Source organism: Chroicocephalus ridibundus, chromosome 5 (assembly GCF_963924245.1).
Source record: "Chroicocephalus ridibundus chromosome 5, bChrRid1.1, whole genome shotgun sequence".
Classification (NCBI taxonomy): domain Eukaryota; kingdom Metazoa; phylum Chordata; class Aves; order Charadriiformes; family Laridae; genus Chroicocephalus; species Chroicocephalus ridibundus.
This window is the reverse complement of record NC_086288.1, coordinates 23,440,602-23,584,780: the sequence shown is the minus strand read 5'-3', so window position 1 is coordinate 23,584,780 and position 144,179 is coordinate 23,440,602. Positions and strand designations below refer to the sequence as shown.

Sequence of the window (144,179 nt, the reverse complement as noted above, 5' to 3'; positions counted from 1 at the left end):
TTAACCAATGACTACATTCCAGCTTCAGTATAAAATAAGCTGCTTTGTGATACAGATTATAAAATAGAATCTTTTGCGGAGAGAAAAAAGAGGAAATGCATTGCAAACATGATTGTCTCCAACTGACAGTTTTGCAAGGCCGAGAATGCAATGGAGGTATACAGGAAAATAAACGTTTTCTTCTCCAGAATCAGTATTTTTCACCTTAAGTATTTCTGCCTTGCACGCTAAATGAAAGCAGACACTCTCTTGCCTGAGATGAGGGAACACACCTGAAAAGAAAAGCTGAATTAGCAAAGACAAGACAAAGGGCAAGGAGAAGCTGATGTTTTCCTTCCCAAGTTCAGCAGAAACTTGGCCATAAGCTCAGTTTAGAATTGATCCCTTTGTAGGGCCAGGATATCCTGGACTAATGTTTGTAGCTGTGCTATTCACTACTTATCCTGGCAACTAAAACCCCAAAAGAGAAGACCCATTGTATCAGACAGCTATTTCCAAAGAGCATACACACAAGATAGATCAGGTGGTTTCATCAACCTTGCTTTATGGGCTTGTATGAATGTGACTTTCAGAAGACATTCACCATGAGAAACTGGTGGTCTCAGAATGAGGAACTATAATATGGGAGCACTATGTGGCAGCTCAAACTGGCCTAAGCTGCCTTTCACTCTATGCATGTCTAAAAAACAAAAAGAAAAAAGAAAAAAGATTAAAAGAAGCTGAGGCAGAGTCCCAGAGAGTCCCAGTCAGAATTATCTCCTTTAAAGCTGTCTCCTCAATCATGGAATAAAATTCTCTTCTGTTTCCCTACACCTCCCATTGATGGCCCCAGAGTCCAAGGCCACACAAACATAAGCCTAAATATTTGTAAATATCATGATTACACTCTGACTACATGTGTGTCTGCATAGAAATTCAATAGGGATTGCCATTTTAAATCTCATGCTTGCTCTCTTCAATTTTTAAGACTGCTATGGAACGCTCTTCATGCATTTATTGTGAAGAAAGAAAAGTAAAACTGTTAGCACTATGCTAGCACTCATTATGCGGACAAAGTTAATGCATGGTAAGATATGAGGGCTGGATATGAATCTATAGTGCTTGATCTCAGAATTCAAGCTGAAGTGCTTAAAGGTTTGTCTGGGATAACACTGCTAGAATTAGCCAAGTCACTCCTGTTTCTGATCTGTAAGGTCTGAAAGCTAACAGTTCTCTGCCACACAAAAATGCAATGAAAATCATACCTTGCTGAAACAGAACAGTATCTCACATTTAAAGAAACCAGTAAAACTCTGCATGAATATGGATTAAAAAAAAAAACAAAAAAAAATCCCTTCATATATCACATGAGAAGTACCAGTATGTATTTTCTGTCTGCTTTTGTAAGATGCATGTAGAACCTTTTAAAGCTAGGGGTTAAACATTCAACCTTTACTTCGAGCTTTCCCACCTCTGAAGTGTTTCCATAGATACTTAATACATAAGACAATCTGACCTTTGAACGGTGCTCTATTGAGTTTTCAAATATTATTTGATTGTAACGCTTTAAACACTTTATCACTAACCTGTTCTTGGCTTCTCTTTCCTGTTAGTATATGAATAGTCACTTTATAGGGGAAAGGTTTTTGGTTTTTTCTTCAAACTTTAGTAGCGCAGCACTGGAGATAGCCTCTGCTTCACCAGTCACGTTGAGTTGTCACAACAGAACCACAGCAAAACCATAACGACTAGAGAAGTTTTGTGAATTCAAGTCTCTGCTGCTCTTAAACAACGCCCATACGCCTTTTTTCTCTTTTTCTGGAATAAGCGCAGGTGTAATTACATAATGTTTGCCACGTCGGCCATGGCAGGCAGCAACACAGCCCAAAGACATGGCACATCTTTGCTTGGCTACTCCTCAACCTGTTACTTGAGTAGCAAAGGCCACATCAAATTCCTATCCTGTCCTAAGAGCACGTCCCAGCATGCAGCCTAGAACATTAGTTACTGATCTACTGCACCTGGGTTGTTATATTCCTCTAAAATGACTGGATTATAGTTTATGTTTCAGGGAAATAGCCCAAGTTACAAGAGCTGGAGCAGCTGGGCCATTGACCTCAATGAAGACATGATAATTTACATCAGCCAGAGTAGCAGCTTGGTGGAGCTTTGCTGATTTAAACCCATGGAGGATTTTGCCCATTATCCCTGGAAACGTTCCACAAAATACAAGGTTCCCTCTAGTCCCTGTTGTCATTGTCTTAAGCAATTACTACACTACATTCCCAAGAAAGGGTATAGCAATATATATTTTAATCTCAAGGTGACTTAGTGCCTGCTTTTCCATAACGAGAGATGACTGCTTTACTTCAATAGCTTTTATTAGTGGTGAAAAAAGAAAAGGCAGTGATCAGATTTTGTAATTGAATAGAGAAGGTAATTTGCACTCCAGTCTTCTTGGAAATGAGGCTTTTTATTAGAAAAAGGAAAAGGTCTGAAAGGTATAACTGTCTTTCATGCATTGCGGTACATAAAAAAAAAAAAAAGTGAGAGAATAGCGGGGACTGTCCCTTTGTTCTCTTGTGTACTTTTTTCCTGGAGGGAAAATCAGAGCTAAGTCCTAGCCAATCTCTGCGGCACTGCCCAGATAGTTGGCTTACTATCTCTCAGGAGTCCTGAACACGTGCAGCCCTTGTAATTACAGGCCTTGTCTTGCACTGAAAATACCAAGAAGCAGCACAGGGGAGAAGAGGGGTCAGGTTCTGGAAGAGTGTGTGAAGACAGTGTGAAGACCTGCATTGTGTTGCAGACTGCGCCTACAAAGATACCCTCTCCCCATCCTACCTTCCACCAGCCCACAGGAGCCATCACTGCAGAAGTTGTAAAAATGGTCAGTAAATACATCCTTCATTGCTGACACATTTGAGGCAGGGATACTGCTCCTGCAAAAATCAGATGTCATGAAAAATGAGCACTGTGTACTCTAGCTATAGCTCAGGTGGCTATCTGAAGAAGTAGAAAGCCTCAATTTTAAAAAGGGTTTGATTTAAAAATAGTGTCAAGAACTTAATGAATGAGACTGAAATCAGTGTCTCAGAGCTATGTTTCCACTTGAGTAGACTGGAAGGTGGCTGAAAGGCCAAAGACTTCTGTTTCGCAAAATATAAAGTAACAACTTTGACACCCTTTGGTAAAATTTCTAGATAAAGCAAAAAAACCCTGCTTAAAAGTCAAATTTACATTTACATTTCATTATAAAATAGCAATTTCTTTTCATTTGCTTATTAAAATCCAGAGTGAAACACAAATGGAAAGTGAAAATGCCAGCTTTATTTTAATTTCTTCAAGAAAAAAAGAAACACCAAAAGCCAAACTGCAGCAGCAGTTTAAAGACTCCACTGTCAGAAAAAAAAAAACCTGCTTATCTCCTGATTAAGGGACAAAAGTAGCAACAGTGATATCTTCCATAGATTTAAAAAAAACCAAACAACTTAAATACGGTTTCCTGACTGCATTTTATTCAATGTGAAGGATCTTCTCACTGTTTTCATCTAAGACTTTTCTCTATCTGCAGTCTATGCCCGCAAAAAACAGATAATGCCACTGCTACATAACTACAAAAGAAATGACTGGAGCACAGAGGTGTGAATTGTTGAACCAACCTTGAAAGGAGCTCAAAAGAAGATGATGACTTTTTGCTCAGAAAGGGACTACACGGTTGCGTAAGATGGGGATGGCAAGATCAGCTGTGACTTCACTTTTGAATCTGTCCTGAGCCTGGAACAATCAGAAGCTGCACAACTGCTGCAGAAGAAAAAAAAAATCTTAAGCAACAACTTTGCATTTAGAAATCCTGGGTCACATCCCCTACCGAGAAAGTAGGCTTCTTTAGAAGAAGAGATCCCAGGATCAGGCCATGTGGACTTTTTGTTCATGTTTTCAGAGCATGGGAAATTCAGCAGCAACAGCCATCTGAACAACTACATTTTAAGCACCGCTTTTGTATATATGAAGTTTTACAGTTCAAAATTGCTTGGAGGATCTTCAAGAAGGGAAGGGAAGATGGAACTGTAGATTTTAATAAACTGGTGTGTTTTTGGTTTCTGCCTCTATCTCATTTGGTTGCTAAGTATATGGCGAGAATAAATGAAGATAGATAACCTAGGGGAAAAATAATTGCATTGCAAAAACAGTTCAGCCAAGCTTTATTTTTCAATTGGCTAAAGAAGCTTCTTAAACTTAATGTGACCTAGAAACTGCACATTCTCCAACGGTCCCAGCAGCCCTAATTAGTTGAAGAAACTGAAGCGTTTTACCACATAACCTTCAAATCATCTCTTTGAATTCATTCTTTGCCTCTAAATCTCACTGGTTTCCCAAGTGTTTCCTTGTCTCATTTCATACAACTAATGAAACAACTCAATCAAGGAGCAGGTTTTCATATGTGAGCAGATTCTGTCTGCATTCTAAAGGTCTGAAATTTGAAAGAAGTTACCACTCTTTGTTTGTTCCTTAAAGCAAAATGAGTGTCAGCATCACATCCTCTTTCTGACCCACAAATGGTTTGTCAAGTACTTCACCTCCCTCTTTACTCAGAATACTTTCACATCCCAGGAGAAGAGTTTGGGCACAGGAATCCAAAATGCTGTGTTTCTCATGTACAGCTGCTATTTGAGACATGTGACACCTCTAGAGCTTTACCTCTTGAGATTGGGTATTTTGCTCTGTACCTTGCAAAATATTGTGTTAACACAACACAATTCATACTTCTCAAGGCACTGATATTGCCAGACCTGGCACATACATATAGAAATAAAATTTTATTCAGGGCAGAGGGTCAAGGGGGCATCCTGTTCACCAAAGGCCTCTCTTCCTTTTTTTCCTTCCAACAGACATTCAGAAATTATTTGTATTTCAGTGACTCTTAGCCAACTTCCAGGAACAGACCCCTAGCCTAAGTCATCTAACGTAAATTGATGCAAGTAGTGTGATCCCATTCCAAGGTTTTGGAAATTGACCCCCACAGAGGAAGTCTGGAATTTGTGCAGCATTCCTAGAGCTTCTTCTGCCTTTCTCCTTGTTTTCTTTCACTCTCCTGTTTTCACTATGACTATGACAAATACAGTTAAAATTGCTATTAGGGTTATTGCCATTGGCAAATCCTCTACTAGGGGAAGAAACTGTTGGAGTTCAATCCATTTGAAACATCAGTCAATAGTATTAAGATGGTTAGAGTGTTCACATCCTATAGGTACCTTCACATCCTACAGGTACTTTCAAAATCTGGGGTCTAGTTGGCTCATACAGCTACCCCAGAATCCTCAATGTGGTCACTGTTAGCTTCTTTCACACTTAAAACTGACCCTAGTTAAAAAAAGGCACTTAGTCAAGAGATTTATAAGCTTATCTAATCAGTGTTTTGAGGACAGCTGGTAAGCAAAAGAAAATGAAATCAACTAATACACAAAAGAATTTTTAATGCTATTTTCTTCTAAAAATATTCAACTAAAAGCTTGTTTAAAATATGAAAAAATATTACTGGATTTTCACTAAAACCCACAAATCTGTTCCTGCTAAAGTTGTGGGGTTTTTAGAATAACTGAAGAACATTGGGGGTGTGAAAGTTTTGGTGAAAAAAGTTTGGCCGGCCTCAACAGACTCCTAGAGAACTACTTCCTTTGTTGCTCATGCAGGAATAAGTACACAATGGGGTAAGGAAATTACTGATCAGCAAAGGCTCTTACCTGTCTGCTTTCTGAAACAAATATACATTCTATATTTGATGACTATAAAAACTATAGAATGAGAATGCAAGCCCACAGTCTGCAGCATTATAACCCATTAATGCCAAGGCACAATGAAGAGAACAAAGGCAAACAAAAAGGGAAGAGATGAAAGAAAGCAGGGCATCAAAATCTCACCTCAAGAACCAGCCAGGATTTTTCCATCACAAGGATTCCCTGATGGAAAACAACTTCCACAAAAATTTAAATTGCATTTTTTATAGTAAATATTTCAACTCCATAGCAAGGGAAATTGCAATGGAGCTATGTGATTGCAACAATATTCAACATTTCCAATCCTACTTTAGGTCAAAGACAAATGCTCAAAGACTGGAATATCCCTTAGGAGAAAAAAAAAAAAGTCCAGATTTGCTCACTCACTTTGACCTTCCCGGGTAAGCTTTTCTTTGACAACCAAATTCCCATCAGATGGAAGCAAACCAATGGTTCAGTACCAGCTGAGATGCCGTTCAGCTCACCTCACAGCTTTGACAACTTCTGCTTTCCTGGATGTTCTTGGAGTAATGTTATTCAGAGCAAGTTTGCTTCAGATTGCAATTCCTTTTAGATGCGCTTCCTTTTCAGATTAACTGGGGACACAAACAGAAATCGACACTATCAATAAATAACCTATCCCTGTTCTTCTGTACCATATTCTCACTTCCCACAATTGGGTAACAGAGTAGGCTATTTGCTGGGCCTGTTCAGTATCACATAGACATATAATTCTTCTGCTACAACTGTTATTCCTTTCTTAAGGCTGCTCATTTTCTTCACATGCAAAATTTCACAGCTGCTTGAAAATGTGCTTATGTTTCTGATGCTATTTTTGCCTAGTAAGAGATCCACTCACACAACTAACTCGGAACTTTGCGAAAAATGCAATGGATTCTGGTTTTGTGTCAAAGTTCAGGATTGCGCACCTTCCACGATGATTATACTAAAGAATTAGAAATAGTAACACTTAGAATTATCAGACACTTCATTTATGTATGTAAGAACTGAACTCTGCTGGAAACCTAGCTCTGTGATGCTGAATTGATGTTCTACCAGATGGTTAATTAACAGAGCACAAGACAGTTCTGCAGGCCAATGAACTTGTTATGCAACTCCAGCGCTCACCCTTCTGTTACCTGGTACCGGTATGTTTAAGCAAACCAAAAAGATTTCTTTAAACACTGTTTCACCATAAGAAAAATTTACACTGCAGAAACTTTCTAACCCATTTAAAATGCATCTGAAGTGTAAAGCATGACTAGTTCAAGGGCGCCCAGAAATGCAGCTCTGTTTCTTTCTCAGTCTAACTCAAACCAGTTCGGCTTTGCCTACCTGGGCTTTTGCAAACTGAACTGGGCTTGTCCTCACCCCAAGGTTTCCAGCCCAGGGACAGGAGTTAGAAGTTGGTATTCCTCCAAGCTGGAAGAGCAGTGCTGGAGCTGGTGGACTGCTTGCACCACCTAGTGATGCCTGCGGGCTTGCACAGCCCCTCCTTCCTGCCTAAAGCACAAGTGAATCCTGGCTGAGGATGCTCATCATCTCTGGAGGTAAAAAGGGGAAAACAACACTTAAAACACAAATATTGAGACGAGAGCTAGCGTTCTCTCCTCAACGTCACCATTTTAACTGGCTTTTCCCGTGACACACCATGTAACACTAAGTTAAGTACATCTGCATCACATTTGTATGGGTATCAGACGAACTACATAGGGCTTACACGGCACAAGACAGTGGTACTGGACTGAACTGGAGAAAGCAGGATGCAATGGGGACGGTCAACAACATTGCCATGTGCATTTTTCTGTTAATCCAAAGTTTTCAGGCAAAAAATACTAGAGGGTCATTTATATTCCCCAGAAACAACTTTCTATATTAAAGAAACTTTTCTGTGCAAAAACATTTTCACCACTTTCTTCACGCTTGTCTATTAAGTGACCTTTCTCCAGAGATTTTCCAGGATCCAGCTCATTGCAAGGTGGGAGCCATGTCTACATGGATATGAGACTTTGCAAAGAGCTAAAGTGCACTGGTGTCTAGGGGATAAAAGGCTGTCCCCGTTGAAGCAATAACTTAGTTTGGCCCAGGAATTCACGCTTACATTGCTACACACTTTGGTGGGAACAGCAGTATGTTATAAAAGGCAGAGATTTCTTTGATTGTTTTTTTAATTAGAAGTGAGACACAGGAGTCCTAAGTCTCAGGATCTGTGCTGTAAGTTACTAAGCACTTATTTTAACTTGAATTGTATTGCCTGTCTCAGTTGACCATTACATAAAACAAGTGTAATTCTTACCTTTATTGCCACAGTATTTCCAGGCTTTGCTGTCTCATGCTTGAAAAAGGCATAAAAATCTTTGAATTGAAAATTCTGTAACACAGAAATTCAGGGGATCAGAATTAAAACAGAACAAGAGCAAGGGCAATTTGTGCAAAAAAAAACATTTCTCTAGTTTTGCCATGGGGAGTAGGGAAGCTTTTCACCTAAAAATGAGCTTATAAGCTACTGGTAACTTCATGGCGATTCTCCTTTCTGTCGAGTTTGAGAGCAGGGAAGATGGGAAAGGATGTGACCAGAAGTGAGGTGCACTCCATTTTTTTCCTGGTACCATGTTAAAACCCAGGTTGAATTTGTGTTCCCAAAGATTAACTCAAGTACCAACTCACAGTCCAATCTTTTATTACAATTATCCAAAGAGGTTTCACCTGAAGAGTTAAGTTGCCCAGTGACATCTATATATGAGCTGATATGCACTTTTGGAGTCTGCATTGGTCTAGTAAAGAGCCACGGGAGCTTTTTCATTGCACTGTGGGCTATGAAGATACACACTGCCTTTTCTCTTCCTGAGCATTTCTCTGATGACTAGTCACTTAATTCCATTAGCAATTAATATTAAGCATTCTCCCATCTGTGGCTGCAAAAATGAAAATGCTATTACTTCAGGCAAGCCATAGGTAATTGCGCCTGAATAGCAATGGGGGGAGGGTGTGTGTGTGGGGGAGTGGATTTTCTGGTCTTTGTTTTACTTGATGGTCTTTTCTGCTCTTAATTTCTTTGGTTCTGGCATTTAAAAGGGCAAGCCAGTTGAGCTTTAAATTAATCCTTTTTTATTATTAACTTGCAAATCCATTAAGAATTTCCTATGTTATTTGCTTTTCAGGGAGGGCATTATTAAGAATTAAACTTATGCCTAAATAGAGCAGACTTTTCAGGATCCTCCAGCAAACACAAAACCAGACAATATTAACACTACTCTGCTTCTCTTAATACAAAGCCATTCTATTGCTGTGTTTCAAACTAATTGAATGTTTATCTGAAAGCCTTCATTATGCTAATATTGATAGGATCCATCTCGATGCCAGCTTCTACTGAGATGACTCATTTTAATCTACATTGTTGCAGAGCTCCATTGCACAGTAATATGAATTTAATGACAGAAGGGCCTCAATTAAATCTCTGAGGTTTCCAGGAACATCTTCAGCTCTTCAAAAAGTTATTATCTCCCAGACACATTGATTGGCCACAGATATTTTAAAGGCAACCTCCTCCCCCACCTCATTACGAAGGCTCAAGTAAAACTGACATCCAGACAAATGGTGGTTGTTGAATCAGCCTTTTTGTAACGATAGCAAGAGTTAATGGAGTTTGGACATCTTGATTTTAGCATGTCCTTTGAGATTCATCTTCCTTTTTCTCCTGACTTTGCCACTTTGATGTTGACCTTCCCTTGCTGTCATTGTATCATTCAACCTCATGGGTGTTCCCATGAAGCACGTACTTCTCACTGGTGTACGTCCTAAGAAGATTTTGTGCATTTGTGTAACCGCCTGAGTGGGGTCTCCAGTTACAAAAGGGAATCCTTGACCCCACTCTTCTTGAGCTCCAGAGTCTGATTACTAAAGCCTCCAGCTCTTAATGCTTACCCCTCTGATTCATTGGAACAAGTGGGGGACCTCAAGACCTATCTTCTGCTAGCATAGCTCTTGTGAAGACAGTGGATCTGTGCCAGAAGAAAATTCCAGAAGTGTTAAATATCAGGGACAATTAGGTCCTTTCATTTGACCTCCTTTACCAAACTCAAGGACAGAAAAGAGCCCAAATATTCCCATTATTTAAGAACACAATGCTCAGATACACATCTGATCTGAGGCCATCAAGTAATGGAGAAACCCAACAAAGATTCTCATACATTTTTAGTTGTTAATTGGCCTCACTATTAATAGCTGGCCCTCATTTTTACGTTGGTTTTTTTTTTAATGCAAAAGTACTGTGTCTTCCTAACCTAAATCAAAGTTCTTCACCCCCACCCCAGTTATTTCTACATTATTGCCAAATCACACCTCAATCAGCTTCATCCTTAGCAGAATAAATTGTCTCCCACTTCAATGCCTATGGATATAATTATAACATGCAAAAATAGTATTCATTGTTAACATTTCTGCGTCAATAAAACATGGGTCTGCTTGACAACTACTGTAATTTCACATCAAGGATCTGAAACTTGCCCTGAGACTGCTATACTTGAAGATGAAGTCAGGTACAGTTTCCTCTCAACATAAATGGGATTTGTCTTGAAGATGAAAAATTCCCAGACAAGCTCTGCTGTCTGTCACTCCTTGCCCCACACACCTTCTAATGCAACTGCCTGCATTCAAACACCAAATCCCTTACTACTGTGCTTCACAACCGGTGGCAGATGAGAAATTCCATGTCAGTCAAGAGAAATATGAATAAATGCCTTGTCACCACTGAAAGCAAAGCCTGATGCATTCAAATTCTTTTACAAAGGCCAGAGTCATGTATGAATCAAACTGAATGAAAGATTTATCATCTCTATCTGCATTATATACACATCTTCCAGGAGTTATACTCCTTTAAACATATCTGTCACGGTATTTCTGTCATATGCAGGAATTTTATATCAGTAGCGACATCTGAGTACCTTCAGAATACCACCAAACACTTTCAAACCAGTGCATTTTTATTTGACATTGCCAGAAATAACTTGGTTTCCAAAGACATTGCAAGAATGCAATTTTCTTTAGGTAGCTGAGTGGATTTAGCCATCCTCAGAATCAAGCTCCGCATGAATACAGATGCAGCACCTAGAGAGAGACACGATGGGCTTGGCTTCTGTTCAGTCCTTGGGTGGAAACTTGCACAGACACTTCAGGTTGTATCTACACACGTTTACTCAGAACCTGAGTGGTCCCAGCTCTTTCAGTTACTGCCACAGTTCAACAGCTGTTAGATAAAGATGTCCCTGCTTATTGCAGGGCGGTTGGACTAGATGACCTTTAAAGGTCCCTTATAACCCAATCAAAATTTATTTTAACTGCAATCTGCATTTCCTATACATAGGCAGCAAGTGTCTTCAGAGCTACCGGGGTTTGTATGAGTGACAGTATTGTAAAGCAGCAGAAGCAGGACTAGTGCTGAGTGTAGATTTAGTGGTGCTTTTTACCAGTAAGTCCAAGTCATGACCCAGTAGCAACTGCTCAGTCTGTACAGAAACATTATGTCCACATTTCTTTGTCTGCCAATTGGTTTGCTTTAATGTGTGGAAGAAGTGGTCCTCAACCCAAAAGGTATGCGAGCAGTCCAGCAGCAATTCTCAGTAGGCATCTTTTGAAGAAGCACTGGTGATCTCTTTTTGCCTTTATGAATTGGACTGGCATGGACCTGAGCATGCAGCAGACCCTGTTTCTAAAGTTGGTTTGAAAATGGCTGTGAACAGTTTCAGAACCCTCAAGAGCTTTGGAAGTTTCCAAATCTGTGCCTCTGGAATATTTTAAATTACAAGCAGTAACAGCCCTAAAAATTTCTCAGGCCAAACAGCTGCTAGCTGTCATGTTTGCATATTTTTAAAATGGTTCTGGGGACCACTTATGACCAGTGCCTTGCAGTCTGGCATGGAAAGCAGACTGTAATTTGGGAGCTACTGCACCTATGCCAGCAGGCATCGGCTGGTTGCTCCATTATTTCAGCACAGACACTCTTGTTGAACTGAAGAGCTTAACAGGGACAGAAAGCACAATATCATTGTGCTACCCACAGAGATGATTGATACCTTCGAGAGAATGATAACTCAATCTCCCCTTATCCGTTGGAAAAGCCATGCTGGAATGCCATCCGTCTGTTTTGCTAGCAATTTAAAACCGACTCTGCATAGGCATAAACAACTTAATAAGCTATGAAAGGACAACATTAGAGTAAGACTGGAGATTTTTTGTTACGCAGTTAAAGATTCTTGGCAGCTTTTATGCTTTTACATCTCTTACATATACATACCAAGACTTTTACATCTACTCGAAGTATTCAGTATTTTTCTGTGCTGCCTTAAATTCTACTGTTACTTACTTACTTACATCGCTTCCACAGGTGGCGATATCAGGCACCCTGTGGTACAGAACAAAAAATTCCTGCCCAACAAGCTCAGAAAGGCCTAAATTTCTAGAAGAGTCACTAAGAAAATAAGAGCCCTCCACAGTGACCAAAACTCTGCAGCCCAAAGCAAGCAGCCTTTCCACAACACTGTCTGCAACTTTGAGACAGCAGCAGATGCCTTACCACATCAACCCGTCTTTCAAGAGCCACTGTACTGCCAGGGCAATGGGAGTATTACTGGTGCAGTTAGTGGAACTTCTCTCTTGCAGAAAACAAACTAGTAGTTGTGCCCTGTGGGCTGTCCATTTTACAACTGATGCACCGCTGAACTAAACGGGGCCAGATCCATCCTTATCCATGCCTTTCCATAGGCACTTATGACCATGGTCACAGGAGCTTCCCTCTGTGTCTGCAAGTAGCAGTAAATAAAGTCACTCTCAGTGACTGCAACTGCTACGCTGTAGTTGGAGGCACAGAAAAATGAGGTCACACAAAAGGTTAAAAGGCTGAGTCAGGCCACCAGAGCTGCTATTTTCCAACTCTCAGTCCAGCAGCACAATTTACCATGTCACACAACTGATCAGATGAAACTGAGTGCTGGGGAAAACCCACCTGCTCTGACAAAACACCCATCCAAGTAGATTGCTTGGAGAAACTATGAATCATCACTAGTGTGGTTCCTCCAGACCCCTGCAAGGCTCCCCTGTGGGTTACATTCCTGCACTCCACAATTCAGACTGGGACCTCAATCTTTTCATCCTGGATAAGTACCCTGAGCCAATCTGAGGCTGATCTCTTACCCTCTCCCCCAAGAGTTGCATCACAAAGCATACAAAAAAGAGATTTAAGCCTGAGACGTCATAGCACAGTTTTGGATCTCTTAGCACAGCAAGTCACCAGCCTCAGCAGGTGCATTTTATGACACCCGCATCAAAAGAACAGCCAGTTACACCAGTCACCCTGCAAAGCGTGCCCATGTGTGCTGGCCACATCTGCCTGGGTTGCAGCCTGGATCCCACCGGCAGAGCAAGACCTACCCGATCATCAACACAGCAACTGACGATATTGCCAAATATCACAATTTTATTACACATATTATGGATTCTCCCACTCCTCTCTCCAGAAGACAACATCTGATTTTATGAAAAGCAGTTAGGTGGCTAATCATCATCACAAACAGGAAGAAAAGTCACTCAATCCTGTGCAGGTTTCATGCAAAGTTTCAGCTTTCTTTAAAACCCCCACCTCTTTTGAGCACTTAGCTGCAGAAAGATGCTTCCAAGTGGCATATGTTTACACTTAATAGTCAATAAAAAGAAACACTGGAGTTTCCTTTGTCAGACAAAGCCCCCAGTCTCATTACCGGGTGATGATTTTCAAACAGCTAGGCTGCATGACTTCTGGGGGTGGTACTGCTGCACTACCAGCCTTCAGAACAAGGAAAATGGGAGCACACCAACATCCTGAAATGGCTGTGCAAACGCTAGACCAGTGACCGCACTAGTTACAGCCTCTTCCCTTCTGAGGTACTTGGATGGCTGAGTAGGCCGAACAGCAGGCACATGTTAATTGCTGATCAGCAATTGCTATGCACAAAAAAAGTCTGTTTTGGAGGTGATATTCTTATGCATTAAGCTACTATTTGGCACACATTACACCTTATGCAGCAAGACCTGCCTATATACTGCTTTATTCTATAGGGTATTATAATCCTTTTAATCTGATTTTTTTTCAATGCCTCTTCCCCATGCTTAAAGGCAGGTGACTGTATGTACATTTCAGCGTTTTAGATCCTCTGTCATTTCCCCTCCTGAAATATATTCGTTACAGTCAACACCTGCAAGCCAAACAGGGAAGCAGCATTTGATCTTTTTATAAAGCAGCTGGGATTTTCTCCATTTGCTTTCTTGATGTCACATCAGCCAACCCCCTGCTAGAATTCAGAATAAACGCAGGCTGCCGAGTCAGTTGAGATGAAGGCAGCAAACATCTCTAGGGAAGGAGTTTTGGGTACCTTGTTACCTAAATTTTGATAGCATCCATTCCTTTTTAAGAGTACAGTATTTGCAAAATAATTTCAAGCCTAGGAAGCATTCGCATGAATGCCTGCAGTATTTTTACAATTGTCTGTTAGACTGTATCACAGCCTTATACACCTTTTCCTCATAGAATCTTTATGATTGGAAAAGACCTTTAATATCATTGAGTCTAACAGTTAACCTTGCACTGCCAAGTCTACCACTAAATCATGTCCCTCAGCACCACATCTACACATCTTTTAAATACCTCCAGGGATGGTGACTCAACCACTCCCCTGGGCAGCCTGTTCCAATGCTTGATAACCCTTTCAGTGAAGAAATCGTTCCTAATATCCATCCTAAACCTCCTCTGGTGCAGCTTGAGGCTGTTTCCTCTTGTCCTATCGCTGGTTACTTGGGAGAAGAGACCGACCCCCACCTCGCTACACCCTCCTTTCAGGTAATTGTAGAGAGCGATAAGGTCTCCCCTCAGCCTCCTTTTCTCCAGGCTACGCAACCCCAGCTCCCTCAGCCGCTCCTCACAAGACTTGTGCTCTAGACCCATCACCAGCTTTGTTGCCCTTCTTTGGACATCCTCCAGCACCTCAATGTCTTTCTTGTAGTGAGGGGCCCAAAACTGGACGCGGTATTCGAGGTGTGTCCTCACCAGTGCCGAGTACAGGAGGACGTTCACTGCCCTAGTCACAAAGGTCATACAAGCAGTTCGGTTACTTGTCCGTGGTCAGATAGCAGATCTGTATCCGACATGGGAATGGAGATTCAGCAGTCCTTGTAGGAAGGCATTGATGTTTTCTTCTGCCAGCTTTCCACACGGAAATAAAGCCTCTGTCCATGCTGGCTGTTTTTTGCCTTTCATGAAAAAACCCACAAACATCACATGGGAAATGGAAGTGTTTCAAAAACATTTACTCAGAAGCAGGCACTCTGGATCAAAGCCTGCACCAGGCCCCTTCTGGGCACGACGACACCCCCACCTCCTGCCAGCCACTGGGAAGGCGGGAGGGGCGGCGGGGCCCTGCCGCCATTACAGCTGCGCCACACGGACACCTCCCCCCGCCGCCCCTCAGGGATGCGGCCGCCCCTGGCGGGGCTGGGGCCACCTTGCTCCCGCGGCTCCCCTTGGCACGGCGGGACGGCTCTCCACACGCAGCCTGGGCTAGTGGCTCTGTGAGGTGCTTCTCCTCCTTCCGCCCCGCGGTTTTATTCCCACGACGTTATTTGTCGCCCGGGCTGTAGCAGAGGTGCGTTCCCCGGCTGCCGCCCGCGGACGCTAGAGGTCACTCCCGCCCCACGAGAGGAGCGCGGTGGTGGGGGCCGGGCAGGCCGGTGGAGCGGCGGTCGCTCCGTGTTCTGGCCCCGAGGGCCATAGGGGAGGCCGTGGAGGGGGCTCGGATGGCGGGGTTGCCCGGGCCCAGCGCCGGGGAGGAGCGGGTGAGGATGCCGGGCTAGCACGGTCCGGCCAGAGGAAGCTGGGGCTCCTTCAGAAAGGGCCTTTCCGCCTCCATCGCTCCTTCAGCGCAAGGGCTACCACCGCCCTGAGAGAGCTCAGTGAATTTGTGCCCCTGCTGCATGCAGAGGTTGGCCGGCTACTGCCAACGGGAGAGCCAGCACCTCCCTGTGCGTAGCACCTACAGGCCTTTTGCGTATCTGAAGGCCATTTGTTTTGCAGTGGACTGTAAAGTGAAAGGAAGGTTGGTAACTAGATTTAAAAAAAAAAAAAAAAAAAAAGGTGAGACCCCTTGATCCATTATCATTTCTTCTCATTCAACAGGGAATTCTGAGTACCAACTGCTACTACATCTTATCTTGATGTGATTAAGGTAAGATATTGTATGCTTAGGATGAAAGTGACTAAACTAACAAAGTGTCTTGCTGGTGTAGCAGTAAGAGGTCAGATTTTGATCTTATAAATACCAGAATAGATCCAGAATGACTTCAGTGGAGGGCCCCAGACTTCATAGGTGGAAAGGACAACAGAATTTGGCTACATAGTTTAATTTCAGTTCCCCATCAAAAGCTGCTAAGGATTTATGAGCAAATCCATTAACCGTAGGGAATGCATTATACTTCTGTCTTTTCTTCTCACTAGTAAGTCAAAGCATTGAGCAATGCTCAGAGGAAGCCATGGGAAGAACAACTGTACTTTGGCAGGTTGGGTGCAAGGGAAGCAAGTTTGACAACAAACCATCAAGAAGAATCCCTCTTCTTAAAGAGAACATTGATGCAGCTTCATTTTACAAACAGAAAATAGCCTTCCAAGCTTTCCAACTAGTCAGGATGATGGATGTTTTAACATTACTCACAAATAACTGTAGGCCATCTGTTTCCAATGTTTTGCCTCTCAAACAGCCATAAAAATAAAGATAGCCAATCATAGAAACTGCCATATAACTCTGAACAATTTTTCCAGTTCAGTGTCTTCACCTTCCTCCGAGTGGCTCATGATAAAGTAGAGTTGAAAACAGCAGCAGAAAAGGTAGACACGCAGAACTGACCATAATTCAAAAGATGTCACTAATCATAGACATAGGGCAGACTCTCAAATGAGACAAAGTGGCAAGAACTACCATTTATGGTTCCTTGGTTCTCTATATGAAACATTAGTGTACTCTGGATCAGTAGAGATATTACAAATGAAGAGAGAAGACAAAAGAATGAAGCATGGAGAATCAAGAACTATCGAGGCCAACGCCATTAAAAGTAAAATTGTTCCTCCTTTTGTACTTGCACTTTCAGAACATTAGCTATTGCCATTAATTCAATCTAAAATGACGTGGTGCTTCACATCAACCTAAGGATCTGTCTAATCAAATAGCAATATGCAAGAAGACCAAAACATGATTTGGTCTCAGAGGTGCTCTAGGAATGCAAGTACAGAACAGGTGCAGAAACAATGCATTATAAGAGGAGTTTGTCTACAAAAGGAAGAGCAGAAAGAATGATTTAATAACGTAGCTGATGAGCAACAGGGTATAGTATGTAGAACTGTCAACTGATTTGGTATAGCTGAGCTGATAAGCCTGTGTGATGAGAGGATAATACTTTTATTTTAACTTGATTCCATTTCAGGAGTGTTTTACAATGGTGCATTAACATGCACCAAAAAGCCTTATCCAGTTTCTGAAGCTAGAAAGCTGCTGGGGAGGTGCTAATTAACAGAGAAAAAGCAGCTAGTCTACTGCAGGTCTCCAAGACCTTTTAAGTGCCTGTTCACTCTTTTCTGCAGGGTGCTATAATCTTGACTGTTACAAAAAAACCAGGAGCCACCATCTTAGGTTATGGGATGTTTTATGGCTCATGGGTAGTGTTTGAAATACATGAAATGGATGATCTACAGATCTTTCAGCATTAATAGGCTGTTGCATGCTGGCCTGTAATGGCAGAGAACTGGAGTCAGTAGCCAACGTGGCCCCTCCTGGTCCTTTTTTGCTGGCAGTGATCCACACACCGAGTTCCCTCTCCTGTGCTGTGTTAGGACATGCTGGTAACTGAACTTCTGCCATATTTTCAAGGGGGAAAAAGGGTTGGAGAATGGAGATATTAAGAATTAGGGTTACACCTGTAAAGCAGTGTAGAAAACTTACTACACTGAATGACTCTGCCAGAGGGAGTTTGGATTGCTGGCTGTGACATTCCCTACAGCTTCCTTAAGCTGAATACCAATACTGACGTCAAGGGACCATTGCATCAGCCTGGAAGTGTCATGCAAATTTCAAATCCATTTTCACTTTTTTCTAAAGGAGGCTTCAAGAGCTTTTGAGTCTCCAATCAATGCAGTAATTTTATTCTACAACACATTTCAAAAACCTATGAGGTCTGTGAAAGGGAATATGATCCTAACATTTGTGTTTCAAATATTCGGTTCAAGTGAAGAACAGTTCTGTAATATCCACAGCAATGCCTTGTTGTTAAATTCATTGAGTGTGGATACATTTTAGATCTGTAGATATTTGCATAATTAGCATACTTGATAAATAATTACTAAGTTACAGTTAATGGTCCAATTAATTATGAGAAAATAAATTTGAAAATTGGAGAAGCATTACAAGTTGCAATAAGAAGACTGAAGAGCAGATGAAAGGAAAAGGTAGATTCGATTAAAATGTCATCTAAGTCAACTCCATCATGTTTAAGACAGTGAAGAGAGGTGGGCAATTTCCATCCTACTGCTGTGCGATGCCACTTCTCTGCCACTGAGATTGCTGACACCATTAGCTCTGATCCTCTGAACCTTTGCACGGTAGCTCAGCCTATGACATAGAGACCATTAGTCTCACTGAACTCTGGGTCCGCTTTCCCTGAGGAAGGTTTACACACAGAGATGCTTGAAAGCTCCTTGGTTTAATAATACATTACTGGGAAGTAGCTTGCTATGATTCGGAGTCTTTTCATTAATTTTTGCAAGCTCAGCATAAGGCTTATAGCAAATAAAGCTAGATCAGGAGTAGGTATGCAATGCTGCCTCTAACACAGCCTTCAGCTTTGGTGACCCTTCTTTGATAGAGCTGTTAGCAGCAACTTCAGACCAGCTTCTACAGAACGCAGAGCCTGGGCCACGCTGGGTGTACAGGACTGTGCATCACATTATCTACACTGAGGGGGCGCAGAGAAGCTCATTTAAGGTTTGCTTTTTAAAGAGGAAAGAAAGAAGTCAGGGTGTTAGAAGAGAAAAGCTGAAGAACAGAGGGTAAATTGCCCTTTCTGTGAGCATTGCAGTCACTCGAGCCTGACAAGACAGAAGGACTGCTCACCGCGGCAGGGGGAGGCAGCAACTTGGAAGAGGCAGGGAAGTTCTGATGGTCACTTTCTTTGACTGCCTTAAAGCACAGCCTCTGCTTTTCACATGTTACTTTCCAAGCCTCCCATGTCTTAGCTGGGCTTTCACCCACCAGCAGGTTTACTTTTCCAACAGCATTTGAAGTGAGGAGACAACAACTGCAGTTTTAATAATGACTTCTTTTAGATGCGTATTTATTTTTAGTGAACACTCTGTTCTTCCCTCCTTTCCTTGCTTTCCCAGGTAATTGGGTACACAGCTCCTACTAAATTACCTGTTGTTCTTTGCCGTTGTTCTCCGATGAACTTTTCCCTGTCACTCTCACCTCCTTGGTAGTTTAGAAAGTCCGCCAGTATGTTTTACTGTTTGTTTTATGATACTAATACTGAAACTCACTTGTTTGGTTTTTCCTTTCCCCCAGTTTTCCTGGTTTACAAATTACATACCATGCAAATCCAGTCGCTTCAAATCTTTGCAAAGTCTCATTTTTTCCTGTAGCCCTTCAACTATTGGAAGCAATGCCCCCATATCTGACATATAGTGTATGGACATTTCCTCTCTTCCTCTGCTTTCCTACCTCGTCTATCTCCAGCTCCGTGTAAATACTGGTAATAAAGACAATGCAGGCCCCGGCTATTTCAGCATGCCGGTGTTACACGTGCTCCCCAAGAGGTAAATGAGGGCCCCCTTTATGCTCCTGTGACATTTTTGCCAGGGGAGGTTGCCTGTGGGTGGGAACACAAATACAGACAGATATCCCAGCTCAGCTGACCACGGACAACTGTATCAAGTGCAAGTCTTCCCAATTAGTGAAAAAGAGGAAAGCCGGACGTTTCCTGATGCTTTTGACAATGAGAACAAGCTGCTTTGGAAAGGCGGTTTGTTTTGTTCGCTTTTAGGAAATAAATGATTGTGGTCCTGATTCAAACATCTCTGTGTTGCTAACCACAAATTACTGATGCTCTCCAAACAGTCCTTCAGTTATTGCTCATATTATTCTTTTTCCTTGACATTTTCCTATTGTGTTATTTCAAACGGCTGTGATTGATTGCCTGCTGACCACACGCTGTTTGATTTAGGGAGTTGCACTCAACACAACTGCATTACCTTTTTTCAAAGGAAGCAGGCAGTGTTGAGATGTGTTTAACATCAGGCAATATCCAGGGAAAAATTTGCTTAAGAGTGAAGTTCAAGGTCACCATAAGAGACATTGAGCCTGGTTTTGCAAGGTAACTTTGTCTCAATAATTTTAAAGAATCTTTACCAGAATGTTAGCCAAGCAGAATGTTACTGTTATTCATGGTGTAGGACTGTATCAAAATGCTGAACACCTGCTCTATCTCAGTTTGTCCTCTTTCACTCAGCAAATATTGGAAAGTTCTAATTAAGATGGAGAAAAAAGAAATCAATGGAAATTGTGCAGCTGAGATGAATGCAGCATCAAGCAAACTCTGAAAATCTGGAACAAGTGCATTCGCCAGAAGTAGTTCTGCGTAGGGTAATATCTGCTGCTCAGCTCCACCAGAGTGGAAAATGCTCTGGTAACACATAAGTGCTATATATATACACACATACGAGATAGAAGCAAATATATGCCAGGCTAGTCTGAAAACTAGCAGATCTGCATTATTATGCTCTTGGTCTTACCATCCACTACACCTGGGGCTGGGGAAACAGTGGGTTTGTACAAAGTATGTACTTGTATGCTCTGCGGCTAATTGCCTAGTACTATATTTGTAAAGGTATTTAGGGGTAGTTAACTTCTAGTGATTTTACTGAGTATGGGCACCTTAGTAGCTCTCGAAGTATGACCTTTCCCTTGTATGTGCTCAAAATACCTGGATGTGAAAAAAAAAAAAAATCAGTAAAATATTTCCTCATAGTAACATAGGGTTTGACATATTCAGGTTTGAGATACTGAAGCAGTTTGATGATGGAACGGGTGTAAATCCCTCAGAAATCCCCAAGGAGGATTCTTTATGTACCTAAATTAATCCCTTCATATCCCTGACCCCAATCAGACATTTCTGAGCCAAACTCATTAGCTCCAGCACAGCTGGAAGTAATGCAAGGTGGAGAATGGAGGATCTCCTGGTGTCCCCATGTAGGCTTACAGGTCTTTCACCAACAAGGCACTACCAGCAGGTCCCAGACGACAGTGGCAGTTTCCCTTCCGGGCTGCACCAAAATCAGCATCATCTGTCTGAACAAGCCATGCTGCTCATCAGCTCCTCGGAAGGGTCATTCAAGAGCTGCTTTGTTCTGTTCCGTGGGACATACACCACGCTGTAAGATAATTAGGGCCTTTGGCAGTCTTTAAAAAGGTAAGATTTTTATATAAGCCTGTTCTAAGAACCTCAAAGCCTGTGGAATTAATAGACATTCGCCCCAGTAGTTCTGTGCCCAGCAACCCCCGCCATAGAGCTCTTTCCCACCTAGTGTTATGGTGGCACGTCAATATTTGTCACTAGTTATTTATGGATAAAGTGGCATTTCAGGGCACACGAGGTCTCCTGCATTTAATAGGCTTAAGCTAGAGGATCAGTTCTTTGCCAAGCTCTTTCTTGCTGTACCGCTTGATGGCACACTTGCATTAGCAACTGCAGGCTGAAGGCAGGACAAATCGACAAGCAAATCCTGTCCAAAGTTGTTCCACTTAATTTGTTTTGCATCACGAATGTACCTGTTTAATTGATTAAAGGAATCTTACACTGTAGTAGTGAGTAGGAATAAGCAGAGCATACAAAATAATTACTCCAAGAGAGCCCTATATTTTGCAATTTTAATCCCAGGTATTGCCTGGATAATTCATTACTCCTTCATCCTTTCAATAAGTTTGTCAAGAAACTTGCTATTGTTTTATTGAGCCTTTTCTTCCAAGGGTGGCAAATTTTCCTTGTCCAGTATTTTCTTTTCTCTATCAGAAGGTTTCAAGCAGGTTTGTTCATTGCATGTGTTCATGCATGATTCAGGGTTTTCTTTTGTCCTTTCAGGTAAAAAGCAGCAATTAATTGCTACTGAAACTAAACAACAATACCTTCTGTTTGGCTAGATAGTAAATCAAAATTAATTTATGTCCTCCGAGTAATAAAATTATGATCCAACTTTATATCAAAGGAACATTCTCCAGTGGGCTATATGAGGGTATGAACTGTCATCACATGTACCACTTATCTCTGGATGGTTATAAAGACATAAGTGAATGGTGCAGATGGTTACAGGCCACAGGTAGAAACAACTTGCTGGTCTGTTGGATTTTATGACTTCGTGAAGAATGTATTAAAACATTTATTAGCTCTTTATACACAGAATTTTAATGGCAAATGTAAGTGACCAGGGTCTGAAGTTAAAATGTTTCAGGGACTGGGGTGAAATCTTCAGAGGGTGGCTGACTGTCATATGAGCATCTTCTGTTCAATGGCTGGGATCCAAGTTCTGAATAAGAACCTCAAGGGGAAAACTGGAAGCACCTCAGTACAAATGACTGAGTGCCAGATGACCCTTGGATTTACCAAGGCCTAAATCAAATCTCACAATCTTTTTAAAAAAAAAAAAACAAAAAACCAAACCAAACCCAAACCTTTACCTGGTCCACAATGGAGTTGCTAACAATCTTTCCTGCCCATGATTTTAACTGTCTGATTCCTTACTTTGACACTTCATCAGCTCCCCTGAGGGCTAAATTAGTGAGTGCAGACTTCTTGCCTTTGTTCTGTAGTTACCCTTGTTTAACTTTTTGAATTTGTTCTCCCCCTCCCCAGTGCTTCTTCAAATGCACGGGTAAAACATGGGCTAGTGGTTTAAACCAGGGAGAGCTCATGCTTTTTATTCTGCCTGGAACAACGGAGGAACAGAGCAGGAGCCTCACAAATAAGCATCATGGGTAGGTAGCACATGAGAGGTTTTGAAGCATACACTGTCCTGACTTCCTCCATTACCCACTGAATTGCATTGGCAGCAATAATTGCAGCTCCAGGAGAAGTAACTGCTAAACAATGATAGCAGTAAAGCCCTACAGCCTTTCTCAATTAAATTAAGTGGAAATTTAGTCCTTGAGTACTACTCCTGAAACTGGCTGAGCAGAATAAGAGGAAGCACCCTGGTGTGTTGGAGGATAGTTCAGGGCAGGAGAAAAACTGCTCTCTTTGCTCTGTGACCATCATTCTTATGGCCCCCATCTGAAAAGTCAGTGGCCACCTCTGCCCTTTCTCTACTGTTGGCACAGGAATAAAAGCAACAGATTGCAAGTTGAATCTACTTTAGCAGAGGCCGCGTAAGCTGGTGAATTTCAGGGAGAGCCATTGTCATCTTTGTAGCCATCATTTCTCTTCTGTTCTGCATCAGCAGCTTGTACTTCCACCATTATTCATCTGTCTGTGCTGTGACCTCTTGATCTTTGAAGGCTATTTTGGTATTGTTAGTATGTCCTTTCTACCTCATTTATTTCTACCCTTTCTGCTTATCCTGGTACTTGTGGTTTTTATCAACGCCATCTGCAAACATCTCACATTTGTTAACATGTCTTACAAACTTTAGTCATACAAAATGATCTTTTTGTCTCTATACACTCCTGTGTGAAGGGGAACTGGAGTAATTTTTTGTAACAAAGGAAATATTTTTACACTGATTTGATGTAAACTACACAAAATGAAAGAATGAAGCAAACAAGAAGTCTTTGTCATAATACTCAGTGAATCCAGGAGATTTTTTGCAAATGATATCTAAGAGCATTTACTTCAGCCTTCCTATAGGAAGGGGAACTCTGCCTTAATGAACATTATTTGTGATAAAGATGGGATGGGAAAGATAAGTTTTTATGGAAGACAACAGCCTGCAAATTGATATAGCCTTTTAACCTCTTACCTCTTTAACCTCTTTCTGCAGTGCTTAGAAACAAGCCAAATAAGTAGAAAGGTTTTTAGCCAACCTTTACGTAATGCAACTCTTTTAAGGAGTGCTGTCTCAAAGTGATGCTGTCACTTTAGTACCTACTAAACGAAGACCATGCAAAAAAATAAAGGTGAGATGAATTTAATGTTTTCTATTGCAACTGAAATGAGGCTTTCTGCAGCTTAGAATATTCAGTTGTCTGTATAGTATGCAAGATAGCATGTGGTTTGCATTCAGATTTTGAGGTTATTTGTATCAATGCAAATACCTGGAGGGAAAACAGTAGCATGCGAGTTGGTAGGATAGGCAGCAGTGGTATAGCAGAACAACAGTGACTTCTGAAGAGTCTGCTCAGCATGCTGGAGACAGAATTTATTCAGGTCAGTCTCCAGGGGACATCTAACTAGTGCTGTGGAAAGCTGGCTAATTTCTCCCCTCCACTTCCTTGTGGCATACCTTGGTTAAGGGTCCCTACCCCTGGCACAGAGGCTGTCCCCAATGGCAAGTCAGGAGGTTTTATCCTAATAGCATTTTTGTCAGGGGACAGTATTAGCATCCCAACTCACATGCATCAACCCTTCCACAAAGCACAGAACTGGTTGGATGCATGCATCTCTGCTGCTCAGTGCAAGAGTGGGGGGATGAGGACACGGCCTTACACTGTCTCCCTTAGGTCAAGCAATTCTTATTCACTACAGTGCAGTTCTTATGTGAAGTATCTGGGCACAGATTTTCTGTATCCAATTTGCTCACAGTGCTTAGAGAAAAGCTATCTAAAACTTTGGAAAGCAGGTAGACACAGCACATGGCTGCGACCTAAGAAAACTGGGTGCATTCACCTTGTCTACCATCCAAAGCTTGTCCACTGAATTGAGTTTGTGCAGTTCTCCCCATAAGGTGACCAAGCTCTTCACAGTGCTTGGGTCTAACCTGAAGTTTCCTTTCTCTCTTTCATCATAATTTCTTGTGCCAGTCCCCCATTGCTTTTGGTGTATTTTGAGCAGCACTTAACCCCAGCACTCTGTGACAGGCACTTTATCAGTGTAACAAAGCATCTCTGGTCTTTTGGGAAACATAAGTCATCATCTGTCTGGAAGCGGCCAAGACTTACTACAGGTTGTCATGCAGAGTCAGAGGCTGAGAAGAGCGAACTTGTCAGCTCTACTTTGATAAGCCCATGAGTGTGAAAGACATGCCACATGCAATTTCCATTACAGAGATCACCAGGAATCCATGAGAAGCATGAATGAGCCAGAGGAGTCAGGCATGTGGAAAATTATTCAAACTAGAAACCTTGGGCAGTTCCAGGTGCATCTGTTTTCCCAAGAAATCAAGAGGCTTCTCAAAATTGTTTTACAAGATCAAGAGGAGATCATTCATTACAAAGTACACCAAGATCGCAAGATAACATTTTCAGATTAACCTTCCTATATTTTTTTCCCCACCTTAAGCAAAAAAGGTGATAAATTCTCTCCCAGGAGGAAAGCAGTCTTAGTATCATCCAAAAATGTTTTAGTGCTTTTTCACTTAGTTAGGACCATCTTACTGGTTTCACTTAAGAGCAGCATACTATGTCTTCCTTGTCTTTCCCTGACACCAGCAACTTCATCCGCAGGTATGAGCGTCCTCTCCCTTTGTGTTGGAGGAGGGATATGGACTGTTGGTGGAGTGGGATTTCAGGGGCTGAAAACCCCAGGTATCTTTACAATGAGAGATCAGAAATGAGGATCCTGTTCTTTAGCAGCATCTCAAATTTTGTAGCTGCGTGAACAACTCACAGCAAAGGAATTGGCATGCAGTATACATGGAAGATTCCATCCAGGAGCTCACTGCAACTTGGCAATGAAGAGGACTGGCCATCAGCTGGACCCCTACCACTCCTTCTTCTCCCTCCAAAGCACAGCAATGAATAATGATCTACAGTAAATACTTGCACTGTGGCACCATTGCCAAGCAGTAGCAGATGTCACATGCTTGAGCTTGGGATTTCTATCAGATGAGACGTCATGATTTGCAGCATGTATTTGTACAGCAGTCTAATTCCTTCTTGCACCAGCCCACAGTGGAAGAGATCACGGAAGGAAAGACCCCAAAGGAAGTCAGGCCAGTCAGTGGGCTAAATCAGGTGTTGTCCCCCACATACACTATACACATGCCCCACAGCTGGCCTTTAGTATCTTTGCAGCTCAGCAGCCTTCTTGCAGCTGACATGGGTCCAGCCAGGAGATTAAGGCTCATCTTCCTGGAGTTGTCTGTTTGCTGTCAGCTGGGGAAATGCAAGGAGCCATGCAACTCAAACACATCTTTGTGCTTGGTTTCCAGGCACCAACTTTGTTTTAAAAGCTGATTACAGTTAAGGAAGGAAACAAGCTTTTGTTACTTGCATTCACCCCCTCACATAAAAAGCTTTTGCACACCTGGAAAGTAGTGACCGCACAGCATATTTGTACAAGTGAAAAATACTGTTTCACTTATGAAAAATAATGCCCTTTTGAAGACCGCAGTAAGTTGAAAAGCAATGTAATATGCATATAAGCTCTTTCAGACCAATGTTACCTCTGGACAAAGTGCTGCTTCATCAATACAATGCAAAAATTCAGCAGCCTAGTTTCAAGAACTAAAGTCAGATAATGGTTACTTTTGCAAGACAAGTAGAAGCAAAGTCTGCTTGTGTCAATCAGTATGAAAATGTAATTTAATTCAGTGCAACAGAAATCAATTTTTCTCCTAGGATCTAAGATAACCAAATATCACACAGTCAGCTTAATTAGTTTCTGATATTTGTACAACTTCACCTTTAAACTCTGGAAAAAGCACAGTTCATGTGTTTGTTCTTTGTAATTCCTTTCTGTTCTGCTTTACTGCTTAGAAGAAGGCAGCTTACAAAGCTTCACAGTAGCAATAAAACCTGACTCCAATTCAGACTTTCTTTTGGTGACCATGAGATGGAATCAATGCTCCATCAGATCCATGAGGCCAGCTCACTTGTATCACTAAAGCGCACTCAACAAGAGGAAGAACACAAAACCAGAGGTCCTTAAACCCTTCAAAAAGCCTTTTTCTCATCAGTTGACTTCCCTAGAGAAGCAGCAGCACATAAACTGCACAAAACCCTCATTCAAGCAATTGTCTGTTCCCCAAAAAACATATCTGTCCAAGTATTTTTCAGTATCAGTGGCTTCTCTTAAAAACCCTGCTCTGCCACCTTGCAGGCCAGCGGCACCCAGGTGGGAGCTCTTGCAAAGTAACCCAAGTTTCTCTACTGCAAAGAAACTAAGGGTCCTGTGCCTTCATGTTGCCCTGCCCACACATTCCCCAGCTGCATTTTCTGGTCCCTCACACCACACAAGGTCCTGCAAGGAGCATTACATTACCAACACAAGTTTTAGTACCTGTGTCATGGGCAGACCTCCTGCCCCAGGGGGTGCTCAGCCAGTCTCTAGTGCACAGGGCACTTACCTCGGGGGTAGGAGACCAGCAGCAGTTGCAGGAAGAGCAGGGCTGCTCTGATGAGGAGGACAAACCAGGACACACAGGTTTCCATGCCACAGCAGCTTCACCAGTGAAGGACACAGTGCCAGGCAGCACAAGCAGAGCAGGGTTGGTGGCAATAACAAGTCCCAGCAACAGCCTAGTCAGACAAACATGCAAGGATAAAGCAAGTCCCAGGGCAAGCTAGGAAAGCTGGCTTGCTTATGAGATTCAGATCAGGCTCAGCAGAGAATAAGGCTAGGACAAAACCCCCTCTAAAACACAGCGCATAAGAAGAATGGGGGAGATGAGACCTGAGCTTATATAGAGCTTCTGGGCTATGGGTGGAGGCTGGAGGTGCTAGGAGAGGTTGATGAGGGTAATTAGAGCCTATTAGCACCCTCATGCCCTGTCAGCTGGCTCTTCTCAGGCTGCTTTGAGTCAAGAATTTTACCACTGCTCCATGAGCCACAGTAGACACTTTGATTTCCAAAATTCAGACTGCAGTTCCTCAGTTAAAAGAGTTTTACTTGTTATAAATGTTTTAAGCAGACTCCTGCACTCATCCCTCATCCAGGATGAGGTTTGTAATGGTTGAACTAAATTGGCTCTTGCATTTAGGTTTGCACCTCTAAGCTCAAGAAAAGGGTGATTTCTGAGACCCTTGCAGCCTCTCTTTTCCAGTTTGCCGTGAAACACTATGCTTTTCCCTCCTACACCCTTCTGGCTCTGTAGTCCTTCTCCATACTTATACACTTGCCATGAGCACTGTCCTTGAAGAACACAGCCAGGTCCGTGAATTTCACAGGCATTTGGAACAGGCATGGTCCTGCTGTGCCCATAACTCAACCTGAATGGCCCAAGGTCACACAGGTAGTAGAGGATGAAGCACAGATTTCAACCCCCCCCATATGATTAATGTCATGTTCTTTAGACCACAATAAGCACTTTTATAAAGCTATGCTCACTGAAGGGGGCTTCACAGTATACTGTAGCTATCCAAAATTTTCTTGGCGACTTGGTTGGAAAGAGAGAGGGTGGTTGCTTTAGCAGAGCTATGTGCTCCTTTAAGTGCAAAATCATGATGTGATAAAATGAAAGATGGAAATCTGCATGGCTGTGCAACGTGCAGTGATAAAGATGATTATAACCTCCAGTTCTCTTTAAACTTACCAAGGGCAATGGGGTGAGAGCTTAGTTAATCAATCCTGAGGAATCCTTTCCTGCTATCTTTTCCATCAGTGAAGGAATGAAAGCACAAATGATGAAGATGATTCATGCCCAGCAAACAAAGGCATAAGAAGCTCAAAGTGCAGTTGGCTCAACACAGCTTAATTAAAACAGGCATTGTAGGAGACTGGATAATGCCCTCTCAAATATCTTCTTTTTGAAGTGGCTGCATCCCAATTAGATAAGGTCTTGAGGTAAAACTGCTCTAAAACGGAAAGCAAATAGTGTGTCACTGTTTGTCCTACCCCAACGCTTAGAAACATTGGGGCAGAAGGCAGCACTAGTATTCCAGGCAGGGTACATATGTCAAAGTTGTATTGGGATCACTGTGGTTTTGCCACACATGCAGCTGCTTGAGGCTTTCAGAGGGCTTACCTGAGTGAGAAGCAGGTTAGTGGCAAAAGCTGAGGAACAGTATAAAAACCACAATCCTGCCTTCAGAAGTTCACAAGTCAGAGTTTCATTGACTCTTGGATTAGTTATAGGATTGCAGAGGTAAAGATGTTGAAAAAAAAGTACATGCATTGTGTGTGTGCATGGACTGATTGTAGAGGGAAAGTGAAAAGCATGAACATATAAAAATTCAGATTGGCAGGGGAAGCAAGTTGGGGTGATGCCAAGCCTCTGCAGAACGTTTAATTGCCAGTGATGGCAAGAATTCTGTGTGTGGTTCAAAATCCTCACCTTCATATTCCCATTGGGGTTGATCATAACAGGTAAAATGTAAAAAAAAAAAAAAGCACCTTTCTAGAATCAGGGCTCCAGTTGTTCGCTGCTAAGGCAGACACTGCCCTACCAACACAGACATTAAAAACATCACTCATGAGGCATCAAAGATGAGAAGCCTAACTTTTTGTTTATAAAAGCTGATACTGTAGCATAACCACTTTACTCCAAGAGGTGGATTTTTCCAGGAAACCTCAAACACCTCAAAACTTGTAAGGTTCAGGCTTAAATCTCTGCAGATCTGATTTACAGCACAGGATGATTTTGGAGAAAAAAACAATCATGTAGCCATAATGGTCCTTATTATTGTGAGCAACAGAATTAAAACAGGTTAAGTGATGAAAAACAAAGGAAAGATCCCCCTTAGGAAGACTTCTGTAATAGAAAACATACTTCATTTTGCCTGTATTTCATTAGTTTAAAGGTTGGCTAGTTTCAAACTGCAGCCTTTAAAGTCCAGAATAATTTGCAGTGCAGTGCACCAGCTTGTCAGAACTTCTGATGAGAGCTCGACTCAGGTCTAGGTTTGTCTTTTCAGCCTTACTTGCAACTTTCTCTTCCTGTAAATTGCTGGTCCAACTACTCAAATTTCAACTTTTTCCTGTATTGACTTGGCTCTTATCCTCTTATATCATTAATTTTTCACATTTACTAGGAACTGGGCTGGACTCTGCTACATACAGCCTCCTTTACGCTACTCAAGGAGCCTGAATTCAAATCACAACTTCCATGTGGATTATCCTTGTATTAGAAAGACATCCAAAGGTTTTGCACATTTCTCAGATGGAGAAGAATAAGATTTATGTGGGACTGGGAGATGTTCATGTCAAGAGTTACTAACAGCATGAATTTCTGGATCGCAATGGCTGTACCCATGTTTGGCATAGATCAGGGCCAACCGTTTAGTGTCTGAGAGCAGAATTGGCCTTTGAGACCGTTAATAGAACAAATATTAGCACCCATTGTAATATTACTTGCATCTAATAATGATGCAGAAAAAATATGCAGCCCATATAGAAGGAAGGTACACATCATATCTGTCTGGGACCTGCTGGTTTTCTGCACTGGTGCTGTCTATATTAAGATCCCATATATATGCTACAGCCCCAGAGCAGCTTTAAATGATATCGTGGACAGGTTCTGCACTTGAGAATCATTGCATCGGGAACAGCTTTCTCATAGTCTGCCGTTTCTAATGTGTTAATCAGTCTGCCTGAAGAAGCTGACAGTGTTCAGTCTGCTGTATTTGAAGGTAAAGAACAGGATTTTCAAAGCTGTCATGCTTACTTTTGGTTATTTAATAAAACATAGCAAGGAGTTGTCTAATTAATAAATATTGCCTGATACAAATTGTCCAATACCAAACCTCTGATCCCCTGTCTTTAGGTAGCATGAAGGGCTGTGCTATTTCCAGTGTGTCTGAGAAGACAGTTTTTATTTCATTAACCCGCACATAGGTAATTCTCAGATAGCCGTCCTGTTGTTCCCCTGTGGGGTAGATGTATATAGTTTATGGAATACAAAAGGTGTTCAATTTTAGCGTGGAATGGCTTCTCACCCTTCAGAACTACAAACACCCTTCAAACCACAGTCGCCTTTCTAGAAGCTGGCAGTCACGCCACTGTCCCTTATGTTGCTGTTCTGAGAGAATGGGTAGGAGGTAATTCCGTTAATCTCGCACAGAAACTACTTGGCCATGTTGACATTTGCAGCCCTCTGGGATAGCCCCAGCTACTGACCTGTTTGCTAAACACTAGTTCAGCTGTGTCAGTTCTGTCAAAAACTATTTCTTGGCATTTGTGTTCAGCTCACGCTATTTTGCAGTACCCCAGCCATGATTGTTTCCTTTCTTGAGGAAAATAACCTCTCTACTTAGGCCATTGAAAACCTGGGTGTTAAATGCCTTTCACGTCTTTTATCAGCACTGCGTGCCCGCCTTTTCTGTTGTGAGAAGTCATAGCATGTCCATTTGTCATGCTTCGTGTCTGCCGACTGTTAGCGGGGTTGTTGCTGAGAAGCTGCATTGCACAGAATGACCTCTGGATAGTCTGGACTGTGCAACTGCATTTATGCTTAGAAGCAAAACTCAGGAGCACCGTCCCTCACGCAGCAGAAACAGCAACATCTGCCTTGGGCTGGGAGGGAAGCTGAGTCCTCAGAGGCACAAAAGCCTAAAGCTATTTCCTTCTGTCAGTTATTCAACTGAAATCATTGGGAAATTACTGAGGACAACACATCTAATTAGAGAGATCAGTTCTGCACATCATGACAGCTCTACGCAGTATGCATAGTTCCTTCAGTAGCAAGCAATGAAAGTTACTCACGGGGATGCCTGCAATTCTTTGAACATACTCACACTGCAAGCAGCATAGACAAGGACTAGCTTTCTGTTTGCATAGCGGTTAGATAATAATTAAAACTGGAGGACAGCACTTCGACTTCCTTCCTCCAGCTCTGTACTGTAGACATCTGTAAGCTCCACAGATGTTCCCCACATCTCTCCTAGTGAGCAGGTTTGAATAGGTATTATGCCATCGCATCCCATACGCTTAACTGCCTCACGCTCCAACGAGATTCATTTGGGGCTTATGTTTTAATCAATGAGACAAACAGACCTGAGATTCTGTGATTCAACAAGAGAGAGAAATGTGCTGGAGCAGGAAAAAACTACAAAACTATACATGGAAATGAGTTAAGTTGTATTAAATTATACCTTTTTCCAATTATTTTACTGAAAACATCCACATGTATGCAGCACAGGAAGAAAATATTGAAGGAGACAGAGAGTCTGATAGTAGACCAGAATCAGAAATTGGTTTGCAACCCATTTAGAAAAAGCCGGTGGCAATCTAGGCTGCCTTTACAAAAGTACTCCAGTGCACTCATTTCTTGAATGTCGTGCTGAGTCTGGGTATTGTGTTATCAGTATTAGGGAGAGGTCAGACCTGAAAGAGAAAAAATTGATGAGCAGATCGTTGACTTGGAATGAGCGACTTGTACAGTATGAGAAAGATTAAAAGTACTAAAGTGATTTATGCCAGCTGAGGATCTGAGCTGGCTAGTTTAGTTTTGGCTACTAGCCAACCTAAAGGGTGAGAATGGAGCTCAGCAGTCTGCAAATAGCTGAAGGCTGTTAAATACCAAGGAGGAAATGAGATGATTTAATGAAGCACACAAAGGTGTAACTAGAAGTAGTTGGACTTAATTAAGGAAGGGAAAATTGTAAATGAGTATCCAGAAAGCTTCTTGCTAATGAAATAGGATAGTCTGCAAAATCACCTTCGCCTGAGACTTTTACAACTGGGTGTGACAGAATACAAATGTCTTGCAGGTCGAGGAAGATTGTGTGCTTATCGCATAATAATTTATAGTTACCATGGGGCTAAGCTAGCTGAGGCTTCGCAATCTTGGGCTCATCATATTTAAAACTTTCTAACAGACACACCAAATAATATGCGCATCTGACCTGTTGTACATCATCATGTACGTTTGAGAGTCATAAACACATACCCAGTATATTTTTTTGCTCCCTTTAATGTGTGTCTGCTTTTCTCACTTCTAAAAAAAAGCACCCAAACCCTAGCATGCTTAGTAGTGAACTGGTTTTATAGTTAAAGGGAGAAAAGTGATGATATGATAACTATGTGGAAGAGTAGCCAGGATAGCCCTCGCTAAAGTTCTTGGATCAAAAGATGTTTTCTGAGCTGTCTCAAAATTCTTAGAAAATGTCCACCCTGCCCTGAAGGCACTGCAAAGGGGCTGCCTGTGCAGTCCCAGGCAGGAGAGAAACTTGAGCTCAGCTGGAGCATTTAGGTACCTCTATGATGCAAAGAAGAGGTATAGAATTGTTACTGCTCCCTTGACATTAAAACCAGTAGCAACAGAGTGGGGGAGTGACATTTCCATTTGTGAACAAACTGTGAATCATTAGCTCAGATATTTGAGAGATGGAGATTATTCTGAATTTGCTAAAATGGCCACATCTGAATTTATTTCACAGCTCATTAGGGAGCTGCGTATAATAAATTACCCAGCATGTTATGTTCAGCTAACCTGCCAGCTCCCTGGTTTGTTTTATGCTGTGGGTTGCTGAATGTGAATAAGCGAATAGTGCCTATTCGACCAGTGTTTCATTGTGGAAATGACAGAGACAGTGACTTGACAGCTTTTTTTTCTTTCCATCAAATCAAAAATGGTTTCTCACAAACCTAGAGGTGATTTCCTGCACTCTACATACATGAGGGCTGTTTCCAGTTGATAAGAAAGGACCCATTAGCAGAAGGACAGAGCCACCTAAGGGCAGGAGGGTCTATTTTTCTTTCCTAATTGGCACCCACAAGGATGGTTCCTCTCTGCCGGTAATTTCCACTGCCCGGTGGGCAGGATTTCCAGACAGGCTTGAGATGTCTTGTAGACCTCAAGGACATGCTGTACACAGGCTCAGCCTCGCTGTTTTGTTATTCACTTTGGGCTGTGGTTTCATGTGGCTGCTGCACAGCATTGGGCATAGGGAAAAGGCTTCACTTCAGTTTCCATCTATGTGGGGTTTTTTTTGTACTTGACTACGCAGTCCCAATTTGCTTTGTGGTCCCCGCTTACCATCTCTAGAGTTATGAGAAGCCGCAGCTACTGATGTGGGGGAGAGTGGCAAAGCAGAAAGAATTCCTGCGTGTATTTTTTTTAAACAATTCAGCTTTTCAAAGAAGAGGGGCTTTTATTTTTTAATTTATATTTTTTTTCCAGAATTTGAACCCTTTTGGCAAGATTTTCTTATTTTTACTTAATCTTTTTTTCTTTTTCTGTGTTACAGTTTTTACCTAAAATAGGTCTCTACAGAGTGAGAAAATGTTTCATTAATTTCTTTGGTGCTTCCAAGGAAAGAATAGTTCATTACTGGAACTAGTAAAATATATATATATGTATGTATGTATAATAGTATTTATGCTTTCTCATAGCAAAAGCTTTTGATGATGAACAGGGAGCTTTTATGAGATGTTTCACTGTGGAGTGTTTCCATTTTCTGTCAGCACCATTCATTGATGGGATTGATTTTTTTCACAGACCGGCTGTTCCAGGCCATAATGCTGGCTGTATGAGACTGTGTGGGGACAATTCCTGTTTCCTAGTCTCTGGCATGTTTGCATTAAATCTGGTCTAAACACAAAAACTGTACTGACTGTCTATGCAGATTTCCCAGTTGATGTCATTAAATCAGCAACATCCATGACTTTGATATGTATTTTAGATTGGAGAGTGCTTTATTCAGTGTTCTGTGACTTCTTAAAAGGAAAAAATCACCCAGACAAGCACTGAATGCTCTTATCTCATATAAAGAGTGCCATGTGGAAGAAATGTGTTTTTACCAAATCAGATTTCAAACAGATACAGGAAGATTGGTGCTTAGAGGGACTCAGATTCTTCCACAAAGTAAGTCACAATCTAGACTTTAATTTACAGGCTGGTGTTAAGGGATCAGTAACATTCACAGGTACATGACAGCAACTCACAGGTGTTAAGGCACCTGAAACCAGTGGCCGCATTTTTAAAACCAGACACTTCCATCTGCTGGGCTGAGACCAAGGTTTTGTTCACTCCTGTGATTGCGCGGCTGACCAGTTCTTGCACTGAGCTGGTGTTTGAGAACTGCAGGCGCCTCACAGCAGGCAGTAGCTGTGAGCGTAACTGGGGGCAGACTGTGCCATGCCTCTGTTTCGCCAGCTGCAGACAAGGAAAAAAGCGCGCTCACTTCTTTACATGTGCTTTGATGACAAGTGCTCTGTTAGAGTCAGGCACTAGGGCTAAGAAACTGTCTTTATTCCCCTATGCAACAGGTAACACTAAACATCCACCTCCTTCACACACACGTACACCTGAATAGCTCTGCAAACTTCTGATGTTTTCTGACACTGACCTAAATAGGGGATGGAAACAACCTGCTCTGTGCAACAAATCTGAGGGATTTCCATTTTCTCCAAATCATACAGTCTAGCTTAATTGCTTTCCTGTAATAATATAGTGATACGCTGTTGGCTCTGTATGCATAATTCAGGGCACTAAAATGATAAAGTTATCAACAAGAGATGGCTTACAGTGATTATTTAATGCACTTCATAGATATTTCAAAGACAAAAAGATATACCTGCAGGTGGAATGTGAAATACTACATTGAGAATGCGTACAAATGTATTAACTCTGTTACTGGGGTAGAGGAAAAATAAGAGTCAGATGAAGATAGTGAATAAAACATTTTTATATTCCCTGAATGTATGCTATCTTCTTCTATTAAATAATGAACAAAAGATCTTTGCAAAATTCAGATAATCTCTTGTGCAATAGGTACACTTTAATTTATGAAAAGGAACGGGAAGACTTCAAGAAGATACAGGACTGTCTTCTAGTGGGCTGGTTAATAAATGTTGCACTATGTATGCAGCAGCAAAGGGGGCGGATTTTGTGTGGACTACACATATCAGAGGGTGCTAGGGCTTTACATTAGAAAACATGACCTGCACGCAAAAGTTCTTCTTTCTTTGTCCCCCTCACGCCCCAAGTCTCCAGGCACTGCATGGTGTGGGAGTAGTGACCCATAGTAGTAACTGAAGGCAGGTTAAAAACTGAAGATGAAATGTTGGAGCTCCAAGCTCTCAGGCTGCAGTAGTGTTTTGTGCTGCCTCTCTGGTTCTGGTTCAAGCTAGTGCTAGAACCGAAGGAACTGAGGGAAGCAGCTTTTCAGAGCAAAACCCAGTGGCTACTAAAACCTGCCAATGGCTTTAGCTGTGCTAACAAAGGTGAGCGATGGTGTGAAGAGCAGGCCACCTTTCCGTAGGTCCCCAGTTCCCAGAGTGGAGCGAGCCTGTGCGTTTTGCTGCCTGCTCGGAGGATGGGGAAGGAGAGGAGCCTCCTCAAAATGCATACCAGGATGGCCATCTCGTGTGCTGCTCTTGCAAGCCAGCCACCAGGCAAACAGACAAAAAAAGACGTTTTATCTGGGAATCGTCCTGCATGCCGAGTCCTCACGTCTGCACCACCCCCTCAAGGAAGGTGATTTTCCCTTTCAGTGTCCTGATATAAGCATTTGGAGAAGCAGGGAATGCATGGTTGCACATTTGGAGAATTGCCTGAGGCTCTTGGCAGTTTGCATCTTCAACCGCTGTCTCTGCTGTGGAGGCTCAAAGCACTGCGGTGTATCCATCACTGCCCCGTACCGCCCCCTCGGGAAGCTGTATGGGCACAACCAGCCTGCTTAAGAGAGCTGCAGGCTTTGCAGCCTAGACCTTGAGAACTACTTGACTAAAGACTACTGCTTATCAGCTGCTGTGGAGAACAAAGACTGTAAAGGTGGAGGCTTTGAGTTTTTAGGGACAAGTCTCAAGTCACTTTTAAGTTTGGACCACAGTTTTCTTTATTGTAAATCATTTATCCATGCAGTAAGGTTCCTTGTGTCCATTTACCCTTGAGAAGTGCAAGCACCACTAGAGATCTGCCCCTGAAATAAGCTTTCAGATTTCTCTTGCATTAAGTAAATTGCCTTGTTAAATACATCTTCCTTTTTTTTTTTACATTCCTCCTGATTTAAAGCAAGTTAAAGAGGCGTCTCCACTCTTCGGTATCTCAAAAAAAAAAAAAAAGTCTTGACTTAATTGTCTTTTTTCTTTTTCCTCCCCATTCTATTACCCTTTACACTTTTCATTTACCTGTTCACTATTAAAATAACTATCTGATGGTGGCATTACTTGGTGAAATGATACAGATATGCTAAGTGGAGTGTGACAGATGAATTCCATAATTTGAAAACCTGCTAGCTACGAGGTGGCAAGCATTGCCTTTTTCTGTCTTTATTGACTATTAAAGCTCCATTTTGCAGCACATACTGTTCCAGTGACATGGTTTTCCATGCAAAAAGTCTTGATTTTTTTTTCTGAAACGAAAAATCTTCCCTTCTGAGTTCGGGTGAGCTGTGTAATATTGGGGTCATTTATTCAGGCCAGAGAAAATACTTTGTTTTGTTAATAAAATGGCTTTTCATTAGCTTCCTAGAGTGTACTTTGTTCTAATAGGTAAATTAAAACCTTGCTTATTAGTTGCAGAGCATGCAAGTGCCATTGGCATTCTTTCAGTATACTCGTGCCAAAGCTGCTGCTGCCCAGGACGTGACAAGGCAAAGGGAGAGATCTGAGGTTGTATGAATCCATCTGGTCTGAGTGATCCTGATGGGAGATCTATCCACAAATCCCTCTTAATTCCTTTCTGTGGTTGCTTTCTGCTCTAATTGCTTTGTGAAAAGACAGAATGATTGTCTTTTTGATAAGATGACATACTTTTTCAATTGAAACTGTAAAGTGTTTTCCTTCGGTGCAGGCATCCACTTTAATGGGCTAGGAGTGCTTACAAACTCTGTTAGCTTATCTCATTGTGGCTCAGTTCAGTTCAGCAACGAACAGCTGAGGAGTAACTTCATTAAACGTGTGCTGTGTGGCAGGGGAACACTGCTTTGCCAAAATCTATACTTATTGTGAAGTATGTTATTTTAAAGAGGGAAAGCTAGGATTTCATTATACGTTTATTCCCATAGTAAAGATAATTGTATTTGTCTCTCATACAGCAACTTTCATGCACTTCAATAAACATGAATTAAACCTAACCATACCATTTACTCTGCAAACAAAATGATAAACCTCCATCTTTAAAAATCAGCTTTGAAAATAGGCTTTTATTTTATGTATATATCTGTTGTTATTCGGACTGCGTGCTGAAAATGAAAGGCCAGATCTTGATCTTGCTTACCCACAAAGGAATGACAGTGAACGTGCTGGGGCTAACAGGTTCATGCAGATGTTTTCATAGTACAAAGCTTGTCTGCAAGTGTTAACGTTGGAATGGTGGCCTTGTCCTTCACTCTCTGGTGGCATGTGTGCTCTGAGCACTCTCTGGTGCTTTGAGAATGTGGTAGTAACTTGTCTTAGTCCTAGTGAGAGTCCTGTGCTACTGGAAGGCTTTTTTGTAGCTGATATCTAAAGTGCAGTTTCTAAATACCTGCAGCTTGACTGGATCCGTGCGTACCTTATCTGAGAAGTCTGCTAATCCCAAAATTTTAGGCCACACAATGACAAAAGCAGATCAGAAAGCAGAGCTTTCATCCCTTGTGAGTTTCTGATGGTGGACATTGTTGTGGTTTAGCCTCAGACGGCAACAAAGAACCACATGCCGCTCGCTCGTGCCTTCCTAATACAGGAAGGATCGTAAGAAAAGGCAAGACTCTTGGGTTGAGACAAAGGCAGTTTAACAGGACAGCAAAGGGAACAAACAAACAACAACAACAACACGGATAGAGGCATATACAAACGCAATCACGGAACCGCCGCTCCCTGCCGCTCGCTGGCCGGCCGACCCGGGACGCCCCAGCCCGCTTTTAAGCAGCAACTTCCTGCCCCCTCCCCCGGCAGCTCAGGGTGGGCGTGGCTCACATGGCATGGAATACCAGGAAAAATTAACCCTATCCCCGCCGGAACCAGGACAGACACCTAGAAGGATATTCAGAGGGTCCAACCTGCGTCACACAACTCCATGGAAAAGGGAGTGGGTTTTTTCCCAGGCTTGAGTTAGGTGCCTTAATTTACCTTCTGTCCACTGACTATGTATGTAGGAAAGGTATAAAAAGCAGTTTCCTGTGCTGGATGATGTGAATAGCTGCATTTTATCATTCTAAAATCATTCTCTGATTTTATTCATTTCTAGGCTAAAATCATCTGAATGAGACAACGACTAAACTGAAATCTCTTTAAACCTTTTATCCCATAAAATGTTACTATCTTGCTTAGTTTTCAAAATATTTCATTTTTTTAAGTGCTTCATTGAGATACTTTTAAGCAAGGACACAAACATGCTGGTGTTATTCAACCAAAACCAAAGAGTTTTATTTTGGTTTGTGTTATTTCTGAGCTCAGCCTCCAGGTCACTGTCCACTGAGCCCCCTGAGACCTGCAGTTTTTTGGAAGCTCCCTCTGGCCAAATGCCCAATCCGTGCTAATGCACTTGCTGTGATTTTCAAAATTCTGCCCAGATGGTCTTTTCCTCTGGAATAGTTTGCGATGCTCAATCTCCCATTTTCCTCAGGGGAGAAATATGTAATTTAATTTGTGGGTTTCAGTAGTCTTACTAATGACTTTCTGCTTGTTCTGTTGTTTTTAAGTAGTTACAGATGCTTCACTGGCACTTTTATATTGTCCTGTATTGTTTCCATCAGTTGTTGGATTTCAGGAGGGAGAGATGTAAACTGTACTTCAGTTTCTTTGAGACAAAGCTGACAGAGCTATTAAAAATGAAGCACGTGCTGCTGCTGAAGATTTTGTCTTTTTGGGTTGCATTTTGCAAGAGAGCTGGAAAAGCAGATCCATGTGAGAAACTACTCATACTGAAATGCTTGTCTCTCAAAGTCTAAAGTGCATCAAGTAGGAAACCATTAACTTTTGGCTCACAACTTGCCCTTTAGCAATACACAGAACATTATTAAAACAACCTTTAAGGATTTTGCTGCTGAAGATGTCTGACTACTACTTTATCGGCATGTCAGCAGTGCTAACTTGAGGCGTGGGCCTGAGGAGCTCAGCCTGTCTCCTGGTCTGACGGGTTCACAGGTCTGCACGGTGCCCCACCGGCAATAAGTCCAGCCTGCACCTCCTCTACAGCTGGGGACCTGCTGGGCTGCCTGTGTAGTATTCCTGGGGCCTCTACTGTTCTTAAAAAAACCTCTCACTTTGTTTAGGAGTGTTTTAAAATGGTGTGCTGCAGTAGTTAGCATATAATGACAAAATTTATACAAGCAGAACAAGCAGAAATTATTTCATCCTTACCTTCTGGTAATCTGTGCAAAAGTAAAATGGAAGGTTGGTATGTTCATGTTCTGGCAGATTTTTTTTTACCCTTGAGTGCTACAGCTAGCTGAAAACAGAAATGTTTTCTGGGAGAAACTTTGAGAGACACTTCTTTTTTGGCCCTGTTCATTAAAGCTGGCTTTTTATTCTGGCTGAAGAACCATTAATTCAAGTTTAAATGGGTGTTAGCCTGCTAAGGAAGTGCTCTGAAAGAAATATTCCAAGGTGGAGTTTATGGTTCCCTCTACATGGGTAGCTCTGTGCTTAGCTTACACCAGTGGTCAACACCACCACCAGTGGTCAGCCTGCTTTGTTCTATGTGCCATGAATTCAGGGAAAAGCTACGAATTCAAATATTCATTAGAAACCTCAGGCTTTGCGATATGGCCATTTTTTTTTAATACTAAAACTGTATACACCAACAGTTCACATTGCAGCTGGGTGCTCTAATAGCTAAACCTAGAATGAAAAACTGCAACAGACAGTGATTAAGTTTCTTTTACTATTTTCCATGCCTGTTCTTGACTGTTGTGCTTTGGCATGTAAAATCAGCTTTTTTGAGAACAGAATGAAACTCCCAAATACCCCTGTATTAACAGCAGCAATGGCAAAGCAGGTTCTTTATCTGTGAAGAGGCTTGCAGGCACAGCCAATTCCTCTTGGGCTGACATGACGCCAAGAGCTCTGGCACAAAGACCGCTAAACTGGGTGGACTCAGATGCAGCATCTGCGGTACTTGTGCATGGTTTGCTCGCAGTGGAAAGTCGCAGCAGAAAGCAAGGTGAAGCAGGGTCTTTTTATGGCGGTGATAACCACAGTTGTCTGCAGCTCTGGAGAGAGAGAGAAAGAGACAGAGGCTGTGAAGGTACAGCATGGCTGTCAGGCATGCAGAGCGAGTAACCCTGGTCAACTCACACCTCCCAGTCAGCAGCAGACAAGGATTATTTCTAAGTACATCTGCAGCATTACATGGGTTGCCAAATGTCTGACAGCTTGAGGTGCCAGGCGTATGGAAAAATAGCTGATGATCAGGAAAGAAAAAGCCAAGCTGTACCTCGTTGCTCTTCAGACAGGACACAGGACCAACTATTTATTAAGGCTGTATAGGATGTCTAGCAACCTGGCTGATGACAGTGGTCCTTTCAGATACAGACAGATACTCCAGTCTCCTCCAGTAAGATAGCACAGGTAAAGCAGGGTTCTCGGAGAGTTTCCCTATTTGTAAAAACAAAAAAAAGAATTTATGTATCTCGTCAGCTTGTGCAAATAGCGATAACTGCACCAAGTACCACTAGGCAACTGTGGATTTTCCCTTTCCGCTGGTAAATTTCTAGCCCTGGAAGATTGCAGATATGATGCAGATAACGATTGCAGATATGATCTTCCTTCATTTCACCCTTATAAATGAGCAGCACCTTCAGCCTTTTAGAGTACTTCCTACAGCTGGGTATAGAGGAAGGACATTGTTTCTACTCAGGAGATTTATTTTACAGCATTTTTAAAGCTGAGTTGCTTTCTGCTACAGGAAGTCCTGGTGAAGCATGCTGATATCTTACCTGTAATCCTGCGGCATTGCTTCCCAGACTGTTAAATGCCACGTCTCTCCTGTCACATCTATCTGTATGACCTTGCCCCCAGGATGGCTATGGAAATTGCAGGAATGCTTTATGGAGACAGTTGTCAGCCTACAAACAGCATCAGCTTTTTTTTTTTTTTTTAAAGCAAAGATAATTCTGACAGCTGGATGTAACCACACGGTGGTTGTCCTGACATTGTTTGCAAGCTGGTCACAGTCATTCCTGAGTAGGAGTTGTTAAACTGGAACTCAGACTCCAGAGGTGTTGAGTGACATGCTGTTGTCCTAATGCGTCAAGCAACAAGTGCTGTCTTTTGGCAGCCAGAGTTTACATATCGGCTCCTGTCAAGGTTTTAGAGTCTACTGCGGCAACCGTCTGCTTTGGCTTTGCTTGTCCTCAGAGCCAAACTACTTACTGCTGAGTTGTCACATGCTAACTAATATAAGCAGCAAGCCTCTCTCATTCCTGATTTGCTACAGGACAAGGGAAGTCTGCACATTGCAAACTTCACACAAATTAGTACACTATTCCCTGCCAACAGTGCTGTAACAGAAGCAAATTTTTTGATTTAAAATGCTTCTGTGACAATGTTGGTGTGATAAAACAAAGCATGAATAAATTAGGATATGCTAGCAACAGAACACCAGGTGGAAAATGCGTTCTTCACTCGGAATGCAAGAGTTTCACAAGGAGCCACAAAAGCATTTCTGGAGCTAACAGTACAATTTTTCTTTGAAGCTCAAGTTTAAAACCCTGTTCTTCTCAACTCGTTCCAGGCTGCTGTATGGTATAATACCATTACATAGATGAAATGTACACTTGCTTGTGCCTGTATTTCTTTGTGGTGGTTAACAATGGAAGTGAGGGGAGGCCTGGAGCTCACTTGGGCTCCATCCTCTCATGTGTGGCAGGATGCCCTGACGCTCTACTGAGATTCACTGACTTCCCCTACAGGTCAGTTCTGCTTTCTCCTCAGAGTACAAACTCGTGGCATGCAGCATGAGAGCACAGGCCAGGTCCTAAAAGGGACCCTAGTGCTACAGCACTCTGCTCTGAGGCAGGCGGGTCCTGGAGAGGTGTTCAGAGTCCAGTGTTGAGCTGCCAGGGCACCCTGTACCTATGTAGGGGGGGCAGGTGTCTCAGCATGGGGAACCTATCTGGATCTCGTCCTTTGGAGGGATCTACAGACTACAAGAGTCTGATCTGCTGGGCGTTCTCCAAGAAGAGAGAGGCAGTCAGGAGGCACGTCTTTCTCTGCCTGATTTCTAGAGCCTTATCATGCTTAGGCATGAGCAAAAGGGACAGGTTGCTCAACTAGCGTGAGAGAAAGCCAGCTCTCATGATTCAGTGTAGCACATGTGGATGTGCCACGGGGCTCCCCATGGAGCTACTGCTTACTGTGATTCTATCGGTATCCTCCAGTCTGGCTGGATTTCCCGATGAAAGGCAGGTTTTATTTCAGGGTATGTGGCGGCTAGAGGTATGAGGATGGCAGGTTTGATGAGGTGGTGATCTTGAGCGCACGATCCTGCTAAATTGGAGGTAGTACATCAGTGACATTTTCACCTAAACCTGCTGCAAGCAGAACTGGCTGGCTGAGCACTGCTTTCCATGCCGGACCAGGCCCAGGCCTGGCAGAAAAATGGTCTGATCTCAGGTGAAACCTCTTTCTGCTTCTGTAGTGTAAATAAAGAGTGGATTTCGTGTAGTGCTTTAAATATGATAGATTTTCTGTACTGTTTTAAACAACACCAGTGAGGAGACCCAGGTCTCTGATGCAGCCTTGGCAGAAACAATGGCCAAAACATGAAACAGAAGGCGCTATCCCAGAACAATACCCAAACTGGGGTAGGATCACTTCTTCATTGGGGTCATTACTGAGAATGGTAGTAGTCTGGGGGGAGATGATTTAGCTCTATAGGTAGAAAAGTCTAAACAGGAGAAAAAAAATTACGAAAAAAAAGAGTATTTCAATCTGATGAGCATGCTTGCCTTTGTTTTTTAATTTTGCTGCATGGAAGTATTTTTCCACACATTTCAAGCTTGAAAAAACCTGGCACTGAACAACAGCTCTAGTGAAATAAATAAAATCCTCTTTTGTTTGCCTGTCTAATTCCAAGTTTTCAGGAATTCTGCTGTTTCTCAAAACCATACTGCTTTGAGAGAAAAATGTCACAAGAATACTTTTTAGTCACAAAATGAATGTAAAAAAAGACTGATCATTTTTCTTTTAGCTCGAGAATAATTTTTGGGCTCAGACTGAATATTAAAAATGTCATACTAAATAGCAACTTCTCTGAAAACTTGAAAGTTTGTGAAAGAAGGAGGTTATGCTGACAGATGTTTCAGAAACCTAATTAATGAAGCCCTGAAATGAAAAAGACTGAGAGCAATTTGACTTCTTGTATGAGAAGAAATAACACATAACATTTCAAAAGTAATAAAAGACCAATCACCCCAAGAACTTCAGACAAAAAAGAAGTATTGTAAAACAGGAGTTAGGCTTCTTTTTGTCTTTCTTTTTTAAACTTTTTAAACATATCTCTGGGTAGAACTGTCTGAAAGACCACGATTATATTTTGTGACAATTATTGAGGTTTCAGGATTTTTGTACACTCTACATTAGCAAACAAAACCTTTTGAATATTTTTATGTTGAAATAACTCCATTAGGAATCTGTAGGTGTTCTAGTCAAGGTTGTTCTTCCCTCCTACTGGTGTCAGAAATTATTAGAGAGACCAGAGTGTTCTGAACCTCAGAATCTTTTCATCCAGATAAGTAAATCTTTAGAAGTGCTTCAGCGTCAATGAAAACTTCATCTTTGAACAACATTTTGTTTTCCTGAAACTATTCCAAGTGACTCCAGCTTCATCTTGCACGTAATAGTTTTGCACAAAAGAAAGATGTGTTTAATCTCAGCTGTAAGAGCATTTACCAGTTCTGTACTGCTGCCGTTTGTGAAAAATGGCTTTGCCTTACTGTATTTCTTTTCATCATCCTTACTTAGTGGCTGATCAGCTTCCGATAATGTAGTTACTCGATCTTACCCTGTGAAATTGCAATCCATTATCTCGTCAGGATATGTTCTAGGAGGGGGATTAAAAAAATGCTGTGAGTAATACACATACTCAGTTGAAATTAAGTGAAGACATGAAGTCAGCTTACACCGCTGCAAAGCACAGGGTATCTGCACCTGTCCTTCATTAATCTGCCCAGTCCTCCCTCTCTACACTGTGAAGCGGCATTATAACATAAAGCCATGATGAAATACATGGAAACTTTTTGTCTGTCCATGCTTTGAGGGCTCTCATCCACCTGGATGCTGCCTTGTTGCTTGCTTTGCTGCTGGGCATGATTATGGGTGCTGAGATTGACAGGGAGCTCGTCACAGGGGCTTTCCTCAAGTAAGCAATGGCACATTAGAGTGCACAAAGCCTATTGTGAAATCCTGAAATGAAGCCAAACATTTGGAAGCAAGTTTCTAACCTTTGTTAACTGAGCTGCTATTTTATTAGGCAGAATTGATGATGCAGCAAGGAGACCTCACACCATATTAAACAAATGTATGGAAATACTTGTTGCCATTGAAAGGCAAAGGCTGGTTAAGGAGATACTAAAGGGTGAGTGTAATGCTACAGGGAAAATTCTGCAAGTAAAGGTCAGTGGAATTTTCCTTAAAAGTAGTTCTTGGAATAGTTTGGGCGTCATTTCTTTGTCTGCTTTCTAATACTGCTTTCTAATCTTTTCCTCAAAGAAACAGTGGGGTACAAAGCATATTGTCTATGTAAGGACTTAAACATGAACAGTGTTGATCTCTGTGTCTGACTATCTGCAAAATGCCAATACTGGCTTAAAAATCAGAGATTTTGTTTTGGGAAAAAAAAGAAAATTATCTTTGTTTCTAGACCTTTTGAGGTCAAGTTTTCAGACATTCCTGTATGTTTCTAAGGGCTACACACTTACCTAAATGAAAAAGAATAACAAAATATAAAAGTAAAAAAAAAAAAAAGACATTTCACATAGTCACAGACTTCCAAATGCCATGGATTTAGGGGAAAAGACCATCACATGCCTCAAATAATGAGAGCAAATAACATCAGGAATAGCACAGTTTGCCCTGATTTAATTTAAACAAGAATGGAAAATTCTCAGCTGCACATCTGTAAATATACTATTTATTGTCAATAACATTAAAAGATTAATCTAGCAGGTCACCTACAATGGTGTCTTTGGGCCTCTTCATCACCAGGAGCATCTCCTCAGGCTTCTTCTATGCTGCAGTCCAACAGCTGTTTCTTACAATATATCATGACTGTTATCAGATTTGAGCTCTGTATCACACTGCACTTATTTTGGTAGAGAAGTAGGTGTGTATTTGTGTGCGACAGGGGCTGGGGATGGAGGTTTCACTTTGTACTTCTTGCAGATAGAATTACTGTGCCAGTCTGTTGGCTTTACTTATTTCTCTTGCGTCTCTCATGGATATCTGTGGGGGATAAAATAAGCCCCGGCTTTGGATTTGATTTGCTCTGTGAATTTGCTTCTAATTGACACCACCCACATCAAAGTTTAAAGTCAACATTTTCAGTTTTCAAAGGCAGAAGGATAAAGCCAGGTTGCTACAGTGAGATTTTAAACAGCTGGCAAAACTCCATTGCTGCGATAGTCAGTGGTAAAAACGTCTCCTGCGGGGACAAGGTGGTCACTGGAGATGTCTGGGCCCTGCTCGCAAGCTGTTCCCTGGACTGTCCCTTCTCAGAGCCTCTGAAGGATGTGTCCCAACGCTTGTAGTTTTTGGCCGTGTAGTGTTTCCATTGCACAGCCCACAGGGTCAGAAAGGCTGGTCATCCTTTGCTGAGGAGCCCTGCCAGTTTAGCTGAAGGGGAGGGACCTGGGTGTGTATCACTTTTGCCCTGTCCCTTAGCACCAACAAGGTCTAGTTCTGACTTCAGCATTATTTAAAATAGCTTTAGGATTGTTTCGTGTTACAGAGTGACTGCACTGTCCTTCTGTGTCTTTCCGTCCTGTCCATTACATATTTGTCAAGAGATTTAGCTTCAAGAGAGAAAATTAAACTACCAAGTAGTGTTAGTAGTAACACTGTGGAGCTGCTTCTAAGTTGCTTTTTTTTGTGTGTGTATGCACATGTAGATAAAATGCTTTAAATTGATTTTGAGGCTGCTGAGGTAGGCATGTGCAGGCAAAGAAATCCCAGAGGTTCATGCAGAGTTTGTTTCTTTATTTGTTTGTTTGTTTTTGCAGGCTTTATAAACAGTATTTGGGAATAATGGTATCAAATTTCACATAGTATCCACTGCAATCTTAGCTCTACGTTCTTAATTTCTAACAGCTGGGCTCACATGCTTAAATTTCTACTATGCTTCAGAAATGCATTCTAGTTGTTACTAATATGATATGGATAACAGAATCAAACAAAATATTTAAAAGCATTAGCCCCAAAAATAGTCTGGTAAACCTATTCCTAAACTCTCATCCAGATGAAGCCAGGAGCCAGACAAACAAATTATTGTTAGTGCTTTTCCAAATGAGTACATTGTATCAGGTTCTTAAATCCTTCCTTGGACAGCTCAGTGAAAAGAGCCTGAAAGCACAGCTCCGCTCCTGCCTGGCTCTGAAAAATCCAAGATTGAAATGGGGAGCCGCGGAGCAGCGCTGATTAGATGAGGCGCAGCACCAGCTGTCTGGGCGGCACAGCTCCGAAACAAGGGTGGTGAGAACACAGGGCATGGTGCTACCACCGGAACCTATTGCTTCAAACCTCCTTTAGCAAGGGGATCTCACAGTCGAGCACTTGGTCCCAGCCACTCCTTCCCCAGCAAAATGAATGGCAGAATCTCCAAAAATGCAACACTGACGTGAATATGTGTGACCTTGGGAATCCACTTTGCTTTAGGCTGCATGACCGGCAGTATGGAACCCCACTTACTTTGGGCTCTGGAGTCTTGTGTCTTGGGGCCACTGTTCAGTTCTTTGGCATCACAAAGCCGGTGGGAAAGGAATAACCCTGCTTGCACCAAGCATTTGAAGTGCATGCGATAAAAAAAGCGATGTGTGAGGTGCTGCTGACAAGCATCTGGACTGACAGAGATGACCCTCTGCTGCTGACTTAACAGGCGACATACTGCAGAGTGAAAGGAGATGACCAGCTCTCTGGGGAAGGAGGAGTACAAAACACGACCAAAGATGAAAAGGAACTTCAGAAGCGCCTTAAGGCCCCAGCTGAGATCTTGTGAAATCCCTTTGTGCCAGGCTGTCTGCAAAATGCACAGTGCAAGCGAGCCTCACGCAGAGAAGGCATGTGGAATGGGAAGGGAAAAGCAGGAAAAACAGCAGTTCCCTAACACCTCACAGGAAATCAGTGCCATAAGCAGAAACTGAATGCTAAGTCTTCGTCCGTGCCCAGCACTTCATTACCTGTTTTGTCATGACATGCACAGGTTGATGCTTATTTCAAGATACTGTATTAGAAGTACGCATAAAGTCCACTACAGGTGTCGCTTTAGTTGTGAAAATACCAGCATTTCGGTTAACCAGAAATGATGGCCCTGCTGCATGCTTTCGGGGCAGGCATTCCCTCCCTCCTGGAAAAAGTGCCTTTCAGAAGGATGGCTTAACAAAATGCCTGCCTGTCTGCAAAACAGCTCATGTCAGCCAAGTGCCAAGTGAGGAGAGGAGGTAGAGACACAGTTTGAGAAGAGTTATGCCCATCCTCGTGGCCCCTCAAAAATACCGGCCCCTTATATGGCTGGAAATCCAGTGCGAGTTGACGCTGTCAGAGATGATTTAATTCTTGCTGAGTGCTCTTTGACTCCTCTTAGAGTCCCAGAATGAAGCTGAGGTCAGGGACTCGGTAACTGCTGGCTACTAGCCCTGCCACAGCTCCGGGAACAGCAGCTCATACCCATGTAATGGGGGTTGATAAATCTCGCCACAGGACTGATCGCTTGTCCCCATGTGCTGGGACTCCCCATCTCCAGTGCCGGGGACTGAGATGAGGTACATATAACTGCATTGAAAGGGAAGATGTGTCTTTTGTCCAGTAGTTAATGTTTCCCTTCTATGTGCGCTTCTACATAGAATGGGCTGAATTACTTCACATTGAGCCAGAACATCCAAACCCATTTATGATGTTTCAGGCAAGTGCAGCACTTGTCACATTAATGGCAAAGTTCCCAATGCTTTTATGCATCTCCCTTTTAGAGCTCAGGTTATCAGTGGTAATGCTATCCCTGATTATTTTTGGTAGAGTAGCTCTCACCCAACTTATATGCAAGTAATATGTTTGCGGTAGACATGGTGCTGCAGTGTAATCCTAGATCCATAATTTAACACAGTGAGCAAAGGGCCAGTCATCTTCAGGGAAGCCCTACTAGTTTATGTCAGCAAAGTATTTGGCTCTGTAAAGATTGTTGTTTATCAAAGTGTTGAAATTGCATATGATTAGCTTAGATTGAACAAATAAAAATACATTTTTGTAAGCATTTTCCTGTAATTGGTTCAGATACTCAAGTACTCATCAGTTAGTAATAAAATTCTGATCATTTAAATGTCTGCAGTAAATCAAAAGCTTTTTTTCAGAAGCAGCGTCTCAAATATTATAATTTTAAATAATGTTATAAATATACCCACAGTAATGACTGCAACACCAGTTCCTTATTTACACAGAAATTAGCCATGATGATCAATATTATTCTTTACTGCTTTTGAATTGAAATAAATTTAGAAATTTATTAATATATGCTATTACAGCTCACTGATTCATAGATTTTATGGCTAAAAGGGGATATTATATGAGCTTGTCTCGTCTCTTGTAAAGCAGCTTAGACTGTTCAAAGAAGTGTATCTCACACTTGGAATTTAGGAGCAGTGGTTCTGTGGTCTTTACCTGGCTGTTTTTAGCAAACCCCTTACAGTTAGCCAATAATTTGTCACTCTCCATGTTCTGACTAGCTTATACCAAAACTTCTGCTTGCTATATTGACTCCACCAAGGAGTTCTTTGCATACCTTTCATCTAAACTGGGAGATGGGTGTGCTTCTTTGATAACAATATAATCTTGTTCAAGTCTAGCAATTTTTTTCTTTAGATGCTGGCTTGTTTTGCTTCAATGGCAAGACACTAAATAATTTCAGTAGAGCCAAAATTTAATCCTTGTTTGTGTTAGGTGACGAATATTGTTACACACTTGCATTCCCACAGTCAGGGTTTTCCACTAACAAAGCCAGTGAGAGCATTCAAAGGCTGCATGACTGCATCAACAAGTAACAGGGACATTTTTCTCAGACCTCAGCTACACAGAAGTTTGTCATGTCACATGAACACAAAGCATCTTGGTTATGAGTTGGGGTTAGCCTCTTTAGTCAGAACAACTGGCTAAAGAATCCTAAATAAATTAGACTAGCACGTGCTGTTGCAAGTATTTTGTCATTTCAGACGCCCAGTCCTGTTACCGCTGAGCTCAGACCTGCTCATGAGTTCATCCCCTGCTAATTCGCTGTTTCCTTCTCCTGTGTCTTTTCCATATGTCTATGAGCAGGACACATTTCATGTATGCAGGCTTGATTCTCCAGAATTTAATCACATATACAACTTGATGTAGCATGGATTATTGCATCAACAGCAACTAGATAACTCATATATGTGAAGATGAACATGTGAATATTGTCAGGAGAGGAGCTTTAGTTTGGAAATTGCCTTTCTTTGGGGGTCCCTCTCATTCTTATTTTTAATCCTTGTAACAACTCATCAATTAGTTTCTCCATAGAGTTTCTTGTCACGTGTCACTCGACAAGGTGGGATGACCACTAAATTTTCTGTAAGTTATAACAGAATCTAAGAAAAGAGACCTGTTCTGTTCCCACTTTCCCTCCCAGAGCTATGAGTTGTGTGGTCAGTTTTGTCCACACAACAAAAGGTTGTTTTTCACTAAAAAAAAGGTTTTTTTCACTAAATTAAATTTCCTTAGTGTAACAAGCCTATATGATTTTTCTAATAGTGACCGTAGTTTCCCTGAGGTTTTACCATGTAGAAATGTATTCAGAACTTACCCCGTGTCTCCCCTGGAAAGAGCTGTCTGCAGAAATCCACGGTGCCCTTCTAACACTGTAACCCTAGGCAGCCCAGGGAAATTTAGGAAGAACCTCAGGATGGAAAAGTGCTGGTAGTTCTATTAAATCCTATAAAAAAGTCATGCAAGGAAAGAAGAAGTTTAAACAAGGCTTGGGGAGCCCATTTAGAGAAAATTTGTCGTTTTAAGTAATCCTTATTTTTACCATTAAGGCTACTTTTGTTTTGCTGCAGACTTGCATTGTGAAAATTGATTGTCAGGAAAGAATAAGAAAATAGTAAAATGATCCAAGCCCTGAATTAATGCCTTTATGGTTATAATTTCGTTTACTTCTGTTGAGTTTCCCTGGCAGGCTGCAAGGAAAGCTCTACCCCATTAAATATCAGAGAGAGTCCATAGCAGTAAATACAAGCAGGTACAAGATCCTCTCTATATTTGCAAGTAATCTCTAAATTTTGCTGATGAACTGCTGGAATTTTGTTAGTAAATATTTCTATAATAGATGATATCTGACATAATTTTATAGATACATTTATGTGTGCACATAGACACACATATAACGTGTACATATATATATAAAATATACACACACGTATCTATACATATGCATATATGTGGACACTTCTAAACATCTGTCTCAGTAGATAACAGTGGAATTTGCTGCTGCATTCATTCCTAATTCCTTTGGAGCTCTGGAATTTCAGGATCTGACTTCTAATAGGGAATCTCTAGATGTGTTGTTTCAAATGCTGGTTTAAATAAAAAGAAAAAAAAAAGCAGCAGCAATACAGCACATCACAATAGCAGGTCAAATATAGACATGGATTACAGGGCCATTGTTTTCACTCCTGCTAAATAAGACAGTACTCTTAAAATGGAACGCCACTTGACCTTTCGTGTTTCATCAGTCTGTGATTGTATTTAACTGATACAGGGAGGAAACATTTTCCCCCTGTAACTGTCCCCTGTTGATATGACGATCACTACTGCTGGGTCACACCATGCACAGGAGGCAGAAACCCAGTGCTCCAGAACACAAGAGGGATCTTGCAGCACATGGAGGAGCTCTATCCATGTCCCACAATGACACACGCTCTTTTTTCAACTTCTCTCAGCTCGTGCTCTCTGCTGGCCATCTCAAATCATCACCAGTGCTCAAGCATTCAAAGATCACTTACTTCGAAGTGGAAATTCTTGACGTGCAAAGCAAGAAGCAGATCTGCATTGTGGACAAGGTAAGTGTATTACTTCAGCACACCGGGGATGTGCCTGGCTCATGCTGTGACAGTTCAGGGACTCAGTTTTCACTCTGTTGTGGTCTTATTCTGTAACAGAAATACTTTCGTTCTTTCCCCTGGGAGATACTCAGAACTCCTCGTCAGTCACAATCCTTGGCTGTTTTTCTCCATCATTTTTACAAATAATCCCAACACTGGTTTCTTTTAGACCTCCTGGCTGCTCTGTGGACTCAAGACATGTCCTTAGGCTGTCTCTTGACACTTAGATTACAGTGTTTATTTCAGAGCATGATACTTAAACGTCTGCTTCAGAATGGATATTCACTTTTAATACATTTGTAAAGCTTAGCATCTCTGCAATGCTAAACATACTCAGCTGCACCCTACCCATCATATTGGGCAGGAACCTGGCAATTTTTAAAAAATTTCATTTGTAAACAGAGGGTCTTAGCTAAAAGAGGTGGGTGGTTTTGTTTGTTTGTTTGGTGTTTGTTTTTGTTTTTAGTTTTAATAAGGTGAATCAAAAAATATCAACTACAGTCAAATTGTGTAAGTAATATGAGAGGACTGGGTAAGGAAGGAAGTTTACAACACAGTAAACAACAGCTAAAAAATGCTTCATAAATATTTTCATCACAGTTTTTGTGATTCATTGTCCCTCAGCAGAAGAGCTGGTCTCTTGTGTGCCATTAAAATGGGAATCCTAATCTATTTAGAGTATATTAGAGTATAGCATTTTTCAATAGCATAGCAGAGTTATGAGACTTACTGTTTTGCTAGAAGAAAAAAATAAGAATAAAAAATTCCCTTATCCTCACTGGCAACAGATGGAACTGGTGGATAAGTTTGCTTCAAATGTTTAATTTAATGCCTTGGAAATATGCAGGGTGGAACGCTTCTAGTGTTCTTGATCATTTAAAGGGTGTTTTCACAATTTGTATGCCTAGTTAAAGGTAGATGTCTCATTTGTTCATTCTTAATGAGGCAAAATATTTTTTGAGATTTTTTTAAATCTAGCCAAAGGGGAAACATGTACAAAATAGTAATATTAATACTAGTTCTAATGTTAGTATTTGCATTATTTCATTTACTTAGTGATATTTACACCATTATTAAAAAGGGTTATCTAATACTATACTGAATAAGGTTTCAATCCAAAAAAAGACTGAGTCTTTTCTTATCTTAAGCTTTCCTATAGTGTCATTAAAAAAATATATTAACAGATACAGAATTAAGTGTAGAGCCACATTTCAGGAATCCTTCCATGGAAGAACTATAGTCTGCTGGGACAATAGCAAACCTGCATTTTAATCTTTATTCTGAATTTTGGTGAGCCTGTACATTTTCTACACCTTCTCCAAACCATGGACTCTGCCCCTGTAGTGGCGGAGAGTTATGAGTCGTGATTGGGCAGTACTCGCTCTATGGAGATAAAATACACACAGAGGAGCAATAACAACTATAAAGTGAAAGCATCTGCTCAGGAATCTATGTTCAATTTACATGGCCATGGCCAGCAGCGTGGACCTTTTTTAATTTTTTATTATTTTTTGGCACAGTACCAAGGTATTGGTGCAAGTATAGTGCAAGGCTGAGCTTTCTAAGACTGCCTAAAGAATTTGGATTTTGAATGCACATTTACCTGGCTGTTTAAATCCCTTAATTTGCTGCGATAATCCCTTCTTAAGGCAACCCTGAAAGTACAGAAGTTGAGTTCCTTACTTCTGTGAACACCTGTTAGTATTGTTGAACTTCATTTCAGTTGGTTATTAGAGCAAACAAGAGACCATTTTACTGGATTATGCATAATCTTCTGCTTAATTAAATATAACATTGATATAGACCCAACATGACACTTCTAATGCCTGTTTTGTGTTTCTAAGATAATTACGATTAGCTTCATTTCTCAGGGTTGCATGTAATTATTACTTGTCAGGATTTATAATAGGAGAGAATAGGAACCATAGATTTTAAAATGTATGTATTTACACTCTTATTGCATATTGTTAGTAGCTCAGACTATTATGATTTAGCAAATACATTTGTAATATTCCCAGATTAATAAATCTAAAAGGACAAACACTATTATAATGGCAGAGAGAAGACTCCTTTCTTTCTACACCTAATAGAAACTCAGGCAGAGTGATTAATGGTATGTGGTTAAATACCAGTCACTGCTTCCAGAGGGTTCGTTTCTATGAGACTCTTGTGTATGCACATGAATCCTATTCAGATTAGTGGGAGCTCTGAAAGTCTGAAAAATGATGATACATCTAACTAGTTTTGGTATTTAGAAAGAAAAGATGTCTTGTGCTCAATGCAGTGTCAGGGATTTAGCAGAGGTGTGTTCAGCTGTGTGATCTCAAGCAATCAATTGAAATCAGTGTGCTTTGGATCCAGCATAAGTAACTGTGAATTAATTCTCCATCTGTAAAATGGAAAGAACATTATTTCCTTTGGCTTTCTTACCCATCTTATACTTTGGGGAAGGATCAGTCACTTATATTAAGTGAACTGAGTGGTTGCTGTAAGGTCTTGATCGTCTTTAAGATTGGCTTAAAAGAACAGAATAAATACATGTTTGCCTGATTTTTAAGCCTGTAAGATACATTCACATCATAATACAGGCTTTTCCACAGTCAGGAAAGGCAGAAAAAAAATACTGAAAGAAAGCGGTAGAAGAGGAAATCCACAGACATTTTGTCTCATAGTCATCCCCTCCAGGAACTGGGTCTTGAAGAAAAATACCTAGTCTTGCAAAACTTGAATTAAATTCACAAGAGTCAGCAACACTGGCAGTTCATTTTGCACATGCATACTTTGAACATAACGAACATAACATTCTTTATAGTAGCATTATTTCTTTTACTTAGTGTTGTCAACATGCTTTGGGGACTTCCTCTGCTATGGATATGACATTATGCAAGTAGTTTGGTGCCCACAAGCTTTTCCAGCGAGTTAGTTACGTAAAGAATTTAAAAGTCTGAGATCTTTTTCCCCAGATTTGCTCTTGGTACAGAAATCAATACTGAGGTGAAATGTCATAGAGAAGAAGCTTCGGATTTTGGGGATGGGGAGAGAAGGGAGGAAACACAAATCTGTCTCAATTTTTTTTCCCCAGTTATTCTACAAAATGTCCCCAAACTAATTCTGGCAGGATGGCAAGCACCAGAAATTTATAGATAAAAGGGGGTACCTTTGACAGTTGGAAAAAGGCTTCAAAAAGGAGTTAGTAGGGAAAGCTAATTTAAACCTAGGCTACAACCCCATCTGCCTCTCCTTAAAAGCAGTATATAAATGCTCAGAGGAGGTACCCTGGGACTGTACTCATGTGAGGAGAGGTACCTGCACTCTGACATGATGGCAGCAGGGGGACAAAAGGCACTGAGGTTTTGAGGAGATGTCCGAGCGGCCTCCTGCTATGCACACTGCCCATGAGAGGGCAAGAACCCAGGTCTGAGTGAATGACAGAGTCCTGGGTCTTCCTTCCTTCCTTCCCCGCTCCCCAGGGAGGCAGGCTGGTGTCCTCCTGCACAGCATGGCTTGGGGGTACGCAGAGCATCTTGCCTGACCTGCGATCCCTCCATGGCCCAGGAGAGGATCCCTCACAACAGGAAGGTGTTTACCCAAGCAGGCAAAGGCCTTACGAGAGGTAGTGGATAAAGGCCACAGTTAGGCAAATTTAGCCAAGAAATTCGGCCCATATTTTGATAGTCAATCAAGGAGTAACAGTTGGACATCTCATGGGTAAACCTTCAGTCTCTCAACATACAAATCAATACTGCATTTTTTCAGGATGTTCCGTAGTTGAAACATGAGTCGTACAGGTTTCTTGGTCAAGGACTGAAAGAAATATTCAGCAAGGAATAAATCTCTTCTTTGGCCAGTGTAGAACAACAGGTGAGCCTAGATGATCACAAGTCCCTTTTTTCCTCACAATTTATTGATTTCTATGGATGAAGTTCCCTGTCTGTAAAGGGGAGAGGGCGTCTAATTAATGATTCCGTGTTAGAAATATTTTCAACGAAAAAGAGTCCCATAATGTCTAAGGATTTTGGCTCCCATATTACATCCAAAAAGCTATAGAAAACAACAGAACATGCAGAATTCATCAAGTCTTAAAAATGAAAGAAAATAATTCCTTTTTGTATTTTTTAACAAATAATCCACATTTTTCGTCAGCCACAACTTATGAAAAATACATAGCTACTCAAAAACTGTTTTACTTGTACATTATTCCAAAAGCCTGATGTAGGTTAGTTTTAAAGTTATCGATGTGCAGTGATTTGATTTATAAATGCTGTTAAGGCAACTCATAACTGTTTCTGTTATAGCATTCATTGTATAATATTTTTTTCTTCAAATTAACCTGTAGTAAAATGTGTTTTCCCACAAACATAGTGCAATGTAATTAATTTTGCATGAGTTGCTTTTAAGGCAGAAAGTGTTACACAATATAGTTTTTACCAAATAAATCACCTTTGGGGAAACCAGCAAAGAAAGCTTTTTCCCATCTAAAGCCTCACAGCTCAGTAGTTTTGGGCTATATGGTTTTGCAAGTTAAGCTAAAAGCAGAGGAGCAAACTCAGGTTTTGTCTGCTACACAGTGGCCCTCCTTTCCAGAAAACTTCTTAGGGCTTACAGAAGAGAGCTTGTTCCTAAGAGTGCAGGAAAGTGTCTCTTTTCTTGGTGTGCTGCAAAGATCATGGAAGCTACTTTCCTACTGTTCCTAAAACCAGCCCTCCATTCATTCAGTGCCCTCTCCCACTGAAATCTCTTTGGAAAACCCAGTTGCTGATTGTTAAATGTTTGTGGTTAATGATACATACCGTAGGAACTTTATGTTTATGAGTGCAGACATGCCATGCAATGCCTACAATGAAAGTCACCTGAACATTGTTATTTTTCTTTAATTAAAGGACGCTTGCATAGGGCCTATCCTATGGCTTAACAATGTATTTACACTGGCATGACAGCAAAATCAGCTACATGCAGAAATGGTATCTCCAGTATCAGCAATCTATTATTTCGCCTGTGGGTTGCAGTTCTGTCACAGAAAGTGAACAGCCAAGAACAGTCATCACTAGCTCTCTTTTGTGTAGTCATCCCTAGCAAATAAAAATAACTTCTCACATCATGACTTGGAGGTTAGACATACCACATTCATTTTAGGTGAGCAAATGCAATCATTAAAGTAGGCAATGAAACTCTGCAAAGGAACTCTTTGCAGTACCAGGACATTGCTTTTACATCAGACTGTCCTCATTTGTTTCATTCTAGTGAAGTATAGTAAAGAAGTCCTTTCCCAGGAAAGAGATTAGTATTTTCATTGCCTTGTATAGTCTTTTTCCCTAAGTTTTGCAATTACAACATTTCACTTCATAGAACTCTATATTCTTCATTGTGGAGAATGAGCAGACCCTGTGCACTTCCACAGCGGCCTCATTTCATGCATAGGATTTTTAAGATCATCATCTTTCTTGTTCAAGCAATATATTATTAGAGGTGTCCTGCCTCTGATGACAAAGATGCCCAAAGGGACTGAATAACCAGCTATGTCAGAGGAGGGGGTTCCATGGTAAGAGCATATGTTGATGCTGAGTCCAACAAACTAGGGATTCCCACAGCAATATGGGTGAAGGAACACAGACACAAAACTGGCTGGACGTAGGCCTATTGCTGACGGAGTCCTCTTTGTAACTTCCTTTTGGAAAGAGGATTTCATGGCGTCTTGTGTTTTATACTGTATGTTTTCACAGCATCCAGCACAACAGGGATCTGGTCCCTGCTGGGAGGCACTGCAAGAAAATACATTACATTTACAAACATGTTACAAAGTCTATGTGTGTTCTTGCCCGTAAGAATTGAATCTTATGCCTACCCCCCAGTGCTGGAGGTGATGACTGTAGTATTTTCTTCCTCAGTTATTAGTTACATGTGGTAAAGTAGGTAAACATATTCAAATTCTGTTGAAGCAATGCATTACACTAATTTCTTCCTGCTCTACTAGAAATTCACATCATTTTAATGTCAATGTAGCTGCAGATAGTTTCAGATGAAAAGAGGCAACTAGACATATTAATTTCTGCTTGCTCTTTGCTGTCACCATTCTTGTTTCAATATGGCTTTTTACATGGAATACCTGGAGAAATGGACTTTGATTTATCTAGAAGAGAGAGACCGGGGAGGGGAGAAGCTGGTAACTTTCGGGCATTTAGCATTTATAAAGGGATAATTTAAAGAATTACAGAAACTACTACAGAAGACTAATGCTTCAGCTGATACTAATTTTCAAAGCTTAGGAGTGCCTGTAAATGACAGGTTTTATACATCTCTTATTTTAGATAGAAAAGTCTAAGCCTGGGAGGGAAGAAAGAAAGAGTGAAATAATAAATGAACCAAAAAATTAAAGCATGATTCAAAGTTCAGCGAAAACAAGAGAATGAATTCTTTAGACACCAGTGGTGCTTCATGAACATAAGCCATTCTGGCCAACAGTAAAAGCCAGCTATGCTACCAGAGCGGTGAATATTGCCAAAAGTGTATCTGTAGAGACAGATTCCCAGCCAGTGTGAAAATGTCCTTTTTCCCAACAAAGTTGTGACATTTTACCCCAGCTGCACATTTGCCTTACTGCATCAAAGATAATTCACAGATTATTGCAAATTATGAATGTACTGGAGCAATATAAGACCATAGGGAGCTGTAGGTGTTTTATTAGTCTAATAGTTAATCGGCACAACCCATGATGGAAGTTTAGGTATATAATGGCATTTCATATAGGCATTATTGTAAGATTAAAATACGCCTGCCCATGATTTATTGGTCCATCAGAACATGCTTCAGGTTCCTTCTGAAATCAGACCTGTCAATCTTCACAAAATACCTGAGCCATGTAGTAATAGATCTATAAATACCTAGCTATAATGCTTATCATTATAACATATCTGTCTACGTTTAAACAGTTTTGGATTTTAAAAAATCCTTAAAATGCAAGCTTTCCTGTACTAATATATACAGCTCTTGTGCTACAAGAGAACAAATTGTGACAGTCAGAGAATCTGTATCAGAAGTACAGCAAGCATCTCTTCATTGCACTTGGTATTGTGAAAAGTACTTAAATTTCTAACTGACCTGATGATGTCTAATTGTTCTCATGTGACACTGCTGTTTCCCATTCCTTTCTGCTTCTCAGCTTCATACTTCCCCTCAGGAACCACAGGGGGCTTGCTGTCTCTCCATCTTTCCCTGCCTTCTCTCCTCAACAAAACTTTGGACCTACTGGCCAAATTTAAATACATCTGAAAGAGAGAGAAAAAAAAAAAAAGGCTCAAAAGATGAGGTAGTTGCTGTTGGTCTAATGGCAGCTGGTGGCCAGGTAGCACAGAGTTTCAGAGTGGAGAGCGCAGGCGGAGTGCAGCCTTCACCCCTGCTGCACGCCAGTAGCCAGCTGTCTGCTGGATGTGCGCATCCCGACTGGGCCATCAACAAGTGCAGGGCAGCAAAACAGACCCCATTTCTTGCCCCATGGAAATGTCATAGGAGACAGGGAAGGGATATGAGGCAGCTGGAAAAGGCTTTGAAGTTCTTTATTAGTAGAAAGTAAGGCTTTATTAGCCCTGCTACTTACAGAACCCCTTGTTTTGCTAATACGTGTTCTCCTGGGAATTTTCTTTTGAGTTGGTTAATCTCACTCTTGCTTTTTGTTTTCGTACAGTCCCCCAAATAGTTTTTGACCATCCTGTGCTAAGAATTGGTTGAGTTTCTTGGGTGCATGCCTTGATTTTAAATGTTAGCAGTCTGCATAGGTATAAAAAACCAAACATAAACCTCTACAGCTATTTCATGGAAAAGGGAAGACAAATTCAGAGAGATTTCACATCTAAGCTATATGTTTAATCTGTGCTAGGACTGGCAATCAAAATCCAAACAAAACCCCAAACCTCACTTTCTTCCTGAGAAGAACTGGTAAAAATGAGTTGTTTGGGGTTTTTTTTAAGTGCATATCCCAAATGTTTTCTTTTCAAATTACACTGGAAAAAAATGAGTCTTGAATTTTTGATGAGGTAGAATTTGTGAAAGACTGCATTATAAATTAATTTTGGAATATTTCAATCCTCTATGACACAATAAATATTGCATTTCAAGTGCAATTTATTTTACAATTTAATATGCATTTATTTGAATATTATTTCCTATTCGGTTATTTTCCATGGCATGAGAGCCATGTGTTACATTATTTTACACTATCATGACTGATGTGTCATAAAATAATGCAAAAGTAATGAAAGTTCCATACCGATGAGAAATAAAAAGAAATGAAAATAACACAATGAAATGAATTTTCAGCATGTTCCTGAAGAGGAGTTAAAAAAAACCAAAACATTTTCTATTTAATTTTTAAAATTTGAAGTCAATACAAATTTACAGATCCAGAGTTTTGCCAGAACAATTCCCTTTCCCTGGCAGAAAAGTGTTGCGACAGAGGTTTCCTGACTGGTTCTGCTGTTAAGCTCTCAAGGTGAGTACAGCAACCTTACTCAGTTCCCTTTAATCAAAGGTCAGAAGGCATGGAGGCATACCAGTTCTAGTCAGATTTGCACAGAAATAGGTGAATGTGGTGAATTCGGTAAATTGAGGGATGGCCTCTGTTCTGTCTGCTAATGGATTGCATTCTCTTTACTTCCACTCTCATCTTTAGCAGAGGGAGAAAAAGCTCCTTCTGGTGTCTGACGCTTTTTCAGAAAACTTCTTGCAAAGGGATAGTTTTTTTTAAATATAAGTACCCAGCTAGCAGTACAAAACCAATATAACATCTTCAGAGACAAACTTGGCAAGTGTAAATTGACATGACTGCACCCGGCAAGCATGTGGTTATGTGTATTCTTAGATAATTTGCCCCATAGTCACTGGAAATATTAGTCAGTTGGATTATCTCATATGCTAAAGTTCATGTGACCACATAATAATCTCAGAGTACACTGGAACCGACGTGAGCTAAAACCATAGTTCTGAGTATCTCCAGTTTCTGCAAAGACTGGCTTGAGATCAGAACTAGCTGTTTGGTAGGCAGTTCACTGCAGTCTACTGAGTAAAATATTAAATTCCATATAAAGCCTTTGTGTAGTTGCTGACACCACTCGTCTATATGTAGCTACTTCTATGTCATTTCCACGGTGGGGTCATCTATTTATATCTCTTTGGACATGACCGGCATACTGGTTCACCAGGCTAACAAGACAGCAGCGTGGGACACACTGAGGGAGGTTACAGTAAATCAGTATCCAATTTTTAATGCTGTCTTTGAAAAATAACAATTAAAAAAAAGTAATCTGATCTAGAAGCCAAACACAAAACACAGAGATCAATTAGAACAGGTGTTTTCCTGATTAACTTTCTGTGAAATACCACTGATTTCTAATGATATAGCATGGTCCGAAAGCAAGGGCAGGGTGCAAAAGCAATGATGATGAAGTATTTGTTGAGTGTTGAATTTGGAAATTACCTGGCTTTCCCATTAGCTGGTTATCTGTTTTGGGGTCAGATTCTCAGCTGAAATAAGCCGATGTCACCCTTTTGAACAAAGGTACCCTGTCTGAACATGGGGCCGTGTGTGGTTAGTGAGCAGCTGGAGTGGCAGAATTTCTGAATTTCTGCAATTATGGAAAATGTCTGCCTATTGGAAAGTAGGTGACTCAGCAGCACAGTGGTACTGACATGTCACAAAGAGAAAAAACATTCAAAGGGAAATGTTGAATGAAAGATCACTTATTTGCTAAAATTCTACTATTCAAATTCTTATTGATATTCTGCTAACCTCTAACCCCTGAAATAATTCTTTAGTGCAAGAACTGCATGATGCAATTACATACAGATCGCTAGATTTGTTATAATTCCTTGACTTATAAATGTGAGAGGTATGAAAGTGGATAACTATCTGATTAGCTTGCACTCACAAAAGGCAGTATTAAGTTCCCATAATATCTTCCACTTAGTGCTGTTCCTTGAGTCATAGCCTAAGTTACTAATATGGTATTTTAAATCTTAAAAAGAAATGTGATGCTTTGTGCATTGGTGCATAAAGGAAGGATAGAACTGGAATGGGTGACCCAGAAGGTCCTTTCAGTCTTGAATTCCTGAAAAATGAAAAGTTGTCTCGAATGGAAAAGTAAAAGTATTTTTGCAAGGAAGGTATAGGAAAAATAGGACTTGAGGATTTTAAATCATCCTTTTCTGAATGAAAAGTGTAATGAATGCAACCCGCACCTGTAAAATCTGCATTTCTTCATAACTTTTTTTTGTGAAGAAGAAGTAGTCTTGAACCTTACACATGATAGCAACTTACTAGAAAGTTAACTATATTTAAAATCTGGAGTTAGACTACAAGTTAAGAAGTTCGAGGGAAAACTGGCTTGACCATCAGTCATAGAAGATGTGGGCCAAGTAAGAGGTGTTTTCACAATGAAATTCATCTTATTTTAAATAAAATCAAGGGTGGTCTTTCACTCTGCTTTCCCTTTGCACATTTGAAAAGTGCTGAAATAGTGGAAAAGGAAGGTTATAACACCTTCAGAAATAATTTAAAAGAGTAAGCCTAATAATTACAATGAAATGTTCCAGGGTGTTTTATTCAGTTAGCACAAAGGGTAATAAGAGCAGATGCTGTTCCAGTCCTTACAATTCTTTAGCTTATATTGATGTACAATGAAAAGAACAAAAGATAATTAATGGTCTACGAAGAGGACACTCTTAGTAGTAAGCTGATGTCTCAGCATCCATCTTCACACTGATCAATATTTGAATCTATAACTTTGCCAGTTGTTTTATGAGGTCTTTAACAAAAAGGACACAGAATTATCAAGATCATAAAAAAATGTATTTCGTTCTTTTGTGGCTATGGCCCCGTTATTCTGCCTGGGATAGGACACTGTCATTCCTCTATGTTATAGCCCATTCGGAAGAGGATGGTGTTTGTGTTATTTTTCAACTCGCAATCTGTGTAGTTTGTCTCAAGTGGAAGGGTCCTTCTCGAAGCCAGCTGGCCCATAAAACCAAAGTCTTCCTGCCCTCCTGGCTGGATGTGTGCTCCAGGCCTTCCCTGGGCACTTGCAGCCCGTAGAGTGTGGTGCCACGCAGAGCCGCCAGACCGCGACTAACCAACCAAGTACACACTCTGCCTGGGCCTGAGCTGGCAGGAATTTAACCAGCTCTAGCCTAAAGCAGCTTGGATGTGCTCAGGCACAGCAGTGATCTTGCTAATGAGCTCTGCCTCTCTCAGAGGTGTCGTATAGAGCACAGTCCCTCCCAGCTGCAGCTACGCTGTTCAGGCACCAGCTTTGGCTGTAGGGGAAGTGGTATGTGATGGTTCACATCACACCACGTGGATACACTCACTGGCTCCTCTGCTGCAGCAGGCCATTGCAAGCACAAAACCTGGCACGTACTTTGTAACTTTTAAACACCTGAAGCACGTGAATGGTTCTATAGGTAGAACACAAGCTTAGGCTAATTTTTTGATAGCTAAAGTTAGGTGGTATGAATCCCATGGCTGGCATAGCAGGATGTGGAGGGGAGAAAGCACTGAAAGCCTCAGGTGGAAAACTGGGAGAGGGATGGAAAGGTAGAGTTGCTAAGAAGGAATGGACTATAAATTTTGCACTGTGTGAAAGCAGTGCTGCCCCGAAGCTGACACATACTCAGGAGCGCAGATGGAGACCATGGGCTCTGTTTTGAGCTAGTGCTGCTCTGTGAGCGTGTTCAGCTTGTGAGCGTGTTCAGCTTGTCTTTCAGCTTCCCTTGACTTAATCAGATGATCAGCTCTCTGGAGCATGGGTTGGCCCTGGCTACTCTTTCCCAGAACCTGTCACGGTGAGATGCTGATCTCCTGTAGGGATGCAGGCCCTGCTGTAAGGTGGTTTATACTGTGTTTAGAAAGCCAGATGATCATCCATCACATTGAAAAAGACCATCCCCGTCCTTGAGCTGGCAATGCTAACTCTGAAAACCTGCACACCTGCCCTGCACTAAGATACGTGACAGATTTTGGTCTGCAGTTTTGTGTGCCACGTGGTTGTTGCCAGCTAACAGCACCTGCATCCATATCTGATGGATTCTGGGCTCCAGATCCGACAGGTGTGAGATTACAAGGTGTAAGAAAACAATTTCAGATATTTTTAGAGGTTTTGAAAATGTGTGCCCTCCCCCATCTCCCATATTCAAGTCCACAGTGGTTGTACACGTTACGAAAAAGGCCCCTGTAGACTATGGGGGGTGTGCTGTTCTGTTGGATGTTGCGTGGAATGACTTAAGTGTAATGAATACAGATAAAATGTTTTCTTTCCTTTTTGAATTTAGAAAGTTAAGATGGCTTCTTCTGTTGTTCCCTGTAGCTGGGAAGAAAAGGGACCCCGTCTGGCTTCAGGAACTCTAAGGGCAATGTCCCTCTCCTGGCCCAGTACTGGTCAACGTGGTTTGGGTACCACATGACCTTGGTGATGCGGGGAGGGAGAAAGGGTACATCCTTGGTCTCAAGGAGTCCGGCCCCTGATTTGGGTGGAGTTGACTTCGCTTAGCAGGTGCATCAGAGAGAAAAGTCAGCGTTTATGTAGCGGTTCACTTAGAGCAGTTTCTGCAAACAAGGACTTTTCCAGTCCCCAGTAAAACCCTTTGTAACTGGGGAAAAGAAAGTGTTCTCATCTAAAGCCAAAGAAAAAGCTAGGAAAAATCTGAACTTTACATACCATTTAGCACAGGTATTGTTTTACAGCGTTAGATCATTGAAATCTGTATTAAGCGCTCTGCCTGTTCATATTATTACCGGAAACAAGTTGGCTTACTCCTAAGCACTAACGGCACATATATTGTGTATTTGCATGGGGTGTCAAATTATATCAGAGCAAAACTTTTCTTTCTGTACTGATTTGTTGCTTTTGAGTCAGAAATTTTATTTTCTTACGTATTTCTCCAGACTCAGTCTTTTCAGCAAAACGACCTATGTTAAGGTGCTGAATGATCTCTACTAGCACAATTTCTTACTCTCTCTATTTTTTATGCATGGCTATTGTCACAATTCACTAATATCACTAATAAGTAAAATACATAGATAGATCAATATCACTAACCACCTTTGGAAGAAGTGGGGATACAGTCTAAGTGTGGTGCAAGGCTCAGTAAGTCGATTAATGCTTAAGTGTGTGAGTTCCACGTAATGCAATGAAAGTGGAGTTGGATTGCCCAGAAAACCCCGTAGAAATCTTTAGGTGGGAAGAGACAGGCAAGCTTCTGCAGAGAAGAATTGTTGGGTTCCTATGTAACTGCCTAGGAGGCTATGTCAGGAAACTGCCACATTCTGGTTAGTCTGAGGGAAGCTGGAGATGGAGTGAACCAGGTGATGGGTGCCCAGCCAGGGAAAATGGTACCATGGCTGTTTCTCTACCCCAGCCCAAAGAAATTCTGCTGCTCCTCAAGATTTCGCTGTATGTCACCACCACATCATACTGGTATTACCCTATGCTGTGCAGGTGCCTAAAGTCTCCAGGGAAGGTGGTTTTCTGCGTTCTGCTGTCTGACTGAAGCAAAGAGGTCTTCACTAGAGCCAAAGCAGATCCCCATGGTTAAGACAGTTCAATTTACTTCTCAGTCTCTGTGCTTAAATAAACAATACAGAATATTAAATCAGCGTCAACTACAAAGGTATGGTCTTGTTAAGACCAGACCCTTGCCTCTTGCCACCTCTATCACCCTGAGCTTCAGCTCAACATACTACTTCCTCAAGTGTTCCATTGCCTCTCCTTGTAAGTACAAGGTACTTCTAAGTCTTTTGCTCTAGTAAATGCTGTGTTTCTCAGATACTTTGTACAAAGTGTATTAAGAAATCAATATACATAATAAAATAGAGCCTAAAAGGCCTCCAGACTGCCATCTAACACTGTGACACCTGAATTGCTTCAGTGCACATGAACGGCAGCATGCAGAAGGAAACTCATTTTAGGCAGAAAGGACAGAAGCTGCCACCTTTATTACTGGCCCCTCAGGAAAACCCTTTCATGTGTCTAAGAGCCAGGCCCCAGAATGCTTGAACGTACCTCTAAAGCTAACCCTTCAAGTTTTCCCACTGGTTTGATCTTGAGGGCAGTTAGTGCCTCAAGCAGGGCCAGCAGCTTTCCCTCTTGACCATTGGGATTTTACCCCTCCATTGGCCAAGCAGAGATGGCCCAGGTAATGTGTAAATCAAATGTGGACAATCCTTAATAACATGTGAACATGTCAGAGCAAATTTGCTGATTTGATTCATTATTGCTTCATATTCACCTCTTCATAAGAGGAGGGGAGAAGAGATCCCAGAGTAAAGAAGACAGAAAAATTAATCTGCATGCATTTTGTTTTCTTTTCCAGATACCTCCATCATCTACCCTTCTTGATGTGAAACACAAATTTCACAAAGCATGTAAGTACTATGGCTAGCAGGCTGGAGGCATGGTTAGAGGCCTTCCAGCTTGGAGAAATTTTCAGATTTATTTTTCATGAAATCTCACATTAAAGCTGAGACTCGCTTGACAGCTTCAGTGCTAAATAAGAGCAGTGTTTGGACTAAGGTTCTACTGTAGCTATTGCAGATATGAGAGGCTGGAAGAAGAGTAATGCATAATTTATCACTGCCAGCCCATGAGGGGCAATACTTTTCTATCTTCTTTTTAACATTACACAGTGTCAGTTCAAGACACAACTGCATTTGCCCTCACAGTGTTATATTAGATAAGCTTCGATAACATTAGACTGCTTCAAGCTGGACATAAACAGACCATGTAGACCAAATAACTACTGTAGTGGGGAATTCAAGCGCAGAGTGATTAAATGACTTATCTGAGATCGTGCAGGCAGTCTGACAGACTTCTCAACTGACTCAGCCATGTTCAGTTCCTTAATGGTCAGGGCAACCTCCCTTTCTTCTCATACTGCTTTTTTTTTGTTTTCTATATCCATGAGGAGGGGAGAAAATAGTGGGGGAGAGGCTAATTTTTGCACATACAGACTGCAGATATGGACCTGGTACATGAGAAGAGATGAGAGCAATCATACTCTGAAAACACTCTTTTCTTCCTGCCAGAGAACAGAGCAGTTTCGCTGGATGCTTCTTTTCTGCCTCCTCCTAACTACACACCTCCAGCCCTTACTAGAGGAAGGTGGTTTTAAAGGTGGAATAAAGAGAAATGAAAGTAGCCAAGCACCAAAGTTTGTTGGCATTTACCATTATCCACTGAATTGCTGGTCAGGATCTTGGGGAGTGGGCCCAAATGTATCTGAAACCTACAGGATGTATATGTGTGTATAGTGTGCCTTGAGTTCGGAAATGCTAAAATACTGCTGTATCTGTGTTTGTAGAGATCCTAACTGTGCCACCATTGCTCCTAGACTGAGAAATGTTTCTCTTACTTCTGCTTGTGAGAAGTAAAGTGCTACTTGTGATGAGAACCGTTAACCTTGAGTGTCACCCGCATTTGAGACAGGCAGGTCTATTCAAGGCCTGGTAACTTGAACTGGACTTCTTAGAACTGCAAAGGTATTTAGTTGAGTAGAAAAAGATGCAAGAAGGATTGAGAGTTGGAAGTGAAAGCCAGAGAAACTCAAAATTTTTAATGAGGTATTTGATTCCAAGAGGCAGGATGGTTTACTGTTGGGGTAAGCACCTGAGATGATGGGCTTTCATCATTTTTATCAAAATAGCATATTCAACTAAAAGCTAGATGCCTTTTGCAAAAACAGCTTTAGTCAGACACTAATGCTGAGTTCAAAGTAGGGTAAGTAGAAGAAATGTTATGTTTCTCCTCTGTCCTTAGAATTTCATAAAACACTAAAGCTGAAGGCTTAGAATTTCATAAAACACTAAAGCTGAAGGCTTCTGGGGTTGCACAAAGGTTCAGTTGATGAATCATAGAATCTTCATGGTTGGAAAGGACCTTTGAGATCATTGAGTCCAACCATACACACACACAAAAAAAACCAACCAACAACCTACAATCTCTGCCCTTCAGAGCATGCCCTGAAGTGCCACATCTAGACATTTCCTAAATACCTCTAGGGATGGTGACTCAACCACCTCCCTGGGCAGGCTGTTCCAGTGCCTGACCACTCTGTCAGTAAAGTAATTCTTCCTAATATCTAATGTAAACCTCCCCTGCTGCCACTTCAGACCATTTCCTCTGGTCCTGTCATTATTCTCTTGGGAGAAGAGGCCAACACCCACCTCTCTCCAACCTCCTTTCAGGTAGTTGCAGAGGGCAATGAGGTTTCCCCCTAGCCTCCTCTTCTCCAAGCTAAACATGCCCAGCTCCCTCAGCCTCTGCTCATATGACCTGGTCTCCAGACCCCTCACCAGCCTGGTAGCTCTCCTCTGGACACACTCCAGCCCTTCAATGTCCCTCTTGTACAGAGGGGCCCAGAACTGAACACAGTATTCGAGGTGAGGCCTCACCAGTGACAGGTTCAGGGGGACAATCACTGCCCTAGTCCTGCTGGCCACACTATTCCTGATACAAGCCAGAATGCTGTTGGCCTTCTTGGCCACTTGGGCACACTGCTGGCTCATGTTAAGCTGGCCGTCCACCAGCACCCCCAGGTCCTTTTCTTGACTGCTCCAAAACTACTTGTTTTCACTGCCTGTAAGGCCTTGTAAAATGCAAAATGGTAAAAGTTCAAAAACCCCACAGCTGAATATGAAAAGACGGAGTGCACAAGTTTTACTAATTCAATAAGAGTATGTCTTCCCATCAGTTCGTGAAAGGCAGTGCATTTCTGCCTACACTCTCTTAAATCAATTGAAACTAGATTTATATTGATGCAGCTTAAATCAGCTGAGGATCACTGGCACAGAGGTTTATGCCAATTTAAATGTAATGAGGTTTTTAATGGATTTGGGCTAAAATAGTAAAAGTCTGTGTATAAGCCATTTTAATGGCATCTGTTTTCATATTTAGAGGTACCCTACTCCTCAAATACTCCCAATGATGTAGGTGGAGATGAGTATAAAGGAAGACAGTAAGGAATACAACAAAGCATGGAAGGGCTGGCACATGCCTTCAATGCTTTTTCAGTTTATAATTTTTTAGTTCAGTTCCTACCATTCCCAGGAGTACACTGTGTCAGTGTCCTGTCTCCTTTCTTCCCATTCCAGCTGATTGCTTTGATCTCTCTTTTCTAGTTCAGCCTGGATGTTGTCTCATGAGGTTCCCCCCTCCTCCTCCTTTCCCACTTGCAACGAACAAACCTTTCCTTTTTTCTCTTCGTATAGTTTGGAGGATGGCAGCTTATAGGCTACAGTTCTTTTAGGCAAGAGCTGAGAAGGGGCTGAGGCTGATCTGTGGATGCCTTTGGTTAGCGTGCTATTTTGTACTAGCTCATGCATTCATTTCTGTCTGTGTGCCAGACTCATGTGTTCCCCTATAATCTCTTGCTAAAACACACTCCTACGCCCACCCCCTTACAGTCTCCCTGTCTTCATACGTTCTCCTTTGATCACCCATGCAATTAAGCTTTCTCCTCAGCTGGTATCTTGTCAGCCCTTCAGTGAGAGGAACCCCTGTGCAGCAATTTCACAAGCATCATCTCTGTCACTGATCAGTTTTCACTGCCTGATTCAAGACAGGAAGAAAAAGACTGAATTATGAATTGCAGCACAGGAGGCTGTTAATCATTAAAATTAGAGATGCAAGTGACACATAACATCTTACTGCTCAGTAGTTTCTAAGTCAGTCAAACATTAGTTTGTATATGTCTTGATACAAAAGGCAGAACATGGACTTAGAAGTCCAGGAACAAATACTCCTCAGCTCTCACTTCAGCAAAACTGTCTCTTACTGAAACAAACGTGGCAAAGCCTAACCCTGTGCTTTCTGTGACAGAGTTGAGGGGGCCAATCCCAGTTTTATCACAGGAGATTCAGGAATATATGAGCTCTTAGTGGAGAATAACCAGTTAAGGCAAACTGCCATTTCCGCCGGAATTCAAAGGCTTCTTCCAGACTGGAGGCCGCTGTTTTGTATCAGCCCCTGGTTGCTGTAGCCACTGCCCCTGGCAGGGACTGGCAGCACCAACCAGGGTCAGCACAGAACAGCAGTTTCCCTGTTGCAGCCTTCCAGCCGTCAGTTCTACAGGGGCTTTCTGTAACAGATGTTAGATCCAGGCTGTCACGCTTAATAGCAAATATCACACCTGCCCACCATGAATCTGTCTAATCCTTTTTAAACCTACTTACAGTTTTGACCTCAGCAAAATCCTCTGGGAAGGAGTTCCACAATATATGTGTGGTGAGGACAAAAATACATCTTCTATAGTGGCATTATACAAATGTCTACACTTCTACAGCTTGATGTTTTCTGCCTGAAATTGAGTGGCAGCTGAGTGCCTGGGTGTTACTGGCCATCACACTGTACTAAGTATAGTCAAAGAAGCCTCAATCAAATAGGTGGTGTGCACTAGGTGACTTTACTACTATTTTCCTTATTCCTTCGGCTAGGTGGCAGGGGTGAAACGAAGCCAAAAACTAAGTGTATAAGAAGGAAGCCTTTTGTCCCATTTTCTCAGTTGCTTATAATGAGTTAGGTGCCTGGCGTTTTCTGTATCTATAAAGATTATGTTTTCAATGGTGAAAGAAATACCTTGTGGGCTAAACTTTGCGAGCTCTTGTCCTTGGCCATAACTCTTCACCTTTAATTTATTTTTATCTTTGCAAAACGTATTGGACTGGTGGGGGAGGAAATCTTACAGATAGAAAATGAAAAACTGTAATAATAATGCTAATTCAAGTATCACATAACTAAAATAAAATACCTCTAGGACAGGTAATATAGTGGAATCGGTGATCATTAAATATTTTCAAGGTTACTGCACAAAAGTTGCTGAAAAAGCTCTTGAAAGAAGAGGAAGAACAGAAAGGAGAGGGGGAACTAAGATCTCAGCAATACTGTAACAAACTCATGGATGCAACCTCCTGCAGAAGGAGGTAGCACAAGTAGAGCTACTCTTTGAAGTCAGAAGAGTGAGCCAGAAATTGCCCTCTAGGTAGAAGGAGCAGGCAGGGAAGGAAGGGCAGATGGGAGGAAGCCTGATGATGGGTGGAAGGAAAAAGGGAAGTTGAAGAGAGAACTGAAAACATCATGTGCAGAATATCCCAATCTGCAGTGGGGAATGAGGTGCTGAAGGAATAAGGAACATTACAAGCTGCCAGCTGTCCCAATAAAATATTAACTCCTAATTCTTCAGCTCCAAAATTGCAGCCCCCGCCCCCCGCCATCTAAGCTAACGGAGCTAGGGTATTTAAAATAAGCAATGTTAATGAGAGTAAATCATTAAGAAAGAAATTGTCAGTAGATGGCACTCAAGAATAAATAGCATCATTTCTGGACACTATGAAACTTTAGAATTCTGCCACACAATCTTCCAGCTGCTTCTTGCAGGTATTTCTATAGTGATCCTAAGCTGTATGTTCCCTGGAAAACCACTAAAATAATTTCTGTTGCTTTCCTCTAGAGAGAGGACAAGGAGAAAGACAGTGCAACTCCTTCTTCATGGTGGGGACCAATCTCTCTTCTAGCCTTCTCCTACAGCCTCCTCCATAGGCTGCAGGGCAATGTGTTAGGATGCATTCATCTGCCAGGTTTTACCTACTGCTGTCGTCCTGCACGTTCCCCAGAAGCCACGAGAGAACAGGCAGCCCCATAGATGTCATCACCCTCCAGACCACCTGGTGAGAACATACCCCGTCTGACTCCCTGCACAAAAGCAAGATCAGAGGCTCCTGTGCAGGCCCTTCCAACACACCATTTCACTGAGTTGATCGGACATTCCCACTGACTTCCAAGTGCCTTGAATAAGATCTTTATTGCCTAATGCAAGGAGATACCTAACCATCTCAGAGGACAAACATAAGCAGAAGTACCATATCACACAATTCTTTTCCGTCTGCATGGGAGGCCTCTGCATATTCTCCCTCCTTTGCTTCTCAGAATTAGCTGTGACTGCCTCCGGTTCACTTCTCCCCCCAGTTGCCTGTCAGTAGTGCTCAGCTCAGCCAGTACTGAGCAGCTGGAAGGAGAGCAGCATTTTAAAACCAACAGGTTATTGTTCACCCAAAACCCTGAAGCAGATCTTCAAAACACAGAACAGTGGAAGCCAAGCTGGCCTGGTGAAGAGCAAGGAGGAGAATCTCTCATTGCTTAGAAATCACAAGGCAAGCCTTGTGAGAGGAGCTTAAGGCACATGAGGTACTAAAACCAATCCTTTAGCGGAGGAAGTGGGCTTCCTTTTCTCCTTTCCCAAAAGTTTGCTAAGGGTTTTCATGCTCTGAATCTGCAGCATTCCTGTTTTTAATGACATCTGAGAGCTAGTAGCATGATTCCAAGAGCAAGGGCAAGCTCCACATTTTGCCAGGCCTGTGCTAAAATGCAGGAGCTGGATGCAGAGCTGTTGCTAGAAAGGATGACTGTTCGTACTGCATCAGGTAATTCCATTCTAGAGGCTGGCTGCGACGTTAAACTGCAAGGCTCAGAGAGGTGAGAAAGGATGCTGTGGGGATTAGTCATTAAGAGCTGTACCAGGGAGAACGGTGACTGCTAAGCCAGTGCCTTGCCTACCGGCTCTGTATAATCAGGACTGTCTGATAACACAGTCTTGCTGAGAACCTGTGGTTCCTCTGATTTCTCCACACTGTCTATTACAGCTGGATTCTCAGGTTGAAGAAAGTTAATGAAATCTGTCAATTTTGATGCCTGCGGAGGCTCGTGTGCCCGATGAATACACCTGCTGGGGACTCAGAGAAGCTGAATTATGCTATTTATGGCTCTCCCAAGCTGACTTCATAGTCTTGGCCTGTCAATCAACCAGGAGCCCTTCATGTGTCTCACAAACTGAAGAGACCCAAATAAGTTATATCTAGGGCACAGAGCCTTCCAGAGGGATCTTTCTTCTGCCCTATAATAGGAGATCAGGCTTTGAAGAAGCCAAAATTTTGGAAAGAAGGCAACAATCTGATCCTCCCATGAGTTGTCTTGAGCTGGATGCACTTCCCAGGCAGAAAGGCATCTGTAAAGTCCGTGGCTTTTAACAAATCTCAAACTCCTTCCTCCCTGTTTTTATCCTAAGTAGTTCACACTATCCCAGAGCCACAGCTCGAATCCATATATGAATGAGTTTTCAAAGGGACAGGCAATATCCTGCTGTGCAAGCTATCTGACTGCAGAGCTAATAGGCCCAGCATTACGTCCCCAGCGCAGATTTGCAGAGCACATTGGGCTGGCAGTTACATCCAACTATTGTTTTCAATAAATTTTCCCCTCTCTGCATTCATAACAACTCAATTGGAAATTAACAATGAAGGCGAATCACTAGGGATGGGCAGTTATTGCAAATGGGCACTAAGAAGTACAGAGATTTCATCTGAGTAAATTGCTCATTCATCTGTGTGGACTTTGTAAATGAAAATGACTAGATTAGGAGGAAACATGATGATATTTATTTCATATTATATTTATAATTTATTTTTCTTTTGTCTTAGTCACACAGTAAATAGCAATACAAGTTTACGATGAATTTCAATATCCCTCAAATGACATAATCCTAGACTCTTTTTACTTCTCTATGCCTGTCAACACATCTCAGTTTACTAGAAACTCCTTGAAATTCTTTTTACTGCCACAGTGAGGTTTGTATATACTTAAACTCTGTACTTTTTGTTTTGCAAGGCTAAGCACAAAGTAAGCAACAGCTCCTGCCACAAAACTCAAACCAGTTGCTACCATCTTCCTCCCCATCTCCCAATCAAAGATCTAATCCCTGAGTAAATTGCTTCCTGCCTCTGCAGTGCGTGCATGTCAGAACAGAGACCTAAATTCTTGCCTTGGCGTGCTGCTTCAGCCACCAGCCCAGCCTGTGCAGTAGGCTTCATTTCTGATCTGTGCAGGAACAAGTATCAGGAGGACAGGCTCCTCTCAGCTTATTTGTGGCATATCTGTGCAAATCTCTCTATACAAAATACAAGCGTCTGTCTGATCGTACAGATTTGCGTAGCTTGAATTTATGCCTTAGCTGTCAAAATAATTGAAGCACACCTGTGAAAGCTGGAAATACTTTTACTTCTTTTGTTAATAACCAGTCAGGAAATGAGAATGGCATCATTGACCTAACACAGTTAGAAGAAAGAAGGCAGCAAACTGAATTGGCCTCATGATTTTCGTCTTCAAAATGACTAAAAATTTACATTATACTTAGATGCCAAAGTCTCTCTTTTTTTTTCCTCCCACATTCTGTGTTGGAATTACAGAAATCCAATTCTGGCCTATTTTCAAGAGACAGCCAATGCATGGAGTGCTCCAGCTGCAATCACAGTGGTGTAGCCATCGGGTAGCTCTCCAGAAGGTGCCATGCACTTCACAGACACCCTTTTGCATCCTGAGCTGTGGTCACAACTCTCCCATTCGACCCCTGACTCACGTGCCTCTTGCTGACACTGCTAAAGCCCAGAAGTTGGATTTGGACATTTCTAGTTGGGATGCTGACTTCTGACTTCTTGCTCCTAAATGTCAGACTTAATAATGAGAGCAAGCAGCAGACTATGCACCTGCAGTTCACTTTTGATGAGCATTTGAGTCTCATTATAAGCTGTGGAGGAAGAACTATGAAATCTGAAAAGCATCTGATTAGATATCCCTGGAGTTTTGCTTTGCTTTCTGAAATGTACATGTGGTTACAACGAATATTTTCATTATGTACTGAATTAGGAAACTATGGTTGAGGTTTGGCTCACCCAGCTGGTTTAGAAGCAGTGCACTTAGTAACATAGGACCTTAAGCAAGACTTTTAGGGTCAGATTTTCAAAGCATTTTGGTCTTCTACAGATAACAATAAAAGCCAGAGGGCCAACTGGGATTTTTGAAGTCTCATAATTCACACTGAAATTAACGTGATGTTTAAAACTTAGGTCTTTAAGACTTGATTCAAAACCAGTGGCAGTCATGCTATTGACTGGGGTGAGTTGTGTGCTAGACACTTTCTCCCTGTCGAGCTTCATTTTCTCATCTATAAAATAAGAATAATTAACCTGCCTTTCATCCACCTTGGGATCTTTTGTCTGTTTTGGCTGTGATCCTGTAAGAAACATTTGGGACAAAGAATGACTTAAATATATGCCTAATGACCTATTGAACCAGAGGGAGTAAGGTGTCTAAAACACAAAAGCCAGGCTATCCATTAATGCTCGTAGAAATAAGATGACCTTCAGAAAAAACAGCAATATTTAAACTAGCAACAGAAAAAGTGAAGATCAACTAAAAACTTTAATGGAAATTCACATTATTTCTCCTTTTTTTGGCAGCTGCTGCATCTGATGTTATTGCATTTCATTAGCAGGATTACAGATACCATTTCAGATGAGTAATATAATAAAAGAAAAGGCAGTGAATCTATTGAGATGTAGCTTGAAGCAGAACTGGCCCTCTTTGCTCTCTGGGATACTGTTCCCAGCTGAGATTTACAGGGCTCTAACAATGCATCACAAATGACATCCTATGTAAACAATCGGAGAACAAATGTGAGATGCTATTTAAATGCCTCATTAAGAAAAGGAAATTTCATAGCTAGATTCTTTGCTTTTCTTGCCTTTGCAGTAGATTTAATTGACAGATCTAGATGACAAACAACAAAATTTGTTTATCAGAATTGCCTATTAGTTACAACGTGTCTTATATTAGTGCTTGTGGCTCAACTGAGAAAAGGACAGAGCAAGACCCTATAGAAATAATCCAGAGAATGTCTAGTCTCAGGTAAAACGAAGAGTGAAAGCTTACTGAACTGTTAATAGAAGATGCCAAGGTAGTTTTGGTTTTTAAACAGCTCCTACATAAATTTAAACTTGGGTATTACATTTTTGTCTGAAGAACAGATAGACTTCCAACGTTAACCTGGTGAGCACCAGCAGATTCATATGGAGTTATTGTTCATTCAGGGAATTCAGGATGGTAAAAGCCAAAGCGGGTCTTCATGGCTGTGAAAAGAATCTCATGTCCATTAATAAGACAGATGCCTGTTGATTGTGGCAGGATCAAGATCACTTCAGGCTTTTAAACATGCTCTGCATCTACATCAGGTTTTTTATAGAAGTCCCTGTGCTTTTGGACAGCAGATTTGGGCAGATGGCTTTACAGAAAGATCCAACAGTTTCTATTATGGGGAGCTCTATGGAATGGATCTGCATGAAAAGTCACAGGGAATTCTTCCGAAACAGAGCCACCAGGAACTGGATAACAGAACAGGAAGCGAATCTCCCATGAGTGGAACCTCCCTCCTTCTTGGAAAACTCTGGGAGAGCATGAGAAGAAAATGACAAGGCCTGTGGTGTCATCTCTGCTAGAGAGGTTAGAGAAGAGGCAGCAGCTTCAGCTGCTAAGTTCAGACTTTCCCCCAGGTCTTCTCTGCCTCCTGGCTTCCCCGGCTGTGCTTTTGCAGCCCCCGGCTTCCACAGGGCAAGAGGAGGTGGGACATAACAAGTAGCTGCAATTCTGGGGGTAGGGTGAGCTGAGCAGGACAAGAGCAAGGGAGGCTGTTCAGACCTGAATGTGAAGGATGTCATCCTGTGATAGTGACTTGTTTTGCATTTGTTTACATGCGCACTCTCTCTCGTGCTCACTCCCATGTTTGTAGTCTGTTTATTTATTTATTTTCCTGTTTGTATGGGGGGGGGGGAACCCCAAGAACAACCAAAATAAGAAATCTTTCAAAATCGTGCATGCAAGCAAAGCAAAACAAAACAAGGAATTCATTCACTGCTTGCTATTGGCAAGCAGGTGTTCAGCCATTTCCAGGAAAGCAGGACTCCATCATGCGTAAGCGTTACTTGGGAAGACAAACACCATAACTCCAATCATCCCCCCCTTCCTCCTTCTTCCCCCAGCTTTATATGCTGAGCATGGTGTCATATGGCATGGAATATCCCTTTGGTCAGCTGTCAGTTGAGGTCAGCTGTCCCGGCTGTGTCCCCTCCCCACTTCTTGTGCACTCCCAGCCTACCCACTGGCAGGGCAGCATGAGGAACATAAAAGGCCTTGACTGCTTCGCAACAACCAAAACCATCAGTGTGCTGTCAACAATAGTCCCATCCCAAACCCAAAACATAGCACTATACAGCTCACAGTAAGAAAGTCAACTCCATCCCAGACAAAACCAAGACAGGTTGTTAGGTGCCTTTGCGCATTTACCTCTGTATTCCAGTCTTGCATTTAGTTATTTCCAGTCCCCCAATCATGCTCTACCAACCGACATTAGATTGAAACTAATTCCTATCCCCACCAATTAGTCTCAAAGTTTTCAATGAAAGACCCAGACACCTCATCTCATATCTGGAGAAACAGAGGCACAGGCACCTCTAGATCCCTCAAAAGACTCTGGAAAGAGAAGGCAGTCTCTGAGGCTATGTGGTGTCTCACCTACTACCTTCCCTTTCAAATTATTTTCATCTCTTTTTTCAATGTTTGAAAACAGGCAAATGCATACACAAATAGATGGGGCCTCTGAAAGTGTGGAAAACTTAGCATCTAGCTAAGAGCAGATGGGGACTTCTCTGGAATATGCTTATCTTTAGGAGAGCAATCTAGTTTTTCCTGGAGTATATAATAACCCCAATATCCATTAGGTAAGAGCAGTGGGTGCTGTATTCCCATGTAGAAAGGTGGCAACACATCGTTTAGTTTGACCACTGCCAAGGGCTGTCTTAATTTATGCTGAAATGACTGCATGGCAGCACCTTTGTTGAAGGAATATTTCTGATCCTTAAAACACCCCAACACTATTCATGAGGTTCTGAAGGTCTGTCATAAACTTTCCATTTCGAACCGAGTAGCTTTGTGAGTCCAAATGCACTGGATTCACTACTGGCAAGATGCCTTGATACAAGGCAAGCTTCGAATGTGGCAAACTATAGCCACATTTCCTGTCTGATTCAAACAAGATTTACCACATAAAGGTACAAGCATTTGAGCCCAGGGGAAAGGTGGGTGCTTTTGTATATACTTTGCTCCATTTTGGTTTTAGATAAACTTTTTAATTATTTAGCATACACTTTGGAAAGTCTTAACTTTTCCTTTACCTCTTTTGTTGTTGCTGTTGTGATGACTTATATTGGATGTGGGTTTAAGGCTGGAGCCTAGGCACTAGCCTGTTTTCAATGCACACTTAGATTTTGTCTTGTTTTTTGGGTAATATGGCTCATACTTTTGATTTCCCATCAAAATGAGTATAGGAGGTCCCACATTTTCCAATGAATATTTCCAACTCAGAAAGCTAAGTCATGCCTAGCATCACTTAATGAGACTGTATTTTCTTCTTAAGGCAGGCAAGCTTAACTTCATAGCCTACCAACCAGAAGTTATCAAAACTTCAGACAAAGAAAAGAAAGTTTATAGTCTAAATTATTCCATAAATGGGGTTAGAAAGGAAATGTGGAGGTAGAAAAAGTAAAAAGAGAACTGTACCTGGAAAATCAGAGTGTGAAAAAGAACCAGTAAGCCTGTCACTGAAAACAAGTTGAGGTTTTTTTTTCTGGGTTTGAATATACAACCTCAATTTGTCCATAAACAACTCTGAATTCTGAAAACAAAAGACATGTTTCTACAGCATCAAAAATGTTTTGAAAAATTTCAAGTAATTCTGCCTGCAAATAAGAAGGCCAGCTCCAAAAATTGTTACCAAATGGCACAGAAATAGAACAAACAGAAGGTTATGCCAGTGGTTTATTTGCTTTAAACAACATCTTTTGCTCTAGTTCAAATAAATACTAATAGGAAGGGATTTTTTTTTTTTTTAATATTCTGCCATTAGAGTGCAAGTTCAGCGTTCACAAACAGTTTAGATGAGTTGTGGCTGTAACATTTACAGAGGAAAATCAGTAGAGGTGTTCAAAGACCATTAAGCGTTTGCTGTATAGATTGGGATGAAATGTTATCTCTCGAGTATGAGCATGAATAGACTCACCAAGCAGTATCGCCATGATCAAGTCCCTCATGGACCATGTCTGTATAACTGGAGAAGCAGCTTGCTGATCAGTTTTAAGCATCTTGCACTTCTTTAGAATCATAGACTCGCCTAGGTTGGCAGGCACCTTTCAGATCATCTAGTCCAACCATCAACCTAACTCTGACAAAAACCATCACTAAACCGTATCTCTAAGCACTATGTCTACCTGTCTTTGATGTGCAGACAGCCTGCCTGGGCTCTTTTCCTGATGGAGGAGCTTGGGATGACGGGTCCTGTGCTCTCCATGTGGCCTAGAGTATCGCTCACAGCACGCATGGGAGGTGACGTAGAATCAACCATGTTTGCTGTTTGTCCTCACGACTATATTCGCTGGAAAGGTACTGTAGGCTCATTTCACAGCAGGGGAACCGCAGTATGCAGAGGGAAAATTATTTGTCCTCTGCCGTAGAGCTGAGATGGGAAGACCGGTTTCCTAAGCTTCATGGCAGTGCTTCTGAGGCACTGAAGCCTCTGCTCAACCTAATTAAGGTGGTGGGAAGGGGAAATTAAACCAGCCAAAATAAACTTCTCCCAGGAAGGACATGGGAACACGACTGAGTCTCTGGCTCACATGCTAGTGTCTGATCTGCTGCCAATGCAGGGCAGATCTGTGCTGCCTTTTCCTCATCGTTCATGGAGAAACTACAATTTAGCCCTGTTATTAGTAACGATTAATTTTCAGTGTGGTGAATTTACCAATGAGTTTATGAGAAATTAATTTGCACCAAGGAAGAAAACATGTCAGTTCAAATGTGTTCAGTTAATTGTTGATGGCATTGGTGTGGCCATTAGATACAAAAACCGCCTTGCTATTAGGGGTTAGCAAGGGAACGCATCCTCATTAGATAAGAGACTGGAGAGAGCGCTATCCCCTGGACAGTCAAATATTGAAAGAAAATTATAATTCATTAGCATACTTTATTAGCTAATTGACTTAGGAATTTAGGAATGCATTTAAAGAAACATAGCTAGAGCCTGGGGTAGGACACTCCTCTGCCCAGTACTTCTAAGGTGGAGGCAAAAATGAGCTTTTGAGCCATCTTTGCTGTATCAGCTGTGATTGTTGGACCACTGGGCACTTTCTGATGCCGGAACATAAATCAGCAGGGCCCCAAGCCTGCTGTAGCGTGCACCGGCGCCATACTGCATTCAGACACTGTGCAAGCAGCACGGGGTAAAATAGTGACCTCGCCAGTTCTCTGCTCTCTGCCCCTCGTGCAGCTCTGTGGAGAGCTGCTTCCTAAATGTACTTAGCAGCCGTGCTGATTGCGGCAATGTCCAAACCCGAGCTTCCTGAAGTGAGGAGGCAGTGACCTGTGTTATCAGTGTCCTGAAACAGAGAGTGTCTGTAACACTGCAAGGCACAGCACTGTTTGTTCTCTCAGAAACTGGCAGAGGCTGAACACGAACAAAGGTTTTAAAAGAAACAGCATTTTAAAACAGGCCTTTATATCTTATTGCTCGTGTTTTCTGAGACCACAAGGACGGTCGGATACCTGTGTTTAAACGCTCTGCTTTACTGCCTGTGAAACCCTTGGCTGGGTTGGCTACTGCCACACCAGTAAAGGTATTTGAGCAGTTAAGGATTCAGATAGACGGCAACTGATTTCGTAAACCACCAAACATTAAGCTGCATTTTTAAAAATCCCAGGTTAGAATATGGACAGGCAGACAGAGAAGGAAGGATAAGGATATCTTTAGTCCCTGAAACACATACTTAGTTTGGCAAATGTATGTTCCTTACCGTGCAGTTTCTCATGTTTGGGTCACCCTTTGTATGAAGGCTTCACTGACAGAGTTTATATTTAGGAAGAGAATCCTGATCGATTTCTCACATCCCTCTGATACCTCAACAATTATCTTTGTTACCGTTTCCAAACTTGTAGAGACAGGAGACTCAAAGACAAAGATAACTGCCAGAATACAGATCCTCAGTCGGCATAAATTATGCATCTCTCTCTTAATTGGGGTTGGCATTTCAGAGCCAGAACACAACTGTCTGCAAATACAAAGCAAACTCAGTGCTGTTTCAGTGAGCGGATCACAGGGCGCAGTCCTCCCTGGGGGTCCCTGGTCAAAACACTCCCCAAACCGATGACGCCGAGTCCAGCTTCACTGACCAACCTGCCCACCACCCCCCTGCAGCGACAGTGCGTGCCCCTGTGCAGTGGCCGTGTGTCACACAGGCAGCGAAGGCAGCACGAAACCCACGCCAGGGGAACCAGCCCTGCAGGGACGCTGCTCCGGGACGGGCAGAGCGCGTGTGTCACACTGCTCAGCTGGGCACTGCCACCCCACTGTGTCCTGCTGTCCCCACTGTGCCCCGCTGCAGCGCGGGGCGTTCAGCACCCCTCACCTCCTGGCACTGGTTAAGGGCAGTCCCTTAGGGTGACCTTGCTCAAGCTCCAGGCTTGTCAGAGTATCTATTTCCTTGTTTCGCTGCATTCTCTTCTGTGGTTGTTACTAATGAAATGAAAGCTGAGCTTCATCCCCTTTCCCTTCCCTTGCCCACGCACATTAATTTAAATGCAAATCCACACAGAAAGATCAAAATTAATTATACTTTCTGCAGCAGGCTACACGGAAAATTGAAATGCACAGGGCTGGATTTTCTTTTTCATTTTCTATTTTTTCTTTCAGAAGTGGAAAGGAGAAACAATGTAGCAAAAATATTAAAACACGCCTCTAAATGTTGCATACTTGCTTGCTTTTAGTTTCTGATGATTTTTTCTTGTCTAAATTTCCACAGCTGCTTTCAGCGTCAAGCTGTTTCAGAAGGAAAATTGAAAGCTTAATCTGCTAGTGACATAAATTGACCTCTAAATGACAAATAATATTCTGTTTACCACTAATAACAATCGATCTTCATTAAGAAAAACTATGCTGACTCTTAAGGAATTTGTCCATTATTGCCTGATCAGAATATAGATACAGTGTGAGGTGTTTTTTTTCAGGGAAAAAAGAAAAGGTGGAGGGGAGAGGAGTGTTCTGTTCCTCAACGAGGCCAGGCATTTATATAAGTTTTTTTCAGTGAAAATGCAATCAGGTGAATATGTGACCCAAGGTGCAGTGCAGAGTCCCACGGGCTGGAATTCCAAATCTTGGCACAGTCAGAGTGGATTAACTGCTCGCAGGAACCAGCGTATGGACAGGACTACCCTGATTGCCAGATCCTGGGGAAGAAAAGCAAAATTCTGACGCTGTTTAAGGGGAATGGCTGCAGGCATTGTATGCAACATAATACTCTTTGGTATAGAGACGTTAGGCATGCTCTGAAAAACCTTCTGGATTAGGCTCTGTGGGGCTTCAGTGAAGGTGCCAGGGTGACAGTTACATGGCTTTTTGTAGGAAAAATGGATGCTCACAGATTTTAAGCATTTAAGGACAATGGGAACAATCAAATGAGCATCTAAAAATGAAGCAGGTAGCCAGACGCTTTGTCAGGCTGGGACTTACTTGATTATTAGTCCATGGGAAGTGTGTGTTGTTCTGCCCCTAGGCCAGACCCTGTCCTTAGCACTGTTGGTTTTAGCCAATGTCTGGAGACATCGATTCAGCCAGTCCACTGCTTGCTCTCCATGTATTACGTTATACATTCACGTATTACAAAAACCAGAAGAAAGAAATGGATGCTTATGATCCAATAGCTCCTCTTTCAAATTCCACGTGTCGTTAAGAAAGTGGTTACTTGTGTCCCCACAGCAACTAGAGGTCAAGATGCCTTTGGGCCTTGGAAGCCTTTGAAAAGCTTACAAATTAAACAAATCAGAAAAAATACTCAGAGAAAAAAGCTGACAAAGAAAAGGGATTTATCCCTGGGTAGGGAGACATTAAAAACAACATCCTTTTCAGTACCCTGCTGAGATTTTACTGATCAGAACACACTGGATCTGCTCTTCCTGCTGACTTCCCATACAAACATGGATGTTCAAGACCTTGCTCCCGCTCTTTAAATATTCTGATACACCATATCAAAGACCCTTCTGTAAGGAAAACACAGCCTGGCTGACTGATCCCATATCCAGCAGGTGCCTTCCCAAGGCCAGCCCTGTGCCCTAAAGACTTAGTGAGAGGTAGAAGCAGCGTACAGTTGGTAGCCTGGCCCCTGTAAGCTCAGCTGTGCTCAGGAGCCCAGTACAGTGCCAGGCCAGTACAGCTGGGCGGTACCTGGAAGGGGCCTGGCTAGAGCTGGTCTCTCTGCACTAGCCCTGAAAAAAAAAGACCCAGATGATTGCACTGGCATTTAGCAGGTCAAAGCAGCAAAACATCTTTTGCTCTGTGGCCAAAGAGGGCGTTTTGAGTGGGGCCACGTGAAGAGACACTGGGGCCTTGCTTGCCCCAGGCTTGCTGCTGAGAGCTGCAATTCCTCAAGTGGACTGGTCATTCGTATTGCAGTACTCAGCAGCTGTCGTTTATTACAGTGAAGGCAAACATAGTAAGTAATAGCTTCAGATACATTCTCTCTTGGTCTTCTGGCCCCACTTAGTTTTACTGTGGTTTCTTAGGTGTGCTTTGCTTACTGCCATCATGCTCAGGAATCACTCAAGTGCAATGTCAGCACAATAAATCCCACAGCCTTTTCTTCCAAATAAAAGCAGAAAGCAACAGCTTCAAGTCATTTCAGCATCCCACTTCCCTGCTGTCAGCTCAGTGAAGCAAGGGTATGCAAACTTCAGTCCAGTGAAGGCTGCAACTGTCAGCATGTTGATATCTCCATCTATTCCTGTTTTCTCAGAAGCGTTCCTGAGAACGCTCAAACACACCTGCTGCAACCAAGAGAAACAACACTTAGGACCATTGCTGTTTAAGGTCGCTGTCATGGGTTAACCCTGGCCGGCAATTGAGCGCCACGCAGCCAATCGCTCGCTTCCCCCAGTTGCGATGGGGGAGAGAACCAGAAAAGTAAAAGTGAGAAAACTCGTGGGTTGAGATAAAGACGGTTTAGTAGGCAGAGCAAAAGCCGCGCACACAAGGAAAGCAAACCAGGGAATTCATTCATCACTTCCCATTGGCAAGCAGGTGTCCAGCCATCTCCAGCAAAGCAGAGCTCCATCACACATAATGGTTACTTGGGAAGACAAAAAGTCATCACTCGAACATTGCCCCCCCTCCTTCTTCCCCCAGCTTTTTATTGCTGAGCATAATGTCATATGGTATGGAATATCCCTTTGGTCAGTTGGGGTCAGCTTCTTGTGCACCCCCAGCTGGCGGGGTGGTGTGAGGAGCAGAAAAGGCCTTGACTCTGTGTAAGCACCGCTCAGCAGTAACAAAAACATCCCTGTATTATCAACACTATTTTCAGCATAAATCCAAAACACAGTTGCATACAAGCTAAAAAATTAACTCTATCCCAGTCAAAACTGTATTAGTTCCCCATTTACTTGTCAAGGAAAGACCTCGGCAAGTTTTCTGATAATCTGTGTGTTGGTATGTCTGTCCATCTCTATATATTATGCACAAAAGCACCATCCCCACACATACTAATACGTGAGCCTTTCCTAGCAATCTCTTATTGCTATGTAGATATCAAAATTGCCATCTGGTTAAGGCGGTGGAATGCATTTCAGCTGTGCTCAGTTCACATGAGCAAGTGCTGTTACATTTCTCAGCTAATGTGTAACATTCTGTGATCATATAAGGGATATCGGTGCCACAGTGGTCCCCAGAATTTCTTGTATTTCTGCAAATTTAAACATGCTGCTGCTGATTGATTATAGTAATTTTCATTATCATTAGTTCATATCAGCCTATTCATATCACAGCAGGTATTGCTGGTAATTATTAAGGCTATTTGTTATTAGAGATGCATGGGTGGTGACATACAATGAGAAGCAAACAATTTAACTGATAATAAAATTAGCTGATCATGGAAAGTCAGTCTGCTAATTATCTCCAAACTGTGTCTGTCAGCTCTGGTTTGCATTTCTTAGGCTCCTTGCTTCCCAGAGGAATAGCTTTAGCAGGGCTGTGTTCTAAGGAACACACTGAATTTCCCAGCAAGAGAGGTCTTCATCATCATGTTACGCCTTCGCTCTCAAACAGGTTCGCCCGACTTCAAAAATACTTTGTGACAAATAGGCATTTGATTGTGTAATTTACTACAGAACAGGCAGCAAACTAAAGAATTTATATGGAAGTTTATGAAAATTAGTAAAAATTAGACTGACCCCTTAAATTTCATAACTATTGGAAAGAACCTAGTACTTAGATTTTTTAGTTGTTATATTTTCAAAACCTCTTCTGATATTTAAGTAGTGGAGCACACGCTAAGGTCAATTTTAATCATGTGGATAGAGAGTACCTTTGGACGCTTTTAAAACTGCATATGGGCTTTTAAAACTCAGTTCCTGTGATTGTCAGCGGATTCATTTGCTGAAATTCTAGTCTAGATGCAGTGAAAAAACAAACTGCATTTTGGTTTTCTGTGCATCTTTGCATAGTGGTATTGGCAGCTGGGCATGGTACTGAGGCAAGCCATGATTCATTTTAGCAAGCATTCGGATGGTTATTTAATAGCACTACATCTGCTTTTTATATCCCGTATTAATAAGTGTTTTTATAGTTGGATGTGGTCAAATTAAAGGTGGCTGTCAGTTTTTATATATCCAGTCAGTTTGCTTATGTTTTCATTTTTTGTTTTAAGTACTGGCAGGTACAAAAAATAACCCATCAAAAATTTAATGTTTTTCCTCACGTCTATTTTTAAAAACAGACTATTAAAAGTAAACATTGAGTTGCTTTCCAAGAAAATACCATCCTGTGTTGAAAAACTATGGTGCTTTAAAGGTAATAGCATTAAAATATTTTAAGTATTCCTAAATAAATGTATGGATTTTTTCCACAAAGTTGTATCAGATTCCTGACAGAGAAGATGGAATAAGGTGAAAGGCTTAAGACTTATAATTAATTGATTACCCGTCCAGACTAAAGGAAGCCTGTACACATAGAAGGAACATTGAATTATAACAGGATAGGATGAATCATAGAATTGTAAACCAGTTTGAGTTGGAAGGGACATTCGAAGATCATTCAATCCGGCGCCTCTGCCATGGGCAGGGACATCTTTCATTAGACCAGGTTGCTCAGTGAAGAAGAATGATCTTGATGACATTTACAATCAATGAGTTTGTGAATAACTTTTCAGCTGAGGAATGGGCAAATCTGTCAGGTACCTATGTACATGCAGTTGGCGGGGTGACTGTATTAAAGTCTGAGACAAACATCCTTCAATGGAAGGGTAGGTCGGGAGGGTAGAAATAACCAAACAGGAGATGGAAAACCAGGCAGACGTTTCAATAGCTGTTCAGATGTGCTGCAAAAAAATGAACCAAAAGTGTTCCACACAAATGTAAGAAATGTGGAGGAACCACAATATTGGATGAATATCAGAGCATATAATATTGGCTAAATAGGCCTGTAGTTTGAACCATGATGGCCATTCTTATTTTCTGGTCAGCCTAGATCTGCTTTTTCCAGTCAATAGTGGTCTGGGATATAAGTGGGCTGAAATGTTATTTTTACAACTTTGTTCCAAGTGTGAAATGCACAGCCAAAACCATAACCCTGCGCAAGTGAGCTGAATAGCTCTGCTGATCACAAGGAATATACAGGGACTGTGACCTACTGAGTACCATGTGGCTGAGCTCTGATGCACTATCACAATGTCAGAAAGTAAATAATAATACATGCCTGATCTTAGATGCAACAGGAATTATAAGATAAACACAGTCACCCATGCTCTTGGATTGCCATTAATCTCTGCAGGAAGCACCAACGGAAAGTGTTCATAAGAATAAACTGGAAAGTAAACTCTACTAAAAAAAAAAAAAAAAAACCAACCCTGGAAAAGAGAAACCCTCCAGCTTTAGACTGAAGCAAGCTTTGCCAGGTGTGGGAGTACAGAGAGGGCTTTGAGTGCTGCAGAGCTGCAGCTGCGTCTTTGTCTTCAGTGAGTGCTTGTTTACTCTGTCTGGGAGAATGCACTCTCCACATGCACTTCTGAACTCCTGCTGATGGCAGGTGAAGCTTATCTGCCAGATAGTACTGGCTTTAGGTATCCAAGAGAGCCATCAACCCCCTCTTCCGACAGGCAGTAGCAAGAATTAATACAGGTGATAATTAGTCACTGCATTTGGCTTCTTTTCACTATTAAAAGAGAGAAGAGCTCTTCTGCTATAGGAGTGACATGAATGTGTGTTTGCCAGAGCCAGGATAGACTGGAATTGGCTTCCTGCATTGCCAAATAGAAATCTGGAGCTGTCCTAGTGAGAGCTCTGGAAGATCCCTGCAGAAAACAGTCACAGGAAGAAAGAAGGTAAATGGTGACAAGTGGGGCCAAGGTCCCCTTGGCTGACTGCTACCACATGGGGAACAAGCAAATATCTGAAGCCCAGGAATGTGTGAGCTTTCCTCTCTCTGAAATGAGTCTCCTCAGGCTGGGAGAGCAGGCCAGCCAGACCTCTGAGACCTCCAGAGGAATAAAGTGGGGTCACACGTCTCTCCAGAAAGCAACGCTGTTTTTTGCAGGTCCTCAGGCAGTAAAGACTTGGGAGCAGCCTTGCTAAAGTCTGCTGCCAGTAAAGACTAAAAGTGGGAAACTTTCATGTTCAGACTAAAACCAGCATACTTACAAATAGAGATGTGTTCGGACTTTGTCCCCCACTCCATTTGCATAGCATTTCCACTTAACATTAGCTAGTGGCCCCCCACCAGTACTAAGAGCTGGGAAGGAACATCCCAACAGCTAATTCCAGGTCTCTCCAGCTAAATACACACAGCACCCCAAGGATGGTCTGGAAACTAGAGAGACACAGCGGTGTGATAACAAGGTCACTGCAGACAAGCAGCAGCAAAGGCACACTTCCATCTGTCTAAATCTTTGAGTATGTTTGAACATAATGGTGTACTGAGGCTAAAGGACTGGAAATGTAGGATGACGTGCTTACACGCACAACCTCTGTTTGCCCTTGTGAGGATTATGAGCCATACCTAAAAGTGCACTGCCACAGGATGAGGTAAATTGGCTTTTATTGAAACATACTGTAATATGAAGGAGGGGGGCTTGGGGGAAGATTCCAATTTAACACAAGTACATTGCATTTCAGGCTCCCAAATAACTATTGATATCTGCTGTCCTGGAGCAAATCACATCTTTCTTGACAAGTCAGACAGCTGCTCTTTCTCTATCTTCCTTTTGTTATCTTTAATAGCCATGGATTGTTGTGGTACCTTGAAAAAAATGCTTGCAACTTACTTGATGGATGTTTCACCTTCTGCTATTAGCCCTGGTTCACGGGTTCATCTAATGCCTGTTCCTGCCTGCAAAACTCAGACCAAGTGCATTTGAAATGAGAGTGATCTGGGTGCCACTGCACAGCGGGTGCAGCACACACTGTGTACAGCTCCCCTTCCCCCCCAGCTGGCAGCCGGTGGGGTGAACAAGCTCTCTTGATCATTCTGAAACACAATTAAGGTAGAAGCAGTCTATGGACCTCATCTGGTCCAGGCTCCTGCTCAGAGCAGGGCCAACTTTCAAGTCCTATGAGATTGCTCGGGGACTTCCCCAGCCGAGGCCTGACTATCTCCAGGGAAGTAGATCCCACAGCTTCTTAGGGCAAATGTTCCTATGTTGGATCACAATCATTGTGGGGAATTTTTTTCCATTTCTTTAGGATATGGGAATACTGGTATCTTAAATTCAGGAATACTAACAATTCTAAGATAACACTAAAGAAAACCATGGCTATATTTGACCAATTTAACACAGACTTTGAATGGAAAAGACAAAGCAAATCTCTTTCAGGCTATCAGCTGTCCTAAAGAGTGTCACAGGAAAAAAAGGCAAATGCGGTAGAAAAGGCTGGGGGTGGTGATAGTGCAGCTATTCCCTCACTTTCCTCTGTCAGATTTTGTTGTCCCCAAATCTCAGTCAACACCACGGGCTGCATAAGGTCTCTCCAGGCTGCTCCAGGTCAGCCCTAAAATACGTCAGGTCAGCCCTAAAAACCTTCAACAGCAACCTGAAGTGTGTGTGTGGATAAGCTGAGTTGTGCGTCTTTGTGGTGCAAGGGAGGAGGTGCTTATGTTGACCATTCAGCTGTAGGGGCACGGCCTTCTGCATGCAGGCACTACAAAGAGCTGGACCAGTTAACAATTCAAACAGCCACGATCCCTTGGGCAGTCTGTCTGTGGCACTTACCCACTTGCCCTGACACTGAGAGAAACAAATGCAGCTGGAGACCTGTACCTGTTTGAACAAACTCTCCAAAATCATCAAAGGGCAACTAATAACAACTGCCAACTGCTGTTGTGCATTTAGGAGCAACCTTTAAACTAGAGCATTTAAAAATCTGCTTCCAGGGAACATCCTTGAGTTGATGGGTATCATGGAAGTCATACGTAACCCAGCATTAGCTACCCAAGTGCTTCTGCTTTTTGTGTCTCTATTTGCCTGATTAATCCGTGATTAAGAACTAATGCTAGCTGCGTGTCCCTAGTAAGGTTTTATATTCCCGAATGGGAAAAACCAACACCTTTGGACCAGACTTTAGAACAAGCATCATTTTGGAGGGAGGGGCAAGACTGATACATTTAGTATGGAGTTTTGGCAAATACAGTAATAAACAGGGTCCTCTTTATACTTTGCAGTGGTGTGCACACATGCCCATTTTTCATGAGCCAGTGGAGCATTCAGCATTGAGATTGGCCCTTCCAACACTCAAGTGGGGAGAAGGGATTTAATTTCTGCTCTAATGTGTGCATTGTGTGCTCCTCCTAGCTGTCTTGTATTCTGCTTGTATAGCTGAGACCAAAAGAGAGGATTTTTTTTTTTTAATCTCACATTTTTAGCTATCAGCTAAAAAGAACACTAACAGAAAGGAAAATTTAGATCCTCCACCATGAAATTAACAGCCATGCTTTGTGATTTGAATAGGTCCCCAGTGGTACCCTTCCCGTGTTGGCCTGCAACTAGAACGCAGTAAGTATTCCTATGGTTGAATACAGCCACCTAACGTATTACTAATTCTCTGGCAAGTTCTCCTCCTAACAGTATTTCTCTCTTTATATTTGTTATTGGGTGAACTGTTAGCACTTTTTCATTAATTGATATCAATGATTAACTTATTAGCTTTCTCATTAATAAAGGAATCTAATGGTTTTCATAACCCCTGAGTAAAAATGTTTCAGAATACAATATATGATCAAATAATGAAGACAAAGCAGTTTTAAAACCATTCACTCACTTCCCTCACTAGCACTGCATTATCCATTTTAATACTTGCTCACAGCCTCATCAGAAGATGCAATTTTTGTGCCAGTACACCAGTTCTTGGTGGACACGGCAGTGGGAGATGAAGCTGCCACAGGCCATGTGGCATTTGGTCTGTGGACTTGTAGCATTGCAGAGCCCTAGAAAATGAGGGCTCAGCACCTGGTGGAATTTAGCACCCTCATTCACTTAAACGGCCAACAAGCATATATCGAAAGGGAGACACAATACAAAAATTGGAAAAGAGAAGTGTTGCAGTCATGGCAACACCCCATGCCAGTGGCTGTTGGGGTTTCCTAATATCCAACTCACTGCCTCTATTAAAAAAAAAAAAAAGAACCAGATATTGCCATTTTATGTCTCTACCTGTACACTCCAAGTCCATCAGGACTGGAAGCAGATGCCTCAGAATACTGTGAAAAGTAATATAAAGCTCAGATACACTTGGTCTGCCCTGGTCAGACAGCTCACAAAGAAATCTTGGACTGTGGGCCTTTGCCCAAGAAGTTGCATTCATCATGATGGTGCCACCTATTGTAAAATAACCTGAGAATGCAAACGCTTCAGCAAAAGATATCAGTGAGGGAGACACAGCGTAACATTGACTTTCCCATTAATCTTGCAAGACAGAACACAAAGTGCTCTATGAAATTCCGTGTGATTGCATGGCATGTCTCTAGTGGTCTAGATTAACAGAGATAGCATCGTAACAATTGCTAGGCACTGCTGCCCAGTGTCATGTCAGCCTAATGCTTTCGTTAAAATGAGAGGAGAATAACTCTCATAGAAATGCTCTAAGTTGTTAACCTGGAGAAATAGCACCAAGTCACCAAAATAAATCAGAATACGGGTTAGGCCTACACCTTGACCGTTAGCAGGGCAGCCTACTAATGCTGAGCCTCTGAGAGGATGCCTGCTGTCCGTGCCATCTCCTCTCCCCTTTCTGTCATTACAGATGGGCCCTATTTGAAGGATTCCATTAACATTCAAAGCCTTGCCGTTTCCTCCATCATCACACTGTATTTTACAGACCTGGGTCAGCAGGTCAGTTGGACCACAGTAAGTATGTCCTTGTAACAATCAACAGGATACATCTTAATGTACAATGCGTTTTAGCCTCAAATCACTCCAACTTCCTCAGCCTGCCCTTCCCTTTGTCAAATGGTGTAATTATCAGCAGTCAAAACAGAAATAAATGGATAGTGAGCCAAGTTATCAATGTGCTAACTCTGACATCCAATTAAAGATTAGAAGGTGGACATAACAATATTACCTGAGGGAAAAAAAATCAATTTTTAAAAACAGTTTTAGCTTATCTAGGGTTTATATGCCTGTGCAGGACCTGTAGCCAAATACATCCATTTGCTGCAAGGCTCCTCTGCTTTGAAAGTGGAAGCATATTAAAAGGAAAAAATGGATTTCTGGTAATCCTGTTATTAATGTGGGAAAATTACTGGATGGGAATGTCTTACTCTTTGTGCACTTGAGGAACAGTTCCGAGAGAGTGGTGAGGTCAAGGATTCCAGGCCAGGATTCCCAGCCAGGCCCAGGCGTCACAAAACTTCTGAATCTCTTTGTAAAACAAAAGCATTTGCCATGAGCAACAATACCTGTACTATGCTGTGGGTAGAAGCATGGTCTGTTTTCACTTCTGGTGTCAGTTTGACTTCAGTTACTTTCCTGTAAGCAGCTGTTGGAAGGTCAGGGTGGCAGGAGAGAGGCAACACGTTCCGCCCAAACGGGGCTGTGGGGAACTCTAACCTTATGGGCTCATCTCTGCAAGGAGGAAGTGAAAGGTTCAATTCTTTCACAGCCCAAAGACGGAAGACAGCAGAAGGGTTTGAAAGGACAGTGAAGGAACATGAGATGAAGAGACCTTTACAACGTCCTTCAGCAGCCATATGTGGCGGAGCTGCAAGCAGTCTCACTACTAGACTGACATAGCTTTTGCTATAGTTTGCATGTACTGTGTTAGCTGGAGTAACACACAGGCCACATCTGTATGTAGGGTAACAAGATTCCCCATTTCTGCAGTGAGAAACTTAAGTAAGATAGAACCACAGTTTCTGAAAGCCATAAAAGCCATGATGAGATGATTCATAGCAATGGAAAAGAAACCACCAATTGCTTGCAATTCCTTTAATGAAGCAACTGAGTTTTTGCTAACTGGCATTATGGCTGCTGGCCAAATTATTAGATTCTTACCTCAGGCAGCCCACAGATCCCACCCTGCTCATGTGGGGTGACCACAAGGCCCACTGACAAGCCACTGTCCTTCCTTGGCTGTGCCTATATTGTGATGGAGCTTGTGAGTGTCAAGTCTTTAAGCACCTTGCAGACCATAGTACCGGTTCCTCTCTCCAGTAGGTCACTATGGGCTAGGAAGCATTACTACAAGATGCTTAGAACGGACGTGCTATTTCACAACTCCTTGTCCATTAAACCGTACACTCAAGGTCAATGTTACTGCCGGAACTGCCCTTGACTTTGAGAAGAGTCAGCTTCTGGATCACCACTGTAAGGTCACATATCCATCTCACCTGCTCAAGCTCACGTGCATTTCTCTCTCGCCAGGGAAGCAGATAGCCCCTAGCAGCACAAATTCTGGGGCATTTTAGCCCATATGAAGAAGAACATGACCTATATCTCTCCTTCCCAGTTCTAACAACAGGACCCAAATCCCCAGGTGCTGACAAGCAGTTTACTTCAGTGGAATTAGGGTAGTTCACACTGTGTGACCTACCCGTTTCAGTAGGGGTCTGTGAGTTTACCAAGGCTGAGACTTTACCCCACTGATTCCCATACTGATTAATGACCTACTAGAACATACTGATTAATGCTAGTTGGGGTCCCGTTTCCCCGGCAACCCATCCCACCACCTCTCAACTGTGGAATTTCCTTGCAAAGCAAAATTGTGAGTCATGCAGTCTCCTGTTTGCTACAACTAAGTAATCTGCAAGAACCTTATTTATTCTCTCCTTTCCTGGTGGTTTATGTAGCCTAAGACAGTAACATAACTAAAGCTTAATATCCCATTATAAATAGTGCAGTTATGACTAGGCATTGATACTGCAGGCAGTAGCATTTTTTTATGATTTAATCTGTGTGTGCAGAAAGTTGACTCCATGAGTTTCTGGATATTCATCTTATCCCATTCTGTTCCATATTCTAAATTGTCTCTATTCTTAGTGGGAGAAATCTTATTCCTAGCCACGTCATTTAAACAGTCAAGAGATTTTTATATTATAGCTAGTCTATAGCAATAGAGAGAAAGTTCATAGAAGATTGTATTCTGACAATAGCAATTAAGAATGTATTTGTAGACAGGATGTATAGTTTTATTGCCATTTTTACTGTGCTTAGAGCTCCCATTTCCCCATCTCCCTTGATGCTCTATCAGATTTATGCACACAGTGAGGGCTGCTTCTGATTGAAAGGGCTGACATTTAAATAAACAAGGCACAGAATAAAAATATTCTTATCTCGTCAGCAAAATGATAGTTGAGGTACAAAAGGCCACACGAAGGTCTGGACTTCAAAATAGACACAGAAGCACATGGAAGTATACTGGTGCTTCAGAGGTTGATGCATTGGGCATGGATCTGTCTAGGGTAAAAATAAGCACACAAGTGGGTCTTCTGGGGCTTTGTCACCACACTGGAGATCACACTTGAGATACCCACCTGAGGATCAAGAACACTAAGACCCCCAATGCTGGCGATTTACACCAAGACAATGAGCTTGTGCTTTTTAAAAGGAGAAAGTGGTATCCACCTCCACCACATGGGAGAAGTAGCCTCTCCAGGCATGTTGTAAAATAAGAGATGATGCTGTTGTCTGTTCCCAAACAAATAGTTTGGGTCCCTAAGTCTAGGAGCGTATTTCTGAATCAAGAAACCTCAGCTTCCCTTTTGGAGCATGACTGGACTCTGATTTACAGTCCTTGTCACACTCCATCGTGGTGGCGCAAGAGTTTGTCGTTCTCCTGTTGTTTACTCATTCCCTCTGTAAGAGGCTGCCACTTTGCAGGAAGGATGTTTCCTTCTCATCCTCAACCTTCTTAAAACACGGTTGCACGGGGATCAAAATATTTTTGGTGTTTTGTGCTGTGAAAGGCCAGACATCCCCTGGGCTCAGTTTACACCACAGCTCTGAGATTGGTTGATCAGATTTCAGAGTCATAGAATCATAAAACTGTCTTGGTTGGAAGAGACCTTTAAGATGATCAAGTCCAACCATTATCCTTGCACTGCCAAGTTACCACTAAACCATGTCCCTCAGCACTATATCTACATGTCTTTTACATACCTCCAGGGATGATGACTCCAACACTTCCCTGGGCAGCCTGTTCCAATGCTTAATAACCCTTTCAGTGAAGAAATGATTCTTAATATCGAATCTAAACCTCTCCTGGCACAACTTGAGGCTGTTTCCTCTTGTCCTATCACCAGTTATTTGGGAGAAGGGACTGACCTCCACCTCTCTACAGCCTCCTTTCAGGTAGTTGTAAAAAGCGATAAGGTCTCCCCTCAGCCTCCTTTTCTCTAGGCTAAACAAACCCAGCTCCCTTAGCTGCTCCTCACAAATCTTGTTCTCCAGACCCCTCACCAGCTTCGTTGCCCTTCTCTGGACACCCTCCAGCACCTCAATGTCTTTCTTGTAGTGAGGCGCCCAGAACTGGACACAGTATTCGAGGTGATGCCTCACCAGTGCCAAGTACAGGGGACAATCACTGCCCTAGTCCTGCTGGCCACACTATTTCGGATACAGGCCAGGATGCTGTTGGCCTTCTTGGCCACCTGGGCACACTGCTGGCTCATATTCAGCCAACAGTTGACCAATACCCCCAGGTCCTTTTCTGCCAGGCAGCTTTCCAGCCACTCTTCCCCAAGCCTGTAGCACTTGATCCCCTCGTCTAGATCATTGCTAAAGATATTGAACAGAACCAGCCCCAATACCGAGCCCTGCAGAACACCACTTGTGACTGGCCGCCAACTGGGTTTAACTCCATTCACCAGAACTCTTTAGGCTCGGCCATCCAGCCAGTTTTTAACCCAGCAAAGTCTACTCCCATCCAAGCCATGAACAGTCAGTTTCTCCAGGAGAATGGTGTGGGAATTGGGTCAAAAGCTTTACTAAAGTCTAGGTAGAAAACATCCCCAGCCTTTCCCTTGTTCGCTAAGCAGGTCACCTTGTCATAGAAGGAGATCAGGTTAGTCAAGCAGGACCTGCCTTTCATGAACCCATGCTGACTGTGCCTGATCTCCTGGTTGTCCTGTATGTACCACGTGATGGCCCTCAAGACGATCTGCTCCATAACCTTCCCCGGCACCAAGGTCAGACTGACAGGCCTGTAATTCCCCGGATCCTCCTTCCGACCCATCTTGTGGATGGGCACCACATTTGCTAACTTACAGTCAACTGGGTTCTTCCCAGTTTGCTGGGACTGCTCATAAATGATGGCAAGTGGCTCGGTGAGCACATGCGCCACCTCCCTCAGTACACTTGGGTGGATCCCCTCTGGCCCCATAGACTTGTGTGCGTGTAAGTGGTGTAGTAGCTCACTAAACATTTCCTCTTGGATTATGTGAGGTTCATTCTGCTCCGCATCTCTGTCGTCCAGATCAGGGGGATGGGTACCCAGACAACAACTGGTCTTACTCTTAAAGACTGAGGCAAAGAAGGCATTAAGTACCTCAGCCTTGGTCATTATGTTTCCCTGCATCCAATAAAGGATGGAGATTCTCCCTAGCCCTTCTTTTGTTGTTAATGTATTTATAGAATCATTTTTATTGTCTTTTATGGCAGTAGACAGATTAAGTTCTAGTTGGGCTTCTAATTTTCTCCCTACATAGCCTCACAAAATCTTTGTAGTCTTCCTGAGTGGCCTGCCCCTTCTTCCACAGGACACAAACTTTCCTTTTGCACCTGAGGTCCAGCCAAAGCTCTCGGTTTAGCCAGGCCAGTCTTCTTCACCACTATCTGATCTTTCAGCACAGGGGGATGGCCTTGCCCCTGATTCTTACCCATAAACACTCAACCCTATTGCTACCATCATTAAGCTCAAGACAATCAAAACATTCTCTAACAAACAGGGCTGCCCCACCACCTCTCCTTCCTGGCCTATCCCTTCTGAAGAGTATATAGCCATCCAATGCAGCACGCCAGTTGTGCATATCATCCCACTATGTTTCTATGACGGCGACTATATCACAGTTTTCCTGTTGCACTATGGCTTCGAGCTCCTCCTGTTTGTTGCCCACGCTGTGTGCATTGGTGTAGATGCACTTCAGTTGTGTTACTGATCCCACCACCTTTTTAGGGGTGAAACCCTAATTCCTACCTGACTATTCCTGACTATTTCTAGCTCATCAATATCCCTTGTGTCTTTGCTATCGCACGACACTCTATCCCCTGCCTTCACTGGGCTGGTAGAACAAAGGACCTCAATAGCATGCCATCCCACAATCATTGATGTGCTGCCCCAGGCTTGTCTCTAGTAAGCCTGGGTTTATCCCTTTCCTCCTTCAAATCTAGTTTAAAGCCCTTTTGATGAGCCCTGACAACTCCTGTGGAAAAATCTTTTTCCCCCTTTGAGACAGGTGTACGCTGTCTGTTGCTCGCGGGCCTGGTGTCGTGTAAACTGACCCATCATCAAAAAAACCAAAGTCCTGCCAGTGACACCAGCCTTGGAGCCAGGTATTGATCTGTTGGGTCTTCCTGTTTCTTCCTCATCATTCCCTGCAACGGGAGGGAGAGAGGAGAACACTACCTGTGCTCCTGATCCCTTAACCAGTCGTCCCAAGGCCCTGAAGTCTCTCTTGATTGCCTTCAGATTTCTTGTTGCAATTTCATTGCTGCCTATCTGAAAAATCAATAATGGATAATGATCTGGACGTACCAGGGTGGGAAGCTTTCTCGCCACATCTTTAACCTGGGCCCCACGGAGGCAGCAGACTTCCCTAAGACGTGGGTCTGGTCTGCATATCGGGCCTTCCGTTCCCTTCAGAAGGGAGTCACCTATGGCAATGACCTGTCTTTTTGTCTTTGTGGGAGTAGTTTTGATGCAGGGCATAGGCCAACTTAACCTCAGCGACACTTCCAAGCTAGACGAACCATCATCCTCATTACTGTTAGGTTCCACTTACAGAGCCTCGTACCTGTTATGCAAGGGGAAGGTAGGGCTGCTGCTGAGGAGAGGTGCCTGCTGCACCAGGCAGGAGCTTGTCGCCATTGCCCCCTCTCCTTCAGGTTACTATGTTCAGTCAGGTGGAGAGAGGGTAGGGAATCCTCCGTATTATGTATCTTCTCTTCCTGTTGGGCCTGTCTCGGGAGGTAGGATGTGATTCCAGCGGTCAATCTCTCTCTCAACAAGTTCTAGAGGCTGGGTTGCTCTGAGGGAGGACAAACTGGGGTGAGGGATCTGCAGTTCTCCTCTACTGGAGCAATAACTTGTCAATCTCTTATGAGAATGAGGCCCTTTCCTGGGATAATGTGGGTAGAAATCCAACCTCAGCTGGCTCTTTTAGAAGAATGGAGGCCCTCAAGACTCATCTTCAGAAAGAAATTCAGGGAAAAAACAAAACCTGTATCTCAGTATCATGGATATTGTTAGAACTCTCTCTCTACTCTGCCTTCCTTTTATAAAACAAATATTATCCGAAACACATAATTTACTTCTGCACAAGATTTATCAAGCCCTTTACTCTACCTGGAAGGGATAGTTGAGGTTTGGTGACTGATGCTGCAGAGATACTAACAGGACCTGAGTTTACAGATCTTTTCTATATGTCTCTTGCAAAGACTGTACCCCCAGGGGTATTCGAAATTCCCACCACTGGAAAGATGGGTTTTATTTTTAATGTCTGTCCAATTTTGGGCCTAAGCATGTTTGACAGGGATCTCTTTTTACATATTGCAATGCGGCATGTGACTTTTTAAAACATGGCTCGCATTTTGCTGCTAAGAATGCATACTGCTGCTGTAGTCAAAAGGAAAAAGAAAACCATTCTTTCTGCTCAAATTGAGACTTCCATTAAAGCTTTCCTCGTTTGAGCAGTGATTGCAATTTCTGATTTATCAGCTTCTGTTGTCTAGTTGCTACCCAGGCAGGCTACCAGAAGGATCAAAATAGAACTGAGAAAAAACAGCATAGAACTGTGAAAAATAAATTTTACCTCCAAGTCTGTGATTAACCCCGAAATAGAGTACTTCAGTAAATATTTTTTGTAACTGTGATTTAAAATTAGGGATTGCTTAAATACTTTGACTCCTGAAAGCCTTAAAATACTGAGGCTGGCAGCAGAACTCCACCATTTGCTTAGATTATAGTTCCTTAGTTTGTGCATTTTTTTGAGTTGTGTTGGTACAGTCCCCCCCACTCACCCTCCCTGTATGACTCTGATTCCACACAGCTCTGCGATACAAATAATCACACAGAGAAAACCGTTGATTCTCACTGATCTGAGTTACCACTTCAATAGACTTCTGCTGGTGTAAAACAGAGCTGGCTGAAAAATGGAAGTGTATTTAATAGGTTTAAGATTATATCATACATCACTTTTCTGGACTAATTTCAAATTTTTCAATGAAAAAAAGATTCAGCTCAATTTAGAAACGTAGAGACTAATACTTATTTAAAACTGAGAACATCTTTGAAATCTGAAAATCTACGCTTTCACTAATTGGTCTGTTCCCTTCTGGCTGTCAAGCAAAATTATCACCGAGTTAGACATTGTGGAAAATGAGCAAGAAACCAAGAGTGTATCTTTGAAGGTCTGTGGTTATGTATAGCAGGTGTATGCAGTGGGGAAGTGCATGGTGTACTGAATAATGAGGTGCCCCTGTTCCCTCGGGAGGAAGGCAGTGTTTTGGTCAGTGTGGTTCTCTCCGCTTACTCGCACAGTGCACGTTTACCAAAGTTTTTCTCTCCTGTAGGTGTGGGTGGGTGGTGAATAGGGGAGGAGCAGTTTGCTCTGACTGGGGCTGGCAGAGCTCGCTCAGTTGGTCCTGTAAATGTGGAACAATCACATGAAGTCGGTGGGACGAGTACGATGCAAAGAGATTTATGAGTATTGATGGGTTTCAGAAAGAGGCACCCAAACTGCTGCAGATTCACTTTCTCCACCTTCTCTACCCTGAGGTCAGCTTTGGGCTTCCCATGGGGAACGACTTACAATGTTTTCCCTCAACTGGAAATGAAAGAATAGACTTTAATAAAGGCTTATAACCTTTCAATGGGATGTAGAAGTACAGACAATTATAATAGAAGAAAAAAGACAGAATCTGAGGAATTTGAAGGAGTGGTAGGGCTGGGAGTCCCAGCAAACTAGTGGACCAGTGTGAAGAAGATAAATGTAAGAAAACTCATATGATCATTGCTTCAGAAGGAACTTGAGATCAAGGTAAGAGAAAGAGCTGAGGATGTATCAGTGGAGAATGTCACTGAATATATTTGTCAGCAGATACATATCAGAGCTTGCATATTTTGTGGCCCATTCAAACAGAGTTAGTTGTGGGACAAGACCCTAGAAATTGAATTACACTTTCAGGGAATTGTGGTTACCTGGAAAACTTAGCAGCATTGCCAAGTAAACAGAATGTGTGTGTCATGGTTTCAGATGGGATAGAGTTAACTTGCTAGCAACTGGTGTAGTGCTATGCTTTCGATTTGGGATGAGAAGTAGTGTTGATAGCACACCGGTGTTTTTGGTTGCTGCTAAGCAGTCAAGGCCTTTGATCCTCACACCACCCTGCCAGCAAGTAGGCAGCGAGTGGGGAGGAGACACAGCTGGGACAGCTGACGCCAACTGACCAAAGGGATATTCCATACCATATGACATCATGCTCGTTATATAAAGCCGGGGAAAGAAGAAAAGGGGGGATGTTCAGAGTTATGGCGTTTGTCTTCCCAAATAACCATTACGCGCGATGGAGCCCTGCTTTCCTGGAGATGGCTGAACACCTGCCTGCCAATGGGTGAAAGAATTCCTTGTTTTGCTTTGCTTTCTGAGCAGCTTTTGCTTTACCTATTACACTGTCATTTTCTCAACGCACGAGTTCTTTCACTTTTACTCTTCTGATTCTCTCCCCATCCCAACATGGAGGCGTGAGCAAGCAAGTGCATGGTCCTAGCTGCTGGCTGGGGTTAAACCACAACAGTGCGATTCTGTGTAAATCTTTAGGCGGCTTAAGAATCACTATAAGAAAGTGCCAAAGAGAGAGAATTCCCCAAATGGTTTTTCATTGCTAAACCTCCTGGATCAATAGATAATTTGATTGCAGGCGATGATCTCCAGGAAAAAAAGAAGCCACTATTTCCTCTACAGTCTGTTTTCCAACTACAATTGTTTGTAATGCAAAGCACCTCCATTTTACAGCTAGCAGTTTGTACTTGGCAGAGGTTTCTGCTTGAACACACAGAAAGTGCTGCTCTACCTTGGTACAGCTGGCCAAGTCTTGAGCTGATCCCAGTCAAATGCTATGAACATTCAAAACATTGTAACCTTTCACAAAGGCAAACTACACACAAGATTGGACTTATTTTTCATTTAATTAAGTCTAATAGTTTTCAACCTCTGGGGTTATCAGGAGAGAACAGCTTGCATTTGCCCGATTTCTTGCCATGGTTTTATACTGTTTGTGCCTTTCCTTGGGCCACATATGCTTTTGGCTCTTTTTTACTGCCCAGTGGCAGCATGAAGCCAACTGATAAGTGAAGAGGAGACCTCTGAAACCGCCCAGCTGGCTGATTGGGATTCGTCAGATGCTGCTTCTAATAAGGCAAGAAGCGTTGCAATCATTTCTCTTGGTCTCAGCAACAAATGCCACAAGCTCACAATGAACCCTGCCAGCACGTGAAATTTTCAGGTGTCAAAAGGGAGTTGGGGAGCTACTAGGAAAATTAATTCTGAGGGGTGAACGTTTTGGTTGCTGTTGAGCACAGTACAGGCTGAAGAACCTATACATAAGTGTTTATAGTAATACCCTTGAGTTTTTACCACTTCAAACACAAAAAGAAGGTGGAGGGAATTCAGGAAGCATAAACAGAACAAGCTGTTTCTTTCAGTTATACACAACTTTATGCTAAAACCATTCCTGCTACTTAAGGAACAAAGAGCTACTTGATGTATGATGGTGATAAGTGCAGACTCTTTCCTATTTGTATTCAGAGAAACTGGGGAGGTTGACAATTTGTCAATCTATGCAAATTTGAGAAGTTTTAGTTCCTCCAGAATGCGTAAGCCTGGCAAAATTATTTTGTATGGGGAATTTTTGCCCAACCCCATACCAGGGGGTAAGGAGAGCACAAAGAAGAGAGCGAACCAGAGAGTGAACCAGTGTTTGGAAGGACCAGGTACCCCTTTGTCAGTCTGTGCCCACCTTGTGTGGTGACCTCAACAAGTCACTGAACTACTCTGTATCTTAGTTTCCAGATCGGCGGCAAGAAAACAACAGTATTTTCCTCTTTGCAAAGTGCTTTGCAGCTTCTAGATGAAAAGCACTGTAGAAGAGCTAGCTGAGACTATTACTAATAGCCAGGTGTTAGAAAGCACTATTTCATTTAGGTATCTACATAGCAGACGACAGATACAAATTTTAAAATGATACACATTATATGCCAGATTTCAAAATGCCGTCAAAGCCCTGTAAAGATTTGGCAGCAAATCTGAACTCATGTTGGTGTTTGGTTACAAACATAACTTGAGTGCTTCACTGAATATGTGTAGGTACAAACATATATAACATGCATATATGTGTGTGTGTAATACTGTTAATTTGCAGTAATTTTCCATTTTGAGAAAAAAACATGTAAAGGCTTGTGCTCTCAGGGAAGAATCCTGATGGTGAATGAAGTGGTCTGACGCCAAACCAGTGGTTTCAGACAGCTGTTTTAGAAGATACAGGAGGAAACTGGGATGTCACCTCCATTTCCTACAGACGCAGGACAGGTCTGGCTCAGGGAGAAACAGCATCCGTCACTGTTCAGTCCCCAGCTCCTAAAGCTGGCCCGAGTCAGCTGCAATTTGCCTATAAAATCCTACAGCAAATCCATCCCTATCTCTGATATTTGCAGTAAATACTGAGCTACAGCCTGAAACATTCTTGGACACCGAGTTACTGCAAAATCTGCCCAGACAAGGGAAGTTTCAGGTGCCCCTGCGTGCGCTATTTAAGTTTGTAGAATAGATTAGACAGTTCCATGAGAATTTGAACAAAAAACATTGAATATTCTAGCAGCCCTTAAGAATTGTACTACCTGATGCAAAACTGCTGCTGCTGCAGATTTTTTGCAAACATGAAAATACAAAAATTTTAAAAAGGTGAAGATATAGAGATGCTGCTAAAATTATGCCATTATCGTCCCCAGGTAACTATATGGCCTTTAATGAGGTAGCAAAGCATATGAAGTAGAAATTAGTCCAGAAATTAATACAATTTCTTAATGATCATTAGCTCAAGAGTACTTAGGGCTAGCATTGTAAAACAAGTCTAAAGTAGTTAGATGCTAAGTTTAATGTGATTTGGGGACTTGGGGAGGTTCAACTGCTTGTTTCTCTGGGGTTTCTCAGAAATCCCAGCTGTTCTCTGTAAACTCTCACGTAGTAGTGGTCTGTCTGTCTGACAGCAGTAGATCCTCCTCTTTATGCGGTATGTACCATCTCAGTCTGACCCTGGCTCAGACCTGCAACTAGTGCCTTTGGCTCATATTTATCAGAGAAACTAAGCTCTGTCCATTAGATAATTTATATACTGCAGCTGCTTTTCCATCAAAGTTACCCAGGACACGCTTGAGCTATTTTGTATCTCTTTCTGTGCCCAGAGTTTCAGGCAATGACCCAAAGTCATTGTCCTGGCTGCAGGTATTATCCTCATACCATGCCACCCGCTTCCCCTGCTTGAACCCAGACATCCTGTTGTCAGTGGAAGAGAAAACATCGTGACCAGCACTGGTGAACTGGGAAGCTGCCCCTACATGGCATGGAAAGAGCTGCGGGAAGGGATTAGTATGGAAAAGGCTGTATGGCCTTTCCTCAGCTCTGCTCTGCAGCTTGTCATAAATGAGATAATGTGAGACTATGCCAAAAGGCAACATGATACAAGACAGGGTGTGTTTTGTGGTATTACAGAAAGGGCATGTCATAAACATTATAGAGAGGAATTAGCTGATGCCCTCGTGTGAAGATTGCTAATCCGTGGGCTGTTCATCTAAAAAGATTCTGTTGGACTTTTTTCAGACTCCCTACATTCCACCCTCTCTGTTTATAGCTTCCTTTTGTCCTTTTCTGCCTTCTCCCAACCAGTACACATGGTACTATAAACTCACATCAAAAACCTTTCCATTCCCTGTAGCAGACCTGTTGGGATGGTGTCGGGCACTATGCCAGCTGCCCCTACCAGCAAGAAAATTCACCTCACATTCCCTCAAATAACTTTAAAGAGCTCCTTTCACCTCTGCTGTGTTCCTATCTCCCTAAACGTACCCTCTGCCTCATAAGGTCTGGGATTACGATTCCTGACCTGGTTGTTACTCAGTTCAGCAAGGTGTTACTGGCACGATATCGGGACAGAGATAAAAGAAGCTGGCTCATGCAAGATGAAATGCCTTGCTGGTTTGCAAATAAGATATCCTGTACTGTTTTCCCATTTGTCTCATCGTTTCTTCAATGATGTAGACTCCTACATTGGCTCCCTTTTGACATATTTCAGATCTCCATTCTGTTGTTTGTATAGTTGATGTTTCCAGTTTAGGTACTACTGAATCGAGTCCCCCAGGACAGTTAAAGAAGCTTGAGTTTAGCACCCTGTATGGAGCTCATGCCTGGGAGACGTTTGATACAAGAGTGGTTCATTCACTTGATTTAAGAGTGGCTGGAGAGGTGCCCAGCAGAAAAGGACCTGAGGGTGTTGGTCAACCGTTGGCTGAATATGAGCCAGCAGTGTGCCCAGGTGGCCAAGAAGGCCAACAGCATCCTGGCCTGTATCCGAAATAGCGTGGCCAGCAGGACTAGGGCAGTGATTGTCCCCCTGTACTTGGCACTGGTGAGGCGCCACCCTGAATACTGTGTCCAGTTCTGGGCGCCTCACTACAAGAAAGACATTGAGGTGCTGGAGGGTGTCCAGAGAAGGGCAACGAAGCTGGTGAGGGGTCTGGAGAACAAGATTTGTGAGGAGCAGCTGAGGGAACTGGGTTTGTTTAGCCTGGAGAAAAGGAGGCTGAGGGGAGACCTTATCGCTTTTTACAACTACCTGAAAGGAGGCTGTAGAGAGGTGGAGGTCAGTCCCTTCTCCCAAATAACTGGTGATAGAACAAGAGGAAACAGCCTCAAGCTGCACCAGAGGAGGTTTAGGATGGATATTAGGAAAAAATTTTACACTGACAGGGTTATTAAGCATTGGAACAGGCTGCCCAGGGAAGTGGTTGAGGCACCATCCCTGGAGGTATGTAAAAGATGGGTAGACATGGTGCTTAGAGATGTGGTTAATGATGTTTTTTGTCAGTGTTAGGTTGACGGTTGGACTAGATTGAAAGGTCCCTTCCAACCTAGGCAATTCTATGATTCTGGGATTCAAGAACAGCACTTTCTCTGTGCCACTGAGAATAGTAGCTATATAGAGTATATAATGCCAGACACTGTAGAGGGGAGAAGGAAGGTAAGAGAACTGGACACTGTGCAAGATATGAAATAGAGTGTACGGATCTGGAAAAGAGGGGCAATTTCCTGTTTTCTTTTTTCAGGGAACTAATGATGAGCTCAACAGTTAAGTTCTGTTGAGCTATGCACATTGTAATAGAGATGTAATGCTCCTCCAGGAAAAGATCTTTCTGTTTATTATGGAACACCATATTTGGCTACACAAAATAGATCAAAATAATCTAGGCAGGCCCACAAGATGGTAAAGAAAAAGTAATTTTCTTCTAAATATTGGATTTTCTTTACATTTCTGCAGGAGAAAAATGCTCTGTGTTTTTAAATTACCACTTTTTTGGTTTTTACAAAATGATATTTCTTTTGTCTAGAAGTGACAAGGTATGATGTTATTATTTTCAAGGTTTTGTTTAACATTTGATTATTATTTTTGCAGGATGTGTCAGCAGAAACTAATATCTTAGCAATTTTGTAGCTTTTTGGAGCATCTGTAAAAATGATAGGTTGAAGTGATCCTTAACACAACTAATAACTCCCCAAGCTCAGCAATTAGTCAACTATAGGATAAGCATGAAAATACTAGGTAGGCTTAATCGCATATATTCATTGAGAATCAATAGTAAAAGAATGGTGCTTGCCTTTGATTGCCAATGGTTAGAACCGATTGTGATTTTGTGTTAATTTAAAATTACTTTCCCTTCCACCTGCTCGAACTTGTGGGATTTTTAGCAGTTTCTCTGTCTGCCTTTCTGGAACTCACTTTTAATTTCTGATGAATTTAAAATCAGTGGGCCGGAGAAAGAGAGCAGAGGTTGCAGCATGGGAGACGCAACAGAGGAAAACAGACTGAAACTCACACAAAATGTTAAAAAGAACCCCTCAAAACACTGCAGGAAATTGAACCTCATTCTCTAACACAGAATACTGCTGATCTTAACTATGTTCCGTCAGTGTGACGCAGTTATGGCAAATAAGGCAAATACAGTCCTACCTGCCAGATAATACCTACTTTGATTGAAAAATCTTACAGTTGACCTCGGACTGCCTGCCTCTGCATGGTCGATTAACGCTTTGTGTTGGATACGACTGACACACAGCTAAGTTGGGACCTTGTCCCCAGCCTGTAAAGCCCCCTGAGTATGCTGATGCTGCTCACCTCCACAACCCCCAACTCAAGAGCTGCTGTTGGTGCTCTCAGCTGCTTCTCTGAATTGCACTGATGGGAGGCTTTGCATCACCATTCCTACATCAAAAACACCTCCTCACCCAGTCACAGGAATTCAGGTATCATGTGGCTGGTAGCTTTGTCTGTTAAATAGAGACTGGATTTTTTTTACTAAATCCTGAACTTTCAGCATATGAAATCAGCCAGGGGGTAAGGGGGGAACACTTGGTGCTGTGACAAGTAACCCCAACTTGGTGCTAAATCCTGCCAAACTTTTCCTGGCAGCTTTGTAATATGCTCATGCCAAACAGATGATAAAAGCTGGCAGTTAGGGGTGTATTTTGTGGTGTAACTCATAGACGAGAGGAAAAACTACACTGAAGAAACCAGCTCATTCCAAGCTCTTACACTGACTTGCCCGCACCATATTATCTGCACCTCTGTCTCCTATACCACCATTGTCTATATTTAGTGTATTAGGTTTCAATAGTGGAGACTATTAATGTTTGCAGAGTGCCTAACAGGATGGGCTCACAGTTAGGAATAGACACATCCAACTGCTATTAGGACAAAACTCTAATAAGCTCTTGGCTGTGCTGTGTTCCACAACAACGTGGGCTCTTAGAGACTCCTCGATTAAATGTTTTCATACACACATATGCACCCGCTCTTGGGACCATGCAGAGTCTAAATAGAGCACAGAAATCACGGTGTCACGTGGAACAAAAGAGAATTTGACATTTTCCTGGTAGAGAACACTTAAGTTTGTTACTTTTGGAGACAGTCCTGCTACGAAAGTCTGAAATTTCAATAAGTTTCCCTCTGTAATAGAGAAAAAGAAACGGTAGTACTGGGGGTCCCAAATGAGAGACACCTAATTGCAGAATATTTCTGCAGGAAAACCTTTCTGTTTTAAAGCTCTTCTGAAGATTGATTAGAAGAACAGCCCACTGGGAGTCGGACTTCCTACCAAATACTCCTGTAGAGAAAGGCAGTCTAAATTCAGTGTTGCTTCCTTAAGCCACAATCCATTACAATTCTGTAGCAGTACAAACAGCTACCTTAAAGCTAAATGGCCCATTAGTTATGAATCTGTATCCCTTAAGCAATACTATTCATTTGAGTTATGATTTGCCAGTTGCTGGCCCTCGTAAACACATAGGACTACACTATTTCCATTTTATTCTGAGATTCGTTCCAGTGGGGACAGATGATCAAATCACATCACTCTAACCACATTTTACTTCCTCCAGCTGTTTGTAGCTTTAGAATGTGCCCTGACAAAAGGCAACACAGGCTGTACCAAACAAAGCCAGAACCTAAAACTGAGGGTGGCTCATAGCAGCGCTACATTCTGCCTTCTCTCCCTACCCCCGTATATCTTCTCGGCTCTCTGTGGCTAGCAGGAGTGACACTGGGGAGACGAAATTATTTATTTCTGTTTTACAGGGTAATTTACTTGGCCAGCCTGCCAACCGCAGGCTACTTCTGCTGATGCCTGCACAGGGAGGAGTCCCACTCAGTCACTGAACAAAGGCTCCTAGTGCCATACACCAGACAGGCAGGTCTTGCTCTTCCACCCGCCACCAAATTTCAAGCAATGATCCCTCCCTTCCAGATGATTCTGCTAGCAACCAAGATTCAAATCTATGTTTGTTTCTGTCGTGCTTCGTTGGCTTTTGGCTGATATTATCACTTAATTGCAAAAAACACTGGCAGAAAACAAGCTGCCTTCAGCTTTTGGGCCTTGATTTTCAGTGTTATTTAGATTCCAAGTAGGCATCAGATGACACAGCCAAAAGTATAATGAGGAGATGACTGTGATTTTGATCACCTTCCATGAAGCCTTCCCGACTGGGTTAATGTACTGCACAGAAACCTCTCTTGTGTTTCCTAGATGAATTTTATTCCTTTGCTAAAGAGACAACAGAAAAAAACCTATGTGTCATTTAGGTCCTCAAAATGAAGACAAAATGACATTTGAAGGATGAATAGGTGTTGTGGATAAGGGTATTCTTTTTCGCATACCTGTATTGGTAAAATTTCCTACTCTGATACAGCTATTTTCTTTTTCATTTCTAGTTTTTTCTAACGGAATACACCGGTCCTCTTCTAATATATCTGCTCTTTTACATTCGTCTCTCAACTATTTATGATCAAGTGGAAAGTACGAAGAACTTCCGCCACCCAGTGGTTCAGTAAGTGACACTTAGGTGAACTATTTTCCTGGAGAACAGGGAGCCAGAGGGATGGAGACTACATTTCCAGGGCTGAGGACATTACAGGGGGTGTGAGGCTGCATGCCTGGTCTCAGAGTCAGTGGGAGTTTCAGATTGATCTTATCAACAACGGTTTGGCATTTTAGCAGCACTCATAAGCCTGACCAGAAATGGGATCCTAGTTGCAATGGTCACTGCACCTGGTCACAATGGGAGATGCAGCATTTTCCCCAGATAGTTTGCACTCTAGACACACAGCTTGAATGGAAGGTGAAATAATAAACCACAGCGGGTAGTAACCCAAAGTCATGCTTGACAGAGAAGAGAGGACAAGACTTCAGGTGTCCCACTCTCTTTACAGCATATTCCCACTCATAAGATGAGTAGCATCAGCATCCAGCACAAAAGATAACTACCCCGATGTCAGCTCTCACCCAGGCACAGCAAGGAGGAGTTTTGAGAGGTTTGCATGGCATGAGTCAGGTCAAGAACAACTCAGAAACTCAAAAGAAGCACCACAGGAATTCAGAACTGGTACTCTGATTTTTGACACTAACCTCTTCAAACTGTAATTGGTCGCCAGGGCCATACACAACATATTTGACTTCTGAAAGACTTTTAAGAAATAAAACACTTAAGTGACAAACAGAAATAAGAGCTTAGCCACTGTTACAGAACAGTGAAGAGCACAGGTTTTATCTAGCTGTACAGAAACAAATCAGAGGAGCTCATATATAAGCATAAACCAGATAGCTTTGCTTCTCCCCATCACTGGAGCATCAGTGCTACCAAGGAAAATTAAACAGCTCTGATTACAGCTCTGAAACAATACAGCAGGAGCTGACCACAAGGAACCACAATCTGCTTACTCTGCTAGAACCCAAGAGCATGCCAAAAAGCAATGAAGAGAGGACAGCCAACCAAGAGAGCTCTTTATGGCCTTTGACAGCCCCTGCCATTCCCAAGCCTTTTGAAGGACTCTGGAAGAAACAAAGCAGACCTGAACAATGGAAGGGATTAAGAACTGTTATAGACAAGAAAGCGGCAAGCAGCTATACACGATAACTGCCAGGGAGGCGCAAGGCACTGCCACCACCAACCGCACCCCTCCGCAGGATGGTGGTTAATGCACCAGGCTGGGAACTTTCACACTTAAGGAACTGCTCTTCAGTGTGTTGTTCCCATTCTGGGGGATTAGTGCCTGGCAGAGGGTGGAATGTGATCAAGGAAAGCCTGTCGGCTGTGTAAATTGGAGCACTGGAAGTGGGAGGGCACACAGGGAATTAGGAGCCTCAAGGAACATTACAACTTTCACACAGCACTTTTTCCACCCTATGATTGCAGAATCGAGGGAGCTGGTATACAGCAGAGAAACACAGTGAGTAATAATACCATTTTCAGATGGAGGAACAGAGACTTGGAGAGACATTAAGGGAGTTAGTGGAGCTGGGAATGAGAACACAGAATAGTTGAATTCAAATCCAGAGCTGCAAGACGCTTGCCTGCCTTCTTTTGCTCATACACTTAAAAGGAGAACGTTTCTGATAGCACAGAAGAGCCGGCAATACCTTCACCTTCTTTTAAGTGGGCAAGGGGTATGCAGAATCCTTCCAGTGACCACTCCTTAATGGGTTCATCTGAGGTCCCCATCCTAAGCCAAATTAATTTTAAAATTCCCAGCAAAGCTAGAAGTTTGCTCCACACTTTGGATAAGTCATTAATTGTTTGAAATTTTCTTAGCTCAACTCTCTCTGGTTTAATTACTTTCAAAATTGTTTAATCTTTGACTCTGGCTACCATACAAGATGCATAATAAAAGTATTTGAGATTTCACATGCTGAAAATCACTTTTCATTTATGTTTTATAATTGGTTTGCAGTGAGACAGGCTCTGGTTGTACGGTAAATGTAACCAAGATAAAATGCCACCAGGAATCACTCTTGACATTTGTTTCTGAAACTCAATCTCTGTGAGCTGCAACTCATTCTCGGAAGCAAATCAGCAACGCCTGTTATTGTTTCATAATCTTCCTCAAAAGAGAATCAGTATAATAATTTCTACAACAATTACCTCATTTCTTTGTAACGGGCAACAAAAAAGCCATCAGAATGGATTAACTTTGCAACAAAATCTCATTTTGCGTCCACAAGGAAATGAAATACAAACTACTTTCATGCAGCTACTTGAGTTGGCAAAGGACAAGGAAACCATTCAGAAGATATTCAGAATGTTTTTAAATGTCAGACACATCCTACAGGAGCATTAAGGTGGCCTTAAAACGTAGGAGACGTCTTTTGGAAAAACGCAGCAGACGCCTGCTTGTATACACAGCTGTCCTTTTTTAATGTCTTGGCAGGGCTATGTATCACATTCAGAGCTTCAGGAGCTCTTTTTAATTCAAGGCTAGTAAAAATAAGTTGCTTCCCTGCAAAATGAAAGCAACTTTGTATAACACTGAAAATGATTCCATTAATCTTTGGTTCCAGATGCTTCAATTAAGACAACATCTTAAATCCCACGATTTTGGTGTGACTCTGCAGTTTTGGAATATTAGTCCTTATTCCTTTTGTGACATTAAAGTGTGAAGTAATAAAAAGCAATCTTTCACTTACCTAAATTTCCTTTTTTTTTTCTCTTCCTTCCAGCTTGGCCTGCTTCTGCCATTGTTTACACTACATCAGGCATCTTTTGGAGACGTTATTTGTTCACAAGTTTTCGGGAGGGCACACTCCTCTGAAAAATATGATAAAGGTGACAATATCTTTATCATTTTGTGTAAGAGAGAATATCCTTATATCAATGCAGTCCTTGAAAGAAGACAGGAAAATAAAAATAATTTATTTTCTAGCTCCAGGAATTATGATTAGTCAAAATACAAATATAGGAACAATTTCAGGGCCATGTCCCCAGGGACATGAACTGAAATCAATGTCCATTTTAGCTCCTGAATGTCAGTGTCCACTTTGACTCATCCACCCAAGGGGCTGATTGTCATGTCCAGGCTATTTTTCAGACTGAATGCTATTTTATTATGAGATATGCTGCTGCAACATCTAGCAATGCTGACAGAAATCACACTTCACTTCCTCAGTGCAATATAAATATAGAGCAAGAGACAGGCCTTGCATTAGGAAGCGAAAATCAAATTACAAGTAAGAAAAAAAATAATTCTCCTTCTGTACTTGGAGGCCTCAGGAAGGAAGATACTGAGCTGGCCTAAAGTCTTCTGTCTCCCAAAGACTCATGAATTCCAACTGTGTGTCATTACTCATAGGCTCTCCTATCTTTTATTTCACATACTCAATCTTGGTCATTTTGTATCACCCCACCCACCATCCCATTCAGTGTGATGTAAAGACCCTCCCTTTAAAAGTTTTGCAATACATTTAAGATTTTAGTGGAGATAAACGTATGGCCATGACAGAGGGCTTGATTCCAGTCAGAAAGGAGGTAATGAGATGCACAGCTAGAGATATTTTACAATACACTGTGTTTAAATAAAAAATAAAAAAAGGAATATAAGCTAAACAGCTTTAGAACCAGAGTACCAGTTCCAAAGTAATTCATGCATGTGAGTTAAAGACCCACAGATACTGTTGTCCCCTCGTGTCTGTGGTACACGTACGGCATTGACATTGCATAAAAAGATTAAAAAGAGAAAGCCTGACGTGCAGCCCTACTTATGGGATGGAGCTGTAGCCAGGCCCAGCGCACTGCTCTTCCCGAAAACGTACTGAGCATGGGACCCTTGACTTAAGACATGTAGAGAGGCTTTATTCAGTCTCCAGGGTGGCTTCAGTTGTTCGGCTGGTGGGTTTTGTTTTTCCCTTGTGCACAGGATGGGAATGGTGAACCCTACACAAGGCAAGAACATGAACACATTATCTCTGCTTGGGCTTTCCCAAGCTCACGGCTTCAGTCACCAAGCAAAGGCAGCTGGGGTGCTGCTTTTCAACAAGAGGATGAAGCGGGGCTGAATCCATCGGAGTAGATGCAGTGTGTAGCTCAAATATCTTTATAGGAACTTTTTTTTTGGCCAGGGTTAAACCAGGCCTATTCAGTTTTACTCTTTATTATCTCAGATGGTTTAGCATTCTGTTTGGCTAGCTCTGTCTTGCTTGGAAATGCTGAGTTTAAGGTATAGTAACAGCTCAGCTGTTTTAACCGCCCCTAGACTTTTAATGGTACAACGCAGAGAAATATGCCCTTCAACAGTAGAATCAAATGAGGAGAAAACAAACGTCAATTCCCACAACAGGCATAAAACACATTCAACACAATCCAAAAAATCTACAAAGTCTTTCAGTGGTCATCTGGGTTTTCAACTTACCAGAACTTACATTTATAAAGTTATAGTTTGTACTTGCTTATTGCCCTTTCTAACAAAATAAAGTATCTTTTGTCCATTCTAGGGCTGTGCCTTTTACTGGGGATTCACATCCTGGATTGCATACTACATCAACCATCCACGATATACGCCACCATGTAGGTATAAGTAGAACACAAAACTGACCTTGGTTTTAAAAAGTTTTTGGTACGCAACCTTAAGTCCTCCAAAATCAGTAGGTGGACCCCACGTGAGATCCTATGACTAATCCAGATTAGCCTTTCCTCCCTGTCAGGAGGAGGACTGTCATGCGAGAGGTACTCCTGCTGTGCCACTGAATGTACGTTCCTGTTCAGCAATGGTCAATCGCTGTCCAGTTTTATGAACTGGAAATATTGGCCAAGTGGAGAAAACACAAAGATCAATACATTTTGCTTATCTTCACAATATTTGTATTAAGACTGCAGGACAGAACTAGAGCTGGCTGCATTTTCTTGGAGGAGATATTTATTTGCTAAAGATACATCCTTTTCATGAAAATTAAGAATTTTTTTATGAGACCAGTAAAAGTCAATCAGATACTGCTGATAAAAATGAAAAAAAATCCTATGTTTTTTGCTTCAATTCGTCATTTTTCCCCCTCATTGTATTTTACTGTTGCACTGCTGTTTCTTCATGATTTTTTCTTTTTGTTTGCCCTTCGAAATTTTGCTTCTCTTGAGCATAATTGCCATAAGTTTTGCTTCCTGCTACTTTACTTTCCTTGTTACACCTTAATCAGTCTTTTCCTCTGTATCTTATATCTCTGAGCTTCGGGAACAAAGCTTTGACGTTTTTATTTACACTCAGTTAAATTACTAATTTTTTTCAAAATAACACAAAAGTTATGTTTAAAAATGATGTGATTCTTTGAAAGCCAATTGAACTTGGTGTGGCTTTAACAGCGATGCTACAAACAATGTTGAAAGCTCCCTAGACACAGTTTTTATCAGTCTGGGCCATCAGATGAGTAAGTGCAGCTTCTTTAATGAGGAAACCATCTGTTCAAGACATAGCTTTCAAACAGAGAACGCATTTGGAAGAAGTACTTCTGCCTTAAAATTACAGTTATAGGTATGTGGGTCTAATGCTGGAGATCACCAGCTCTCTGGCATAGTTAGCTGGATCAGTAAAACGTTGATGGTTTAGTTTGGATGCAGGAGCAGGTGACCTCCACAGCCATATCCAGAGATGGCTGGTTTGGGGACAGGTAAAGAAAGGCAAGCAAGTCGTTGCAGAATGCTACGCGGGAGTGGTAAATGAAACCAGGAGGACAAAGGGCCCATGAAGAACATCTGCTTAGCAGCTACATACTTACACGTTGACATGTGCTGGTTGTTCTGAGGAGGAGTTTTAGTGCATGTCCTTGGCACCACAAAGGAGTTGTGCGCCAGCCAAAGAAACAGGGTTCTCAAAAGCAAAGGCTTGATGAGACTTGGTTAGGAAAGTGATGTTTGTGTCCCTCAGCCATGACCAAGGTTTACTTGAGAACGGTAAACATTTGGAGATGAACATGATACAGCACTACAGTGGTCTGGGGACAACAGCAAAAAGGGGAGGGCAGGCAAAGGGCAGGTAAAAATTGCAAAGGCTAAATGTATTTCTTGCATGGTGAGACTGTGAAGCAGATAGTGGCTGCATAGTAATGGATAGGTTATGTCTTGGGTTCTCTGCTCATGGAGGTAGAAGGGCCTACGGGTAAGGCTGTGATTCCCGGCCTGGTTCTGCCACTGACCTTCACTTCATCCCTCCCCTTGCCTTTCCAAGGAATTTAACACCACCAGCTGCTTTGACAAAGCACTTGGATATATCAAGCTGACAAATACTAGAAAAAGTTAGGTGAAAACTACCTTGGTGAAGAGACTGGCATTTCTAGAGTGCTGTTGCTATTTGCATTATCTTCATATTCTGTGTGATAATATCCATTCTTTCTGCAGAGCCTGTCAGGAAAGAAGCATTTCTGCTCCTCAGCACTAGATTAATTTCACCCATAGCAAACCATGTGCATACCGTAAAATGCAATTTATAATTTCATTCTATTTTCTAGCATTTGGCCACAGACAAGTTTCTTTTGCTGCCCTTGCTTTTCTGGTACGTACAAAAATAAAGTTTTATTAATGATTGCGGAATAGGAGTAACTCACGATTTCACAAAATGCAGTTATACTGCTATGCATTTGTGTATTTATATATGTCCATGCTCACAGCCTTGTGTCCTTTGACTGGATTTAGTGATAATCTATTGAGGTTTCTAAGACAGGAAATCTCCTGGTACTATTCACCTGTACAGACCTTACTGTGAAGTACTGTATCTGAGAACCATGAGGACATCATCAGCATTATTACTGCTCATAACTGTGTAAAAAACCTAATATTTAGACAGATTGGAACTTGCCATTTTTAAAACACTGAAGAATTACATCCTAAGCAGTAGTAGCAATACTACTCTGTACCCTGAATAATTGAATCTCAACAGCTATTAAAAACAATAAAACCAATCCCTGACAAAGTGGGTTAAGCCAAGGGAATGTGCAGGTGATGAAGGAAGGCCGAGACCACTGAACCTGATGTTGGAATGAACATAACCACATAGTGAAACAGAGGCTCAGGAAGAAATTCTCACATGGAAATGTGTATTCTCTTCTGTCCTCTGTGGGCATTGCACTTGGAAATGCTGAGTGTTGACTCATCCAAGCAAGCATGGGTCAGTAGCCAAAACAGACAACCTCTTTGAAAACCAGATACAGATCAGTTTCCAGAAATACAACAGGAAGAGGGGACAGTAATGTGTCTAGGCTCTTCCAAGCAAATGCTATTCAGAGAAGCATTCAAGCAATTCCTTAGCAATATTTAAATGCTTTCGTAAATCGGGACCCTTGAAGATCACTGTTTTGGCAGTGTTTGTCTCTGGGGTTGGCCATGCCGTTCTCGGCTTTTCCTGCCCTAATAAGGTATAGAAAACACAAGCAAAATATGCATATGACGAAGTTCACGCGCTCAATGAAGCTTTACAGCCAAAGGCAATAATCCCATGCTGCAGAGACAGGAGGTTGTGGCAGCAGTAGGCAGTGGTGTGCCCAGACCATTACTGCCTGTGCCCTTCCTTCCCAGGCTCAGGGGTTACTTGAAACCAAGCAAACTGCTTGCCTGAATATTCAGTGCTACCTGTAAAACTAGTCCTTGTCAAAATCTCTGCCTAGAGAAAGCTCCCTTTTGTAACGAAACTTCCTTCCTCTTCTCAGTGTAACACGCCTTGCTTTAGCTTTTATGGAAAATGCTGCCACCAAGCAAAGACTTGAGTCCTTTTGGGGGTATTTGCTATAAAATATGGCCATCCCCTTCAGATCTGCATCAGCACCGGATCCGTGGTCTGAATTTTTGCGGTTCTTCTGAGAACTTCCTACCCATGGAAACGCAAAACCTTTCCCTTTCAGACCTTGTTCTGGCAGTTTCCCATACAATGAATTTAAAACAGCAAACACACAAATAAAGTAATTTTAAGCTGTTTTCACAGGTATCTAAAACATATGAATAAAATATTTGGAAGATTTCTTTTTTATCCACTATTTAAGGCTTGCCTTTATTGCATATCCTGATTTAAGTGTATACATCTGCAGTTGCTGTAAACAACAGTACGGAGTAATTTGAAGAGTGTCAGCAGGCCCTTCTGAAAGATTCTCATATTTAGAGAAATTACTCTAAGCTTTTCAGGGATGTTTTTCTCATAGGGTACATATAGAATACAAAAAGGGGGAACAGTACGTAGACTTCAATATTTTATCATCATAACTATGTTAAGCCTTTTTTCCGCTGTTCCTCACTGCCCCATTTTGTATATCTGAGACACTGACTAAGGACTAGCTTACATTTACCAGGATTTCTCGATACAGAGCATTAGCAGCCACATTTCTAAAGAGGGACATAAGAGCTAATTACAGCAGAATGCAGCTGCAGAGTCAAAGGTAAGGCAATAAAAATCCCTGCGGAAATGCCCTTTGCTTGTTTTACTTAGAATTGATTATGGAATTAGTAGGTGTTAACTGTAGCGTGTGAATCTCTCTTGCTGCACAATAGTATGGGCATCGCACATTTCCATATGTATAGTGTTTCACAAAAACCTTTTTAACTTTGAAACTTTTTTCTTTAAAATAATAGTAATCAGAAACAATCATGTTCCTAGCTCATAATTGGAAATCTGTAAATTAAAATTACTTCTATTGCTAGAATTATAGCTTCTGATATGGTATTTTATAACAGAATTTCCTTTTCTGGCTATTTAGTGTTTTACATCTGGTGTTTATGATAGATGACAGCCAACTAGTTGTAATTAAAAAACATAAAAGGACTGCAGGATTTGACCCATGACTACATACCCATGCAGAATAACAGCTTTGCTAATAGAACTGATGTAAACCTTCCTAAAAACACCCACAGAAATCTCTCTGCCAAAAAGGGGAAAATTCTTCAGCAATGCTGTCTACGATGTTCTTTCAGATAATGGCACGTTTCAATATAAAATGAAGTTACGTATTCCTTTCAATTAGTTTTAATTGAAGTTTGTTATGGGTGACTTTCATATTTCTTTTTTTCCTGAATTAATTTTGTGACTTTACACATTTCTTGTCTCTAGGTTTTAGCACTCTTTATTTTTATTTTAATTTCTTATTTTTTTCCAGCCTTGCAAAATTTAGAATGGCAAATGATATAAGAAAACATATCTTTTTAACACTGCATTTTTTCAATTTGAGAGAAGAAATCAGTCTTTTAACCCAGAAATTAATAAAAAATTTCAATTCAGTCCGAGATAGAAATGTATACAGCATTTTGGTTTTCTTCATAAAATGGGAAAAATGAAAAACATAAAATTAGATTGTTGTACTGACAAGTTTTCTTTTTCAGGAATTGAAACTGGTTTTCCTACCAGTTCCCACTTTGAATACGGGTAGTAATTGGCTTTGATTCTACAGTAGTTGTAATTGATGAAGTACTGAAAGCCACAAGCAAATCTGAAATCCCCTTGTATTCCACGCTGTATAACCAAGTGGGGAGACACGGTAACTCTCCCAAAGATTTATATCACCTAAATATTAAAGACCAAGTTCGAGAAGTTGGTCGGGGCTGGAAATGACATAACGAGGGAGCAGCGGAACTAGCGATAATACTGTCTCCCTTCAATTATCAGTTCCTGACTGCTATCCATTCAACCCGTCTGCCCTGCAGAGAACCGCTGCCTGTTCGGTCCCCCAGCTTTAGCTTGCTCCAAGACTTAGCGAGAACTGGTTACTGTGCTCTGTAACCGGCGTAACAAAGGTGTTAGGCTGAACGCCTCTGACAGCGCGTGTAGGAAGAGGGTAGGCACGTTAACTCATGACATCTTTACAAAACCAGTGGTCAACTTTTCACCTGCTTATTTGCCGACTGGATTAAATCCAAACCCTGACAATGAAGTTCAGTTCAGAGAAGTATCTTGCTAAATTCCTTAGACCCCAGGAAGCCTCTCTAATCTCCCCAGACCAAAGCACGTTGCGCATACTGGGCAAGGGAAACACACCGAAGGCCCGTCTGAGCTCTACGGAGCTGAAACATGGGCTTTCACCCCAGGCTGCGCCCACAGCGCTCACTAGGCACGCGTGTGTTTGACAAAGACGACAGAATGTATTTCCCGTGGGAGAGTCATTTCAGAGTACATATTTTCTGGATACAGAGACTAAGCTGTAACGGGGGGATTCTGGTTATGCAGTGCAACGCATTCACCGCAACATTTTAGGCATACAACTGAAAATATGTTTTTAATGTCTTGCAGATGTGTGAAGCTGGAAATCACTTTATCAACGTAACTTTAGCTCACCAAAATCATTCAGGTCTGTCTTTGTTTCCTGTTTGTCTATTTAAGACTGAAGTGTGCTTAACCTATCCATCTTCTGCTGGTGTACAGTAATTTATGTATCTACATCCACAGAATAAAGCAAGATGAAGTAAGTACCATGCCATCAGCTTAACGTCTTCAAAATAAATGCGATGACAAGGAAATATTAGCAACACTGTTGTTGTTATGAAGCTTAGAGCAAATTTATCTTAATTTTACACAACTGCAATTTAAATATGGATTTAAGCATGGAAGTTCTCTAAAGCATCCTGTTGACTGACAACAAAGGATTCTACTTTAAAATATTTTCAAAAACTTTTAAACTAGATTGCAGAGTTCTTAGATACGTGCATCTCATACAAAGATATACACACACACATATAAAAATACACAGACATACTCATGAATACCTACACAGGCATCAATGTATATGTGTTCTTTTAAAAGGCTACTCCGAGCATGGGGTTTCAGAGTCTTTTGTACCATGAGAATAAAAGTTATACTCCATATAGCAGAAAGTAAAATATATTTTCAGATAATAATAGTATAATTTTGCACTATAACAGCCTATTCAAGAAAATACTTCACTGCGGTATGATCAGCTTCACACGCTGAAGTCAGTTTCTATTCCAGAAAGCTTTTGATATGCTGTGCTTCGGCAGGTGATTATGTTGTTTGTTGCAAGGGGCCTAATTCAGTTTCAAAGCAGCAAGAGCCAAACAATTCATCAGCGCCTACAAGTATTAAAGATACCATTGTTGCTAGAACTTAAAAATGAAGCGTTACATATGTGGCACATTGTGTGAGCATTACCAGTGGCTGTAGAGAGTCATGCTGTTAGCTCTGGAGCTGTTTTCCTGTTCTGCCCCAGGATGAAGGATGAGGATGCGAGAGGGGACAGGTTCACATTCCTGAATCAGGCTGAATGAGATACAGCCGCATCCTTTATATCCCAGAAGAGTGCCCTCAGCCCTCTCCTGCCGGCTAGTCTGCGTTAAACGACTTGTCTCTCTCTTCCTCTGAACAAAGGTTGCATCCTTTGGACATGCCAGACCTTTCCTGTAAAATCTGATACATGGCTCGCTAAGCAGCATTCTCACCAGGATAAATACAGCTTTTGCTGTCTCAAAAGGTTTCATTGAAACTTTTTTAACAAGTTGTACTCTGGGAGCGCTGGCCAAGGGGATGTTTGGTACATAGCAAAGTTGTGATAAGGCTCAGTTCCCCTCCCTGTATTGAAACTGGTTTTGTCCGTTTGATTTTCTTTTTTTCCTTCTTTTTTCCCCCTTCATAAAGGAAGTAAAGCCTGTTTTCCAAGTCCAACCTACAACCCCTTCACGTGGCTCTTCTTGCTGGTATCCTGTCCCAACTATACATACGAGGTACGTGACTTTCTTCTGCTTATATGCAAAGGGTAGGTGGTTACTGTGTTTCAGCCTTTGCCTGCAGAAAATCTGCTACGCCTCCACGCAGTTCCCTCTGCACATCAGTCATTATGTTCTGTATGTCCAGAGTCTCCTTGCTCCCACAAATGTCTCTCCACGAGACCCTTCTCTTCCCTCACATCAATATAATGAATTTTGTGTGTATTCCCCTCCATTACAGACTCCCCAGTGATCCAAAGATTTACCACCTATCTCTTCACCCCCATCCAGCACACTGGGGAGTTCCTTTCTAGTTATTTTTCCTCTCCCCTTTCCAGTATGAGTATCACACGCTTCTTCCCGGGGGAGCTTTTGGAGAAGCGGTCACTTTTGAAAACTTGCCCTTTTGCTTTACATAAAGTGTACAACTAACAATGCCTTTGTTTTTGCAACAGGTTGGGTCTTGGATAAGTTTCACAGTGATGACACAAACCCTTCCAGGTAAGTTTGAAACAGAATGAAAAGAGCCTCTAAACTGTTGTTTGCAGAAGTGAATTCTGGAAATCTAAAATTGCCAAAAATATGTATGGCATATGAAATATTGCCCTCAAATCCCTCTTGTGACGTGACTGCATAAACCTTCAAAATGCTACCCTCAGAAAGCTGCAGAGAGCACACGCACTACTGCACGAGCACAAACACCTTCTTTTGATCAAAACCAGCTCTCTGCCTCTCATGAAATATTCTTATTTCTTCTGTTTCCACAGTGAAAACAGACTTTGAAATTTATATATAAAGAGAAGTCAGTATTCTTCATTTACAGTCAATCACTTTTGATGTAGGAAAATTTCTTTGCATTGTAAACCTGGAATAATACTTCTAATAGGGAGAGGAAAAGAGATGTACTTGGTATTTCAAAAGAGGAGAGACACACACAGTCCTCAAAGCGTTTCCCTGTTCGCTTGTATCAGGCACCCAGCTCCGAACAGCAGCCTGCTTAATAGCGTTTGCAACTCTTGCTCAATACTTTCCTGCATCCTTAGAGACCTAACTACCCATACAAGTATGGTCCCTGGGACTAAGCTCTCCAAAACATTCACTTTTTAATTATTTTTCCGTTCCAAAAGAGAAACCTATAAAAGCTACTTGCAAAAAGTAGCCCCACGTGGTTTACAAATGAAAAAGAAAGGATTTTCAAAAGTGGATTAAACTGCATTGTGCAAAAATTAAACTTTTAATTTTGTTTGAAAAGATACAACATTTTTTGCTTTAGACTCTGATACAGAAATGACCTGAAAGTTTGGGGACGTTGTAGGGCCGCATTTACGAGGGCAGGGAGCAGCAACGTATGCAGCACACTCATCCTTGCTGTAATTGTCCCAGATGTAACTTGACCGGATGCCAAATGAACGTTTCTGGTCCACCAGCTCATTTTAAGGATGAAAGGATAATATATTTGCAAAAAGTACCTGTAAAAGCATTCCCCCTTTGGTGCCGCTCAGGCCAAAGGGATTGGTACCCAGGAGACCACCTAATGGCTCCTGACAATCACAGCAGGGGCCTGGCCATCTGTAGCTGTTGGGCTTTGTGAGACCTCACCGCCAGGCAGATAAAGCTGTCGGTGCACCTACTTGCTCCAGGGACGAGCTCTCCCTCCATGCGATAGGAAGTTATAGCACAGCTGCCCGTTATGGTTGAGAGCCAGAGGTAAACACAAAGCAGTGTTATAGGCCAAAAGCAAACCCAAAAAACAGTTGAGAGAGGCCATGTGTAATTCCGTGTTGAGACGGCACCATGCCCCAGGGGGCCTTGTGACTTATGGTGGAGTCATGGGTGATGCAGGGTGTGTCGAATAGACGTGACCATCACCTGTGTGATTTCTGTTGTGGAGACCGAGCCTCAGGCTGTGGTACATCAGCAAATGCGAGGCTGAGAGCAAGGGCAGAGTTACCATGTCTCTGCCCAGAGAACAGACTGCAGACTTTTCAGTAAACACTCTTGTACTCACAGACAGACATTAAAAATGATGCTTTTTTTTGTTTTGTTTTTTCCTCTTTTTTCCTTGGTAGTTGGCATTTTTGCTTTCCTGATGGTCATCCAGATGTCTCTGTGGGCCCAGAAGAAACACAAGCTGTACCTGAAGAGATTTTATCCAGAGGTGCGGAGAAAAGCAGCTATGATTCCGATCATCTTCTGAGCTCTTCACGAGAGTTGACGCCTAAGTGTACGGTTCAAGAGCTAACTCAGAGTAAATGAGCCGTTTCATTCAGTAACCAAAGTGGATCAGAGGAAGAACTACTGGATATCTTTTTCAGAAAATTAACAGTTCAAGACGAAGAGCTTTTAATTAAGTGAAAAAACGTAGCTCTTGAATTCTTGGTTCCTGCTAAAAGATATGATTTAATTAGATTTTCTGTAATGGAGCTAATTGGGAAGGGACAAGAAAATTGCTTATATTGAATGTTAGGGTAGATATTTAGCTGGTGTAAATGGGCACAGATGCTGTTAAAATTAAAAAATACAGCTCATTTGCACGCATTCAGGTCTGGTGATTTTAAGGTTCAGTGTTAGATGTTGACAAGAGTCTTGGATTTTTGCATCAGAGGATGTTTCACAGCCTTATTTTTATTAAACTGCACAGAAACAGCACGTTCTGCCTCAGCTCCTCTAAAGCATCACATCAAAGAACAACCGCTATGCTGTTAACACGGTTTAGTCCAGCTTTACAAGGTTTTTCTTTTTTTTTTTTTCCCCTCTTTTTTTAATTGAATCTCATAGCAAATTGTTCAATACAAATTGGCTTAAATTGATGACTGCAGAGAGGTCTGGCTTTCTTTTATTTTCAGGTAGGCAGATCAGGCCCACGATCCCAGGAGGGCACTGTTTGTGAGGTACTTCCCATCTTGCTACTAATTTGCAGCATGACCTTGGGTACATCATTTCAGTCCATCCCCCGTTCTCACATTGAACGGCTCTGGAAATAGCAGAAGACTCTCTCGACTAACAAGTTTGTGTTAAGATCCCCTTGTTCCATGCCTGACTGCATCCGGATACCATTCACCTTATTTGTATGGAGCGCTGTGAAATCCTTGGGCACAAGGTGAACCACAGCACAGCTCGTTATGGAAAAGGAAAGGGATCCTACCAAATGCATTTCAGTCCATACCTGAACTGCCTCATACGGACAGTACTGAAAGGCTTCAGCTCCCCTTCAATTTGGTCAGTCTCTATCGGCTACTTTTCTTTCCAGGACATTATTTTTTTAAGGGATTCTCCGGGCTTGCTATTCAAGTCCTGAAGACTCTGTTTAGCTCCATTTGCAAATCGTGGCATCCATGTCATGCAGAAGCACAATTTTAGTTACAGAGAGCAAACGAACCAGAACTGCTTCAACAAGTATTAAGATGTGGAGAGTTAGGGCATTATGTCCAGTTTTCATTCTATTTCTGTTGCACATTTATCAATGTCTTTTGGCTCCCTCAGGCTGGTGAAAAAGCTTGCCTAAGGACTTTAATGATTAGAGAAACACCGGAGCACACAAGCAAGGCAGGCAGTTTGTCTCCTAAAGGCGCTGGTATCTTTGCACCAGCTCAAGTGTTGTAACAAAGTTAATTTGCCCAGTAAATTGGGTTCATATCCCTCTTCTCATGTCTAACTTGCAACACTTACCCTATTAGCCACGGTAACTCAATTTCATCACGGTAATGTAAGTAAATCACTTTCCATATTTTTTAACTTGTAACCTGTGAACACCTAGAATTTTTTATTCCTCTCAATGGAAAACCCGAGTCACAGTGAACATCCAGTTGTCTAACCCAGACTGCTAATAAAGACCTATTTTTGAAAAATTATTTTTTGTAGTCTTTAGTCACTTACACCTAACAACAATACTTTTGAAAGCCATTCTTTTCCAACCAGTGTTAGATGTGTGAGTCAAGACTGTTGTCTTTTTTTTCTTTAAATCCAGCTACTGGGTTTGTTTTCATTTCATGTTTATTAAATGCCTCATTTAAGCAATCTGCAAGTTTAAAATAGTTCGCGTGGGAGGGTAACTTGCCAAAATTACTTACTTATCTGTTAGTCTCTTGATTACAATGGCTGCAGCTTTATGTCTGTTCAAGGCATGTTTCCAGAGTGATTCCAATTGCTCGGAGCGTGGCTCCTATTCAGCAGTTAGCTTAGGCAAAGGAAGTACTTCAGGAATTTTTTACCTCTCTGCTTACTAGTTGGTCGTTCAGTACACGGGGTGGAGGGGAAAAGGGTTTTGGCTCCAGTAGTAAATGACTAAAGTTTTAAAAGAGAGGTAAGAACAAGCACTAGGTAAGAACAAATGAAGATGTGTTAAGAAGGCTGTCTCAGATAAACATGGCAGCTATTTTGAGACTCACCACTGGAGCGTTGACCAGCTAAAATTGCTCCGAACAGCGTTAAATGGCTTCACAAATAGCAATAAATCCAACTTCCTGCACCTTCATAGATCTTTCTGGATTACTCTGCCCTCTCTGATTTTCAGGGCAAGTTCCGTATGATTAGAACAGGTAAGCTTACTTCCTGGCATGGGGGAGCATGTTTTGCTTTAAACCAAAAGTATATAAAAACGTTCAGTCTTTGTTTTGTTAAATGTTTTGGGGGCCTTGCTTTTCAAAAAAAAAAAAAAAAAAAAACCAAAAGAAACCAAACCCAAAAAAGCCCAAGTGAAAAAAAAAAACAAAAACAAAACAACAAAAAAAAACCACAGTCAAAGAATAAGTATCACTATTTCCAAAACTGCAATGGACAGTGATTTTAGCCACAAGGGCCCATACACCTTTTGAACCAAAACAATTGTCTCCACACAAACATTTTCATGGGAAAGTTTGTCATGTCTGTGCTGATTACCTGCGGGGAAAAGAAGCCTTATTGAGCTCTAAATATACTGGTATTTCTTGTGTTGGGGGCTGATGAGGAGGGAAATTATTTAACTGCGGTATTTTCTTTTAAGAGAAAAAGAAAGAACAGACCTAACTGTTTCAGAGCCATCCGTAGAAGGAAGGCACGGGCAAGGCCCCACCACTGCCAGAATGTCATCGTGGTTCAGGGTCAAAGGGAAGGAGACAACTTCCAGCATGAGCCATCAGATGCAGCTCAGGTAGTTGCTCCCCACTTTGGCCACTCTTAATATGGAGCCGCTTCACAGGCATCGCTAGGATGTCACCATTCCAGTGCATTGGGTGCACTGGTGTCCATGGAAAAGGGAAAATAACCAGGACAACATGAATTACATTTTGCAATCCTGCTTCTCGGTGAGGCCCATGAAATACACTACCTGCAACAAGAACCAATGTGTCTCTTTGAGCTAAATCCCTTTCTGATGCTGTTTTCCTCAATTTTTTGCATCTGGAAAGGTAACAGACTGCAGGACAGTGAATCCACTCCCCGTGGTGCCCTGCCCTTGCCTTTGCGCCCAGGGCCAGCCCCCTGCCGCTTCTGTAGGGCCCAAAGCTTTCCTAACAACTCGAGGAGGCAAGTTACGGCATTTATCACAAAAGGCAGGAGGCAGCAGCACCACACAGCAGAAAAATTGAGTGGTTGAAGTTGGAGACACATTGTGGTTAGATATGAGGAGCCCCTGCAGTCATTGGCACAGTTAGGCACCCATACGGGGGGAATTACCGCTCAACGCTCCTCAGAAGCTGAGCCACCTAAGCCAAGAGACCACAAATAAAGCAAGATACAGAGACATTGGGCCTACTAGACAACAGTTTTGGCAGGGACTGTGTAAAAATAAATCAGATGAAGTACTAATGGGTCCTTCCTGGCCTGCTGTCATGGTTTCAGCTGGGATGGAGATAACGTTCTGGCTAGCAGCTGGTGTACGGCTATGTTTTGGATTCGGGATGAGAAACAGTGATGATAGCACACTAATGTTTTTGGCTGTTGTTAAACACTCAAGGCCTTTTCTGCTCCTCACACGGCCCTGCCAACAAACACAAAAAGTTGGGAGGAGACACAGCCAGGACAGCTGACCCCAACTGACCAAAGGGATATTCCATGTGCTATGACGTCGTGCTCAGCGTATAAAACCAGGGGAAGAAGAAAGAAGGGGGCGATATTCAGAGTGATGGCATTTGTCTTCCCAAGTAATCGTTACACATGATGGAGCCCTGCTTTCCTGGAGATGGCTGAACACCTGCCTGCCGACGGGAAGCAGTGAATGAATTCCTTGTTTTGCTTTGCTTGTTCACGGCTTTTGCTCTACCTACTAATCTGTTTTTATCTCAACCCATGAGTTTTTTTTTCCTTACTTTTACTCTTCCAATTCTCTCCCCCATCCAGACTTGGGGGGGTGCGTGAATGGCTGTGTGGTCCCAGTTGCCATCTGGGGTTAAACCATGACGCTTGTGCAGCAAGGACTGTGCAAACAGCACTGCTCAGCCTGTGTGGTCAAAGCGTATCTCAAAATAGTCGCTTCCTGGTCCATCTGGAGAGACTGCTCAACATCCAGGTCCCTCCATGTTCACCCTGCAGCTTGCGACTGGGTTTCTGCTGTGATCCTCCAGATGGGCGAGTCTCATCTTTCCCAAAGTATTCACAAGACTTTCAAATTCAGCAGCCTCAAGTTAAGCCTTCAGATATCCATCTTTGCCGTGAAATGCCAACCTGGAAAAGAGCAGGCACCAGCTCAGGCTCCCTGGTGGTGCAAGGAGACGTTGTGATGGGGAACCGAAATGGCAGATGCTCCTGTGCACAACTTGGCAGCCTGTATTTGGATCCCCAGTTTGAAAAAGCCCTTAAGACCCAGCCATATGCTTCTCTTACAAGATGGTTACCACATCTTTGCGGCTGACAGGACTGAAAATGATCTCAGCAATTTCATCTCTCCATAGGGAAAGTAGAGCTTGAAAGGACACTGAAAGCGGGAGAAGTGAATAAAGGCAGATGGTCATCCTTCTTTAAAGATGCTATTATCATCAAAATATCTTGTACTTTCAATTGTTTTGTATAAAGAAAGTGACTCTAAATTGGCTTTTATCACACTAGGAACTGAGATAAAGCAGCCTGATATCAAAGTAGTTCTCTGAAAGAGAGCCTGTAGTGATAGCTAAATATAATAAAATAAAAATCACTGAATGTGAAGACTTCTAAAGCGTACTATAAGAGAAAGAAAGCTATAGGAAAGCAAGAGACTATTTATCTATTTATAGTTTTAACAAGTGCTGCTGAACTAAAAATTAATTCAAACCATAAAGAGTTTTCCAGCAAGCTAATATTTTCCACATGATGCTTTATTGGCTTCCCTTTTCTGTATTTTCCTAGGCATGAGTTTTGTCTTCAAGCAATATTCCCTGCCATTAACATTCATGAAAGCTTTGAGAGAAACACACTGTATGCCTGTGCCAGCGTTCCGCAGATAAACGTAAATGAAGTGTTGTGCTGTCACTGCACACAGATTAGTATCTACACGAATAATATTTTATTATGAAAAGCCTGGTTTATCATAGGTGAGTGTATAAAGGCTGCTGTGCAGCTACGATTAAAGGCGATTTTCACATCACACATGTTTAGCATCACAGAAGAATGGTCTCTGCACATCTTCATCCACACGTGACTCAAACATACAACTCTTCCTGAAGCATCAGAACCAAGGGCCCAGCTGTCCCGAGCCTTTATCACGGTTCTGGTGTTCGCTTATTTATTTGTCTAGCACACCAGAGCCTGGCTCTCACCCAGCTCTGCCCTGGGAAAGCATCTGAGAAAACATTTCCTTGTCCATCTTGTCCAACTGGACCAGCAGTTGTCCAGGTGAGGAGTGTCAAACACTGCGTGACTGAAGTAATGCACACTGAATTTCCCTGCAATGTAATAGTCAATCGAAAACCTCTTTACCAAAGGAAAAGACAAGTTAATGGGTCCTGAAATATGTGCGCTTAGATTAAAAAAACATCTACCACATATTAACACCTCCACAATACCCAGGCTTCTAAGGTATACCTGCTTTTATCTAACTTCTAAAGCTTTTGAAGACTGAGGAACCAAGTAAGAGGAAATCATTTATAGTTAAAAGAAATACGATAAGAGTATTCAATAATATTAATGCATTCCTTATTTAAAAAGCAAACTTCACATCTTTTGTCAAAGAATTCTGATTGTTAGCCAGCTTCCTCCTAATACACAGTGCTATTCCTGTGAAAAAGTAATATAGCTCTACCAGTGACCCCTTTTATTGTTCTGAGTGCCCGGCCATCCTCAATAAGGAAGGCTTTTGTTTTAAAATTACAGGTTTCACCATTTGGGACCTCTTTTAAAGCACTACAGAACAGGCTCCAAAGAAAACAGACCACATCAAACATTCATCGTATTCAGACTGAAAAGTTGATGAGTTTTCAGTCGACTGGTGAAACTCTGTGACACTGTTACAAAACAAGCAAATATTTAAAAAGGTGTCCCTCTCCTCAAGGCGAGAATATAAAAAAAAGGTTCTTTTTGTCTTTTCTATTAATAATATGAGGCCGTTTCCCAGGTTCAAGGGCATCCTTGCAGAAGGAAACATTGATGAGAGAGCTGCAAGGACCAGAATGTGGTCGCAGTGTGCTTTTGGGGATTAGCAGCTATGTCTTTTTGGAAAGAAATTTCACACTTTCTGACAACTGAGCTTGACAGAAATGGATTAAAGATGATACATCTCCAATATCGTATCTAATGAAAAACAAAGTACCTATTCTTAAACCAACAGGGAATATTTGTCACATATACAAACACTGTATCCTTCCAGCCTCTGGCTTACATCATCTCTTTGCAGAAGGTGCTTTGCATTTGGACTTGTACGTCTTTCATTCTAACTCTTACTCGTTTTCCTATTAGAGCTTTGATATACGCACTGATGTCACAGGAAAACCAGCTGTTGATTTCAAAACACTAAGGATGAAGAATCTATTTGTACACTGTTAACCCATTTCAGCCCCGTTGCCCCACACATACGTGATTATTTTGCTGCCATTTTTAGGTATCCTTGCAATATCCATGTGAAGCATGATTTCAGAGACTTGCCAAACATCCCACCTTAATTCCAGTTGCCGAGCACAGAGCTAAACCTTGAAGCAGTGAATTGCAATACTCTGCACTACCCGAGTCCTAACTTCAAAACAACTCTCCTTGCTTCCTTTGCTCCTTACCTCTGCAGGGTTGAAGCTATTCAGGGATTTCTCTCCGCAAAAGTACAGCTGTAATGCTTCCAGATTTGCAACAGTATTTCACCAGTAAACTATAAATCTGTACCAACAGAAGCTGCAACGCTCTCAGGCACATGTTTGACATGTTTTCTTATTCAGAGGGCCCTAGCAGGTAAAAGGAAGATGGATATTGTGCTAAAATGGACACAGGGACAAAGGGAACAGGGCTGTAGTAATACGAGAGCTGGTGTCGACTCGGGGGCTCAGCACCTTGGGCACCTATCCCAGGAGAGGGCAGTGCAATAGAGATTCACTGCCGTCTAATGAAGGCAACGCTGATCTTGATTATGGACCCAAAATTAAATACACAGGTAATCTATTTTGATCACATGCAAACATTTGCTGGAAGCTGTAACTCAAACATTTTTTGCACTTGGTTTGACAACACCAATTTTAGAACAATTCTTACTCACACTATAAGCACGTGATGCACTTGCAGGGAGTAATGCAAGTTACACGGGGAATCACTGCACGCCCTGGTATTATATATAGTTATACGTCTTCATTTTTTCTCAGGGAAATTAAGTGCTTTTCCTACCAGAGAAGCAGTGGCAAGTTTTCCTGCCCTTACGAACTGCAATACCAAATCCCTAGGGCAGACACAAGACTGAGCGTGTCAAAGCGTGTGAGCTTCACTGAGGCAGTTCAGGAGTCATTCACAGACAGGACGTAACAGTCTCCACGGGCTGCCCTGCTCCAGTGCTGATGGGCCTGAGCCCACGATGGACCAAAGCCCACCTCAACCACCTCTTCCCCCTCTCAGAGTCCCTTTGCCCACAGGCCACGGCCCCAGCCCCCAGTTTCAGGGCACAAGTCCTCTTTGAAGTGCTCAAGAGCTGAAGTGCCACAAGCCGGCCACCGCTGTGCTAGGAGATGGGCTGCAGGTGCAAGGGCAGGATGCTGAAGCCAGATGTAAGATGGGCTCAGACATCTAAACAAGCAGCCAACCAAACCATTTTTCATCCTTGAGCAAGTCACTGATGTTTGCTTCTCATCCCTTGGGCAACTCTTGTGGTCCTTCCCAGCCCGTGCTTCATTAAGGCACACATCCGACTCGCTCTCAGCGGCAGAGGACTGCCCAGACCAACAGAAACGAGCACAGCAGCCGTTGCCATCAAACACTTAGAAAAATGACTGCTTTTATTTACTGGCAAACGGTTTATATAAGAGCACTAAATCTGGGTACGCGCAACGGGCAATATGGGGCAATCCTGCACTTCTGAGGCCTCGGGACTGCAGATGCATATTTCATCCAAAACAAATATCTAAGCAAGCAAAAGGAAATACCTCATGTAATCACATTGTCATGTTGTAATTATATGCGAATAACGCATTATAAAACATGTTGACAAGATCTCTACTTCTCAGCAGCCCTTCGAGCACTCACTTTTCAGATATAATTGAGCAAACAGGAATAAAATCAAATCCTTCAGCGCCCACAAATGTGCGGTTGACATACATAATCAACAGGCAGTTTCAAAGAGAGAAAAACTGCAGGAGTTTTCTTACAGGAGATAAGGAGTGGGTGTGAGAAACTTTGTTTCAATCCCCCCCCACCTTCAGCAGAGAAAATAAAATTGATTCATTGGTTACAGTGCAAGGAGATGAGCACCTCCGGCAGAAATTAAGGGCACAAACAAGGTCACGATACATAAAATTTTCAAGCAGCAGCAGACAGGACTGGCTCAACTGACTGCCATTTCAACGGCAATTGTCAATAAAACGGTCACATTAAGAGGCAGCTGAAGGATGGTTAAAAGGTTAAGCCAGGCAGTCTTGTAGAGAAAACATAAAAAACGTCCCCTACTACAACAAATGTCTGCAGATGGGGCTTCTCCTGCTGCTGTCCTGATGGGGAGAAGGATGGAAAACTCTGGGCAAGTAGGGGTCCTGATGCCTTGATCTCAGGCAAGCCGGGTAGGACTTGCCAGTTGAAGACACCAAAGTTAGTGGCACCAAAAAGATTTCTATTACTTCTAGAGCATCTAATGAATTTCCCTGCAATGCTTTCTCTCCATCTCAATTTCCTTCATCCCCAGAGGATATACTATATGCCTTTATATTGCAGCAAAATATTCTACAGCCGCAAGAAATGAAAGCCATCTGTTCTTTGAAAGTAAAGTGTCTCAGCTAGGATTTTTTTGGTTTAGGGTTTGTTTTGTTTGTTTTTGGTTTTTTTTTCCTTTTTTCTAATTAATACAACTAATCTATCAGCTTGCTTGCATTTCGCACACAGCTGAAATACTAAGCATTTCAGCATAAGCTTGGAGAGAAAAAGTTTAATCAATACAAAATCACTGGGTTTTTTCCTTCCAATTTTTGACTTACAGAAAGCGTTGAATATTTATGTTTACATGAGGAATCAAAATGTACTACTTCCCACTGGGGAACCCCCTCTCCAAATCTCCTTTTTTAGGAGCCAGTCGCTCACAGTGCTTCCTTCCCTCAAACCAAGCATCACTTCATTACTAATTACTGTAAATTACAAGTGCTAGGGAGAGCACTCCCTTGTTTTCAGAGAAAGCACCGTCTGGGCTGAACGCTGCAAACTGGAAAACACAGTGTTTGATTTCCCCAGCAGAAACACCCGCTGACCGCTCTGTACATCAGAGTCTGACATAGCTTGAACTGTGAGTGAAGCAAACCTGATGCTTCAGACCACTGAGAAGTGACAAGCAGCAGCAGGAAGATTCAGCGTGCTGCCAAAGGCGGGGACAAATGTGGCCGGAAAGCTCTCACCTTTTCTTTAACAAACGCAGCATGGGGTAAGAGTATGATGGGAAAAGACTATACCATAACTGAGACTCACTGTACACCCATCTTTTTGCTCTGAAGATGGGCTATCCTCATACTTGAAATGGGAGTGCAGACATGGGGCCAGTGTCCAGGTTGTTCCATCCACGGGATGGATGTGGGAGAGAAACGGGTGAGAAACAGGCTGCCTCTCTCCTTACCCCCGGCTGATGCGATGGAGTTTGCCATTAGCCGGGGCTCACTGTCCGGGGGCCAGGAGGAAGGGGGGGGTCTGATGGAGCAGAGGGCCTCTGAGACCCACTGGGTCCCAGGGATAACCACGTGGTGTGATGGATCACGCAATGCCCCATGTCTTGCTTGGGGCTCCAGCCCCAAGAGGCTTCTCGTAGCGTCACCAGTCTGGACGGCTCCAAAGCAACCTCAGGGCAAGACGGGCCGAAGTCACCAGAGACACCAAAGTCTCCCTTTATCAGGCTCTTAGCAAGCCTTATTGCTCTGAAGGAGCTAATATCCTTGAAGCCCTGCCCTGTCCCTCACATTCCCCTGCCTTCAGTGGTGCCATAGTGCATTCCTCCAAAACAAAAGCTACCCACAGTTGCAGATGGCCATTGTAATCTCCCTGAGTGAGATAAATAAAATAGATGGATGCAAGCAGACTAATGATCTACTCTAGGACGCTTGGTTATGATGCATTGAAAAGAACAGCTGGTTGTCAGCAACATATTTACCAGGAATTTAAAAGACAACAACAGCCACATAATCCAGAGGATTTAATGACAGAGTGGAATGAATGCTGAATAAATGCTCCTTTTGATACACTCACAAACATTTGGGGGATGCAACAGTGATTTATATTCTTCTGGGAGAAATAAACAAATTAAGGATTTCATGGCCTTGTGGAGACCAGATTTTGTAAATGTGAATTTCTGTGTACTTTCAGATTAACCTTTTCTCTCTTGGTATTAGAGGGAAACAAAACATGGAATTTTCAACTTGCAGGAAGCTCCAGACTTTTGGTATTCATTTTGCTTGTTATTCTGCCTCCCCTAAATCAAGTGAGAAAAATCTGTTGCACGCTCAAAATGTAATGTGGAACAGAATTTTGAATCTGGTCTATGGTGAGGCCACGAAATGACCATACCAAAATTTTACCTTTGTGGATGCCAAAAATGTTTGAGTAAAATGTTTAGTTTTCATAGTGTCAAAATGTTTCCTTGCAACATGGCAGAATCACTGCAATTCACAGCACAGAGTATGACAGTTGCATTTAAAAATGACTTATCATCCAAGCTAATACAAATAGGCAGTACTATTGACGGGTAAAATGAAACTATTAAAAAAAAAAAAAGTGCTCTGTCTGAATTCGGGATACCTTCCTACAGACATAAGATGATCTTCCTACATCTTCCTTTCAGCTGTCAACAACAGAGCATTTTCCAACAAAAATCATCCCAGAAAATGGCTTTGGCCAGCTCCAAGGAACGTGCTGGTAAGTGAAGGTACAAAGTACATGAGTCTCTGGCCCTACCTTCTCTGTGTCGGACCTGCTGCATCCATTCTCCCCAGTTCTCACATTCCCATGCTCTCCAAAGACATGGCGACAGGCAGCACAACACGGCCTCTCCTGGCAGCAGCGCTGTCAGTTCTCAGCTCGTTAAACCCAAGCATGCAGAAGTTGATCCCCTCCACGTGCACCCTCCAGTAACACAAACCATGAAGTTGGAGGCTGGAAAGCAGCACCTTGGTGAGTCAGCAGGTAGGGAGCGAGTAACGCATTGTGTGTCGCAGCCATCACGTTCAGCATATCAGATGCCTCCAACCCAGAAGTAAAAGATCTCTCTGCTGTCTCACCCTGCGGGCGCTGGCAGGGTTTGAAGCACATCCCATAGGGATCCCCTCACCAGATCAGGCTCTTGGGAGGATTTCGCCTCCTGCACGTGTGACTTGGTGTGGGGGACGACACTGCCTGGGTGGCTCTGAGGGGCCTGTTCTGGGGCAGGAAGCCCTGGGTACATAGCACCACAAATCAGACCTTGCCAAAATGCTGGCAGGACATTCAGACATGGTCAATAGGTAGAGGATCCTGCTTTTTACTAAAAAAAAAAAATCTTTTCCTTCCTTCTTAGCATAAGAAGATGTTGCTGTCTTTTGCTGAAGTCCTTCCTGAAATGCAATTCCTTTCATCCTGCCTCATCAAACCCTCAGATGTAAACATGCACCATTTCTATTGTGCTGTCATTGCTACCACTGTGCTGCAGGTAGTTATTCTGTACCCTGACTAACTGCCACCAGCATTGGTATTAATCTGCATGGCATGAGCGTTCAGAGCTCTCTGGCTGCTATCCTGAGCCAGGACACCTCCACACACTTAACCCCAAGTAGACTGTGAGCCCCACACAAATCAATGGGCCGAGACTTCTGGAGCGCTCAGCACCTGACGTATAACACTGAAGGCAGTATTAAAACGCTTCCCCTGCCCAGTGTATTCAGCTATGTGAAAAGGCCATTCTTTTAGCATTGGCAAAAAGTTCATGAACTCATCAGGGGAACAGTGCTGGAAGTTCACCAGGGTGCCTATGTCTCTCTGTTGGATGCTGAAGGAAGCAATGATCCTTATTTCCCACCACATGCTCCGTTCCCCCAGACAGCTCCCAGCCTCCTCCTGTTTCCCATACTTGGACCCGTTGTTGCTTATTAGTTGCTACATTAGCACCTGAAGTAAAGATCAAGACATCATTGTGCTAGATGCTGCAAGCAAAAATAAGAAGGAAAACAATCCCTACTCCCATCTGAGTATGAGGGGAGGCAACAAAAACAAGGTATGAGAGCGATAAGTCTTGAGTTATGGAGGAAAAAACCCTTCTAGATTTTCATTACCAAACTCATTTGAGATAAACTGGAAGACCGATAATTTCTTGGAGGGGAAACAAACTTCATACAGTCAAGTCTGTGCTGCCAAAAGCGAAAGATAAGAATGACCTTTGCTTTTAATGTATTTGTCTTTCCATATCCATTCATAGACAGTGAACCCAGCCTATTAGCACCGTTGGTCTAACACTGAAAGTCAATTTGATTTAGCCATACTAGCTGGCACTGCAAACTGCCTGACTATCACTCAATTAGAAAAGAGACATTAGCTCAGGTGTTGCCTAGAATCTAGCTGCTCCCTTGCCCTTGTAATGGACCCAAGATCCTGATTTAATTCAGTGTTCTGCAATCACCTGGGTTTATATCAATCCAGGGTTGTCAAAAGCATATGGGATCAAATGAAAATGTGAAATTTAAAATACAAATAACCACTGAAGGTAGATTTTTACTGCTAACGCTGTGTCATTACGGCAAACTTGATGTCATTTACAGCAACATTAAAGCAAGTGTTATTAAGAGAAAATGAGGCATTTGTCAATGAGCGTTTTTAGTGTCATTGAAGGTCTCAGAGTTAACACACTTGCAATATTTTGACTAAAACAAGCTCATTCAAAGGCTCTTTCTAGCACATTAGCATCTCGTTAGACTTTGAGGATGTTTCAGATCTTTATTCCTTAACTAGTAAAGGAAGAAATCAAATTCCAGTAAGAACAGTACAAAAATGTGCAAGTGTATTATTTGCTGTTGCATGTACACTTTGAGATAAAAGTACTCAGAATAGAAAGATCAGCTTTTTTGCCAGAACGTATAAAACTTAATTTCCACGGTCCCAAAAGGAAATATGAGCCAAGTTCTGATATCCCCAGCCATTACTGAAGAATTTTTGATTATATTAATTACCCATTACCTTTTATAGGGCTATTTCTTCACTGAGAATGCACCCGCTGAGATTAGAGGTCTGTCTCCAGCACCATAAAGTTAAAACAAGCTGCTAGTGAACATCACAGATGGGTATATGTTTATTGTGGGAGCATTTTTTCGCATATTCAATTGCAGGAGGAAACTTCGGAAAACCAATCTGAGTTGTGTGCAGAGTTCTTAAAAAACGTATTCGTCTGTGCGCAGACAGGCTCAGTGTACAATCCAGAGAGCTAAAGCCAAAATATTCCTGGGGCAGAAAACACTTAACAATAGCACATATGCCCAGGCAAACAGACCCTGCTTCAAAGATCTGCACCTTGCAGGCTGCAGCTGGCGTACATCCGCCCATTTCAGAGCACAGCAAGGGAAACAAACTGTTGCCTCATCTGGGGTCTTACACCTATCTACCTGGCATCAACCAAGATGTATACCCCTAACCGTTGTATACGTTCAGTGCAATACAAAGCCCCCTCTCTACTACACTGAAATGTGCGAAGAGGAACTACAGGGTTCTTTCCCATATGGCTTGCGCTCATGCTAAGTTATATTTACAGGTCCTAAGCGGCTCGTGCCAAGTAGATGGGGCTAGCACCCATATTTTCTGAAGTCCACATGTGATGAGATACAGAGAGGCTACGAGAAGCTTACAGACAGGGTGAGCAAAAGAAAAACGTGCAAAGACTCGGTAATAAGAACAAATGCTTTAAGTTACAGAAGACTGCGATGTAAATACAATTGTGCTGAAATGTACACTGAGCAGGCCCTACCCTGCCACTGCGAGTGCCATCCCTTCCGGCTGAGGGAGGTCTGGCTCTGTGGCTTATTGCTCGATTATAAAGTTAATCAAAGAACTAATTGAGCTTGATCAGCTTGGTCTTTTGAGCCTTTTCTTATGGATTTACTTTTATTAGAGCTAACAGAGGGCACGAGGAAGGCTGTAAAGGGCAAGGAGATGATAAGTCTAGTGTGTGAGAGGAATGACAGCTGTATGGCATATCTGTGCAAACAAAATTGGGTTCTAGGAAGGAATATGAGAGAGCCATGTACCTTTTAAAGCCCTATAACGCACATGGCATTAGAAACCTTTCTTGCCGTGTTTTTCTTTCTCTACTGTTCGTTTCCCTAACTGTGTTTCTAGCTTTTCTAGCCTGTTTGAAATAAACCAGTGCCCCACTGGAACGAGACATTGTGTATGTCTGTAACTGAAACTAAAGACTATATGTCTTTTCTTAGAACAAAATGATGTCAAGGAGATAACAGAGGTATCCATATGATATTAAAAATCTGCATATATAATAGCATTTACATGAAGAAAAAATATGACAGAAAGAGCCCAGCAATAATAAAGGCTCTGCAGAAGAAGGGTGATTTATTAACGACGTCGTTAAAAGTGAACTTGCATTATTGGATGAGGCCTTCAAAATTAAGGCACGTGATTAAGTTACGTGGAAAATCAGCAACAAATGTAGAAAAACAGCAATGAGTCACAGTTCCTGACAATTTTGTGCTGTTTTTTCTCTGAGACTAATATGGAGAAAAAAAAATATTTTATACTTCAGAGCAATTAGAATATTTTATCTTTTAAAATTGTTTTGGAGAGCACACATTCTGCAAATGTCTTAGTTCATACTGGATAATGATGAGCAAGCTAACCAGAATTTCACGCCTTCTAAAATGTAACTATAAGAAGGCGTTCTTTTCTCTTTCTGATGATCATTGTATGCTACAATTGCCTTCCTTTTGGCTGTCTAAATAATATTCTCTTGATGAAAAGGAAAGTGCTCATGGGAACTCCCATCACATAGTTACGGAGGAAGAAACTATCTTATTTAATGCACAGCAGCAAGGATTCAAAGGGAAAATATTGAAATTGAAGGTGCTCCCTGGCTATATGATTTTTGCTCATCTCTAGTGTAAGACCAGAGCTACTGACAGGGAAATACATAGCTAGTGTAAAGTTCAGAGTCAGGTGTTCGGGTACAGACACTTCTGAAGGCTGATGCAAAATAGGCCACTTCGGTGACCCCGATTCCCTCCTCTCAGGAGAGACGAGTATCATTTCCCACAGAAGACAACCTGGGGAGACCTTGACTGAAGTTCAGAGGACAGTTCTTGCCAGCTCTGTGCAAAAATATAAACCCAAAAGGGATAGCTGCAGGATGATCAAAGAAACAATGAGTTTGTCTCTCAAGAGTGAACTAAGAGTGTTTGTCTTAGCTTAGCAAAGCGGAGGCTGGGAGACATCTGATTGAGCTCTATAAATACATCGGGGTAAGCATCAGGGAGCCAGAAGAGCAATTTAAGCTAAAGAACAATGTTGGCACGAGAACAAATGAGCATTAATTGGCATGAATAAATTTTGGCTGGAAAGCTGAGGGTGATATCTAGCTATTCGAGGAGTGATTTCCTGCAACAGCCTTCTAGTGGGGGTAGAAAAAGCAAAAATAAACAAAAAAAGGCAACAAAAAGCAAACATCAAGGAGATTTAAGGTAGAAGTGGATGCATGCCTGCCTGGGATGAGACAGCAAGGCCATCTGTGATAGCAGCAGACAGAATTTAAGTGATCCTTTCCTGCCCTACTTTGCCATATTCATTTTCTTGGTGCGATTACCATTTAGAGAAATCACTCCGCTTTGCAGCCTGGGATGCTACTGATGCTTTCAAAGAAATGTAAAGATGTTCTAGGAGTGCAGATGCTTGCCTTGGTGATACAAAGCCTCTGGATTTTGGATCAAATCGCATGCTTCTGCACAGTATGAGAGTACACTTGCCACAACCTAACATGATTTGCTTAAAGTTAAATCTCTGCACGGTACAAACCAGTGGTCCTAAGATGCTAATGTCATGAACAGATATATACAGCAGAAGGGACAGCCCTTTATTCTTTAATTAACTCATACAGTTCTTCAGCCATATCGTACATCAAGCCTGGCCATAAAAATGGCAATTTTATAGTGTGTAAAAAAAAGAATAAAATGATTCACAGAGATTGAAGGTCCATTTACAGAAAATGTATATGCCTTTCTGAGTACAACAGATTCCAAACAGATACATTACTATGACCCATAAAACTACTTTGATAACTTATTTACTGTAACTTTGGGTGACATTGTCACAGATTAATGGTTTTGTAAAGTGCACAGGTGCATTGAAGGGATTTTTTTGGTCAGATGGTGTGATGCTGGTGTGTAGCAAATGGCCAATGCAATTCCTTGATCTCCATTGTTTTGTCTACGTATTGTTAGGATATAAAGTGAGTGGATGAACATCAGACTAATCTAGGCGATTTAAGGCAAACCTAATTAGAATATTTCTCGCCTAAACTTTTTTACCCTGAAAACTTGAAAGACAAGATTTAAATGTAACATAAATGTGACCAATTTAAAAAAAAAAAAAAAAAGATAAAATTTAAAATGAAGATGGGAATAGGAACTTAAATGCTGTAATCTCTGTAGAGAACCAGCAATCAAAGTCTAATATCCTCATATTGTGCCAGATAATGAAACATTAAGCTGGAGATAATAAGATTTCTTTCCACTGGATAGTCTTCAGCGTAGTTAAACCTATGAATGAACAGCTGAAGTGTTTTATATAAGCAAAAGGTTATATGTCAAGGATTCTGAGGGGTGAAAAAAAAAAAATCCCAGCCCATTTGCTACAAACTAGATAGAACTCACATCACTCATTCTCTTTTAAAATTGTGCCATAATTAAACGCCTTTTAAGAAAGACAGCTTCACACTATGCGACAATGGGGACTGACAATGCAGTGGACACTTATTACCTAGCTTCCCCAAGGAAACAAAGGCTAGGTAATCATGCTGTATGTATGCCTACATCTGCCCCTTCATCCTCCCCAGTAAACGCAAAGATTTCCATCAAATTTGACAAAAAGGCAGAGATCTTAAAGACAGTAGATTCCTAAAAACTTTCACAGAATTGGGAAAGCTAATAAAGAGAGATATATTAGCAGCCTCCCACTGAAGGAACAGATGGGGACGAGTCACCCGCATCAGCCTCTGAGAAGCCAACACTGGCACAAAAAGTCATAAGAATCCAAGCTAAATTCATCCCACCACCAATGGAGCTGCCAGCTCTTTAACATGCCAGTGAGGTGGAATAACACTGGCAAAATAATTACTGTCCTGACTGTCTACGGTACTGGAGTTCTGTGGTCATTCACCTGAGAGGTTTTGCATTTAGAGCTGCAAGAAGGAGGTGAGTCCGCCATACCCACTGCGGAGCAGAGAGAAAAAAATTAGCTTTACACTGTAAAGAGAAGTGCAGAAGAGAAATAATTCAGCTGGGAACTTACAAACCCTGTGGGACGGAGATGAGCACAACTCAAACACAGCTCCCTGCCTCCTTGAACTTCACGTGAAAATCCAAGACGATTATCTCAGTAAAAACTACAAAATGCAACACAGGAATTACATACACAGCCCCTGTGGATCAATTCAAATGTCCACAGTGTGAGTTTCTACCTCTGAGCTCGACAGGAAGAGGCCCTTGCAGAAGAACATAGAGGAGGACACATGCAGAGTACCCATTCTTCCACCATTCTCCCACCCTTTTGCAGTGACAACAGCCTACAAGTTGGCCCAACACGTAGTACCTACCAACAGGCGCCTCTCCTGTCATTGTCTTTAATCCCTTTTTCCCCCGATCCTTCTTTTTGACAGATGTTCTCTCACTTTTACAAAACCAGCATAGATGTTTTGCCGGTTTTCAAAAATGCCTTTGAAACAACAAATCATCGATGCTATAACACCATGCTCTACAACAGCAACCTACGGCACAGTGTACGAAAAAACAACAGTCCTTCACACTATTTTTCAAAGTGCATGAAATTGCTAAGACAATGAGATGAGCAGTGATTTCTCATGGAATAGTTTTTGAATGGATATTCCCTTTCATATGTTTATGAATGCCTATGCTTCCTTTAACTATCACAAATATTCACAGCACATCTCTGCTTCATCCCAAATTAAAAAAATCCCATCAATTAACCTCCTTCCTTCACCTGCATTTTTGCATGATGCCTTTTGTGGACAAATTGTGGAGAGGCAGACTTGGTCGCATAACCAACATCGAAGTCAGGAACAATGGGAGCTAGGTGGATTTGTATTTTTTAAGAAAACATGAGGATCGTATGAGCCGGATGGGGAGATATCACTGAAGTGAAGTTTGGGAATTAACCCACTGAACCACTGTAACATACGAGATCAGTCATGGAGCGTGGCAGCACTGAATGCAACACTGCGGTTAGAGCATGGGATGCCAACATAAGTAACACCGTACCACAGACAAGTAATATGCTATTCATGGATTGCTGTGTGGATTAACATAAAAGACAGATTTTTTTTCTTTTCTTCTTTTCTTTTTTCTTTTTTTTCCACTTCTGCTAAACTTTTTGCGAAGCAGAGTCTCACTGAAGTGCTGTTCCTTAACACATTAGCAAAACTGCTGTAGAAACGGGCACAGAGAATGTGAATTTACACTTGTAGTCAAACTACCTTTCCAGCAAAGGCAAAGCCAGGTTCTCTTGGGAGCATGTTTGGTCTTTGCAAAACAGCGAATATGTTAGGGTTTTTCTTCTCTTTCTAAAACAAACCGCAGTAATGCACAAAGAAGGTGGCAGATGGTTGCTTCCTAATCTGCACATGAAATATCTTCCAATTACAGAATTTGTTGCTTAATGTCTCAAAGTCCATATTAATTATACACACTAACAGAGGGGCAGTACTGAAAACGACTGGATCTGGTTGTGAGGCTGAACAGTCTTCAGTGTGGAATTTAATTGTTCTTCCTCATAAAGTAGGTGAAAAGCTCAGACAAAGAAATTTTGCCAGATGGCAGTTGATAACACAACATGTTGGGCTGCTTTTTCTACTGCAAACTGCCAAGGGAAAAGCAGTCCGCAAAATCTCCCGTGAGTTTGAGGATTTGGGATTTTTTTTAACAATGGGATAGAATTCATGCTTGCTTCTGAGGTGACAACAAGGTCTGGTAAGTACCTTGTGAGACTTCAAATTAAGCTATAGGCAGTATTTGAATGCCATACAGGCCCTGTCCTGATCTTCTGGGTTAAATACTCAACAGCTTACTATCAGTCACCGAACTGCAAGAAAATATATTTTGATAGTCACATTAAGGAATCAGATTAATTACGCACCCACACCCTTGTGAAGCTGCAAACCTGCAATAGAGAAACCAGCTATTTTATGATGCTGAAAGGAAGAAAAATGCCATGGCAACTTTTCTGTGCTACTTAATCACATTTACTGAAATTTTATTAGGTGCTTTTGAAGTAAAATGGCAGGAAGTAATCTATAAAAAATAATGTACTTTTAAATACAAAGGCCTTGAATTTGAGTATAAAAAAGAAACCAAATCTCTAATTTAGTGGAACCAGTATGATTAAAAATAATTACATTTGTAAAGTGAACATTTGGAGAAAAAAAAATGATTAATGTGCTTAGTAATAACATCCATCTAATTTGTATAATGAGTATTTTCATTTAAAGCCATGTTTCCATTCAAAATATGGAGATTAAAAAGAAATAACTCAGAGTCCTTAGCATCGTCTACCCATATTTACATCAGCATCCTGATTCTGAGTATGACATGGTTTTATGGCTCTGTTTGCCATTCAGTCTTTACAAAAAACCAGGAACGACAACTTCTAATTAAATTTTTTAATTTATAAACTCACATACATGCCATGAAACATTAATTGTGGCAAATCAAAAGAAATACTAAACATTTAAATACTGATTGCTCGCCATGTCAGCAAAACCACAGAAGTTAGCGATCTATATGGATATAAATTAATACTCTTTAAGAGTTCTATTAACTTTCCTCGATAACAACCTTGGAAAATATTATTTTGCCTTTCCGTGTGTGGTTATAACTTTAGATTATCAGTGTATTTTTTGATCCATCCCAGACTGCCCTTTTTTTCTTTTTTCTACAAAGGGCTCAGTCATTATTTTCCTTGCAATTGGTGGATGGTACTGGATCATGAACCCAACACTACAGCTCTTTGAGTTAGCCTCCTAACAGGTTTCAAAATGAGAAGTCATTTAATCCAAAGGAACAGAGATGTTATTGCTTAGAACATTCCTCAAAAAACCTGCAGGGTGTGAGACCTGCCGTCTCAGAGTCCGCTCCGCTCCTATGGCATGGCAGGAGCATCTCTCCCTCTCCAGGACTCCATCCCTTGGGTACTACAAAGAGATCAGCGTGGCCTGGCCAGTGGCTGGGCTAGCAAACCGAGCTCTGCAGCAGGACAGAAGACATTGGCCAGTGCCACCCCAGAAAATGTGTTGCTACAATCCGAGGAATGCCCACATGCCCCTGCCAGGTGACTGATGCCATCTCCACCTCATGTGCCTGCACCCAAGTCCCATAATCTCAGTGCTCTATATCTCACACTAAAGATGAGTCCTGACTCTGCCTTAAAGACGAATAGCAAACCGGCTCCTAGAGAAGGCATTTCACTGTCTTTGGTCCTCTTTCAAATTAACAGGTTTCCACTAGCTTTATAAGTGACCTGAGAACACCGTACGCTGCAAGGCACCTGCACTGAGGTGTCATTTCAAGGTCCACAGTGCGTAGAAAGCCCTAAGGGCCCCACAGGGGGCTAGGACAGACATCACCCAGTACAGACTCTGCAGAGGGTCTCAGAGCCTCCTTGCTTTCCTGATGAATCCCGAGATGCGCTGCTCATGGCACACCAGCCTCAGAAATACAGTGCCGTGCTTCACCCGAGAGCTCACTCATGCTTTACAGCCACCCTGTACCTACACCTCACCCTTCCTGCTGCAAACTGAGTAAGAAGTGTCTGAAGGAGTTTTTCCAGTAAAGCAGCCACTTAACTCACTGAAGTTTGCCCTCCCTGAAGTCTTAGGGCTTTATTAGGTCCCACGAGTTGCTTAAGTGAATAATTAACAACATCCACTGCACACTTCAAATTTATCCAAGTCTGGTGGGCAGGGAGGGAGGATGACCCAGAGAACAGGCACAGGTCAGCTCTAGCTCTAACTTTCACATTCCTTGCTGTTCCCTATCATTTAACTATTCCTATAAGTGTGTGCCTCATCTAGTTCATTGCATTTCAGGTCAAATTCAAGAGAAGTTCCACAGAAAAACTGAACCTCATTTATATTAATTCTCTAATGCAGTGGTTAGTTAGAATAACTTCATTCCCATGCACTCCCTAAAGGTTTGTCAAGCAAAGTATGTTTTCCATTTGCTGGCTAAATGAACGGAGAGCAAAAGAAACCAGTTCACATTCAATCCAAATTACTGTAAGGCACCAAAAATGAAAATTCTGTTCTCAGTTCTCATTTTTCAAGAAGACTTCAACAAGAATTTAAGAAAAAAGAAAAGGTAATTCCCACAAACTTTCTCTAAGTGTG

At 42.0% G+C, this 144,179-nt stretch overlaps 1 protein-coding gene and 1 long non-coding RNA gene across 5 annotated transcripts; one reads left to right on the top strand and one right to left on the bottom strand.

Annotated features, from left to right (window-relative positions):
• Positions 1-39,889: 39,889 nt before the first annotated feature.
• LOC134516383 (uncharacterized) lies at positions 39,890-50,921 on the bottom strand. Of its 2 annotated transcripts, none has more exons than XR_010071302.1 (3): positions 50,794-50,921; positions 41,203-41,363; positions 39,890-40,978 (listed from the first exon to the last, which is right to left on the bottom strand). It is a non-coding gene; the product is annotated as an uncharacterized LOC134516383 (long non-coding RNA). The 2 variants fall into 2 exon arrangements; XR_010071301.1 differs by lacking the exon at positions 50,794-50,921 and adding an exon at positions 41,705-41,833.
• An 808-nt stretch (positions 50,922-51,729) lies between these two features.
• Positions 51,730-124,254, top strand: TECRL (trans-2,3-enoyl-CoA reductase like). 3 transcript variants are annotated; one of them, XM_063336510.1, is made up of 13 exons: positions 51,730-52,048; positions 66,446-66,497; positions 90,039-90,083; positions 91,330-91,418; positions 108,273-108,388; positions 111,055-111,160; positions 112,822-112,894; positions 114,823-114,866; positions 118,578-118,635; positions 119,937-120,022; positions 120,460-120,505; positions 122,074-122,162; positions 122,851-124,254. In XM_063336510.1, the coding sequence occupies exons 1-13, from the start codon at positions 51,815-51,817 to the stop codon at positions 122,986-122,988; spliced, it is 1,176 nt and encodes a 391-aa protein (XP_063192580.1). In that variant the 5' UTR covers positions 51,730-51,814; the 3' UTR covers positions 122,989-124,254. The 3 variants fall into 3 exon arrangements, with proteins under 3 accessions (XP_063192580.1, XP_063192579.1, XP_063192581.1); XM_063336509.1 differs by having other exon boundaries at positions 51,731-52,048; positions 91,330-91,433; positions 122,851-124,232; XM_063336511.1 differs by lacking the exon at positions 122,851-124,254 and having other exon boundaries at positions 51,732-52,048; positions 91,330-91,433; positions 122,074-122,538.
• Positions 124,255-144,179: the final 19,925 nt, after the last annotated feature.

Excerpts from the sequence above, each read along its gene's own strand:
- TECRL (XM_063336509.1), top strand. The coding sequence starts at position 51,815 with ATGCACAGGAGGCAGAAACCCAGTGCTCCAGAACACAAGAGGGATCTT. Across the intron at positions 108,389-111,054 it reads TTCCGCCACCCAGTGGTTCA|CTTGGCCTGCTTCTGCCATT; the intron begins GTAAGTGACACT and ends TCTTCCTTCCAG. Across the intron at positions 112,895-114,822 it reads TCCACGATATACGCCACCAT|CATTTGGCCACAGACAAGTT; the intron begins GTAGGTATAAGT and ends TCTATTTTCTAG.